Raw genomic sequence first — 140,788 nt, forward strand, 5'->3', positions numbered from 1 at the left:
AGGCAGTTGGGTTCAGGTAGAGGGAGACTAATGAAGGCAGTTGGGTTCAGGTAGAGGGAGACTAATGAAGGCAGTTGGGTTCAGGTAGAGGGAGACTAATGAAGGCAGTTGGGTTCAGGTAGAGGGAGACTGGTGAATGAAGTTGGGTTCAGGTAGAGGGAGACTGGTGTAGTTGGGTTCAGGTAGAGACTGGTGAATGAAGTTGGGTTCAGGTAGAGGGAGACTAATGAAGGCAGTTGGGTTCAGGTAGAGGGAGACTGGTGAATGAAGTTGGGTTCAGGTAGAGGGAGACTGGTGAATGAAGTTGGGTTCAGGTAGAGGGAGACTAATGAAGGCAGTTGGGTTCAGGTAGAGGGAGACTGGTGTAGTTGGGTTCAGGTAGAGGGAGACTGGTGAATGAGTTGGGTTCAGGTAGAGGGAGACTGGTGAATGAAGTTGGGTTCAGGTAGAGGGAGACTAATGAATGAAGTTGGGTTCAGGTAGAGGGAGACTGGTGAATGAAGTTGGGTTCAGGTAGAGGGAGACTGGTGTAGTTGGGTTCAGGTAGAGGGAGACTGGTGAACAACAGGACTGTTTAATCCACCCATATTTGCTCTCTCCCTCATGCTTCTCAAACATTATTATTTCATGAATAAACAACGACAGTGAATGAAAGTGTGTTCATTCACTGTAGTTTTCACCAGCAAAATTCTATTAAATGAATTTGCCACAGGGCATCGCTATAAAACATATGGCCACCAATGCAAGTTAGAGGGGAAAAAGCAGTTTTATAACAATATCATAGTGTCAGCACACTGCAGCACCCACTCAACACACTGCAGCACCCACTCTCCACACTTTAGATCACACAAACACACTTACACTTTATATTTATTGATAAAGGATTTGCACTACAACTCGTACACCTACTGTGAATTGTACCTAAATTGCACCTCGTCCCATTTCTCCATTTCTGCCTTGCACTATATAGTATTGTATATTAGTACACTGCACAGTATTGTATATTGTATGGTAACTACGTCTATTCTGCATCGAACATTGTACATATGTCTAAACTGAACACTGTGACCTCATTTTTTTACTTCTAATTTTACTATGTTATTTTATTTCATACTTATCTTGTCTTGCACAGTCTCTGGAGCGCAACAGTAAGAAGCATTTTGTACAAAAGTATTCTGTACTTCTGTATGACAACTATTAAAGAAACTTGAAACTCAGGTCATGGCCTTGTTCTTCATAGAATAAATAGGCTTTCAATAGGCCGTTAATAGGAAGTGAAAGCATTCCTGTGGGCTGAGAACACGACCACCAGAGTTTAGTTACTTGAGTTACGTTAGAAGAACAACCAAACCTTAAAGCTGCAGTAGGCAACTTTGAAGAGTGAGATTTACCTGCCCAGCAGAAATAGATCAGAGGCTGGGAAATTTTTTATTATTATTTTATCTTATTATTATTTTAATTCAGCTTAAAATAATACCTAGCCGTACTGTATTGTACCCATTCTGCAATCTGTTAATACAATTTTCAATCAATCAATCAACCCAGAGCGGTCCGGTACTGGACCGCAAATGACATCACGCCATAAATCCATCTCTACAGAATGTATGAATTAATGTTGCGTTTTTTTTCCCCCCAAATGTAGCCAAGAGTAGTCCTATGAGGAGAGGAGACCCAGGACTTTCGATGGGCTTTCGGATAATAAAAAAAAAAAACTACACTACCCAGCTCATGCCAGCCCCTGTCAATCATCTGACTTCTGGATTTACCTTTTTATTTCTCGTATTTTTCGGGATTATCTCCCACAAACCTGAACGTTATTGCCATAAAACAGAACGGAGTTAGTTACTCTACCTTTCTGTGAACGTCTAGCAAAATACCTGGAGCTCACATCAAAGGGGCGCGGGGTCTGTTGAAGTTGGCAGGGCTGTTTGGGGGCCGTTATCGACCATGTAATACATTCGTAGTGTGTAGTTCCATAGTATAAGCATTTATAGGCATGTTAGACTTTCTTTTAGCAATGAGAGTGTGTTTCTTCATTGAGCATGTATCCTCATCATTAGGGGACAAGAATCTTGTGTTTTACTTTTTATTATAAAAACAGCTGGGCAGGTAAACTCACTCTTGCTCATTTCTCCAAAGTTGCCTACTGCAGCTTTAAATAAAAAGAAAATTCCTAATTATTTTATGATTAATCATTAATATCTGTAACAGACGCATGTCTATGTACAGTACAGTGAGGGAGTCCGGTTGAAGGGCTCCCCTGCTTAAGCGCACATACTGTACACCAGATGCACACACACTCTTGGATAACAGCAAGTTTTGGTCAATGTAGGCGACATGCACAAAATATTATCTTGAAAATTAAACAAAATAAAACAACAGAAGTGTGACATGAGAGCGTGTGAAGACGGTCGTTTGTGTGAGTCTCATGCTCAATGCATGAGAGTTGGCAACTCTAAAAGCTAGGACACGGCTTGTAAGGGGCGACAGTGGCTTGGGAGGTAGAGCAGTTGTCTGGCAATCCGGAGGTTCCCGGTTCGATTCCCGCTCCTCCCAAACAGCGTGTCGATGTGTCCTTGAGCAAGACACTTAACCCCTAATTGCTCCCGATGAACAGGTTGGCACCTTGCATGGTTGCCTCCGCCGTCGGTGTGTGAATGTGTGAGTGAATGGGTCAAATGTGAGTAACAAATTGTAAAGCGCTTTGGATAAAAGCGCTATATAAAAAAGCAGCCATTTATATACTGTATGTGCTCACTTTAAAAAAAGAACTTGCTTCTACAGTCACACAAAACTTGAGGGTAGTAGTCTGTGTTTGTTCATGGTTTTGTATAGAGCATAGCAACAAATAATGCAACCCTGTCCTTGATTCAGATGTAGACACTAGTATATATGCACACAGTAGATTAACCCTTTCACTGCCACACTACAAAAGGTTAACCCTTTACTATCACATTACCGTCGGTAGTGTGATAGTAAAGGGATAACCTTCTGTAGTGTGGCAGTGAAAGGGTTAACCTGCTGTTGTGTGGCAGTGAAAGGGTTAAATTTTCTGTGTATTGTCGCAGGGAAAGGGTTAACCGTTTGGTAGTGCGGCAGTGAAAGAGTTAAAGTAATTCATTAAAGGTCTATTCATACCATTCTGTATGCGTTGGCCTCCACGGTGGCCGCATGCCTCCGCTTCCCCCAGGCTGCTCTCCTCCCCCTGCTGGTCTCTGTCTCCTCCTGCTCCTCCACCTCCACCTCTGTTCTGGAACTCTCAACCTCATTCCCCTCTTCACCTGAAACAGAAAAACATACTAAATAGAAGCAACAAACTGAAGGGACTAGAATTCCACTCCTATAATATAGATGGTTTCACTCAAATCCTGTTACGAGGGTTACAGGGTCTGTATTTCCTGTCAACTATTGCATTAGCTACCATTGCAACAGGAGATAAACTTGGGCCCTTATACTGTCATCGTTGTCACTTTGAAACCGTCTAGATTTGGTTTCCAAATGTAGAGTGCACTATAAATTGAATGTATTATTATTATTATTATTATTATTATTATTATTATTATTATTATTATTATTATTATTATTATTATTACTGGAGCCAGGAAAGTAGATTTGAATGACTAGAATGTTGCTCTCGACAGCATAAAGAGAAGACAACGTGAATACTCTGAACAGGTGATGGATCTTACCTGTAGGAACGACTGTGGCTGCTCCGGCCGTGTCCGACGGGGTCAGTCCCGGATCCGTCAGCAGGTGATTGGTCAGTCCCGGATCCGTCAACAGGTGATTGGACGCGGTCCTCGACTTTTTAGGCCTCACGGATAGTCCCGATGTAACCGAAGCACTCAGACAAACGGCCACAATCCAGAGCCAGGGCACCTGCGTCATTGTGGAGCTTCCCGAATCCAAGGTGTAAAGAAAAAAAGAAAAGAAAAACAGCAACTCTGGAACCTCAGAAGAGCTGAGAGAGAGGGGTAGTCCAGAAAGATGTCTGAGCAAGTCCAAGAAATGAGCAGAAGGTTAAGAATCGTTCACACCACGGAAAAGAAAATCCCTAAACGTGGTTTAAGTCGTCTGCTAACTTGACTAAATGTAAATGGTGGTTTGTATCTTTCAGTCCAGCGAGCCAGCTGTGAAGAGCAGAGTCACGGAGAGCGTTTAAACAACTGGGAACATCGTAGAATTAGAAGCCACTGCTAACCCTAAAGAGTGGACGACCAGAGGAAGGAGAGAAGCCACTGCTAACCCTAAAGACTGGACGACCAGAGGAAGGAGAGAAGAACAGAATCGCCAGGAGAAAGTACTGTGGTGCTGCTGCTCCTGTCTCTGCAGTGAGTCTCCCTCAGAGTGACACTGAACCTACTGCACCTGACCTAGTGGACAGGGAATGGAGAGAGAGATAGAGAGAGAGAGAGAGAGAGAGAGAGAGAGAGAGAGAGAGAGAGAGAGAGAGAGAGAGAGAGAGAGAGAGAGAGAGAGAGAGAGAGAGAGAGAGGGCGAGGAGGAGTAAGGAGGAGGTGTAAAAGTATATTCTCACATTGTTACATAAACTACACAGAACCCCCCCCCACCCTCATCATGGTCTTGTACTAACACTGGGTGGGTACAGAGAGAGAGAGAGAGAGAGAGAGAGAGAGAGAGAGAGAGAGAGAGAGAGAGAGAGAGAGAGAGAGAGAGAGAGAGAGAGAGAGAGAGAGAGAGAGAGCAAGAGGAGATACAGAGTAAATGAGGGAGAGAGAGAGAGGGGGCGAAAGACAGAAATAGTGTTGGGAGTTGGGACATGTATTTTCTTTATGGGACGGTTGTCAGCCATATCACCGATCAGCGGTGTATCTCACCTGAGTGTATGGGACTGGGCCGTGGGCAGGGTAAACTGATCCGAGGCCTGTGCCAAGCGCTCGACGGGGCCAGCAGACGCACAGACCGCCGAGCTCGGAGTCATGCTTGTTTGGCCAGGGCCCCATTGACATCTGTGTATGAAAAGAAATATGACTACTAGAAATGAACGTTGGCATCGTCTACATTTTAGCATGTACACACATACGGTCGTCTGAATGCCTACACACAGGATCTGTTAAGCGGATCACACACACACACACACACACACACATAGACACACACACACACACCGCTGAGCCAAGCAGGTGCCTCTGGCAGAGCGTTGTGCCCAACAGGGATTCTCACTGCAGGGTGAAACCTGCTGACAGTCCTCCTTTATTTGCCTGGTAAACACTGACAAACATATGCATGCATATACATACACACACTTCAGTTGTACAACAGTGCATGAGGACATGTCTAAGACAACAGCGACTGCTAAACAATATATAGTATGTTAAAAAGCCACGTCCACTTTCACACATTCATTTGGGGATGAGGCCTACATAGTGTACTACCACGAAGACAATCCCTGAACATTTGGAACGTGGCCTAGATGGTGTGTACTGGAAGATGTCATTAGAACGCAGCCAGGCAGACGGCAGACTCCAGCCAAGCTCCAAATGGTCCAGGTGACCTTTTTACACTAAACACTGAAAAATAATAGTGTCATGGTGGGCCCTACCAAAGTAAACAGTGTCGGTCCAGGAGACAAATCACTTCGTTGTCGATGGTCCGACAGGAACATGCAGTAATACACCAGACCGCCTTCACCCCAGTCTCCCAGATTAGCAGTTTCAACGAGGACCTACTGGATCCTTCAACCACAATTACATACATCACGCTTGTTCCTCCCCCTCAATCTCCCAGATGTTTGACCCGTCCTCCCCCCCGTGACCTGCTCCTGCCCCCCCCCCCCCCCCCAGGACAGTTCTGTACGTCTAGGCTTGTTTTGTCCTCATGGGGTTGAATGTGGCCTAGACAGTCTCACCATCACTGTCAATACAACATTATGTATGACACTTCACTGTAAAAACGGCTATCCAAACAAACATGTTTATTGCCCAGGCACCTTAAAACAGATGGGTATCATTTTGAAAGTGGCTCAGGAGGTAGAGCTGTCGTCTGGCAATCCGAAAGGTTCCCGGTTTAATCCCTGCTCCCCCCGGGCAGCTTGTTGAAGTGTCCTTGAGCAAGACACTTAACCCCTAACTGCTCCCGATGAGCAGGTTGGCCCCTTGCATGGTCGACTCCACCGTCGGTGTGTGAATGGGTAAAATGTGAGGAACAAAATTGTAAAGCGCTTTTGGATAAAAGCCGCTATATAAATGCAAAACAATGTTTCAACCCTAATTCGTTAATTTCTTTGAGTCAAACAATGAGTGTTATATTTCAGCCATTCATACTTAAAATTACTCAATTGATCAATCTTAAGCTCTGCCCTCTTTTCTTGATCCTCCAATCACAACCGTTCCTTCCCTGGGAACTTAAGCCACAATTAAAACTATATAATAATAAATCTATTGGCATAATGAGAATTAGCCACCTCGTTACCACTAGCCGTCTTCTTACTTACTATATTATAGCCTAATTTATCCTTCCTACTATAATTTAATATGGGCAAGCACTTTCCCAACTAGTCTCCACAAAATATTAGTCCTCCAGAAGCGCTTTGTTAGGATCGTGTCTGGATCCGAGTCTTGCCTCATCTGGCCCTCTATTTCAGAAACTTCAGATTCTAAATATCTATATCAATATTTTTCAAATGTTTTTATTTATAAGATTCAGTCTAATGAAGGGAACATTCCTGTACAATTAAGACTTAAAAACAATTTGCGTGAAACACAAAAAAATATTCTATCCCACATAAATGGCATAATCATACTCCCTTATTCAATAACAATGCACTCTTGATTGGAAAACAACCTATAAGATTCCCTAGATGGGAAAAGCAACATCTCATTAGATGTTTTCAACAAACGGGTTTTTTGTAGTTATGATGAAATACGCAAAAAATGTAATCTCACCAAGTCCACATACCGTAATTCCTCTAATAGTAACCCCGGCTTGCATTTGTTTCAACTGTAGCGGGTACCAGGCTTGTATTAGGAGGAGGCCTGTATAAGAGGGAGGCCTATATTTCAAATTTTCAAACGGATCATAATGAATAAATCAACATTTTGTGTCAGTTTGAACCCAGTAAAATGTACTGGGTTCATTTATTGAAACCAAGTACTGTATGAAATAGTAAACAGTGCAATTACAGGTGGTCACTGGTCATTTCAACGTTTTCAAAGTGAAATCAAGTAACTAGCTCAGTATGCAGCTCAGTATATTAGTAACCCGGCTTGTATTAGGAGGCCGGCTTATAATTGCTTAGCTCAAGAGCGCACCCGGCCATTAATAGAGACCCGGCTTGTATTTGAGACCCGGTTACTATTAGAGGAATTACGGTATTATTTTTACGCAGTTATTGGCATGTTTGAAGGCTCACGGTGTTCCATTAAGGATACCAATTGTTCACCACAGATACCACAAATTCTTCTATGAAAGAGAGACATCGAGAGGTTTTGTTTCAGATTTTTATCATCAATTACTAACATCCTCATATGAAACCCTCCATCTAGACTCAGTCTGGAGGAGGGATATACCAGACCTGGAGATAGATTTTGACTGGCAAGAAGCCTGGGCAAATGTTCGACAAAGGAACCCGGACCATCAACAAATCAATCTTAACTATATTCACAGGACATACTTAACTCTTATAAGACTGAACAAAATGAGTCTTAAACAAGACCCCAAATGCTCCTTATGTACAAATGGGGACATTTATGCACATGTACTGGGACTGCCCACCAGTTAAGATATTCTGGAAAGAAGTGACCCAGCAATTATCAAATCTCTTAACTCTGAATATACCTGTACACCCCTGTATTACTGCTGAATGATGTATTTGAGTGTGCAGTACCTCCACAGCTAAAGAGATTGGTTTTATCTGGTATCACAGTGGCTAAAAAGCTGATAGCATCACGATGGTTTCAACCGGAAAAAATGTGCCGGAAGGTCTGGATTCTTACATATCTCGATGTGATTTATCAAGAAATATCTACAGCAAGAATTTTGAGTCTCAATGAATCCAAAATGACAATGCGATTAGAAGTGGTGGAGAGAATAAAAGCTAGCATATAAAGGTAGTGTCTGGTTAGGAACAAGTTATAATGGATGGATTATCCAATGGGGGGTCCGGGAGGGGGTACGAGCTAGAGCATGTGTGTAGGGTACTAGATAGCAGGTATTAGGGGTATATCCTGTATAAGACATTTAACTAAATGGTGATTTCATTGGATATGCACTGTTAATTAATGCTTGTATATCTTATCGTGTCATGTTTGTTTATATGTTTGTTTAAAAAATTATAAAAAAATAATAAAAAAAAAACTATTTGTCCCACTAATCCTCTACTCGTTTTTATACTGTGCGAAAGAATGAACCAACTTAAAATAAACTAATTGATGAAGGAGGGCCGGGTTTGAGTTTAGGTCAATAGCTAAGAAAAACAAACAGGACAGACCAGAGCATTGGGTCAAGGTTTTATTTCAGCACCACAGCAATGCAAACAGACACAGGTGACCAGAAAGCCTCACACAACATCAGTAACAGCCATTATCCCAAGAAGAAAGCTCAAATCAGTCGATGAATTACTTAAATACAGAGTTCCCTGCCACGGTTTAATGACCATGATGGAATGATGCCAAGACAAAATCGTTTAAGATTAGGGTAGTAAAAACCTTGGAAATCAGGTTTTATTGCCTCTCCAATAGCTCAAAGATGTTTGTGGGGATGGCAAAACAAGGATACGTTCACATTCAAACTCTTGAAAATCATTTAAATTACTTTTAAACGCCCCCAGCTCCCTCTCCACCTCTCCATCTCCATTCTGTGTCGATCTGTAGAAGACCAGCTTCCTCCAAGCAGGGAGAGGTTCTCCAAGACGCCAAGGAAATACAAACAAATGTTTCATAATAGGAACACTTGAACTGATGAGAACCAGCGGCTGTAACAATGCTTTAAGGGAAAATCGAGAAGCATGATTTGATTTAAGAGACTGAATGAGAGAGCGAGAGGTAACTGGAAGGGAAGGAGCGTGGCTTAGTGAGGAAAGAGGAAGAGGCGAGACAAGGACACAGCGGTTGGAATGCACAGGAAGTGGCGGTTCGACGCGGCCTGGACGGATGGGGGGGAACAGACCTGCGACACGCTACATTTACAGTACTGGTGATGCTAGAGCCATGAGCTGTTGGCAACTAACCATCCAACAACAAGCATTGGTTACAAAACGGGTTCAGCAGGAAGGAGAACTTTCAAAAAGCGGAATCAGTCGATGGCAGAGGCGCTACGTTAAGGTGCGTACAGGGGCAGGGTCGACCGGAGGACAGCGTTAGTTCTATGGGACCAAGATACAAACACTACACTCGTCCCATTTCCCTCTCCCTCTCCGAGAGACAACTAGGCTCTACTGTGATGGAACACACTGCACTTCAGAGACAGAGCCACAAGGTGTCGCTAGAGCATAATACCAGTGGAGTTCTACACGTCAGCTTTAAGTGCCAGATAGCTGTAGGCGGAGAGTTTTGTGGAGACTGTAAAAGGAATGAGGAAGTATTTGAAAGAAGAATAGGAGGAGGGAGAGGAGCGCGTTCCTCAGTTGGCATAGGTCTGGCGCACGGCGTTGACGATGTGTTTGGCGCTGATGCCGTACAGGTCCAGGAGTTCCTGGGGCTTCCCGCTGCGGGGCACGCCGGTCACTGCCAGCCTGGTCACCACGATGCTCGGGTCTTCACCCACAGCCGACAGCACCGCCTCGCCGAGACCACCTGGGCACAGACGGGAGGGACTGGTTAGCGGGCCACTCACAGCGCTTATACAGCTAAACACACAGGGCTCTAGGCTGAGATTTAAGAGCTCGACACAATATCCATCAAGTCGCCCAAACGCTAAAATAAGTAACATGTTGATAGGGCTTTTTATGCCACTCTTTTTTAATACAATTTCATTTCAGTGAAGAGACAGCTGTGATTGGAGGATGGAGAAAAGAGGGTGGGCTTTGAGATAAAGACGCCCACCTCGCCACTGTGTACACTCCTCTCCCCTAAGCCTACATCATCATTATAGTACATTATGTACTTTTCAAAAGGATTTTTTAAATATTCCACCAGCTCATTAAGATATTCCGTTACAAATGTATGGTCTGAATAGTTGTCATTTCCTCTTTACTCAAGATGAACACAGAGAGAATGTCCCCTTCTTCTGCAATGCCCCACATCAACGCAGAGCCAGTGCTGGATGCCAGAACACCCTACCCTCTTTGTAGTGATCCTCCACGGTGATGATCCTTCCTCCCGTGGCCCTGGCGTTGGACAGGATGGTGGAGGCATCCAGGGGCTTGATGGTGAACGGGTCAATCACACGGATGTTCTTCCCTACAGGAAGGTACCAAGAGAGCCATTAGTCCCAGAGATGGTTATTGATTGAGCAAACCGATCCCCAACAGCCGACCAGTGCTGCAATAACACCCGTCTCCTAGAACGTCAAACATTGCAGACATGTTTAGTAACAGTTGTGAAATGAATGGCCCGCTGTTCCTACACCTAACCACTAGAGGGGAGTGAAGCTTACCTTCACTGGCCAGTATATCGGCTGCAGCCAGAGCTTCATGCAGAGTCACACCGGCTCCGATCACGGTCACCTGGTCATTGTCAGACTGGCGCACCACCTGGAGGAAAACACACAACCTGGTTACCTTCTATTCTGATTCGAGGTGCCGTTATTCCCCATCATTTTTAAACCGCATTTGAAAACATCTCTTTAACTTGGCTTTTAACTATTTAGTATACTCCAGAGGGTAGGGGACGCCACGCTGAAGGCTCTGTCCCCGAAAGTTGTAACCTGGTGGGAGGGATGGAGAGGAGACCTAGATCAGAGGATCGTAGGTTCCGGGATGGAGTGTGCTGGTGGAGATCAGACAGGTATCGGGGGCGAGGGCATGGAGGGACTTGTAGGTGAGGAGCAGGAGTTTGAAAGTGATGCGGAACTTGACTGGGAGCCAGTGGAGGTGGATGAGGGTGGGGGTGATGTGCTGCTTTATAAATAATGTTTATTATTATTATTATTATTATTATTATTATTATTATCAGTTCACTAGACATGGCCACAGTTTGAAATCCAGCTCACCTTGGCCAAGCCCACTTCCAGCTTCTCGTCTGGCGCGTAGAGGACCTTGGTGTCTGGTCTGCTGGTGCGGATGAAACAGATCCCCTGAGAACAAAGACGAGACATGTGAGAACAGGGCGACGGGACAGGGGAACCTCTAGAGAGCCAGATGAGAAGCCAGAGGTTCTGACCTTGGTGTTAGCCGCCAGCTCCACCGCCCTCTCCGTGGAGACCGCGTCGCTGGGGTAGAACACTGTGCATGTTGGGATAGCGCGGAACATGGCCAGGTCCTCCAAGGCCATCTGGGAGGGGCCGTCCTCACCTGAAGACGATAAGGGGGATTGGTAAGTGGAGAGAAAATAAAACCTCTAAATGCGCTTTATTCACATGTACTGGCTGACCGCAACACAAGGAGATGGAACCATTTTTTAAATAGGACAGTGCATTACACATCTAGTGACAAACAAACAGAGGTTAAATCCCAATATAAAAGCAACTATGATTTAATGTTCTATGCCTTATCTTGACTGTTATGCTCATTTTATACCAAATATTATGTCTGCACTTCATGCTCTTGATCTGCCAATTCTGTGCTCATTTTATGCCCATGTCTTTTTTTTTTTTTTTTTTTTTTTTACTGTTGTGAAGCACTTTGAGCTGCAAAAAGGTGCTATACAAATAAAAGTGCATTATTATTTTTAATAAATAAATTTTCTTCACAATTATGATGCCGATTTGCCATCTGGGAATGAACTCGCAACATAGGAGCCAATGCAGTTTCTATGGAGCACCGTTTTCAGAAACCCCAGCTTTCTGCCCAGGTGATTTTGAAATAGGATAAAAACGCTTACCGATGGAGACTCCGCAGTGAGAGCCCACCAGGTTGACGTTGGACTGGGAGATGGCCGCCATACGGATCTGGTCATAGGCTCTGGAGAAGAAGGCGGCAAAGGTGCTGGCGAATGCCACGGTGCGATCCCTGGTGGCACAACCAATGGCCACGCTCACCTGAGAGCAAAGGAGGAGGGGCTTCAGGGTCAGGCTGAGACGCATAACACTTACTTTACTTCCCCTCTGGTGCAATAAAACCGTTTGCAATGGTAAATGGACTGCATCTATACAACAGCTTTTACCCAAAGCGCTTTACAATTTTCTTCCTCTGGAGCAGTTAGGGGTTAAGTGTCTTGCTCAAGGACACTTCCAACACTGTGCCCGGGAGGAGTGGGAATCTAACCGGGAACCTTCCGATTACCAGATGACCGCTCTACCTCCTGAGCCACTGTCTGTAGCAAGACAATTGCTACTATAATTTCCCCAGAATTATCCCACGGTTATCTTTGGATTTGTGGTGTTCTCACAGTCTGCGCAAACATGAAGCCGGTGTAAAGTCAAACTCTGTCACTTTGATGCATGTGCTTTTCCCCCCCAGGGCGACGCCACAAGGAAATTTGTCTCGGTTCTGCCTCACTGCATCTCTCACCATGTTCTGCTCGGCGATGAAGCACTCGATGTAGCGGTCAGGGAAAGCCTTCTTGAAGGTCTCGGCGAAGGTGGAGTTCTTGGTGTCTCCGTCCATGGCCACCACCCTCTTGCTGGACTGGCCCAGCTTGGCCAGAGCCACGCCGTACGCACGCCTGGTCGACATCTGACAGGGGGTGGGGACGGAAGAGGAAGGTTGCATACAAGTTTATTTAAAAGTATAGTCAGTCAAATTTATTGTCCATTTTCTATTTGTGCAAGACATACAGAAAGTTGAAATTACATTCCCCGATTCCCTGTGTATATAAAAAGTAGTGCTGTCAAACTAATTAATCTCAATTTTCTGTAATAATCTAGATTAAAAATAGCATTTGTCTACTTAAGACTGAAGCTTGTAACAGATATTTACTTGAGTAAAATCATGGAATTAATGTAAAATCAACACAAAGAAAGTATTTTTCGATTCAAAGACTATTTTAATAGCTTTCTTTGAATAGTTTCTCTCCTGTGAAATACAAATGTTCAACAAAACCATCAACATTGACTGAGCTAGACCTCTTTCTTATATTAACGGCGCTAAAATTGAAGTTCTCACTCCATAGATTAATAATCTAGATTAATTTATTTGAATGCTTTAAATTATCTCCAAAGTTAAAGCATTCATTTTGACAGGCCTAATAAAAAGATAGACAGACAATATAAACATCAAAAGTAAAAATATAAGACACAATATGCAGGACTGCAAGATATATATATTTAATGAGTAGAGTTAGTAGAGCTAGCCATCAACACTGAGGAAGGAACATAAATTGTTCCGAAACATGTTTGTTTCAGGCTGCCATTAAATAACCAAAATCTGTGAGTGCTGGTCCAAGCGTATTGCTTTCTTTTTTTATTATACTCCACGGGATTTCAGCACCCAGTGTTATATTTTGTGAGCGCAATCTATCTTGACTTAATGAGTAGAGTTGTCCAAAAGTACAATGTATAGACTCATACAAACAAGCATCACTTCAGACCCACTACAAGTGTTCCAACTGCAAAGACCCCTTCCTCTGCCTAGGGTTGGGTACCGTTCACGTTTGAAAAACAAGTCCAAACGTCTCAATTTCAACATTGTTATTTATTGTTGTAACACACCACACAAGCTAAATCGCATGACCATGTATTACGTTTTTAAATATCAACATTATCTGGCCATCCTCAGTAAATGTTATCAAAACTCTTGATCTCTGTACCCTTAAATGTACAGAGTTCGGTTCCCAACGCTTCCTGCGCCTGCATTTTATTTTTCTTTCCATTTTGCAATGTTAATAAAGACTTTTCTGGGCTTCAGACCAGTGAGTGCACATTATCGTGTGATGTACTACTTGTCGGTACCCCACGTGGAAGGCACCCGATTGGCTAAACACGCCGCTTTTGACAGTTTGATCAGTCAACATCAAATAGTGCTTCAGCCTATATGAAACACATTGTTTTGGTGCTCTAGTGACACCTAGTGGCTGAAACTACTTGTGCCTTTAAAGATTGTATAAACCTTTAATTTTCTTTACATTCTAAAAGTCGACCTCGACAGTGTTTACATGTGCAGACACTGCAGGGAGAAGCTCATTTGCCAGATACAGGTTGAATAAGAGGAATCTAATCTCAGGTGCAGATGAGGGGGGAAAGCCCATTTAACTAAACAAAAACCTCATTTACTCCCAAAACGGACTGGGTTCAGGCACAGTGACCTTTAACCTACAGGTTGATCATGAATGCGGTGGTGGCACGGACCTTTTAAGGACAAACACCAAGACTTGGGTTCAGCGTGGCACAATCAGACAGAAACCTAAGCTGTTCCGATAAGAGGACATGCCCCGAGGGGACGCAGACAGAACTGCACCTTGTCTCCCTTGCTGTAGGCCGGTGGCGCAGGAAGCAGGATGCGCGCTCCGTCCACGGGGGCCGTGTCCTCGTTGGGCAGCTCGGGCGTGAGGACCTTGTTGGGGACCTGGATCTGAGCCTGCAGCTCCTTCAGCAGCTCGTCCACGCGGTCCTTCGGGATGGGCTTCCCGTGCCAGTTGTCCATGTCCTCGATGTCTTGAGGAGAGATGGCACACGTGGAAGAAATCAATCACAAAATCAGAGAAACTGTGTTTAATCAGTCAACTAAATATAAACACTTTTGTTATGGCCGGCTGGGCGATATGGCCAAAACCAAAATATCTCTTTAGTTATTACAATGTTTTACAGCCCCAGCACAAATTGCAGCGCAATGACTTATTGCCAGCCTGCAGTTAGGGGGTTAAGCGTCTTGCTCAAGGACACTTCGCAACTGCCCAGGAGGAGCGGGAATTGAACAGGGAACCTTCCGACTACGAGACAACCTCCTGAGCCACTGTTGCTGTTCAAAGTATTTTTATAAACACTACAATGTGCCATTTCTATACAAATTTGATGACGAAGGTATTGGGGGGGGGGGGGGGGGGGGGGGGGACACACATGCAGTTACATTAGATCCATGATGGTAATACCTTCCAGTAGTGGGCAGCTTGAATTGCCAGGTCCTAAAACCAACGCTTTAAGGAGATCTTTTATTTTTAGAGCATTAACTCTTTGGAATAACCTGCCTCAAAACCTCTGCTGCATTTACAGTAAATTCACTTTTAAAAAGAATCTTAAATTGTTTTTAACACTGTATTTTTGTTTTACACTGTAATGTAATTTTAGCTATCTTAATTGTTAGTTTCATTATGCATTGTGTGTACCGACTTAATAATTTCGTTTTTGCAATAATAATTGTTTTTGCATGTTTTTTTGTGTGGGTGGACCCCAGGAAGACTAGCTGGTTGCTATAGCACCAGCTAATGGGGATTCTTAATAAAAATCAAATCAAATCAGTACGGTCCATGTCCCAGCCCCACATCCACATTAGATTCACTCACCTTTCAGTCCTTTGCCCTTGAAGGTCTTGGCGACGATGCAGGTGGGCTTGTCCTTGACCTGCTTGGCCTGCCAGAAGGCCTTGCACAGCTCCTCCACGTCGTGCCCGTCCACTACATACGTGTTCCACCTGCAAACGCAAACACGGTTACACTTCACAGGCTGGGCAACCACCCCGCCATTACAAGAAATATTAACCGTGACAATAGACAGAAGATAAACTCCAGAGCAACACAAGTTAGGCGGTAATCTTATTAACTAGGTGGTTGGAGCACGGAAAAGAAGGCTTTAGAAGAGCCCGACTCGGGCCCAATTATTTATACTCAGCCGAATTCTGTCCAAACCATGCGCACAAAGTATAGCCATTTTTAAACCCAAATCAGACTAAACCCCAAAATTGTTGATCATTTACCAATAATAAATTAAGTGATTTCAGCTCAGTCATGTCTGGTCTGGAATTTTCTGTGGACATGCCTCAAAAATATCAAACTGCAGGCCGAGGTGGGCAGGACAGAGGACGAGGAGGAAGAGGAAGGATATTGTTGTGGGAAAGCTTTGATGTGCCAAGAAGGTATACCAAGGAGTTGAGACATTTACATTTAGCTGAGCACTTTTAAGCGACAAGAGTTCCGTCTTGTTCTGTACAACAAGTCAGCAGGAAGGGTACATCTCTGGCAGCTAAGGGTCAGTAACATTGTTAGTCAAGCAGTGTTGAATTAGCATAGTAGGCAATAATATAGGCAAGGTAGATTCCTTAGTAGCAGAGTACCAACTAGTAAGACAGTAAGTACAAAGATGAATAGCTTTTTTTTCTTCCCTTTCTTCATTTCAGATATTGATTGAAGTAGTGCGTTTTTAGTCAACAATGGGAAATTTTGTGTGTTTTGGCTGTGCCGACATTAGTTAAAGAGTGGAGAGAAGAGTCCCGTTAAGACGACGACTGACCCGAAGGCTTCACAGCGCTTGCGGTACGTCTCCACGTTGTGCTGCAGGGGCGCGGCCTCGCTCTGACCCAGCCGGTTGACGTCAATGACGGCCACCAGGTTGTCCAGCTTGTAGTAGGAGGCGAAGGCCATGGCCTCCCACACGGAGCCCTCTGAGCACTCCCCGTCGCCCATCATGCAGTACACGCGGTAGCTGCACAGGAAGAGAACAGACACGGGGGTTAGCGCTAGCCACAATTTACACTTAAAAACAGGCAATTACAACAGATTGGTCAATACTTGGTCAATGCTTGAGGAATGAAGAACCTATACACAAATGAAGAACCTATACACAAAATGGTCAAAAATAAACATTAAAATGGTGCATTTATATAGCGCTTTTATCCAAAGCACTTTACAATATTGTTCCTCACATTCACCCATTCACATACAGACGACAGAGGCAACCATGCAAGGTGCCAACCTGCTCATCGGGAGCAATTAGGGGTTAAGTGTCTAGCTCAAGGACACTTCGACACTGTCCGGCAATCAACCCAGGAACCAGACGACTGGTCTACCTCCTGAGCCACTGTCACCTCCAGCATTGAGAAATGTCCACTGAAGCGCCGGCTTCTTTTGGTCTTTTGTTTATATGGAAACACTGCGCTACCATGTTCCCATCCCGATAGACCGGACCACATTTCTAGCGCTCGGAGCACTAGAAGTTTAAAATATTTAAACTTTCAGCAAAAGCACTTCAACCAGCAAACAAGAGGTTTCCTGTGGACACGCCTCCAGGTGGGCATTACTTTGTTGGGAAGCACTGCTACCTGTCGGCCTTAATCCAAGCTCTCATCAAACCCCAGCCAGGGAGTCACTTAAGGCTGAGGTTACACCTAGGGTGTTTTTCGTTTCGCTTTCCCGGTCGCAACGTAGTGGCAGCCGAGTTAGACATTCGTTTTGCAACCCGAGCACTTTCGTTTTGCCTCCTGAGCACAGTGATGTAGTACAATGCCAAAACAGTAGGTGGCAGTAGGTGGCGAACATGAAGACAATTTTCAACCAATCAGAACTTGAATGTGCCTGCAAAAAAAATAAACAAGCCGCCATCTTTAAATGCCTCCTTGAGCTATTTAGCCACTGTAGCACTTATTTTTCAGCAAAGAACGTGCTATAAACAAAACGGATACATTAACTGTGTGATCTGCCTCTCATTAGTTGATGAAAACTAACATCAACACAATTGAAAACCAAAAGCGGAGTTTAGTCTCATCTGCGCCGATTTTGTTAGCTTACATGCTAACGTGAATGGAATATGCCAGTATAACAGTATAGCATTGTGGCTAGCAGCTAACGTTAGATCACGTTAGTTAGCCAGCCAGCACCAAACTGATGATATCAGGAGCCATCAGTAGCTAGATAACATTAGAGACAACGCCTCATGTATTAAACAAAAGTGAATAGATGACTGGGCCATTTTGTTTAATGCTTGTTATGTTGAAAGAGGGGCTCTGAGCTAACAGGGTCTGGTAGCTAGGTAGCTACGGTAGGTAGCTAACGTTAGCTCACGTTAGCCAGCCAGCACAAAACTGATGATATAAGGAGCTATCAGTAGCTAGATAACATTAGAGACAACGCCTCATGTATTAAACAAAAGTGAATAGATGACTGGGCCATTTTGTTTAATGCTTGTTATGTTGAAAGAGGAGCTCTGAGCTGCTCATGCAATCGACTCTTGCGTGGCTGCTGGTTTGTTGACATGCATGTTGGGAGGCGGAGGATTTGGCCTTGGTCTCTACTGCGCATGGGCTGTGGGCAAAACGGCTCCGCGCTGACCTACCACTGGTTTTATACAACTTTTAAAAACGCTGATCATTAGATTTCCTACATGAGTCTATTAAATTGGGGGCCAGAGAGAATTCTATGAATCAAAAGAATCGAGGGTCGTCAAAGACTTAAAACTTCCAGTTATATTATTTTATAATAATTAATTCATAAGGCCCGCTTTCCTGGTAAACAGGAAAGTCTCTGCGAGGTCTCGTCGTAGGGCACAACGCTCGCAAACGTATGTGTAATTGTTCTTTATCGTTTTGTTTGGTCGGAATCCATGCTGATCTGAATCTGTGGTCCTAGTAGTCACATGACCACACACACTTCACTGCCTGAACAGAGACTGATCGGTCATCCCTTTATGGGTGCAACATCGGCAGATAAATTACACAGGCTGACAGCAATTGTGAATAGATTAATCGTGCAACACTAGTTTTGAGTTTCTCGTACCCTAATGCACTAGATGGGATAGAAACAAGATGCAGGACATGCATCCAAATAATTATGCCTTTAGAGTTTCTGTTCCAATGTAACAAAGAAGACTGCCACAAGCCCCCTCCCTCTCCTCTCACCTGATCTAGGTCACGCATGTGGGTGGTGCGACCCATTCTCTCAGCAAATCCCCCCCCCCCTCTCTGGTTATGATTGTTAGATTGAATAGAGCCTTTATTTAGCTTCTACTGTACCCACCGCCCCCCCACAATCCAAACGCAATTCAAAACAGCACAGAATTTGTTCTCTCATCTCATATTCTAACTTAACCTCTTTATATAATAATAGAACTACCCACATGAGGTTTAGTGGAGAATCAAGTGAACAGCCCATGAGGAGTAGGAATAACTTGAGAAATCTAGATGTTGGCCATATTGTTCTGTCACTTTCATATTGATAGAAATTATAGGAGCACAAAGTAACACATTTCATCATGATCGGACAAGCTGTAAACTTGTGGGAACCGCGCCACCATGTGGTGATCAAAACCTCACAGGTGTCCTCATTGTCGTAGACAAATATATTTGCCATGTTTGTTGCAAATGGGAAGAAAGCGTCCATGAGTTACCTGGATCCCCGTTTACCCCGTGTTTTCCTAGTCAGAAAAGTCCATGGGATGCATTTCTCATTGCATTTATTCTTACCTGGATTTGTCAAAGTGTTTGCCAGTGTAGGCCATCCCACAGGCGGCACCCAGACCCTGCCCCAGAGAGCCTGTAGCCACGTCCACAAATGACAGTTTCTGCAAACAGGGAAAAGATCAAGGATGCATCAACATGCAGGCAAACAAGTGTATGCTATTTTAAGCTTTAAAAAAAAGAACACAAATGCTCCTTATGTACAAATGGGGACGAGGGGACATTTATGAACATGTATTGGGACTGCACACCAGTTAAGATATTCTGGGAAGAAGTGACCCAGCAATTATCAAATCTCTTAATACTGAATATACCTGTACACCCCTCTATATTACTGCTGAATGATGTTTTTGAATATGCAGTACCTATACAGCAAAAGAGATTGGTTTTATCTGGTATTACAGTGGCTAAAAAACTGATGGCATCACAATGGTTTCAACCGGAAAAAATTTGCCGAAAGATCTGGATTCTTACATATCTCGATGTGATTTATCTAGAAATATCTACAGCAAGAATTTTGGGTCTCAATGAATCCAAATTGACAATGTGGTTAGAAGTGGTGGAGAGAATAAAAGCTAGCATTTAATGGTAGTGTCTGGTTAGGAGCGAAGGATAATGGATGGATTATCCATTGAGGGGTCCAGGGCGGGGGGTGCGAGCAAGAGCATATGTGTGTAGGGGAATAGATAGCAGGTATTAGGGGTATATCTTGTATAAGACATTTATCCAAACGGTGAGTTAACTGATGTACACTGTTTTACAATGCTTGTATATCTAATCGTGTGTTGTCATGTTTGTTTATGTGTTTGTTTAAAAAATAATAAAAAAAAAAAAAAAAAAAACAGAATTGGAAGGTCAGAGACCAGGGCCCTCATTTATCAATGGTGCGTACGCACAGATATGTGCGTAACCCGTGCGTACGATCATTTCTAAGCAAAGTGTGGGATTTATCAATTTGAACGTGTGCTTGACTTTGTGCGTATATATTACGCACAGCTCTGACCATGCGTACCTGGCGCCCAGCGGTAGAATATGAAGACTGCAGACGGACGGCATTATGCTTTCATTAGTTTCATGCATTAGTTTCAACAATGACGTGTTTTGTATGACCCGTAATTCACTATAGTTCATTGTAAAATAGCGACATTAGTGTAATTATTGTCAAACCCTAAATAGCATGTGGAATAGGTATTTCCGAATGAATTCAGCCTGGTTCATAGTTCATTATTATAGGAATACTTCTCGCGGTGTGCGCTCAGATGTTTTCAGAGATATAGGGCATGTCTATTTGCAGAGAGAGAACATAATATTAAGTAGAGTTCGCTACCCGAGACACATTGTCCTTGATTTGTACCGCAATTTGAGACCCACATTGGAGCGTGGAGCAAAACGCAGTGTTGGATGTCTAATTTCCCCAACCCCCCCAACTACATACCATATCCATATATCAATAACAGGAGGCCAAGAGAGGATTTTACGCCAGGTTACCCAACATCATCGGAGCAATATATAGACTGTACCCATGTAGCTTTCAAAGCTCCATCAATAAACAAATCCAGTAATGTGAACGGGATTCCATTCGGTCAATGTACAGATAATCTGCAATGCGCATTTTGGCTGATAATGTGCCGGTGGCCGGAGTCTCATTCAGGCCCGATTGCATTTAATTCAATTGTAATGTTATTACTGGGGTATCTATAATTAAAACATCACTTAAATGCAGATCAGGGTTATCCACTGAAGCCATAATGACTCTGACCAGAACCACAGGCTCACGAGCGCACAATAGGCATTGTAGAGCGCAGAGTTGGCCTGCTGAAATTGATTTCATTTCAGTCATTACAGTGCTTAATGTCGGGTCAGCTTGTCATTTATTTCTGTCAATGTGCTGGTTCTGTAGCAGGACTGGGTCAGTCAACATCATTGGCACCGAAGATAGTCTACAAGCTCCCTCCTCCTCAGTGGAGTTGTCTGTGAACTTGGCAACTTCATTAGATTTATTTATTCTCAAAAAATATCTATAATCATACAATTAAATATTTGTTTTTTTTATCTACTTTTTCTCCCCATTTCTATTTTTCTCCCGTCCCCAATTTCGTATTGTCCAATTCTACCCTCCCCTGTCTCGAACGTTGTTAGGCCATGCCTCCCACAAGCCGGCTGCAATGTGGACGAAGCCTTGCATCACGTGTCCCTTCCGGTACTCGAGGAGGCAGCCGTCGCATCTTTTCACCTGCACAGCGCGATCTCTCAGCGGCGAGGGTCTGCGTGGGAAGGACACGCCGCCCTCGTCGCTTCCTGATTCTACTGCGCAGGCGCACCAACCGACCTGTAGGAGTCGCTGTCCACAACGTCCGATCCCCACCCACCAGCTTCCCACCCCCTAATACTGCCAATAGTATTAGTATGAACGACCAGCCAAGCTGGTAGCAACGCCGAGAGCTGGGCTCGAACCCAGCATCTCCTGCGTTGGTGGCGAGCGCCTTGCCCACTGCGCCACCTAGCCGCCCTACGATTAAATATTGTTTAAAATAAAACGCTAAATACTATTATTCTGTGTCATGTTTCCAAATAAGATTGTTCACAACGGGAAATGCTGTATACGTTCAATTTGTTGGTTGGACCACGGTGATCAATCTCGCTCGTGAAGTTTCAGAGTTTGCTCGGGTTAGACCATTATTTCACATCCCATGGGGGTGTTTCATGACCATATATGGATAATCGTGCACGAGCATAGCCGTTAACCCTTTAATCGCCAAGGACGAGTTAACACGTCATTCTCCGCTAACTCAATAAACAACGTTATTTGGACGTATATAGTATTATACAACCTGGAAATGGTTCATCTAGATCAGGGGTGGCCAACCTTTTTTGAACCAAGATCTACTTTTTTATTTACCACCTAGCCCGAGAGCTACCAGCCAAAATTGTATATTGTAAGCAGTCATTTGAGGCTTTATAAAAGCAGCATAATGAACACAAATCTGTCAGTGCAGAGTCCGACCTCATCTTAAATAACAAACAGCATTGCTTGTTGTAGTTAACAAGGAGAGGAAGAGTTTTTTTTTTTTTTTTTTTTTTTTTTTTTTTTATAATCAAATTTTATGAATCAAGATCTACTTGAAATCAGCCTGCGATCTACCTGTCGATCGCGATCGACTGGTTGGGCACCACTGATCTAGATCAACATCCCATAATAGCAAACCTTCTACTCCAAGAGACTGGGGTAAGTTTCAGCGTTTATTATTACCGTGTTCGATACAAACTGCTCTGATGATCATATCACCCACACTACATTAATCATCTAACGTTGGCCACGGAATTATAAACGACCCCCCCCCCCCATCCGGTCAACATCAAATGATGAGTAGTAACTTCTAGAAAGAAGCACGTACATTTTTTATCTGGCGCCGATCGCTTATCAAACTGTATTTGATCATCAATATGATGCATTTATGGCTATAAATCACGTTCTGCAGAATGCTGCAGAAAACTATAAAAACATATTTATACTTTAGACCATATTTTAGTATGAATATGTGAATGAAAAAGTAGAACGTTGCTACATCCCAAACGATAGATACTTGACGTTGAATGGGCCATAGTAATGTCAATTTAGCAATACAATTTAAAAAGTTATAGCCCTGCAAAGAAGGGGAACATCTCCATAGACTTTCAACAGTGGCAGATAGGGGTATATGATCAGAATAATCCCTGGCAGATAAAGGGTTAAGAACAAATTGTATTTATCAACACGGAGTGTGCGTAGGACCTGTGCACGCACATTTGATAAATCCCGATTATTCTGTGCTTAAGAACGAAAATAGAACACTTTCTAAGCATTGTTGATAAATGAGGGCCCAGGGCTTTCCCTAAACAGTGGTATAGAGCAGGGATTAAAGCAAAAAATTCTCCTGACTCTTTTTTTCAGGCCAAGTCATATTCTTATTTTAACAACTGCATTTTTTTTTATAGCGTTAGCGTTTTAAGGGAGCCTACTTGTAGAGCCTACTGTCCTGACTGACTATAGACCCTACTGTTGTGGTTGTTGTGCCAGGCAGGGAGGCTGTGTGCTGGAGAGCGTGAATGCAAGTCTTGTGGCTAGCTTCTGATTGATGGCGAGCTAGCACCCTTTTTCCATTACTTTGAACCATGAACTAAACGGCTTGTTATCATACAAACAAGGGACTAAACACGTTTCGCAATTATGCCACAACAACAATGGACAGTCTCCTCCCCACCGTGTATATTTTTTTTGACCACCCTCCCCCTCCTAATGTACAGTCTCCTCCTCATCATATGTATACTTTACTGTTAGGATCTCTGGGCAACAGTACTGTATATTTGCATATCATATATGTGACAAATGTAACATTACTATATACCTGTAAGTCATGTATGTCCCTATGTCATAAATGGCATGATGTCATGTATGTTGTGTATGTCATAAATGTCACTATGAATTGAAAATGGGGGACCCTGATGATGTAAACAAGACAAACGTCTTTCTCTGGTCTGCATCCCCTTAACAATTGTGTGTATTGCTACTGGATTTACCAGATCCAGAGTGAATGAATTAATGAAAACTTTATTTAATACACAAGACCCTCTTCTTGGGACCAAGTAAGGTTTCGTCGATAATCCAATGTACAGTCCCCCCACCCCACCTACTCCAATGTACAGTTTCTTCGTCAAATGTATATACTCTCTTTTTTAGACTATTTTTGTATCACAAACAATACTGTATTTGTAAATCTGGTATGTCATAAATGTATAGATGTAGCAGTACTGTCTATCTGTATGTCATATGTTATGATGAATTGAAAATGGGGGTCCCTGATGTAAACAAGATGAAAGTCTCTCTGGTCTGCATTCCCTTAACACAATGCCATCCACGAGCGGGGTGAATGCCCACTCACGAGAATATTCATTTTATTCGTTTTTTTTTTATATTAGCGATCTGAAATCATATTGCATCAAGCGAGTCTATCGTTGGAGATCCAGGCACCCCTGGCACTCAGATGTGATAAAAGCGCCCCCTCTCGTCTCCCAGATGGTAATTCACCCTTTTGGATTGAACTCAATGAAAATGAAGGGAAAAAGAAACCCGCACTCCACATTTGACTTCTCACTCATGCAACAGGCGTCTACCAGCTTCATGCTGAACTCACGGAGCAGTGGGGAATATGTGTTATACAGTATCACGGTGGATCACTAAAAGGAGAGATTTTTTCTAATGGCGATCAGGAATTGGAATAATCCATTTGGATACCATCTGATCTCAGGTAAGGAATCTATGTTACCAGTCTAAGGATAATCAGATCAGTTTTCACGGATATATAAGCATTTATGTGATTATGTGATATCGCTGTTAGACTGTCAGGAAATAGGAGCAGCGATCATCAGCGCACGGCACGAGCGTGCATGCATACACATATACTATCGATCATCTAGCGTTTATTTGAAAACGATTAATAAATAGGCAGACAAATGACAACGTTCTAGAATATTCCAGGAAAAGGCGATTATCAGGGAATCTCTTCTTTTTTCAGTGAAACCGAGTGCTTTTCAGAATGGTAGAACACGGAAATGAAGCGATAAAAAAACAATCTGCTTTGACAATGTTGACTGGAAAACGAGTCTTTGATAAGCGACGGGCAGATTAGACACATAATTTAAAACATAGATTAGGCGATATTAACGTTAACATTGAAGTGGCCCTGGGCATTCAAGGGACTAATAATGAATTAACCTTGGGCAGTCAAAGTGTTAACAATTGTGTGTATTGAGCTGTACTGTATTGTACCCATTCTGCAATCTGTTAATAAAATGTTCAATCAATCAATCAATATTTAACAGATTGCAGAATGGGTACAATACAGTGCGGCTCAATACACACAATTGTTAAGGGGATGCAGACCAGAGAAAGACGTTTGTCTTGTTTACATCAGGGTCCCCCATTTTCAATTCATAGTGACATTTATGACATACACAACATACATGACATTTATGGCATAGGGACATACATGACATACTACAGGTATATAGTAATGTTACATTTGTGACAATACGATATGTAAATATTAGGAGGGGGTGGGTGGGTGGGTGGGTGGGAGAGAATATATACATACGGTGGGGAGGAGAAAAAAGATACATACGGTGGGGAGAGAATATACGGTGGGGAGGAGACTGTCTACACAGATACACCTGTGTGATGTTGCTACGGAGTTAAGCTAATAAAGGATACTCACAACCACAACAGGGGACTCACGTAACACGACAAATGTGTTGTTTCCGTTTTTCTTTTTGACATAGTTGCGGAACACGGAACAAGTTAACTCACCACTACAGCCCCCAGTAGCCTAGCCAGTCTCTTGAAACACCGCTATCTTCAAACTTCCTCTCGAAACTTTCTTTTGTTGGGTGGTGCCGCTCATCCTTTTCGTCAGAGAAAACCGCAGTGGTTTTTCTTTTTAGTGGCCGGCTTACTCCTTTCATTTAACCGATGCTATTAAGCTAACGTTAGCTAATTGGTATAGCAGCGTTACAGTGCAAGCAGGTGGTGGGTGTGACGTCGGTAAACGAGGAGAGTTGACGCGAGGCTGCAAAAAAGGTGACTGTCGTAAAACCAAAACACACCGCAGTTTTAATTATTTTACATGACTATTTTGTTACCCGCCATGTGGCGGACAGACCTCTCAGACCTCGCAAATGTCACTCGCCCAATAGCCTCCAGCTGCAACGCAGAGCGAGCAGCGTAATCCTGTCTCTCAAGTCGCTGAGTCCTGCCATTATTGCTCCGCAGCTCGCCAATGACTGCTTGGCGCGGCCGCGATAGAAAAAAATGCCTTTTCATGATATTTGACGCCTCCGATTGGCTCAATTTAGTTTCAATCTGTATGCATCTACAAATCATATTATACCAGGTAGCCAATTCCGTCAGACTCCGAATCAAATTGACGGAAATCCGTCTGGAGACTGAACGCTTTAATGCCTGGTTATAGAGGCACCAGCACCACTGTGACAACAAACCAGCACCACCATGTGTGCACTGTGCAGTGAAAGCTTAAAGCCAGAGAAAGACTCATTGTCTAATACGCAATTGCTCTGTCCTTTGTTCCTCTGTGTGTGTGTGTGTGTGTGTGTGTGTGTGTGTGTGTGTGTGTGTGTGTGTGTACGTTCGTGTTCAACGTTGAACTATTGTGCAACACTGTACTTAAATAAATAACTTACTTTGAAGTTACCCTTGTGTTTTCATTGAAATTGTGTTTAAGTTGAAGGAAATTACAGCAAATGGCTCTCTTTATTGCATCTCGGCCCACCCCCTAGTTGCGACTCGGCACAGTCTGGGGGGGAAAGCCCTGGGACCTCATTTATCAACGTTGCGTACAGACAGATATGTGCGTAACCCGTGCGTACGATCGTTTCTAAGCAAGGTGTGGGACTTATCAATTTGAACGTGTGCTTGACTTTGTGCGTATATCTACGCACAGCTCCGGCTGTGCGTACCTGGCGCCCGGTGGTATAATATGAATATTGTAGTCTGCAACGCGTAAATAAGCTTCTGTGCATTAGTTTCAACACTGGCGTGTTCAACTTCTGTATGACCCGTAATTCATTATAGTTCATTGTAAAATAGCGACAGTAGTGCAGGGCTCTACGCTAACCTTTTTCCCAAGGAGCACATGTGCTCCTAAATGAAAAAATTTAGGAGCACACAAAGAAATTTAGGAGCACACAAAAATATTTAGGAGCACAGTGAAAATATTTCAAGTAAGTTTTTTTTTTTTTTTTTTTTTTTATTAATGTACATGTGTGTAAATTAGCTCTTGCTACAACCCTGCAAGTTTACATTTTGTATTTGATGTTCATTAACATGTGCTGTCCCTATCAAATAAAAAACTACTGCTACAAAAGTAAGTCACTTAACTTTAGCTTTTGCCCCTTTTATGCATACAATGCCCATGTTTTGGCTGTGTTGCTCTTCTAGAAAGATAATCCTTTCAGGGTTGCCTATTGAAATACTGTACACTTCCAGTACAGAAACATTGTTTATGAGTTTGCGTGTCAGGTAGACCATTGATTAGTCGAGTCTGCCAATTACGTCACACCGCTTGCACTCCGGCCGTCCGGCGCTGCAGCTGGACCCTATTGCCCATCTCTGCTGTTGATAACGCTAGCCAAGTTATTATACACAGTGGGCCAGTGACTTGTGTAGGGGTGTAACAATGCATCGATCCTAAGGGGAAAATTCAACTGCATCGATTTGAAAATGTTAGAATCGATTATCGCAATTTTAATGTGTACGCGTTATGTTATTGTCATGTCCGTTAAAGCCAACACAAGGACATACGCTACTGCATCAACATTATGATTAACAAAGCAAGGCATTCGTTTAGTTGCATTAACGTTATATTACTATTGCTATCGATAAATCTAGGTGTCTATTGCTATTGGTAAGACTATAATAAGTTAGTGTCTCAGAAAACGCTCGCATATCGCAATCAGAGCACTGATCGCAATGGCGGAGTTTCAGGAAGTAAACAAGCAACATGAGAGCTTCCGATTGGTCAGTTGCTTTATTTCCCATGAAACCAGTCACGTCACTCTACTGTGATTGGACCGTTGGCTTGAGTGCAATGTGGGACTTTTTTAACGATTCTCAGCGGAGAAATAAAAAGAACGAATGATGAGGCACTGTGCGCGTAATTGATTTTTCTGGTTCGCACACATATTTTTAGGGGCATATGCGAGCAATATGGTCGCACTGTAGAGCCCTGTAGTGTAATTATAACGGAAAATCCGTCGCGATTTGGAATAAAATTGAGGAGAACTTTAATCCCTGGGTATTAATCGAACGAAACGGAAAAAGGCAGTCATATTCCAGCACGGTCTTTAAGTTAATAGATATCATATCCGACATCACCGTACGTGTACATGTCTGTCAGCCTGTCTCGTATTTCTCCCATAACACACTTTGCTCGGCTTAGTCCACTTTTCCACATTTCATGGGGGTGTTCCATTACCGTATGGTTAATTACGGGCGGTGCTATATGGAAATACTTAAAATCGTGCACGAGCGTAGAACTTATACGACCCGTGTACGCACGTGTGATGAATCCCGATTTTTCTGTGCGTACACACATTCTAAATTCTGTGCTTAAGAACAAAAATAGAACACTTTCTAAGAATTGTTGATAAATGAGGGCCCTGGAGAGTCAGACACAGTAGTAACAGTGGAGAGGCATGAAGTAAACAGAGTCCACTCACCGGTGTGGGGTGCCCCTCCAGCTCACAGTCGATCTTGCGCAGGTTGAGCAGCTCAGACTCCTTCACGTAGCCGGCCTCCACCCAGGCGGCATACAGGATGGGTGCAGCGTGACCCTGGAGAGAGATGAACCGTTAAAAGAAAAACAACACTGGTGGCATACACATTTTGAGGCACACTGGTGGCCTACGTAAAAGAAATATGTGCGTGTCCCGACCTTTGACATCACGAAGCGGTCATTACATTGGTTGCGCGGGTCGCTGGCTTTGTAGCGCATGGTGTTGAAGAACAGCACAGACATGAGCTCTGCCGCGCTGCAACATGACGTGGGGTGACTGGGAGGAAGAGACAAGTCTGTTAGTGACGGGTCACAGCAGCTCACTCACTACTGTGAAGAGGAAACTACTGACTAGGACCGTCCTCCACTAAAGAGACAAGTCTGTTAGTGACGGGTAGAAGCAATGCAACCACTACTGTAAAAGTCTGTTCGTGACGGATGGGTCACAGCAATGCACTCACTACCGTTAAGAGGAAACTACCGACTAGGACTGTCCTCGACTAAGACATTCTTGGTCGACTAATAGTCAAGGACTTTGTCAAATAGGCTATTCCATTAGTTGTTTTCACTGACTGACAAGTGTTCAATTTTATTTTTCCACATGTGCAGCCAGTGATGCAAAAGCGCCTCTTTTTCCCCCTTTACTACATCTGTACATATGCTACTCTCACTAGTTACACTGCTGGACAGTATGACTACTACCATACCGTCTTTACACTTGTATCACTGTACATATTATACTACAACTCTGTACATACATACATACATCAGATTAGCACTACACTCTGTAGTACTAATTTGTATAGTTTTATCACCTGTACATTGTATATTGCAATTTGTTTTCATTGTACTTCTTTTCATTGTACTGTATAATGACTAATATACATTTTAATCTCATTTAAATCTCATAATTACTAAAGATGGGATGGGACTATAATTTCTAAGGAAATTATACTCGTTAAGTATTCGGTATGAAAAAGAACAAGACAAAAAAAAAGCAACTACCCTAATTGACAAACTAATTCTTGTCAAACTGAGACCTAACTGATGGATTATGAGGAGGCGGCCCTAGTACCCACACACATGCATGTTACTGCAATCCAGCATAACAGAAACTCATTACCCTGGCCTGAGGCTGGGAAAAGACAATACAAGACACTATCCTAACTATGGTACCATCAAGAGGCCCCAATGTCCACTTCACACAAACTTCACATTAAAGAATGGATGCATTAGATCAAAACGAGCACTGAAAATTACATCAAGACAGTTAAATAAAATCCAGGCGGAGGGAAAATCACAACCATTGATATGCAGTTATGACATCATAGTTTTGAGTTCTTAGTCTAAAGAGCTCTTATCTAATAGATAACATTTAACTTCAGAGAAAAGTTAGGTTGTGAAACAGTTAGTAGCTCAGCAGTGGTCAGAGGTATCGTAATGTTGACGGGTTTGGAAATCCCACATGCGTTGGCCAATCAGTTTCGGCTTCCTTATGGGTTAATCTGAAAAGTGTCAACATTTCGACTGCTGTGAGGACACACGGGTTATCTTGTTCAAACGTACATCTTGGGTCAAATTATGTTAAAATTCACATTCCACACAAAAAAAATGCAATCATCCAAAGCTCCATTTACCCCTCGTTCTTCCACTGAAAATAACCCTGTGGGGGAAATAAAGTGCAGTCAAATCAAGACAGCAGTAAAAGGTAAATGGGGGCATAGGTGCATTGTTCCTTGTTCTTCAACGGTTAGGAAACACCAGCTGCCAGAGCATAGGGCATCGGCCTAGACAGACAGTATCGTTTATCAGGAGAATGTGACCAAGCAGACTGGGTCCATTCCAACACGTGAAGCCTATGTTCAAATAATTCATCCATTTCCTTATACAGAGCTAGAAGGAAGTGTCAAAAACGGGTTTACCAACAACGGCGCTTCTTTTCATGGAAGTTGCGGTTGCGTCAACAGATGGAGGTAATAGCAAACATCGACTACCTTGGAGGAAGTCCCGAGTAAAATAAAATATCATTTACGCGAAGAAACGCTGTGACCATGGGCTTGAACCTGACGTGTTGTACTAAGTATAGACGGGAGTGCGATTGTGACGGGCTATGAAAGAGCAACAAGGGACCATCTCGGTCTCGGATCACAACCACTGGAATGATCCCCGCTTGCTGCTTGGCCTTGGCTCTAGTAGCACATAGGCGTTGCTGAGGACTTGATTGTCTCCCCGTTTAAAAAGCACTCTTGTATAAAGGGGAAACGTAGCATAATAATTAATTCAATAATGTGGGTTTTTAGATGAACAATGATCATCACACTGCAGATAGTCTTCTAGTAGTTGTCTTTATATTTGGGGTTGACACAGACTATGACCAGTTGATGCATTAACCCTTTCACTGCCACACTACCAAACGGTTAACCCTTTCACTGTGACAATTCACAGAAGGTTAACCCTTTCACTGCCACACAACAGCCGGTTAACCATTTCACTGCCACCGTCGGTTGTGTGATAGTAAAGGGTTAACCTTCTGTCGTGACTCGTGTGGCAGTGAAAGGCTTCAGATCTACACTGCATCTGCAACTTTAAAAATCAGAGCGTCAAAGGACCACGAGACTTATTGCCTCCAATGCCCACGTGACATTTGTTAGGGGGGGGGGCAGGCAATCCCACATTAGCAAAAAAGAGAAAAGCTAAAAACAAACATGTCTTTGTCAAAAATGTACTTTCCGTTGACAGGCTCCAATGATTCTAGTCATTTCCATTGGTTGTAATGTTAAGTTACTACTATTGAAGCCTCGCGTTTGCGATTTTTTGCGCCATCAATAAAAGTCTGAACAGTGTTCAAACACACCCACAAAATCACCAGCTAACGTAAAATAAACTAGCTCTCATGTAACCGCTCAGCGCATCAACTTGAAATGCACCATTTAACCGTCAGGTTAAAAACATGAATTGTGACGTAGGTTGGCGTGCTGGTTTATTAACGATCTGTTTAGCAGCAGAACAAGTTACAACACAGTTGTCGTGGGGACAGACAGCGCGCGCTGCAGATAATCCGCACGTGCAGCATGGCCACGCAGAGTGCGCGCGCACTGGGCCGGTGTCCTGCTGCAGGATTTACCGTTCAAGTGTGTATATTATTATGCAACATTCTAGTCGGTCATTACGGCGTTTCCATCTTATCCTCGCTAACGTTAAATAATCACTTTTTTGACAACTCACCCGGAGTTTGAGGCGCATGTCGCTTTGATAGAGTGAATCCTCAGTTTGTTGGCGGTGTCTTTCAGCCCCTGCAGGGTCTTCTCGTCGGGTTTGTGGTAGCTGGCCATGTTGTCTTGAGATGTTGCGAGTTCAAACTGGATGGTTTTTCGAACGGCAGCACAGCTTCTTCCCGGTGTCGTCGGTTCAGTGGGTTCACTTCAGGGGCGAGGTGTTGGGCTACACACACCGTAGATAGACAGCGGCTCACGGCACGTTTAAACGGGGAGGGGAAGAAGGAGGATCAGAGGGGGCTTTATATTTCACAGCGAACCACTCCTACCGCCATGCCCTCTTCGCTGTCATTGGATGAAGAGTCATCGCGCAAGTTGAGCAGGAAATTATGCGTCAAGCGCGCAGCAGAATCGTTTGGACTTCCTGCGTCAAGATTTCTTCTTCTTCTTTCTTCTTTTGAATTTCCGGCAGAGTAGACGCATCGTGGCGTATTACTGCCCTCCACACTTCTTTTGATGATTTCTTCTTCTTCTTCTTCTTCTTCTTCTTCTTCTTCTTCTTCTTCTTCTTCTTCTTCTTCTTCTTCTTCTTCTTCTTCTTCTTCTTCTTCTTCTTCTTCTTCTTCTTCTTCTTCTTCTTCTTCTTCTTTCTTGGCGTATTTCTTCCCTCCTCATTTCTTATACTACACTAGTGGTGTTCCATCTTTAAAATAAAGTAAACATTTTATAACGTTAACGTTCTGTGTGTCGCCGCAGTGAATGGGTTGTGATTAGCGCGGCAGTGAAAGGGTTAATAATAATATGAAATTATGTAGATTAAAATATTATTTAATTGAGCTGTAATCACACAACATAAGGATGCAGTGTCCTCTGTGATGACAGTGACACCACAGGAGGATATATTCAATCGCATTAACTCCCAATAACTCTCAAACTAAGTGAATGTGTGCAAAACAGTTTAGAGCCTTGTGATATGTGTGAGATTATGTGCAAAATGAATGTGTTTTTTGGTTAAATGCCCCTCTTTAAGGAAATAACTACATTTCACATGCAATTCTCCACTTGCACAATCTGAAAGTAGGCACTTCCGGCTGACTTCCGGTTGCCAATGGTACTTCCTGTCCCATCCAAATACATTGGTTTTAGCTACTTTTCTCCCCTTATTTAAACAACTTTGTCGTCACAGAGAGGCAATGAAACGTTTGTATTATTATAGTATAGAATGTATTTAATAAGCAAACGTTTGTCAGCAGGGTTTTTGGGCTGTATTTCATGTAAAAACGTTTACTGTTAGTTTCCTTGCTCAGCCAGCATTAGCTAACAGAAGCTAGTGGTTAAACAGGCCGGATTAGCTTTGAGCTAACTATCTTTCCCGACCCATGTATTCATTCCATTCTAAACATAACGTTAGTTTACAAAACATGACCTGTCTATATAACGTTGAGGAACAAATTATAAGTGTGTGGGTGTGTGTTTTGGTGAACATTGGACTGCAAACAGAAAATGCATCACAGTTAGACAGTAGCTACTGTTAGCTGCCCTTCCGGATTAGCTTTGAGCTAACTATCTTTCCCGACCCATGTATTCATTCCATTCTAAACATAACGTTAGTTTACAAAACATGACCTGTCTATATAACGTTGAGGAACAAATTATAAGTGTGTGGGTGTGTGTTTTGGTGAACATTGGACTGCAAACAGAAAATGCATCACAGTTAGACAGTAGCTACTGTTAGCTGCCCTTCCGGATTAGCTTTGAGCTAACTATCTTTCCCGACCCATGTATTCATTCCATTCTAAACATAACGTTAGTTTACAAAACATGACCCGTCTATATAACGTTGAGGAACAAATTATATAGACGGGTAATGTTTTGAACAACTAACGTTACGTTTAGAATGGAATGCATCGGCAAAGATCGTTAGCTCAAAGCTATTCCGGCCAGTTTATCAACTTCCTGTCATTTAGAAATATGATTTTATAGTGAAAATCATTACCAAAACGTCCGGAAAAACCTCACGGGAGCATTATAGACTGTCATACAAATGTACAAATGCTATAAGGTGGCAAGAAATGCACTATAAACAATACTTTGGGTCGGGAAAGATAGTTAGCTCAAAGCTAATCCGGAAGGGCAGCTAACAGTAGCTACTGTCTAACTGTGATGCATTCGACAGACAGACCGGCCCAGGCAGTTCAGCGTCGTGGAGCATTTAGCCTGCTGGCTACCTAGCTCCACTCGGGAGCTCCAGCAGCTTGTCGATGTGCTAATAGCCTCAGCAACCTAACGTTAGCTGGCTCCAGCAGATCGACAAGTTGCTGGAGCCAGCTAACGTTAGCTTGCTGAGGCTATTAGCACATCGACAAGCTGCTGGAGCTCCCGATGCTGGTTGAAGTGGAGCTAGGTAGCCAGCAGCTAACGGTAGCTGGCTCCAGCAGCTTGTCGATCTGCTGGAGCCAGCTAACGTTAGGTTGCTGAGGCTATTAGCACATCGACAAGCTGCTGGAGCTCCCGAGTGGAGCTAGGTAGCCAGCAGGCTAAATGCTCCGCGACGCTGAACTGCCTGGGCCGGTCTGTCTGTCGAATGCATCACAGTTAGACAGTAGCTACTGTTAGCTGCCCTTCCGGATTAGCTTTGAGCTAACTATCTTTCCTGACCCAAAGTATTGTTTATAGTGCATTTCTTGCCACCTTATAGCATTTGTACATTTGTATGACAGTCTATAATGCTCCCGTGAGGTTTTTCCGGACGTTTTGGTAATGATTTTCACTATAAAATCATATTTCTAAATGACAGGAAGTTGATAAACTGGCCGGAATAGCTTTGAGCTAACGATCTTTGCCGATGCATTCCATTCTAAACGTAACGTTAGTTGTTCAAAACATTACCTGTCTATATAATTTGTTCCTCAACGTTATATAGACGGGTCATGTTTTGTAAACTAACGTTATGTTTAGAATGGAATGAATACATGGGTCGGGAAAGATAGTTAGCTCAAAGCTAATCCGGAAGGGCAGCTAACAGTAGCTACTGTCTAACTGTGATGCATTTTCTGTTTGCAGTCCAATGTTCACCAAAACACACACCCACACACTTATAATTTGTTCCTCAACGTTATATAGACAGGTCATGTTTTGTAAACTAACGTTATGTTTAGAATGGAATGAATACATGGGTCGGGAAAGATAGTTAGCTCAAAGCTAATCCGGAAGGGCAGCTAACAGTAGCTACTGTCTAACTGTGATGCATTTTCTGTTTGCAGTCCAATGTTCACCAAAACACACACCCACACACTTATAATTTGTTCCTCAACGTTATATAGACAGGTCATGTTTTGTAAACTAACGTTATGTTTAGAATGGAATGAATACATGGGTCGGAAAAGATAGTTAGCTCAAAGCTAATCCGGCCTGTTTAACCACTAGCTTCTGTTAGCTAATGCTGGCTGAGCAAGGAAACTAACAGTAAACGTTTTTACATGAAATACAGCCCAAAAACCCTGCTGACAAACGTTTGCTTATTAAATACATTCTATACTATAATAATACAAACGTTTCATTGCCTCTCTGTGACGACAAAGTTGTTTAAATAAGGGGAGAAAAGTAGCTAAAACCAATGTATTTGGATGGGACAGGAAGTACCATTGGCAACCGGAAGTCAGCCGGAAGTGCCTACTTTCAGATTGTGCAAGTGGAGAATTACATTTCAATGCATATCCGTGTAAAATTAAGTGCTGCTAGCTTTAAAAGGAATGGTATCCTAAGCTTCAATTTAGATGACAGTGTGGGGTGTGAATGTGGAGGTACTCCTGAGTCTGTGGACATAATGTTTAATGCTGCCACTAAGCAAGTAGACTTGTGGTGTCTATTAATCAATCTGTATAGCCTACGTACACGTACTCCAATAAACAGCATTTATCCATTTAGGTACTGAGAAGACCTTTATCAACATAATTATAAGTTATCATACAGAAACATACATTTTATTGTATAGGTTCGTTTAAATGATCGGTTTGTTGTTTTAATGTGCAAACTTCTGTGCTTTAGTAGAATCGTTATTTTATTTTGAAAACCTCCGGAAGTATTATTGTTGCACTGCCGTGACGCCGGAGATGGAAAAATTTGGTGTTGCTTTGCATTCATAGAAATACTTAAACCAATCTTTCCATTCGGATACTACGGTATATAATTTAAGTAATAAAGACTGACCTGGGCTGCCAGGACGGTGTGGGACATACCGTCTGCACGGCCTCAGCCAACTAATCACCCAACCCACAAGGATATGTGAATCAACTCAGACTACCATTGACCTCATACTGACCTCTGACAAGTCCAAGATCTCCAATAAAGGGGTTATAGCATGTGGGTTAAGTGATCATTATATGATATTCTGTACCCACAAAAAGCTAAAACTAAAGGCTGGCTGTCACAAAACAGTCACATCTAGAGACCTCAAAACCTACTCTAGCGAGGCCTTTAACCTTGAACTGGAGAGTCTGGACTGGTCAGATGAACTCAATGGTACACTGGTTGAAGAAACTTGGCTTGGCTTCAAAACCAAATTTTCATCAATACTAAACAACATGGCCCCCCTAAGAACCACCAGGGTAAAAAATCGCGCTGAGCCATGGATGCACACTGAAATACTGACCGCTATGAAAGCCAGAGACAAAAAATGCTCTGAGTTTCGTAAAAGCCAGTCAAAGCTTACCAAAAGCATGAGCAGTGAACTCCAAGACCACGTGACTGAACTCAAACTAGAAAGAAACAGACTAAGAAATGACGTAAACTCCATGATCAAAACTGCTAAAAAAAATGTCATCAATGACAAAACCGAGGAAAACAAAAATAAACCACGTGAACTTTGGAAATTACTCAACAATCAACTAGGCTGCAGTAAAAAACTTAAAACCAGGTTCTCAAACATAAACATAAAGACGGACAACACGCTCATCACAGACAAGCTGGATGTAGCCAATTACTTAAACACTTTCTTCACAAACATAGCCACAACACTGGTAAACAAACTACCCTCCCACTCAGGGCAGTATGGGGTAGAACACATAGTAGCATACTACAAGAACCTAGGCGTCCACAAAGACGACTTCAAACTGGAAATGGTAACTACAGATGAGGTACTCAAAAAACTGAGCGCCGTCCAACCAAACAAGGCCACTGGCCATGACAACATCCCCTCCAAATTCCTCAGAGACTCAGCAGCAGCCATCACCCCAGTCATCACACACATAATAAACCTCTCCATAAAACAGGGACACGTCCCCAAGGACTTCAAAATTGCGAGAGTAACACCCCTGCACAAAAAGGGCAGCAAATTAGACCCGGGTAACTACCGCCCTGTTTCTATCCTTACATCCATCTCGAAAGTCATGGAAAAAATAGTATACGAACAGATCGAAAAGTACCTCGCGGAAAAAAATCTAATCTACGAATTACAATCTGGCTTCAGAACATCCCACTCCACTGACACATGCCTTCTCTACTTGAACGACCACATCAAACAAGAGGTGGACGCGGGCAAATACTGCGGCATGGTCATGCTGGACCTACAAAAGGCCTTCGACACTGTCAATCACACCATTCTGATTGACAAGCTAAAAGCAATTGGTTTTGATAGTTTATCAGTGAGCTGGATACAATCCTACCTGGAGGGGAGGGAACAGATGGTGGAAGTAAACGGTACCCTACCCCCCCCCCCCTCACAGTCAGCTGTGGTGTTCCACAAGGAAGCATACTAGGACCGCTACTATTCCTAATTTATGCAAATGACATGTCGTCAGCTTGTGACTGCAACTTGTTCCTGTTTGCGGACGACTCAGCCCTGCTGGTCTCTGACAAGAACAAGTTGCAGGTTGAAAAAGCCCTCAGCTCGGAACTAGGCAAAATCTGCATATGGCTCGCCGACAACAAACTATCATTACACATGGGCAAAACAGAGTCCATTCTCTTCGGTTCAAATAACAAACTCAGCAAGACCGACGGCTTCTCGGTTACAGTGGGTGACAATATTATCACAAGGAAAGATGAAATTACCTACCTGGGTTCCATCCTAGAGGCTAATCTTTCCTGTGACAAAATGGCATCCAATGTAATAAAAAAAGTCAACCAACGAACGCGATTCTTGTACCGGATCTCCTCTCTGGTAAACAAGAATACCCTGAAGACTCTAGCAGGAGCACTCATTCAAGGGTACTACGACTATGCTTGCACCTCATGGTACCAAAGCACCTCAAAGGCACTAAAAAACAAATTACAAACATTTCAAAACAAACTAGTCAGACTACTACTTGACCTGACTCCTAGAACCCACCTCACCCCTGCCCACTTTGACAACCTAGGATGGCTTAGAGTAGACGACAGAGTACAGCAACTTGCAATGGGCCTGGTCTACAAGATACACTACGCGACCAAGGTACCCATGTACATGTCAAAATACTTCCCAAAGGTCAGTGAATACCACGATCACAACACCAGAGGGAGCTCCACAAATCATGTAAAACCCAGATTCGGCTCAAACAAGGGACTAAACACGTTTCGCAATTATGCCACATCAATGTGGAACGCCCTACCTAAAGCTGTAAAGGAATGTGAATCACTACCCACTTTCAAAAACACTCTCAAAAAACACCTACGTGAGACTGCAATTCGAAACTGGCCCCTACAAATGTCCTAACCTAGTTGTACAGTAAATTACCAAGTAAGGCTTTGTCAGTATTCCAATGTACAGTGTAAAATGTGTGTGTGTCCCCTACCCAACCCCCCCCCCCCCCCCCCCCACCTCCAATGTACAGCCCTCACCCAACCCACCCAACCCCACCCCACCCATCCAACCTCCTCCAATGTACAGTTTCTACGCCAAATGTATATACACTCCTTTTCTGGACACTTTTGTATCACAAACAGTACTGTATTTGCAAATCTGATATGTCATAAATGTATAGATGTAGCAGTACTGTCTATCTGTATGTCATGTATGTCATATATGTTATGATGAATTGAAAATGGGGGACCCTGATGTAAACAAGACGAAAGTCTTTCTCTGGTCTGCATCCCCTTAACAATTGTATGTATTGAGCTGTACTGTACTGTACCCATTCTGCAATCTGTTAATAAACTTTTCAATCAATCAATCAATCAATCAATACATAAAGGATAAGTAGGTACATATGGAAATATGGAAATAAAACAACACTGTATCATTTAGATCGAGATATAAAACAACACAGTAACATTGAAGTAAACCCTCCTGACAACTGCTAAGTCTGCTATTATAATAATTATAACACTGTGTAAGAAGGTGGTTTCTGGTTTGACAACTGGCCTCGCGTCTCGCTCTGCCTTCTGAGATAACCCTTTATCTCTAGCACCTAGTGTGCTCCGGGAAACAAAACAAATGCACCCACTTGCACGTGACCATGCCACTCCCATGCGTCCCCTATATTACGCCGGAAGTGGTCACGCCTCACCCTTCCTCATTCAAGTTTCTCAAGTTTCTTTATTAGTTGTCATACAGAAGTACAGAATACTTTTATACAAAATGCTTCTTTCTGTTACGCTCCAGAGACTGTGCTAGACAAAAATAGATAAGTATAAAATAAGTATATCCTCACGCTAGTGGGTTGGAGTCGAGCCTTCACCTGTCATGTCCTGTCCGTGCACTGGGGGTTTACCTTAGTCGCACGCAGGGTCTCAGGGCTTCCAATCAACTGTTTGTTTGTTACGGTGGCCCTCGCGCAGGTGAGGCACTGTCCAAGCAGGGCCTGTCACATTGGTTGTGCGAGGGTATTGCCCTTTGCTACACGTTGGCTGGACAGGTTCCCCCCATCAGGGCGCACACTCCATTCGTGGTGTGGCGGCCTCTGCTGCCCTGTTAGGGGGGGCCTCGGTGGAGGACATTTGTGCTGCGGCCTCCTGGTCCTCCCCGAGTCCTTTTGTTAGGTTTTACCTCATGGACATGACTGGGGGTTCTGTCTCCCAGGCAGTCCTGAGGTCCGGGACCTCTCCTGCATCCCGCCATCAGGTGGGCTAGCGGGAGTGTGTGGGTGTGGACCGCGGGGGGCTGTGTCACACGTGGTCCCGCTTGCGCTGTGCGTTCAGGGGTGCCTGGTTCCCCCCTTTTTCGCACTTTGGTGGAGTTGACTGCCTCCCCCCCTTCGTTAGGACGGGCGGGTGGACGGGACTCCCCTCCTCCCTGGCTGGGGCTTACGGGCCCTCAGGGGGCGCATTTGTCTGGGCCACGCGTCCGCTCTGCCCTTTATCTCAGAAGGCAGAGCGAGACGCGAGGCCAGTTAATATATAACGTAAGGTTATCCTATAACCCTAGTTATATGATACTGGCTGAGCGTCTCGCTCTTAGCGCCCTGAGGTCCCTTGGATGTTTTCCGCTTATGGAAATCAAACTGGGAAGGGTGAGCGTGACCACTTCCGGCGTAATATAGGGGACTCATGGGAGTGGCGTGGTCACGTGCAAGTGGGTGCATTTGTTTTGTTTCCCGGAGCACACTAGGTGCTAGAGATAATGGGTTATCTCAGAAGGCAGAGTGAGACGCTCAGCCAGTATCATATAACTAGGGTTATAGGATAACCTTACGTTTCTCATGAATGAATTATGACTTTGGGTTAATTTCCCACACCTCTTAATCACACCCAGTTTTCATTGAACCTGTTCCTTTAAACCAGCCCGTGAGAGCCGCTTCTGGATGGCTGCCAACAGGGAAGTGTGTGGCTGATTTTGCTCTCTCATCCTTACTCGGGGAAAAAAGTCTGTGTGTTTACTTACTATCAGTGACCGCATTATTTCCACTTCAAATTGACACATAACCAATGAGGTTAATAAGAATCACACTCAAGAAGAGATGATCAAATCTGCAAATTTTTGTTAATGATAAAACTGAGGAAAACAAAAACAAACCCTGTGAGCTTTGGAAATTACTCAACAACCAACTAGGCTGCAGTAAGAAACTGAAAACCAGATTTACAAACATCAACATTAAGACAGACGACACTCTCATGCATCACAGACAAGCTGGTATGTCATAAATGTCTAGATGTAGCAGTACTGTCTATCTGTATGTCATATGTTATGATGAATTGAAAATGGGGGACCCTGATGTAAACAAGACGAAAGTCTTTCCCTGGTCTGCATTCCCTTAACAATTGTGTGTATTGAGCTGTACTGTATTGTACCCATTCTGCAATCTGTTAATAAAGTTTTCAATCAATCAATCAATCAATCAAAACACATACTACACAGACAGGATCAGCCCCAGACAAAGGGGAAGACAGAATACTTATACATGAGGGAATGACGAGACAAGACACACCTGGGTTAATTGTAAGTGGGTACAGCTGGGGAAAGAACGATAGGGACTACAACACCAGGACAGAGAACTACAACTAGACATGACGAATCACATTAGGAGCGCCTGATCAGGGCACAAACATAGACCCACACATAACACAAGGAAAGATGAAATTACCTACCTGGGTTCCATCCTAGAGGGAAATCTTTCCTGTGACAAAATGGCAACCAATGTAATAAAAAAAAAGTCAACCAAAGAAGATTTTTATACAGGATCTTCTCCTCTCTGGTAAATAAGAATACCTTGAAGACTCTAACAGGAGCACTCATTCAAGGGTTCTACGACTATGCTTGCACCTCATGGTACCAAAGCACAACAAGGCTACAAACATCACAAAACAAACTGGTCAGACTACTGGTTGGCCTTACTCCTAAAACCCACCTTACCCCTGCCAATTTTGACTATCTAGGATGGCTTAGAGTAGACGACAGAGTACAGCAACTTGCAATGGGCCTGGTCTACAAGATACACTACACCACCAAGATACCCATGTACCTGTCGAAATACTTCCTAAAGGTTGTAGCAGAGTGGCCTATTGGCACTGCCCCTTTAACACTTTGAGTGCCAGCCACGGCATAATTCGTTATTTCATGCCAACCGTTGAGTGCCAGAAACGAGATATGCCGTTTTTTTTATCGTTGTTTTTTTTATTAGCGATTTCCATTCATATTTCATCAATCTAGCCTCACGTTACCACTGGCACTCTCTGAGCTCGAATTGGGAAAATACCGCCCCCTATAGGGTGACCAGGTCAAAATTGTTCAGTCGCAGGACAGCAGCACTGCTTTTGCGGGACAATGCGGGACACGTAGATGAGGAAAAAAAATAAAAGATTTTTTTTTTGTATTACATTTTTTTAATTGCTAATAAAAATAAGGAAATGTATTTATTATTTAAATGCCTTTATTTCATATTCGACGCCGACGGTAGGCTATATATAGCACATTTTGTTATTAATCTTAAACTGTAGATGCTTCACCTAGCACCTGGATTTGTAACTGCACAAAAGCACTGCTGCGGGAGGATCTTCTCACTGAGAACACACAGCCTGGGGCGAGCTCCCGTAGCTCACCGCGTATCTCGGCGCTATTTCGGCGTCGGGGACAACCGTGCTCGTCACGGATCTGGGGTACACGAGTTCGACTCCCGGACTCGCCGTATTTTCTCAGAGTGTCTTCCCCTGATCTATATCCCATTCAACCTGTTTCTGTCGGTCATGCTTGACCAGAAAAAGCGATAAACGCTAAAAAATGAAGTTTAAAAACAAAAAGAGAACACACAGCCTGCGCTTAACTTTTTTTTCTTCTGTCCCCTCACGATTTATTTAACGTGCCCTGGCTGGCTGGCTCGGCGAGGCTCTCTCTCTGTAGCCTATACCGGCTCTACCGGACCCGGTGTCTGTGAGTGATGGGGGCTAGTGGCGGGCGAGGTGGCAAGCTTCTCTCACGGTTTTCTGGACAGCTTCGGTCCCTCGCTGGCGGCGCCTTGGCGGCTCATCATCATCCCCCGGTGCAAGGTCAGTTTAAAGACAGCGCAACTGTCTTTCCGGTATGTCAAGTATTTGAGCCGTGCCGTTTATTAAAGTCGATGCAGCGTAAATACGGCAATTGGGGGGTAGAGGTGCACCGGCAGAGGGGTCGGCGACAGGCAGCAGGCTTTTGAGAGCAGTTCAGCACCTTGGACAGCGTGACAAATTCACCCATTTCATTGGCTGTCACTGTTACACCTATACACGGCTGGCCCCGCAGGGGTAGACTCGAGGTGCGTGTTTCTTCTGACTCGAGTGACACTGACACACTTAATTGGAGTGAGGCATTAAATGTTAGATAGTAGTTATAGTAGATAGTAGTTAGATAGTAAATTATATTGACCTATTTGTTTACACTGCTTGTGTTGTTTTTACTACCTGTACCCCCCCCCCCCTTCCCCCATGCTGCTATGATGCCTGAATTTCCCCAAGGGGATCAATAAAGGAATATCTTATCTTATCTTATGAACAACATTTAAAACATTTTTTAAATAATAATAATATTATTATTGTTTTTACCATGATATGCGGGACATTGTTCTGTTGTAGCGGGACGCGGGACAAACGTCCCATTATCGGGACTGTCCCACGAAACGCGGGACAGGTGGGCACCCTAGCCCCCTATCATCTCTCCGGATGGTACTGCACCCCATTGGATTGGACTGAATGAAACGCATGGGAAAAAAAGAGTCCGGATTCCACATTTTACTTGTCAGGCAAGTAACCGGAGACAATCCCAGTCATAGCCCACCATCAGAACAGCGTGGAATATGTCTTTCGACCACCCAGCGTTGGATCAATAAACGCGGTCGATATTTGGAATGGCGATCAGGAATTGGAGTAATCTTTTTGGAGAACATCTGATCTGAAGTAAGGAATCTATTTGTCATCAACTTGTCCCATATGTGTGTGTGTGGCTGTGAGTGTGTGTAGCTGATCAGGAAATAAGATAATCGATTTTTCAGCCCGCTTCTATAGTGTGCATAAGTACACATATACTATCGATAATCTAGCGTTTATTTGAAAACGATTCATAAATAGGCAGAGAAATGACAACGTGTTTTGTGTATTACAGTAAAGCGCAATTCCTGCAGAATCAATTTTTTTCTGAAAGTTTCAAAAAACGAGCGTTTTTCAAAATGGTATAATACGGAAATGAACCGATTAAAAAACAATCCCTTTCGACAATGTTGACTGCAAACAAATCATTGATAAGCGACGGTCGTATTAGACACATCCATAATTTAAGATATAGTTTATGCGTTCACAAATGTGAGTGCTCTGTCATTGAATAGAGCGTCGGCACTCAACGGGGTATATAGGACTGGCACGGCTGGCACGGAAAGTGTTAAGACAGGCAGTCTAATTGCCATATGGCACTCAGCTGAGTTGATTGCAGTGTGGAGCAGAGCAAGTAAGCAGAGTGGAGTGAGAGCAAGAAAAGACAGAGACCAAACTTGAATGAAGGAAACAAAGAAAGCAACATAACCAAGTAGATTTGGAGGAATCAGTCATGGAGTTCTCATGTATCCAGTGGCACATGATATGGCCGATCAGATTCCAAGATCACCCTTGAATAGAAGACACCAGTGAAGCCAAACTGAAGTTATCACCGTCCTTTTTCACTTCCAACTACTTCACTGAACCGTCTCCTGTCTTCAAAACCAATATCCCGGACTTGACCACATTGCACTTTGAATCACTCAAGGTCTCCATTGTCCCTGTTCTCCCAGCTTCCTCCTGCAAACTCCAAGCTCTCCTCAGCCACCACTTCAGCCTACCCCAGCCTGCTACCCCCACACACACACTCACTGAGCAGTGACTGAGCACACACCCAATCTGGACTGTTTGTTTTATTTTACTTATTACCATTTTGCACTTATATTCTATGTATCTGTTTTGCACTTAATTATTTGAATACAGCATATATAATTTCACTAAATACTGTTTGCCTGCCTCTTATTTAAACCTTATCACATGCTCATTTTTTGTAGTGGAGGTTACCAAGAGCTAACCGCTATCGACAGTAAGCTTTCATTTTGCTTATTTAATTTATTGACAGGTTTAGCCTGTCTGGCGCCCAAAGCACCACTATAACATTTACATTTTGATTATATTGGGCTGACCACCGCTACAAGGTCAGTGAAGTCCACGACCACAACACCAGAGGAGTTCCACAAATCACGTTCAACCCAGATTCGGCTCAAACAAGGGACTAAACACGGTTAGCAATTATGCCACAATAATGTGGAACGCCCTACCCACAGCCGTAAAGGAATGTGAATCCCTACCCTCCTTCAAAACCGCTCTCAAAGAGCACCTACGGGTGGCTACAATTAGAAACTGGCCCCGGTAAATGTCCCCCACCCACCCAACCCCCTCCAATTTAGTTTCTTTCCCTTCAGATGTATATTTTTTTATGATCTCTTTTTCTTACACAGTACTGTATATTTGTATGTCATAAATGTCTTGATGAATTGAAAATGGAGGACCCTTATGTAAACAAGACGAAAGTATTTATCTGGTCTTCATTCTCTTAGCAGTTGTTAGTATTGAGCTGTACTGTATTGTACCCATTCTGCAATCTGTTAATAAAGTTTTCAATCAATCAATCAGATCAGCCTTTTCACAGTTCTGTATCGTTAGTGGCTTAGCTTGGCATCACTACTGCACTATCTCGCGTACGTGCAAGCGTACTGAATAAACCACAAATGTACCTCTAATACCAGTATTAGTCTGACCACACCCCTCATCAGCTTACCTTCATAAGCAGGTGTGTGGTCACCTGCTCTCCTCCTTCTCGCTTTCACCACAAGGAAGAAGTGCCTCGGTAGATCCCCACACTTGACACCATGATGGAAGAAATTGGATTAGGAACAGCTTTGGGAAACAAGGATACGTTGACATCATATCTTTATTTTCTCTCTCACTATTTTCGAGAAAATACGGCGATATTGTCTTCGTACTGGAGTGTCTGGAAGATGATGATCATTCTAAAAACCCTCCACCGGTTTTCGTATTGGGAGCACGCCGCTGCATGCTTCTCAACTGCAGTTCCTTGCTGTGTTTGTTGGGGTGAAACCTGTCAGGCCACAGCTGAACTGTCGGACATGCCGCTGTTGTGAGAAGCGGTGCGTTCCAGGTTGGGTGAGTAGTGTTTGCTGGCGGGCTCCACTTGTCTGTTAGTGCTATGGGGGCTACTTGACAAAGTTTATGGAAACCGGCCCCAGGCTAGGGTCCTTTGTTTAGCCACCTAGGCGACAGAAGACCTTGGTCTGAAGACCATTATAGTTTTAACTATAGTGGGCCGCGACCATTGACACTGGTGATCCCTGTGTGTTCTGGACGAGTGGATTCTCTCTGTCACCGTGTTAAGGCCCCATCTTTCATATCCAAATGAGAGTATTCCTTCACGAGGGGATATGTGCATGTAATGTGCGATAGCGGCAGATTCATGTTTAAAGTCAGCTACACAGGCCAGTTGGTACTGTGCTGATCCGTCGGATGTGGTAATGTCACCGTTGTGAAGCGGTGTGGACATCTTGTTTTCTCTTTTCTCTTAAAAAGTGAGGAGAGGTTCAGAACGGCGGCCTGTCTGGGTGAGTGTTATGTCATTGTTTACATGTTCATAGCTTACGGTTAGTGGCCTGGCGCGGGGTAGCTTAGCTTCTCGCGCGCCGCCGGGAGCTCGCTTCTGATCGCGTGCGTCGTTAGATTGGCGTCTCGCGAGCAGAAGCAATAGCACCCGAACGGTTGGAGCAGCCGTTAGCTTGATGCTATTCTGTTGAACGTGCTTTGATTTTAACATGTTTTACACTCTTGACCACGACGTCATCCTTGACAGGGGATGTTCGTCGACCCTGCCCTGAGCCTGGACGGGGATTGCGTCAACAAAGAGGACTGTAGCGACTGGTTGGAGCGGCGACGCTGCCCGGATCGAACAACACAGGACGGCTGTGTTCTACGGTGTCTTGTGACTGCACTTCGCTGATCTGCGTTCCGGGTAGGTACGGGGTTGGCCAGACCTCATAACACGTCTTCTGGTTTTACTTTGCTAAATGTATTGTGAATAACGGTGTTTTTCCCAAAACGTGTGTTGCACAATGCATTTAGGATACGTTGCGGGTTATGTGTGAGCTGTTTTTGTCACTGGCAGTTAGCTTCTCCGTGCAAACGGGATGTAATGATCTGGTTGTTGTGTGAGTAACACGGCGTGTACTCACAACTAAGGTAACTAACCTATGAAGCTATGCTTGGTGACAAGTGAGTAAAAGAATATTCTTTCTCAGACTGTAATGACAATGAACAGTGTGTTCACACATTAACAGGTTTTCCTGTTTTAACTGGCCGTATTGAGGGTAAAATATGAGGATTGTGTTTTCCCCCCCGGTTCCCTGGGGACTTTATCACCTCCTATCAGACATGTTGTGCATTAATTGTGTCTTTTGTGTGGTAGGGATACGATGTAACTCTTAGCTTGATTGCTGAGGTTGTGCTAAATCTGCTGGAGAAACGTATTTCCTAAAGGGAAATTGGTTTGGTTGCTGTCATGTGTGCTTAGCAAGGCCTGTGGTCGATACTAATCAAGAATGATGTATTCTCTCATTGTGAAAAAAACGGCGTTCCTCTGTTGAGTGTTTTTGCCATTTTTTGTAGGTGATGATGGGTTGTGTGTGTCATGTGACCTACAACTGGGTTGTACTGGCCACAGAAGCACATGTGTATGTTGGACCGGGGTTCTTAGAGCCCTCTCTATTCTGTGTTTTTCCTTAGTAAAAATCAGATGGCAGGTTAGCTCATGCGCTGTGTGGAGCTGTGAAACGCTTCATAGAGCTGACTATGACTGTGTCATATTCTCTTTTTGTCGTTACGTCGTATCATGGGTGTGGGGTCGTAAAGGGGTGAACTGGTAACCTTTCCTCTCCCCATGGTTTCTGTCGGTCAGGGGTACACCCCCTGTCCTTCAAGGTTCCCGTCACGTGGCGGTTCGGCACGTTACGGGGGGGGGGGGGGGGGGGAGGGAGTTCCTGGTCCCACGGCCTGGTATATTGGGCGTGTGCACCGCAGGAATTCCCCCGCCATAGAGTACGTCACCGTGCGCGTCTCTGTTGGTAGGACTTCCGTGTGCTGTTCAGGTCCATGTGATGGATCTGTTTTCAGGGGGGGTGGTCAGGGCTCCTCCTCACCAAGCGCCTATTCAGGCCTTCTGTGAGTTCGGACTCCTTCTTCCATGTGAGGAAGCCTCCATCAGAGTACAGAGCCTTCCTCCTCAGATTGTCAAAGTGAGTGGACCCTCTAGAAGGGTCCTTTTCTATTGTATGTATATTCGATTCAATTCGTTTATTGAGTGTGTATGGGTTCAGTGCCTCTTCCCCGGAGGCCCTAAGACCAGTTTTTTACATGGCTCAAGGTGCAATATATTCTTTTCAATCTGTACAGCTCGCGTGGGAAGTCTCTCTGGGGATCCCCGTCTCTTTCCTATGGGAGGGTGGTGGGATGTAAAAATGTCAACATTTTTTACCCCGGCTGTGTAGACTGGGATACATACTGTTGATGCTTCCTTCTTTCTATTCCAGAAGTGTTGGAGTTAGGGAGTGTCACACCCCTCTTGTCGTTCCCCTGGGCGCCTTGGGGATTCAATGACAGGTCTAAATAGCCTGTTCATTGATGGGGGTGTGTCCCGACGCACGTATAGTGCTAGCTCGCTGTAAACAGGCGATTGACTGGCACGCCTTGGTTGCTTGTGGTTGAAACAGCGTTTTTATAAAGCAACTGGGATGGGGGTTTTTCCTCTTCCGACGACCACATCCCATGACCTGGGTGGGTTGTCGACGGATTCTCGTTCATGTCTGGGGGATGATGACGGGATGGATCTGAACATATGTAGTGGGGTCTCACGCCCTTGGGGTGGGCCACCAGGCGCGGTTCGTCCGGACGTCTGGGTGGCGCCTTCTTTTCATGTTAAGATCAACACGCATATCTGCCCTTCTCCTGGAGTAGGCATGTCGGCGTGGTTAGGGCACGGGACTGGTTCTGGTCACGCTGGTCCAGATCAGTTGAACCCGTTGTCCGCCGGGGATGCAGATCTGCTGTTCTGGTACCCTGAGGGACTTGGGCTTTTTTCAGGGGGAAAAATGCCGGGTCGGTCTGGGTGTCACAGGGTTAAGCGCTATGGAGACCCTGGTTGGGTATGTTTTTGCTCAGCACTGTCGTCATGGCTTACAGCCATGCCATTCTGTACGCGCTCGATCTCGGCGGATCTCGGCCGCTACACAGGTTGGTCCTGGTTAGTACTTGGTTGGGAGACCGCCGGGGGAAACCAGGTACGGTGTGCTTAGGGGCTGGTTCTCCATTATTTTTCGCTCCTCTCTCACGCATGGCGAAGAGGGGCCTGTGGGGGTGGTTTTTTGACCTCCTCTGGTGACCCTGTGCTTCCCGTACCGCCAGGCCCGGTCCGAAGTGATGTTTGCGACCCGTAGGCCTGGGTTAACCCTTTTTGGAAACTGAAACACTTGTACTGCGGTATAGCCGGTGTATGCCCGCAGGTGTGTTTTGGAGTTTTTTCTTGAGGGGTTATAGGAACAACCACCGCATTGGGTAACACCGAGGTGGTTGATTCCCTGGTGTGTTGGAGCAGTGTCAACTCCCGGGTTCACCGTTTGAGGGTGCCCCTGCACGTTCATGACGTCTGCCAATCGTGTCAGCCTTCTCTGCCTCGACCCCTCTGGGTGGGGGTTTTTAAATGGAGGCTTGGTCATGCAACACCGCCAGCTTACGCTCCTTCCGCCGGGGCGGCTGTGTTCAGCTGTCCCCTCTGGCGCCTGTCTCGTCCGCAGTCTCCGGGCTAGGGTTAGCAGCCTGTTGCCTGGTTTTTCCCCGGTGCGCTGCCTGCTTCCGTTGGTTAACCTTTTTGTGTGCTTACGGCCATGCTGACTGCCTGTTCTGCAGGGTCAGTGTGCCAGGCGGTGTACTATTGGGGGGACGGGGCCCGCTCGGCTTACGGCCATACCAACCTGAACACGCCCGATCTCGTCCGATCTCGGAAGCTAAGCAGGTTCTGGCCTGGTTAGTACTTGGATGGGATTCCGCCTGGGAATACCAGGTGCAGTAACTGAGGGGCCTTTGTCCGAATACGCTGGCGATGTGGGGGGCGGGGCACTACGTTCCCACCTGGTGGGGTCTTGATGCTGGCATCATGGACTTCTCCGGGCCCCCATTCCAGGGAGTCCAGTCCTTTTGGTGGGTCTGGGTCTTCCTTCGCGCTCCGCTGCTACGGCCTTGCCACGGGGTTGGGTTTGCCCTTGGCCCCGTGATTCTGGGGGCAGTAACGAGGTTGTTCCTCCGTTCGTTCCCGGGTGGCATGCGGGTTGTGCGTGTGTGTAGTCGTGGGGTCAGGCCACGGTCTGCTCACCCTGTGCGTTAAGTTGCTTGAGTGCCTCTTCGCACGGTCGGGTCCGTCGCCTTCCCGTGAAGCCTCTAATAGGGGGGATACCCTCCATTAGGGGGGGTCGGGGGGGCTCGGCCCTCCCTGTTCTGATGGTTTTGGGGGGCTGTCAGCGGGGTGTATTTGTCAGCCAAGTGGCTCCGCTTGGCCTCCCTTGTGCAGTAGTGATGCCAAGCTAAGCCACTAACGATACAGAACGATAGGTTATGACTATAACCAAGCTCTGTTAGTTAGGGGCGATGCTTGGCATCAGACGGCCGCTGCAGCCCTTGTCCTCACCTTGTGGTGAAAGCTTGGGAAGGAGGAGAGCAGGTGACCACACACCTGCTTATGAAGGTAAGCTGATGAGGGGTGTGGTCAGACTAATACTGGTATTAGAGGTACATTTGTGGTTTATTCAGTACGCGTGCACGTACGCGAGATAGTGCAGTAGTGATGCCAAGCATCGCCCCTAACTAACAGAACTTGGTTATAGTCATAACCTATCGTTTTATTATATTGGGGGGGGGGGGGCAGATGCAGTTTAACAGTTATAAACAAGACAGACTGGTAATTACCAGGATACATTTAACTTAATGTACAAAACTGTTCATGGATCATAGAAAATGTGTTAGAAGAAACAAACAAAGAAGTTGTTTAGACTTAAGTACACATTCCTTCAGACAAAATTACATGACACCGTTGCCCGGGAGATCTAAAGTTAATTTCAGTCTGTGGAGGAATATAACCGGATCAATGAATGTACTTAGTCAAATAGACAGGTTTATTAAACCCAAACAGGTACAAGTAAATCAAGAGAGACGGCGGATGACTCAGTGGAGACATTGGCCTGATGTGTCCCCAGAGAGCTTCTTCATCACTACATCACAAAACAAACTGGTCAGACTTCTACTTGACCTTACCCCTAGAACCCACCTCACCCCTGCCCACTTTGACTACCTAGGATGGCATAGAGTAGACGACAGAGTACAGCAACTTGCAATGGGCCTGGTCTACAAGATACACTATACGACTAAGATACCCATGTACATGTCAAAATACTTCACAAAGGTCAGTGAATACCACGACCACAACACCAGAGGGAGCTTCACAAATCATGTTAAACCCAGATTCGGCTCAAACAAGGGACTAAACATGTTTCGCAATTATGCCACATCAATGTGGAACGCCCTACCCAAAGCTGTAAAGGAATGTGAATCCCTACCAACATTCAAAACCGCTCTTAAAGAGCACCTACGGGAGGCTGCAATTCGAAACTGGCCACCGTAAATGTCCAAACCCCCCACCCCCTCCTAATAGTCAGTCTCCTCCCCACCGCATGTATATAATCTCTCCCCACCCTATGTATATTTCTCTCCCACCCACCCACCCCCTCCTAATGTACAGTCTCCTCCCCACCGTATGTATATATTCTCTCCCCACCGTATGTATATTTCTCTCCCACCCACCCACCCCCTCCTAATGCACAGTCCCCTCCCCATCCATCATATGTATATACTCTGTCAGGATCTATGGGTAACAGTACTGCATATTTGCATATCGTATATGTGACAAATGTAACAGTACTAAATACCTGTATGTCATGTATGTCCCTATGCCATAAATGTCATGTATGTTGTGTATGTCATAAATGTCACTATGAATTGAAAATGGGGGACCCTGATGTAAACAAGACGAAAGTCTTTCTCTGGTCTGCATCCCCTTAACAATTGTGTGTATTGAGCCGTACTGTATTGTACCCATTCTGCAATCTGTTAAATAAAGTATTCATTCATTCATTCATTCATTCATTCATTCATTCATTCAAATGCAGTAAGACCTAGGTCTTTACAGTGGAGAGAAAGGGGTTGTGGGTAGGATGGCCCAGGTATTGGATTGGAGGGAGGCCAGGAGGGGGGCGGGGTGAGTTAGAAAGGGGGGTGTGGTGTCAGGTGAGAGACAAAAGGTGAATGGGAGGGGGGTTTGGGAGATTGTTTGAAGGTGGAGGGGATCATTATTCTACAAGTCTATATTCATTTGACCAGCTGTGATATGAAGCTTGAAACTTGAACTTGAAAGCTAGCAAAGCGTAGCGGTACAGCCGGGAACCAGCAACACTATCTTGGGGGCGGAGTCAATGATGTCCATTCTTCAGACTTCTTCTTCTTCTTCTTCTTCTTCCTCTTCCTGAAGTTCCTATGGTGACAAACAAAGAGTAAAGCTCCCAACCAGGAAATATAATTATACCTGGCCATGTCTAGAAACACTTCTGAAGAGGCTATGCACTGATACCAATGCTGGTATAGGAGGATATCTGGTCAATACCTGGCTGAAACTGATTTTCCCCAAAACTACAATCCGGCATTTCTAAAGTTGCAAAACGTTCTGTATTTTTGACACACAAGAAGGATGTCAAATCTCTGTAATTGAGAAAATAATTATTGATCATTAAACCGAATTCCACAACATCATTCCCAATCAGAACGCATCAGGATGCCTCCAAAGCCACGCCCGCTAGGTAGCTAGCAGGCAGCTATGTGTTAGCAGCAGGCCTTTGTGTGAGCGTGCAACTGTGCAAATACCAAGTGTGCATGTCACTAGAGGGTTTGATAGACAATAGTCCAATAATGATAGTTCCAATCATTTGTGGTCGTATCGTATTATGTCAAAGCGAGTATGTCGGTATCCATTTTAGATTCAGTCTCCATACCAAATAAATGTATTGCTTTAAAGATCCAGTTGTGGCCCTCCTCAATGGGTGAGCATAGACCCCAGCTGCTGGCACAGAAACCGTAGACATTCTAGCAAACATCATTTCTTGTTTTTCTGATTATGAACTATTGGTGGTGAGCGATTTTAACTTGTAACTGGCTAAATAGGAACTCAGATCACCTAAAGGAAGTCAGTGGTAACCTAAACCTAACCCAGATGATAACAGAACCAACTAGACCCAACTTGAAAGACTTCTCAAAATCCACACTAATTGATATTTTTTCCAATAGAATTGACAAGATTGTGGCCACTGATGTTTTTGATTTAGGTAATAGTCCTACTGCATGTGTGAGGAGTGTGAAAATGGAAAAGAATAGGTCACATACGGTCAGGAAAAGGAATTGAAAATGTTTATGAACAAGCTTTCATGAATGATATTATGTAGGCGGCACAGTGGTGTAGTGGTTAACACTGTCGCCTCATAGCTAGAAGGTCCAGGGTTCGATTCCCGCTTGGGGACCAGGTTTCCACATTGCCAGGTACCCAGGTGGGGTATCTCCCGGGCCTTTCTGTGTGGAGTTTGCATGTTCTCCCCATGCTCCCAAGGGGTTCCCCTCCCGATAAGATAAACCCAATGGAAAAACATGCACAACAGATCGCTAACATTGTCACGTCCCTGACGAAGACGGACAGGAGAACTTGCATTGGTCCCCTGGCGTGGCCCGGGGGGAAAGGATTACGGGATGGGTCAAACGCAGAGAGGAAAATGTCATCGGCGACCCAAAAAGAAAATTGCGTGTGTGTCACTGCATGACAACATTGTCAATGTGTGCAATGAATAAAAATACTTCTTCAAAGTCCAGTTTAATCTAATATTAAGCATAGAAACATCCACTACACGGCAGAGTTCAGGTGACCCTTGACCTCTTCACAAATACTCGTATTCCTCTCAAGAGACTCAGAATTAAGAATTGCATCCTGGTTCTCGCATAAGCTGTCAACTCTGCTTAATGACAAGAATAAGGCCTGGTCGCGTGCTAGATGCTCAGGTGATCCACAACACTGGCTTGCCTTTAAACAGCTACTGTATGAGAAAGTCAAATCAGATTACTACTTAGATTTAATTACAAGTGCCTACACAAACCCGACTCAGTTTTGGAAGGCAGTTAACTTAAAGAACATTTTAAATTCCATTTAAATTCCATGTGGACAACCTTGCCTCCAAGTTGCGACAGAAAATTGGCTTCCTATACAGATACAGAATCAGCTTTCCTTTGATTAGTAGGAAGAGAGTTGTCTTGTTGATGTAAATTATAGGCATGCTGCAACCTCAACCATTAAATCTCTGGACTCTGCCCTCAGATTCATCATGAATGATAGATACGACACTCATCACTATGTCCTTTATAAGAAGCCCTTATTGGTAAGCTACCTCCTTATACTACATCATTATTGGAATGTAATTTTGGAACCTATGCAACCTGTTTTAGTGACTGGCTGGTCCTAAGGTCCCTCGAGTTTGCTCGGAACAGGGTAAATTTGCATTTTGCTATGATGCCCCTAGTTCATGAACTCCAACAGTCCTTAAAGCTTGAGATTCTCCCCTCTGTTGCAGAGTTTAAAACCTTGATATCCAACCATTGTCAATCAAGTTGTACGATTGATTTGTTATCCTTACTTTTGTCTTGCCTTGTTGTCTTATTATTATGATTTTATATGCTGTGTGATTTTATATGCCTTTTTTTGCTTATTTCTGTATGTACACTCGACATGACTGTAAATGAGGCGAAATCTCATAAAGGTTTTTAAATAAAGGTTTGAAATTAACTTTATTGTCTAATCATTGTTGTGTTGTTTATGTTCTTGGATGTCTTTTATGTACTATTGTTATTATTGTGTTGTGAGTTGTGTTGTTTCGTGTTTGAAAATTGAAAATAAAAAAAGATTTGGTAAAAAAAAAAAAGGTTTTTAATAAAATAAAGTTTTACTTGGTCATTAATTTGATTGGATGTCGTTGTTTTAGCTCTTACCCAATAACGTCTTATTTCTTTGCGTACTATCGATTGCTCTCGAAATATAACAAGACATTTAAAATGTTGCCAAAAATCAGAGGCTATACAGCAGCTATTGATCCTTTAAGTTGAATTTTTTATACTCAAACGTGAAAATACTGTAGGAGCTCCGCCGGCAGTGTTGTTGGTCCCGGCGTAGGCCAAGGAGTCTACCAGCAGAGCCTACGTGAAGGAGTCTACCAGCAGAGACATGAAGGAGTCTACCAGCAGAGACATGAAGGAGTCTACCAGCAGAGACATGAAGGAGTCTACCAGCAGAGACATGAAGGAGTCTACCAGCAGAGACATGAAGGAGTCTACCAGCAGAGACATGATGGAGTCTACCAGCAGAGACATGATGGAGTCTACCAGCAGAGACATGAAGGAGTCTACCAGCAGAGACATGAAGGAGTCTACCAGCAGAGACATGAAGGAGTCTACCAGCAGAGACATGATGGAGTCTACCAGCAGAGCCTACATGAAGGAGTCTACCAGCAGAGACATGAAGGAGTCTACCAGCAGAGCCTACATGAAGGAGTCTACCAGCAGAGACATGAAGGAGTCTACCAGCAGAGACATGAAGGAGTCTACCAGCAGAGACATGATGGAGTCTACCAGCAGAGACATGAAGGAGTCTACCAGCAGAGACATGATGGAGTCTACCAGCAGAGACATGAAGGAGTCTACCAGCAGAGACATGAAGGAGTCTACCAGCAGAGACATGAAGGAGTCTACCAGCAGAGACATGAAGGAGTCTACCAGCAGAGACATGAAGGAGTCTACCAGCAGAGACATGATGGAGTCTACCAGCAGAGACATGAAGGAGTCTACCAGCAGAGACATGAAGGAGTCTACCAGCAGAGACATGATGGAGTCTACCAGCAGAGACATGAAGGAGTCTACCAGCAGAGACATGATGGAGTCTACCAGCAGAGACATGAAGGAGTCTACCAGCAGAGACATGAAGGAGTCTACCAGCAGAGACATGAAGGAGTCTACCAGCAGAGACATGAAGGAGTCTACCAGCAGAGACGACCCTCCAGAACATTTACAACAAGCGGTGCAGGGGGAAGGCTAAGAGAATTATTAAGGACTCAGGCGGCTAGGTGGTGTAGTGGGCAAGGCACTCGCCACCAGTGTGGAGACGCTAGGATTCGCGTGTTCGAATCCAGCTCTCCACATTGTTTTCAGTTTAGCTGGTCGTCCGCAGTAATACACATTGGCCGTATTACGGGGAGGGAAACTGAAGGGTGGGGATCGGGCGTTGTGAACAAGCGACTCCTACAAGTCGGTTGGTGCGCCTGCGCAGTAGAATCAGGAAGTGTCGGGGGCAGCGTGAGCCTCCCACGCGTTACTCCTCGACACTGAGAGATCGAGCTGCGCAGGTGAAAAGATGCGACTGCTGTTACCTCAAGTACCGGAGGGGACTTGTGCTATGTATGACTTAGTCCACATTGCAGCCGGCTTGTGGGAGGCAAGAAACAGCGTTCGTGACAGGAGAGGGTTGAATTGGATGATACGAAATTGGGATGGGAGAAAAATATAGAAAATGGGAGAAAAAGTGGATCAAAAAAAAAAGAGAATTATTAAGGACTCGAGCCACCCGAACAACTGCCTCTTTGAACTGCTGCGGTCAGGCAAGCAATACCGGAGTCTCATGGCAAGCACAGAAAGACTCAGAAGAAGCTTCTATCCCCAGGTCATCAGGCTGCTAAACGAACAATAAACACTATGCAACAACCATCAAATGCACACAGCACACACACCCACACGCACACACTCACTTAAACAAACAACACACTGCAGCACCCACTCTCCACACTTTAGATCACACAAACACACTTTATATTTATTGATAAAGGATTTGCACTACAACTCGTACACCTACTGTAAATTGTACCTAAACTGTACCTAAATTGCACCTCATCCCATTTCTGCCTTGCACTATATAGTATTGTATATTAGTACACTGCATAGTATTGTATATTATATGGTAACTCAGTTACGTCTATTCTGCATCGAACATTGTACATATGTCTATACTGAACACTGTGACCTCATTTTTTTTTACTTCTAATTTACATGCTATACTATGTTATTTTATTTCATACTTATCTTATCTTATCTTGTCTTGCACAGTCTCTGGAGCGTAACAGTAAGAAGCATTTTGTATAAAAGTATTCTGTACTTCTGTATGACAACTATTAAAGAAACTTGAACTTGAAACTTGAACTTGAGAGACATGATGGAGTCTACCAGCAGAGACATGAAGGAGTCTACCAGCAGAGACATGAAGGAGTCTACCAGCAGAGCCTACATGAAGGAGTCTACCAGCAGAGACATGAAGGAGTCTACCAGCAGAGAAATGAAGGAGTCTACCAGCAGAGCCTACATGAAGGAGTCTACCAGCAGAGCCTACATGAAGGAGTCTACCAGCAGAGCCTACGTGAAGGAGTCTACCAGCAGAGACATGAAGGAGTCTACCAGCAGAGACATGAAGGAGTCTACCAGCAGAGACATGAAGGAGTCTACCAGCAGAGACATGAAGGAGTCTACCAGCAGAGACATGAAGGAGTCTACCAGCAGAGACATGAAGGAGTCTACCAGCAGAGACATGAAGGAGTCTACCAGCAGAGACATGAAGGAGTCTACCAGCAGAGCCTACATGAAGGAGTCTACCAGCAGAGCCTACATGAAGGAGTCTACCATGTGGAGAAGAGATTAGCAAAAAGGTTGTTGTGTGGAACTATGTTGAAATGTTCAACCCCTCGCAGATAAAGAACCTACATGTGGTCTATATCAGCCCTAACTGTATCGAGCCGATACATATGGTTCAGGACTCAGAAGGAGGTGGTACTGGTTCATCCCTATTTCTGTCTTTTCAATAGAGTTCCAATATAAATTAGGGCTGGGGCGATTAATACAATTTTGATTTCAATTAGGATTTTGGCTTCCCACAATCATGAAAACAAGATAGAGATAACGCGATTAATGTGCCACACGGCACGTTACTCTCGTTTTGTCTCGTGTTGTAAACGTAGCGCACGCTTCCTTCACCCCCACCCCCCACCCCAAAGTCCCCCCCACCCACCACCCCAAAGTCCAAACAGTAGTTTCAGCTCGAGAGGGAGGAGGGAGCCACAGCGTTTTTCTCCAGTTATTTTTAAACGTTTTTGGTAACTTGTAGAAGGTGACAGAAAGGTCAAACAAATTCAGTCGTCATCATATGAGCAAATCAATGGGTAATCGTTTTTTAAATAAATCGTGATTTCAATATCAATCAAAATAATTGTGATCATGATTTAGCCATCATCGAGCAGCCCTAACCCTTTCACAGAAGGTTAACCCGTCGGTTGTGTGATAGTAAAGGGTTAACCTTCTGTCAAGTGGCATTGAAAGGGCTAATAGAAATGGCTCTCACCTTGATTCTCTCCCGTGTCTCAGCCTTCTCGTACGAGGAGACGGGGTCTTTGTCCAGACGCTCCAGCTGCGGCACGTGAGAGAGAACACACAGACGGTATTCGGCGGTCTCCGTCACCGGGTTCTCAGACAGGACCAGAGCTCGCAGAGAATTCGCCAGAGGCCCCAGAGCACGCAGGGCATTTTGACTGGAGATCAGGTTACCTCTGATAGATAGTGGGATAGATAGACACACACACGCATGCACGCACACACACACACACACAATGTTCAGTGCTAGACTAACACTCCCAAAATGTAGCACTGAACGGCACAGGAAGTCCTTCATTCCGACAGCCATCAGACTTTACAATGCATCACTGTGCCTCACTGCATCACTGAGCACAGAGTGACAGTTACCATCTTCCTGGACTTTTACTTTTAAAACAACATTGTCAATATTACACTTACAGTACACTTAATGTAGATCTCTGTATTTTTTACTGTATATTTATATTAGAATGTACATACATTACATAGGAAATGTGAATCCCGGACCGTATTTAATTTTATTATTATTATTTTATTCTTAGGCTTATTTTATTCTTAGGCCATTTTTGTTATTCTTATTCGTGATTTGTTTTGTCTACCCAAATGTTTACTGTGAGCGATTTGTAGTGCCAAATTTCCCTCGGGATGATTAAAGTATTTCTATCTATCTATCTATCTATCTATCTATCTATCTATCTATCTATCTATCTATCTATCTATCTATCTATCTATCTATCTATCTATCTATCTATCTATCTATCTATCATACACACACACGCACACAGTTTTGTCTGAAAACGTTTAACTTGTTTGATGCTTGGTGTTGTAACATTTTCAATTGTGTGACATCATCACGGTTCTGTTCTGTCATGTTAAAGGATAAAAAAAAAATCTTGTCAAAAGAGGATCGGTGGGCGGCTGGGTGGCGCAGCGGACTAAGCGCTCGTCACCAACGCGAGAGATACTGGTATCGAATCCGGCTGTCAGCGTTGCCTCCGGCTTGGCCGGCCGTCATACTGGCTCAATTGGCAGAGTCAGCGTGAGGGAAGCCGGTGGGTGGTAATCTGGTCGTTCGGTCAGGGCGCCTGCACAGTGAGGAAGGGAGATGGTGAGGGTAGTGTGAGCCTCCCACACGTTACACCTCACCAATGAGAGTCCGCGCTGGCAGGTGAAAAGAAGAGGCTGGCTGACTTCGCATGTATCGGAGGGGACATGCGATAGTATCTATCAACCCTCCCTAGACCGACCAGTGGGGGGCACATGCGAGCAACGACCAGGAAGGGGAGGGGGGAATTGGCATGACTAAATTGGGATGGGAGAAAAACACAGAAAAACAGGAGGAGAAAAAGTGGATAAAAAAAAGAGGATCGGTAATGCAGCCTTTATCAACTATGCCCCAAAACTATGGAACAAACTACCCCAAAACATCAGGGAAGCCAACTCGCTAGACATCTTCAAAAGACGGCTTTGCTCTCTTTGCTCAGGCATTTAAATGAAACATCAGGGATATCCTGACACAATTTGTACTTTACCTGCACTATTCTTACCCTACCTACTTTTATACACTTCCTATCAAATTCATGTCGGTTCTATGCAAATTTGATCTCACTACCTCCTATGCACTGTATTTTTTTTTTAATCTTTTTCCCCCTCCTTTTTCCTCCGTTTTTCTCCGATCCCAATGTTAGTCGTTATGCCAATTCCCAATCCTCTTCCTGGTCGCTGCGCACCTACCCCCTACGGTCGGTCTGGGAGAGTGGAGGTTATCACATGCTTCCTCCGACACATGTGTAGCCAATCAACCGCTTCTTTTCACCTGGCAGCGCGGACTCTCACTGAGAGGGTGTAACGTGTGGAAGGATCACACTACCCCCCTTAGATCCTTTCCTCGCTGAGCAGGCGCCCCGACCGAACTGTAGGAGTCGCTGTTTACAACGACCAGGACCCACCCACCAGCTTTCCCACCCCTAACACTGCCAATTGTGTTGGTATGAACGACCAGCCAAGCTGGTAGCAATGCCGAGAGCTGGGCTCGAACCCAGCATCTCCTGCACTAGTGGCGAGCGCCTTGCCCACTGCGCCATTTAGCCGCCCTATGCACTGTAATTTTAAGAGCACTGCTCTGTTGTAATTCAAAACTGAACTTTGTAAAGAAACTCAAAGTTAAGAGCGATGCACTGCTCTGTTGTTAAGTTGTGAGCTATTTGTCGTTCGCTGGCACTAAACAGTCGGCATGAACTAACGACATATAGCGTCGTTGGCACTCAAAGTGTTAAGAGCGATGCACTGCTCTGTTATGTTAGAGCGATGCTCTGTTGTGAGCGACGCACTGCTCTGTTGTTCTATAAGGTCATTTAGAACTGTACTTTGTAAATAAACTCAAAGTGTTAAGAGCGATGCACTGCTCTGTTATATGTTAGAGCGATGCTCTGTTGTGAGCGACGCACTGCTCTGTTGTTCTATAAGGTCATTTAGAACTGTACTTTGTAAATAAACTCAAAGTGTTAAGAGTGATGCACTGCTCTGTTGTATGTTAGAGCGATGCTCTGTTGTTGTGAGCGACACACTGCTCTGTTGTTCTATAAGGTCATTTAGAACTGTACTTTGTAAAGAAACTCAGTGAGCGATGGACTGCTCTGTTGTATATTAGAGCGATGCTCTGTTGTATGTTAGAACTTTGTAAAGAAACTCAAAGTATTAACTCATTGGACGCTGACAACGCTTATATACGTGTTTGTCCGACAACCGTTGAACGCCAACCACGTGTATATATACGTTATTTGATTGTTATTTATTTTATTCGATATTTCCATTCATTTTCCATCCAGGGAGCCTGGTGTTATCATGGGGCTGACTCTGAGATAGCTAAAGTGCAATACTGGCCGCATCCTACCAGGCGGCGGTATCGAGCACCATTTGAAACCTTGTGTATTGGGCTGTGCGTCGATGAAATGCCTCCGGGCGCTCTTTTCTACTAACCTGAACCCAGGGGTGCGTTGCTCATGGGACGGGGTTGCACGCCGAACAACCGGCTCTGTGAGCAGAAGCACGTGCATGCGCGTGCACACAGGAATGCGCTGCACCTGACTGATGCGCCAAGTACCCACCTGGGTACTTTGCATAACAATAGCGCAGGTCGTCAGGTGTGTTCAAATACGTTCTCAGATACATTCACACACAACTTGTGAATGAAATGTGTTACATTCCATTCCTAGAGGAAATTAGGCATTGTCTTTAGTCCGCGCACGCAAGGGAACATTTATGTGCGCTCCCGGGCACGTGCACGTGGCATCATTAAAACACAGTGCAACCAGCTTTGAAATCACCAATGCACCCCTGCCTGAACCTTAGGCTTCACCCGATCGCATTGAATCGTTTTCGGGACCCCCGGTTCATTATGCTGTGGTGGGTTATGTCGTGGGCCAAATGGACATACAATCTACCAGATGGCAATCAAATAATTGGAATATTCTTTTTGGAATCCCACCGGCCACAGGTAAGAGCAATTTAACGTCAATTTCAGCTTGATTGTGCCTTGTTTTCATAGCCATCGCCCTGATCAGCATATGTTGTTGTACTAACAAATGCCGTTATTGACAATCAATTAATCAGAAACGACCGTTTTCCAAACATTGTTTTCCAAAAACCATTCAATTAACTTTTTTGTTTTGGTCAGTATAATTCATCACTGCAATGAATGTGAGCGTCATGGTTTCTCCCCGGAATTACTTTATGAAGTGACAGTGATTGCCTCGTGTCTGCCTGAATCTGAACTACTCAAGGACACTTCGAAATGCTGCCTGGGAAAAGCAGGTATCGACCTGGGAACCTTCCATTTACCAGACGACCGCTCTACCTAATCTAATCTAATCTAAATAGAAGAAATGGTTGGTTTTGGTACTTTTGTAGGCTATGTTGACAAAACATGACAAAACATAGCCTATGTTCTCATTTTAAGTCTGTTGGAAATGTTTTATTTTTTTTTGTTATATGTCCTGTCATTATTATTATTATTATCATCATCATCATCATCATCATCATCATCATCATCATCATCATCATCATCATCATCATCATCATCATCATCATCATCATCATCATCATCATCATCATCATCATCATCATCATCATTATTATTATTATTATTATTATTATTATTATTATTATTATTATTATTATTATTATTATTATTATTATTGTTGATGTCATGTGATTTGTGTTATGTCATAAAAAAGAAATTGAATAAAAATTTGATAAAAAAAAAAGAAACATAGCCTATGTTCAAAAGGTATTGGATGGAGGTATTGGATGAAGATGGCACACTGGACCATCTGATCACCTACACATGTTTAGGCATTTTGCCGTCGTCAGGATGTGGAAGCAAAACACAAGATCATCATATGGTCCAATAAAACTTGTATGAGTGTGCGGTCCTCTTCATCTCTTACTTATTTTGAACTCTTGTGGCTGATGTTCTGCACCTTTTCAGGGTGTACGTTCTGTACGTCATCAATAAGGTAATGTAGTGTATTTTTATATGAACCAAACTGCTTATTCACATTCTGTGTGTTTTAAGGTATTTTAGTTTAACCATCTGGTGAGGAAGCGGTGACCTTAGACGAACTATTCTTTAACCTGTAGGTTCAACTTACGGCCAAGCGTGTCAATACTGATTTGTTTGTACCATAATATTCCCATTGAAGAGCCAGACCAAAGAGACTGAGTGAGAAAGGCCCCTGAGAGTGTCAAACCATCTGTGGGTAGTGGTTTGCTTCCAACTTGGAAATTGTTTTTAGGATAAAAGGAGACTAGTGGTCTCATGGACAGTAGACAACCCCCGAGAGAGTGCTCTCATCATTTGTTAAAAAAGAAGATTTTCGGTGTACATTCAATAAACTTTGTTGAAACTGCATCTAACAGTTTTCCGGGACGGTCTTTTTCATTCTCTTCAAAACAATACTCTACACATTAACACTCCTGTGTAAAGTACTTGAGTAATTGTACTTCGTCACAATACTTAAGTACTGTTTTGGGGGATTTGTACTTTACTCAAGTATTATTAGGTTTGTATACTTGTACTTTTACTCAATTACATTTCAGAGAAAAAAAACATACTTTTTACTCCTTACATTTAAAATGCAGACGTACAAAGTACAAATATCGCAGGTCAAACCATTTTAATTCGTATATATGTTTCTCTGGCCTAGCTAACGTTAACGTTATTAACCCTGTGGCCGCACTTTATTTAAAAACAGCCAATCAAATCCCCATCAATGGAAAATTAACCCACCCATACCCATGCTGGCATGCTGATTGGTCCTTGTGCAAGACTAGAAAGCGGGGATCTTAATTAAACACCTGCTATCAGAAGAATAATTTCATATAAAATGATAACTTGGCCCACAATGGAATGAGTTTGAGACCCCTGGTCTATCTCTCGCAATAAAAAAAGTTTTTACTTTTACTTTTTAGTACCTAAGTACATTTAAAAGTAGAAACTTTTTTACTTTTACTCAAGTGTGTTTTTAGACAGATACTCTGACTTTTACTTGAGTACGATTTTGAGACGGTACCCATACTTTCACTTAAGTATAATTTCTGGGTACTTTTTACACCCCTGCGTGTACCTGACATTGAGGTACCGCAGAGACTTCATGTTGGGACTGAGACCATCCAGAGTCTCCAGCTGGTTGTCACGGAGGTGAAGGGTGGTGAGGTGCTCCAGCTTCTCCAAGCCCTCCAGACGTGTGATAACATTCTGGGCCTGCGGGGCCAGACAGACAGCAGGAAGAAAACATTGATTGATTGAACATTTTATTAACAGATTGCAGAATGGGTACAATACAGTACAGCTCAATACACACAATTGTTAACCCTTTCACCTCCGCGCTACCAAACGGTTAACCCTTTTACTGTGACAATACACAGAAGGTTAACCCTTTCACTGCCACACGACAGCAGGTTAACCCTTTGAATGAATGAATGAATGAACTTTATTTAACAGATTGCAGAATGGGTACAATACAGTACGGCTCAATACACACAATTGTTAAGGGGATTAAGGGGACGTTAGTCTTGTTTCCATCAGGGTCCCCCATTTTCAATTCATATAGACATTTATGACATACACAACATACATGACATTTATGGCATAGGGACATATAGGTATTTAGTACTGATACATTTGTGACATAAACGGTATTCAAATATACAGTACTGTTACCCCTAGATCCTGACAGAGTATATACATATGATGGGGAGGGGACTGTACATTAGGAGGGGGTGGGTGGGTGGGTGGGAGAGAGATATACATACGGCGGGGAGGGAATATATACATGCGGTGGGGAGGAGACTGTCTATTAGCTCTGGTGGGGGTTTTGGGCATTTACGGTGGCCAGTTTCGAATTGCAGCCTCCCGTAGGTGCTCTTTAAGAGCGGTTTTGAATGTGGGTAGGGATTCACATTCCTTTACAGCTTTAGGTAGGGCGTTCCACATTGATGTGGCATAATTGCGAAACGTATTTAGTCCCTTGTTTGAGCCGAATCTGGGTTTAACATGATTTGTTGAGCTTCCTCTGGTGTAGTGGTTGTGGTATTCACTGACCTTTGGGAAGTATTTGACATGTACATGGGTACCTTAGTCGTATAGTGTATCTTGTAGACCAGGCCCATTGCAAGTTGCTGTACTCTGTCGTCTACTCTAAGCCATCCTAGGTTGTCAAAGTGGGCAGGGGTGAGGTGGGTTCTGGGGGTAAGGTCAAGTAGTAGTCTGACCAGTTTTTTTTTGTGATGTTTGTAATTTTGTTTTAAGCGCCTTTGAGGTGCTTTGGTACCATGAGGTGCACGCATAGTCGTAGTACCCTTGAATGAGTGCTCCTGCCAGAGTCTTCAGGGTATTCTTGTTTACCAGAGAGGAGATCCGGTACAAGAATCTAGTTCGTTGCCACACTACAGAAGGTTAACCCTTTACTATCACACTACCGACGGTAACCGCTCTGGTTAAAGGTTGTGTTAAAAGTGGTATGTGGTCCAGTTCTGCCGCTCTGGTTAAAGGTTGTGTTAAAAGTGGTATGTGGTCCAGTTCTGCCGCTCTGGTTAAAGGTTGTGTTAAAAGTGGTATGTGGTCCAGTTCTGCCGCTCTGGTTAAAGGTTGTGTTAAAAGTGGTATGTGGTCCAGTTCTGCCGCTCTGGTTAAATGTTGTGTTAAAAGTGTTATGTGGTCCAGTTCTGCCGCTCTGGTTAAAGGTTGTGTTAAAAGTGGTGTACTTGTATTAATCCCCTTGGGATTTATTATTTATTATTTGACACTATTAAGATGGCTGAAGCGGGGGCGGCTACATGGCGTAGTGGGCAAGGCGCTCGCCACGAAATGCTGGAGACGCTGGGCTCGTCAGTTCGAGCCCAGCGCTCCACATTTGCTTTCAGTTTAGCTGGTCGTCCGTACTAATACACATTGGCCGTATTAGGGGGTGGGAAACTGATGGGTGGGGATCGGGCGTTGTGGACAGCGACTCCTACAGGTCGGTTGGTGCGCCTGCGCAGTAGAATCAGGAAGTGTCGGGGGCAGCGTGAGCCTCCCACGCGTTACTCCTCGCCACTGAGAGATCGAGCTGCGCAGGTGAAAAGATGCGACTGCTGTTACCTCAAGTACCGGAGGGGACTTGTGCTATGTATGACTTAGTCCACATTGCAGCCGGCTTGTGGGAGGCAAGAAACAGCGTCCGTGACAGGGGAGGGTTGAATTGGATGATACGAAATTGGGATGGGAGAAAATATAGAAAAATGGGAGAAAAAGTGGATAAAAAAAAAAGATGGGTGAAGCGGTAGATGCTACGGTTTACATAAGATCAACATTCAGTCACGTTGTATTACCAGATATAGGTGTCGCAGGTTAGGAAGGTAGATACCGTCTGTGGTCTCCAAACGGTTTCTCCTCAGCTCTAGCGTCACCAGGTTGCTCAGACGGCTGTGCTGCAGACCACTCACTCTCTGGATATGGTTACCTGGTAGATCGTACGAGCACATCACCAAGTTTCACGTTCAAGTTTCTTTATTAGTTGTCATACAAAAATACAGAATACTTTTATATAATAAAATGCTTCTTTCTGTTTTGCTCCAGAGATTGTGCTAGATAAAAATAGATAAGTATAAAATAAGAATAATAAGTATAAAATAGAAGTCGAGTAGGTAGTGTTCAATGTACATATATATATATATATATATATATACAATATACAATGCAGAGTAGAAAAGTAACTGAGTTACAATACAATATACAGTACAATGCAGAAATGGGATGAGGTACAATTTAGGTACAATTTACAGTAAGGTGTAATGAGGTATGAGTTGTAGTGCAAATTCTTTACCAATAAATATAAAGTGTGTTAAGTGTCTAAAGTGGGTAAAGTGGGTGCTGCAGTGAGTTGTTTGTTTAAAGTGTGTGTGTGCGTGTGGATGTGTGTGCTGTGAGTGTATTTGATGGTTTGTTACATAGTGTTATTGTCATTTAGCATCCTGATGGCCTGAGGATAGAAGCTTCTTCTGAGTCTCTCTGTGCTTGCCATGACCCATTCACGTGGCGTTACGGTAAAACACACCCATATACAGAGTCCGACATGACATAATTCACAGACTGACCGATGAGGTTGAGGGTCTCCAGCGCAGGCCCGCTCAGGCCCTCCAAGTCCGTCACCTGGTTCATTGCCACGTTCAGCTGCTGCAGGTTGGGGAGCTGATCCAGAGGTTGCCCCTTGAAGCATGTCACAGAGATGCCATCCATCTGCGGGAAGAAAGAGAAAATCGCACCCTGTTCACCAGGGTATAATGATAACAAGGCCAGAGTTTTCCTAATGAACAGAAGTATGCTTGCCTTCAGCGAGAGCAGCTGGGTCAACGACACTAAGGGTTGGAGGTCAGTCAAGGGGTTGTTGGAAATGTCCAGGAATCGCAGATGAACATAGTTGCTTATCGTGGCTATGTCCGTCAGACTCCTGTAAGAGGAGTAAAGACAGTAGGGGAAGGTATAGCACACGGGGGGATAAGTGGAGCTGGTCATCACACACTGGCGTGAAAAGGTGGCCTCTGGCAAGGCACTTTGTTACCTACTGTACTCTGCTCTCTCTTACTTATCCTTGAGGTCCAGTCTGCCAAAGGCATGTCCTAATCCGTCTCCTGTGCGGCACAGCAGGGATAGACCCTGAACGATGGTCTCTTTGGTCAAAGGGCATAGCTGTACCTGTGAAGCAAAGGGAGGAAGATGAACCAAATACCAGTGGTGGAAGTACAGTTACTTTACTTAAAAGAACACGCCACAATTTGGGGAAATTAGCTCATCGTCTTCTCCAGAGAGAGAGACAAGAAGATAGATACCAGTTTCCTCTCTGTGCGTTCCGTTCAGTAGAACGCTATCTGGCTGCATGTTAGCCTAGCTTAGCACAATGAATGGAAGCGGACATGACCGGTTATCCTTCGGGAGAGGTGTTAGTTGGACAATGCCTAGGCTAACCGTTCATGTCCGTTTCCATTCATTGTGCTAAGCTAGACTAATGATGGGTTGAATGATGTAACCAGGGGTGCAGTGCTGGGCAAACGCGGTCAAACGGCGTTTGGCCTTAGTCACTGAGGCCGAAGTGAGCGCATCCTATTATTATGCAAAGTCTAGGTGATAAAATGACTCGTAGCGCCACTTATCACCTAGACTTTGCATAATAATAGGATACCGACAACCAAATACAAGCCCTGTAGGTGTGGTGGGGGGTTGCTTGATCTTCCGACTTCACTGGAAGGATGAGACAAGGTGTATCATCTGTTTTGTGCGCAACAGAGGGAACATGTATGCGCGTGCACGCGCGTGCCCGGGAGCGCGCTTGCGTTTGGCCTTCGCCCATATTACGACTGCACCCCTGGATGTAACTGATGGGTTCAGATAAATGTAGTGGAGTAAAAAGTACAATATTTCCTTTGAAATGTAGTGGAGTGTAAGTATAAAGTTCTCTAAAATGAAAATACTCGTAAAGTACAAGTAGCTTGAACAGTAATTGAGTAACAAATACTTTGTTACTTTCCACAACTGCCAAATACCAGCCGTTTTATTATTATGAGGGAAATCAATGCCAGGTATAAAGAGCAGGATTACTGACTGACTGCAGCTTTGCTTCTTTTGATACATGCAGACGACATTGCATTCCCAATCAGTGACACTGTGCGTTACCTCGTCCAAGTTGTTCCCTTCTTCATCCTCTCCCTCTGACGGGACCACGTCCTCCTCCATCTCAGACATCTAGTTAACGCTAATAACGTTATGTCTTTATTTATAACACAGCTGGCTAGGAGCTGACGAAATAGTTTGTTAGCAAATCGGCTAGTGTTTGTTCACGCAAGCCAAGGCGACCTCGAACGCGCGTTAACCTAACTCAACTAACGTTGTTAGCTAATTTAGAAAATGAGTGAATTGATCAAGTTTGTTGAGTTAACATTATATACAAATGTAAAAAATATCATGACCGATAGTTAACGTTGGCTAATATTATATTGAGATTTTAGCTAACGTTACACGAGGAGCCAAATAGTTGCCTCAAACCTGGCTGGACAGTGCAGCGTCTGTAGTGGTTACTATGGAAACGATCGTTTAGGCTTGGATCATTATACGGCTCTCCAAGAACTTTACAACCACGCCCCCACGAGGCAGTGTAATGTCTAGATCCCATCGCCGGGATGGACATTTAAAAAAAAATTGTGGAAAAGGTTTAGTTACTAAGGGGTATGCTTATAAGCACCATTTCAGTCAAAATAAAGAGTTAGCGCTTTGCAGCAGGGCCGTAAAGTGACAATTCCCATGGAAACGTCCCTCTGGGCTATGGGATCTAGACACTTGGCCCAAACGTTTACAGCTTATTTCACAGCGTAAAATTGTTTAACAAGTCATCCAACTCATATAATCCAACAGGGGGCTGGCTGGATAGCCCATCATATAATTATTGTAATTCGATGAAGAAAGTTCAATGGATAGTGTAGTCAGAGTGCAGTAGGCCTCCCCGCACTAGTCTTTGGCTCAGCCAAGGAAAATATAAAAGAAGGAAGAGTCATCATGTCAGAATACCAGCGTTCTATGCTCTGCTTGGTGTCTTTGGTGCGTTATATTTGAAGCCTGCATTCAAATTAAAAATATACCAGCTATCTGAGGAAATATACTGTACATCAACCAATATATCAAACGTTAGCTAGAATGCAACAAATTGATGATAATTCTGACATCAGAGGTAATAACATGTTTAAATGACAGGTCATACACTAGGAGATGGCTGATCCCATTCAACTCAATGTCGGCCGAACTGAAAGTTTCCACACTTGGCACCAGTGTGCGTACAAGCGCTACATAGTGAGTGACCCTTCCTTCTTTTATAGTTTCCTTGGGCTCAGCCAGGAAATCATTTACAAATGTGTGCATCTTGTATGTTTGCAGTAAACGGCCCAAAAACAACAGACCGATGAGAAGCGCTGTTCCTATTCCTCTTTTTTCCTGACCACTTCTTCTGAAGAAAACTGGTTTGGAAACTCTATGCAAAGATGTAGAAACAATAACTATTCTTTATTGGCTTTGCTCATACAGAACACCAATAAACAAAATGTTATTCTGAATATGTATTTTGTACACAAGCTTGATAAAGCATCACATTTCAACAAATTAAAAAAAAAAAAGAAAAAAGAAAAAAGAAATTCATGAGACAAATATAATACATTATGCATTCACATCTGAAACATTATATTACACACGCACGCAGTACACACACACACACAGAGAGGTACTATTAATCCAAACACTAGTGACTGTGACCTTGTCCATAGGAGGCCAGTCTCTCAGCTCCCACTGACGGGGCGCTTATGGTAAAAAAAAGTGCTCTCTAAAATTTTTACACAGTCCGTCATGTCCAGATCAGTCATTCACTGAATGACAAGGCATACCATCATTAAATCAAAACAATCTATTGTGCATAGACACTAACATTATTAACATGCGTCTGCCGCTCAAGAGATCTTCATCCATCTCTCAGCAGACGCGTCTCCGGTCCAAAGTAAAGCTCATCGCACGCTGGCTCACGGAGAAGATGAACCAGTGCGCTCTGTGCGACGTCGCCACGCGCTCACCGCTACGGTGTCCGTTCATCCGTTCATCTGAACATTGTTATGCAGTTGAGGTAAATATCCCCCTCAAGCCAAAGTTAAGCTTAGATACTTTATAAAAAAAAGAAAAAAAGTCTCTCTTTATTTCAATAGATATGATGTTATAAAGGAGTGTTCTGGTCTCGTCGGGGGGGAGGAGGTGGTTCTCACTCCACTTGCATGTTGCGCAGCAGGAGCCCCTTCTTCACGCCTCCCTGCAGCATCCGGGCTCCGAGACTGGAGAGGCTGGAGGCTCCCATCACCCCGTCACTATAGGAGGAGCAACAGCATCATCACAATGTACACTACAGGAGCAGCATCATCACAATGTACACTACAGGAGCAGCATCATCACAATGTACACTACAGGAGCAGCATCATCACAATGTACACTACAGGAGCAGCATCATCACAATGTACACTACAGGAGCAGCATCATCACAATGTACACGGCTACCAGACCTCTGAAGAGACGAGCAGACATCCATCTGTTTCTGGCCATTGGTTACATCGTAGTTACATCAAACGCTCAGTGCAAAACACACCACTATGGCCTACTTGGCTAAGATATATGGTAACAAGTAGTAGACAAAGTAGAGCGAGACAGAGAGAGAGAGTGAGAGTGAAAGAGAGTGAGAGAGTAAGAGAGTGAGAGAGTAAGAAAGGAGAGAGAGAGAAAGAGTGAGTGGATGAGTGAGTGTGAGAGAGTTACAACAGAACTCACAGGGGGCTAAACTTCCTCCTCTTGGAGTCAGGGGGTTCAGTTCTGTCTGTAGTTCGGTGTTGCTAAAAAACAAACAAAACAAAAAACAGATGACCAGAATAGTCATACATATGATTATTATAGATTGAAAAAACATTGTATAATCATGTATGTACTACTGATTAATTACAATAAGCTAGGGGTGGACGGTATAAACGGTATTAATTTGCTCTACGGTATGGATTTTGACTATACCGTTTAACCGGTAGAGCAGCACTAAAATAGCAATGACGTCATGTAACCACAGCGCGACTATTTCAATCGCATTTGCCCCTAAAAATAGATAGAATTAGTCATAGATAATAGATATGTGCAAACTGGAAAAAGTTATTTAGGAGGCTTCGCGCAGTGGGCGTGTCAACACGCAATTGTCATTTCATAATAAACACATATCACCGCAGCGCACAGCAAGTTTCAATTTCAGTTCCTGGCATTTTTAACCAGTGGAGAAAGGTAAGATATTTCCCTATCGTTTTTCTTATATGAATTATTCTACGTTAATAAAACATACCTGGTGATCAACTACAGTTTGCTGTAAACATTACGATATGTGTGTAGTGTTATGATAACGACGGCAGCAGCGGGAGCCGGGAGGAAGGCGTGCAGCAGTGGATTTGCGAATAGCATGCAGCTGCAGAGCCGCAGAGCCAGTGGCTCTTTCAGGTCTGGTCACAGGCCCGTCAAACAGCGCCCCCCCACCCTTGCGCCGTTCTGACCCCCATCGTCTCTAAGCATTTTGTGTGTCAATTTGTTGACACATGTGTCAATTTGTTGACACAATTGTCAATTCTTAAAGCTGAGGATGAGTGGCACCTTTGTCTCAATTCTTATTCAATTCAATTCGCTCTGCGGCTCTGCAGCTACATATGCTTCTAGCAAAATCCAGCCCCGCTGTTTGCAATGGGAGCAGGAGTCTCGACTCGGGACTTATTTTATTTGGAATATAATGACTTTATACGCAAAAGTAGCCTAGTTTTAAATTAAAATATTATAAATCTACATGCCTTGAGGATGTCATTCTTTATATAGCCTGCCTATCAGGCAAAAAAAATTATTCTAACAGAAACACTGATACCGTGATATATACCGTTACCGTCTATGCTTCAAATTATACCGTGATATAAATTTTAGACCATACCGTCCACCCCTACAATAAGCCATTCTCGGGTGATCTTGCCTGACTAACCTCGGTCTCGGACACATCTTGCTGGGTTCTTCTCTGCTCCAGGTTTTGCTGAATGGGGGGGGGGGGGGAGTGAAGAGGTCAAAGGTTAGAAATCATATGAAATGGAACGCCTCGTCTACCCATATACCGGTACTCTGTATGATAGCATATACCGCATATTTATATCTTTAAATGACCGCATATATATACACCAATATTTGTCTGAATATACCTGCATATAACCCCTCTATATACTTGCTTGTACACCTGCACATAACCCATAGCTCTGTATGATAGCATGTACTATAATGCTGTATATATATTTATTCCCACTGCATTATATACCTATCCTCACCCGTCTGTACTTACCTGCACATAGTCCTTTACTATATCTATATCTGTACATATCCTACTCTTACTAGTTATGCTGCTGGCCAGTAGTAGTCATACCGTCTCTATTTATATAATACAACTCTGTACATACATCTGATTAGCACTACACTCAGTAGTACCAATTTGTATAATTTATACCCAGTTTAACCACCTGTACATTGTTTATTGCTGTTGCACTTTACTGGTACATTTGCACTCTGGTTGGACGCCAAACTTATTTTCGTTGTACTGTACTTGTGCTGTATGATGACAATACATTTGAATCTAATCTAATTCATACTGAAATTGTCCCCCTGAAATTAAGTGGCCAACCACTAAATGGAGACAAACAACCCTAACCAGTATTTTCACCTTCTCTAGCCTGAAGCGAACAGTGGGCCCTGCCCTCTGAGGTGAGATCAGACTGAGGTGTAATGTGGGTGTGAGGCGTTAGCAGCACCTTGTGTAGCTCAGAGAGCTGCTGATGCCTGATGAGGGCCTCCTTGCTGGGGAACTGTCTCCTACACAGCAGGCAGGCCAGCTTGGCCCAGTCCGTCATCTTCCCCTCCTTCTCCTCTCTCTCTCCTCCCTCCTCCTCGCTGTCCGTCTCTCCACTGTAGGCTGGAACAAGGCCCTGCGGCTGAGGAGGAGAACGCTGTAGGATAGAGATGAGAGGTTAGGGTCAGAGAGAGACAATAGAGACAAGAGGTTAGGGTCAGAGAGAGACAATAGAGACGAGAGGTTAATGTCAGAGAGAGAGACAATAGAGACGAGAGGTTAGGGTTAGAGAGAGACAATAGATATGAGAGGTTAGGGTCAGAGAGACAATAGATATGAGAGGTTAGAGTCAGAGAGAGACAATAGAGACGAGGTTAGGGTCAGAGCGACAAACGGAATAGAGTCGAGAGGTTAGGGTCAGAGAGAAACAATAGAGACGAGAGGTTAGGGTCAGAGAGAAACAATAGAGATGAGAGGTTAGGGTCAGAGAGAAACAATAGAGACAAGAGGTTAGTCAGAGACAAGAGACAAGGTTAGTCAGAGAGAGACAGAATAGAGATGAGAGGTTAGTGTCAGAGAGAGACAAGAGGTTAGTCAGAGAGAGAGAGAGAGAGAGAGAGAAACAAACAAAATAGAGATGAGGTTAGGGTCAGAGAGAGAGACAAACAGAATAGAGATGAGGTTAGGTTCAGAGAGAGAGAGAGAGAGAGCGAGAGAAACAAACAGAATAGAGATGAGGTTAGGGTCAGAGAGAGAGAGACAAACAGAATAGAGATGAGAGGTTAGGGTCAGAGAGAGAGACAAACAGAATAGAGATGAGAGGTTAGGGTCAGAGAGAGAGAGAGAGAGAGACAGACAGACAGACAAACATAATAGAGATGAAAGGTTAGGGTCAGAGAGACAAACAGACAGTATACCATGATAAAGTGCAAGGAGAGACCTTCAGTACAAAATGAAAACAGTTTGGGTGTTTGGGCAACAGAGAAGGGAAGAGAGACAGAATAACGCTTACCTCTACTACAGTGAGTCTGAGCTGGTCCAGGAGGATTGGAGGCCTTTCAGACAGTGCCCCCTGCAGGACACAAACAACAGTCACTTCTCATGCAGGTGTAGTAGTTATTGCTGTTCATGTGCCAGTATCTTCCCTGCGAATTAACCTCGAGACAGTACCCCCGAAATCACCTTTTTGCTTTTTTTCTGACGATATTGAGATCGTTATATTTTTGTTATACATTCTTAACATGTCTTATTTCAAACTAGTGGCAATACAATATCAAAAACAGACAATTAGTTGTTTATTTTACTTCATTTTGTCTGATTGTGTCCATAGATCACAATTACAATACAGAACTTTGAGGGTGTTTTCTCAAAAACTATTTTTTTTGCATTTTACTTACACACAAAGACATGGAACTCCATTTCCTTAGTACCTACACACACACCAAACTTTCCACATTTCTTCCTATCCATATCCTGCTTCTAATTACACAAGCGTTTGTTGATATATTATTCATAGCCGGGTTTATAGTACATTTTAAACCAAAACTAGGCGAAAATCGATTATTTTATGACAGTAGACAGTATTTCCTGATGTATGGGCTGATAAGAGGACATAGCCACAATCCCTTCTGGAAAAAGTTTCGTTTTGAATGTATCAACAAAATTATGTAATGTAATCAAAAAAAGTTTTTGAATCTGGCATTATCCATGTTGGTGATTCGTGTCTTGGTGATATATGCAAATATGTGTACATATTTAACTCATTCACTGCCAGCCATTACCCTTATCCCGTTCTAACTGGGCCACGCTTTAAAGATAGGGGTGTGTCACCTTTAATTAGCACTAAAAGTGAATTTCCTTTTTTGCATTAGTAACTTCAGAATGTTACCTTTCAAAAGAGACCAGGCTTATGCATGTGCTATAAGTATAAAACTAAGCTTTTCAAAAAAAGTATGCAGTCCTCAAATTCAAGTAAAAAAATTGCCACTTTTCTGGGTGCCTGTTAAGAGGTTAATGAGTTCAACAAGTTTAATTTTAACTTATGAATAGGCCTCAGTAACCTTATTCACAAACAACAATGTTAATTTCTGGCACCCGCTGGATGCAAGGCTCTGTGTTTTCGATACATTTCCCATGAGCCTCTTTGTTCCGTTGCCTGTGTGCTTATTTTTTATTAAAATGTTTTAAACAGGCAGACCTTTTGCAGAGTGAATCTTGGTTTGTTGGTGGTCAAGGTGTCTGCATATTTGTTTTCCATTGTTGCAAAAGAATACCCCATGTTCAGTTTGCGAAGAAACTATTGCATCTCGTTCGTTCTAGGCATTCAGATTCAGATTATTTTATCGTCACAGCTTTTTTAAATGTACATACATTCAGAAGAAACGTGAGATGCTTGATTTTGCAGGCTCCTCAACCGTAGATTTGTAAACATAATACACAATGTATATTCTTTTTTTTATCCACTTTTTCTCCCATTTCTATATTTTTCTCCCATCCCAATTTCGTATCATCCAATTCAACCCTCCCCTGTCACGGACGCTGTTTCTTGCCTCCCACAAGCCGGCTGCAATGTGGACTAAGTCATACATAGCACAAGTCCCCTCCGGTACTTGAGGTAACAGCAGTCGCATCTTTTCACCTGCGCAGCTCGATCTCTCAGTGGCGAGGAGTAACGCGTGGGAGGCTCACGCTGCCCCCGACACTTCCTGATTCTACTGCGCAGGCGCACCAACCAACCTGTAGGAGTCGCTGTCCACAACGCCCGATCCCCACCCATCAGTTTCCCACCCCCTAATACGGCCAATGTGTATTAGTACGGACGACCAGCTAAACTGAAAGCAAATGTGGAGCGCTGGGCTCGAACCGACGAGCCCAGCGTCTCCAGCATTTCGTGGCGAGTGCCTTGCCCACTACGCCACGTAGCCGCCCTACACAATGTATATTCTATCTATACAAACTATAACTATAAATATAAACTATAACTATAAACCATAAACTAAAACTAAATGTTGCAGTGGAATTTATACACTGCAGAACTCTGTAGGACATTTTCAGTTACTCAGTTATTATTCAGTAGGAAAAAGTATATACATGTTGTTGCTTTAATTTTCTTTTTGTTCCCTTAGAAACCCCCCCCCCCCCCCCCATCTCAGAGTATAACCCAACCCATTGGCAAACCTCTGTGTGTGTGCGTGTGTGCTCATGTGTGTGTGCTTGTGTGTGTGTGCGTGTGCTCGTGTGTGTGTGGGTGTGCTCGTGTGTGTGCTTGTGTTACATGCCTTTTTCTCCAGAACAGCGTAGCCGGCGTCGGCGCTGGCCGACTCTCTGCGGTCGTCGAGGCGGCCGTGGGCTGCAGCCCTGCTGTAACCCGGGGGCAGAGCGGCAGAGCTGACGGACGCCGCGGAGGAGGAGGAGATGGAGCGCACGTTCTCCTTCTGCCTGTTCAGACTCTTGGCCCAGCGCTCCATGTCCTTGGCGATCTGTTCGTGCAAAACACAAGAGAGATGTACCCTGAACTACTTGACCTGGATCCACACAGTGATGCAGGACGGCCACAGAGACGATCGCGCCTTCCCCACAGTTCAAACCCAAAACTGACTAGGGGTGGGACGATACATCGATCCAGATCGATATATCGATCTATTATCAATAATCAAATAGGATCGATGCAACGTAAAAAGATCGATTCATATTGCGATACTCTTATTGTGAAAATCCCCTCGTGAGCATATCCGCCTGGCCGGAACAACAACATTAGCTCAGCGCAGCTCCGTGTGTAGACGTTAGATAGTATTGCTTCAGAGTCCGCCTATTTTGCCCGAAATAAGTGCCTGTTGTTTTTTTCCCCACAAGGGGTTAAATGCATCTAACATGCTTTCCATCCTCGCCATTCCTTTATGCCCACGTCGCGTTAAATACCGAAATTAACGTTGCGTTAGCGTGAGCTAACTAAGCTAAGCAGCTAACCGTGAGAGGAGAGGAGAGGGGACTTGGGAAGGAGCAGGGGTGGGGGCAGTCTACCTTTCTGTGGGGGACTGGGGGAGAGGCATTGTGTGTGTGTGTGTGTGTGTGTGTGTGTGTGTGTGTGTGTGACTGAGGATGGACAGATAATGTTGATATTTAAACATGAATACATAATAATATATGTATTCATGATCATCATGCAACATAAAACAATTGTAGGAAGTTTGGGAAAGGAAGGGGTTTTAGCTTGCGTGTTGTGAGTTCCAAAACATTTTACTTAAAGTTTAAAGCTCAATATATAAAAAGTGAACAGGAGGTCTATTTGTATTAAAAACAATAGTTAGTGTTTCATTTAAATGTCTGGAAGAGCTCAAAAATAAAAACATCAATTGATATGTGACTGATTGTGTTAAATGGGCACATAATATCACCTCATATCGATCGCAGGCACCTGAATCGAATCGTATCGTGGCAGACTTTGTGATATCGGCAAATATCGTATCGTTGTCCAAAGAATCGATATCGTATCGTATCGTGATGAAACTGGTGATTCCCACCCCTAAAACTGACCAGTCACCGTTTCCAGAAAAACACTTGACGACGACGGTACATCTGTCCTAAGGATGCATCAGGGCTTTCCCTAAACAATGCTACAGGGACACAGAGTCACTATGACAACGCACCAGCGCCACCATATGTTTTTTGCAGTGAAAGCTTGAGGCCAGCTTAGAAACAGACACATTATTGTCTAATACGCGGGACGAAAGTGGCTCAGGAGGTAGAGCGGTCGTCCGGTAATCTGAAGGTTCCCGGTTCAAGTCCCGCTCCTCCCGGCAGTGTGTCAAAGTGTCCTTGAGCAAGACACTTAATCCCTAACTACTCCCGATGAGCAGGTTGGCACCTTGCATGGTTGCCTCTGCCGTCCATGTGTGAGTGAATGGGTGAATGAGAGGCCTAAAATTGTAAAGCACTTTGGATAAAAGCACTAGTTTCAAGTTTCTTTAATAGTTGTCATACAGAATACTTTTATACAAAATGCTTCTTACTGTTACGCTCCAGACTGTGCTAGACAAGATAAGTATGAAATAAAATAGTATAGCATGTAATAGAGGTAAAAATAGAAGTCAGTGTTCAGTATAGACATATGTACAATGTTCGATGCAGAATAGAAGTAACTGAGTTACCATACAATATACAATATACTAATACTATATAGTGCAAAGCAGAAATGGGATGAGGTACAATTTAGGTACAATTTACAGTAAGGTGTACGAGTTGTAGTGCAAATCCTTTACCAATAAATATAAAGTGTGTTTAGGTGATCTAAAGTGTGGAGAGTGGGTGCTGCAGTGTGTTGTTTGTTTAAAGTGAGTGTGCGCGTGTGGATGTGTGTGCTGTGTGCATTTGATGGTTGTTGCATAGTGTTTATTGTTCGTATATAAATGCAGTCCATTTACCATTTAATATGCGATCGCTCGGTCCTCCGTTTTCATGTTCAACGTCAAACTATTGTGCAACCTTATACACTGTACTTAAATAAATAACTTATTTGGAACTTACCCTTGTGTTTTCCATCCTATTGAAATTACGTTTTTAAATTGCAGGAAATGACAGCAAATGGCTTTCTGTATTGCACATCCTGAGGAAGCCCTGTGTGTCATCAGTAGAGCCTCACACTGTAATTCATCTTTTTATTTAGGCCCTGTCCACACAAACGCTGGGTTTTATGTAACCGTGATTGTATGTGCGCAGTTGCACTGTTTGACCACACGCAACCGGGTTTTTGGAACTCTGCAACCGTGATCCTTCACAACCGGAGTCCAGGGTGGAGTTTTGCGCGCATCCCGGTTGCAGTGGACATAGTAACCGAGATTATTTCCAATGTTTACGGCAGAGCTGTCCCAAGTAGCGTTATATGAAAATGATTGTAACAAACCTTTGTTCGAAACGTATCATCTGTGTTGAAGAGTGTTGTGATCGACTGATGATGTCTGTTGTCGCATTCCTGACCTGACGCTCAGAGTAAACCTGTAGCTGCGGCTACCAACTAAGCTCATGTGTTGTCAAGTTATTGTTATAAGGAACCCAGTCCAAACTATAACAGTCTGCATCCCCTTAACAATTGTTTGTATTGAGCCGTATTGTACCCATTCTGCAATCTGTTAAATAACGTTTTCATCCATTCATTCTACTAGCAGTACGCTAGCCACAATGCTATACTATTATAATGGCACATCCCAATCACGTTAGCACGTAAGCTAACAAAATCTGCGATCTTTTTGTGAGACTAAACTCTGCTCTTGGTGGTAAATTGTGTTGATGTTGGTTTTGTTTCATCAACAAATGAGGCAGAACACAGTGAATGTATCCTTTTTTGTTTATTGCACGTTGTTCTAGCTGCAAACTGTAGAATGTTCGGCTGTGAGCAAGGAGGGATGTTTGTGTTCCACACTTCAGTCCAGTTTCCGGTATTAACGCTAAACCCTCTTCTGATTGGTTGAAATGGCCTTCATGTTTGAACTACATCGCCACCTACTGCTTTGGCATTGTACTACATGTATATGACATCACTTGGTGCAGAGTTTAAACCACGTTGTGTGGACAGAGTTACTTTTTTTTTTTATAATAAAAAAACAGTGTCAAAAATACCTGTGATCGTGTGGACTGGGCCTTATTTGTTTCAAACGCGTGCACTCCCTTGATCGTGGGTTGAAGCAGAGTCCTGTGTGTGTGTCGTGTACCTGTTGGGCCGTTTTGTTCTTAGGCTTGTCTTTCTTCTCCTTGCTACTGGGGGCAGCAGAGAGAGAGTCTGAGGAGGCAGGGTTATCGCCGGAGGCGGCGGCCGTTTCAGCAGTCGACTGGGAAGCAGCAGGAACATAGGTTTGTTTCTCTCCGTCCCAGTACATGTACATCTGTGTGTGGGAGTTGTAGTAGTACTAGAGAGAGAGAGAGAGAGAGAGAGAGAGAGCTACATTATTCAAGGATACTGACTTTGACAAGAAAAAGCATGTTTATTGGATTTTCTAAATGTATTTAACCAGGCAGGTCAATTAAGAACAAATTCTTATTTAAAATGACGGCCTGGCGAGAGGACAAAAAATAAATCAAAGAAAAATAGAGAAGACACACATACTAATCACTAATTAAATAATTAAAACACATCAAACAAACAACCAAATACAATGACAAGGTATGTAATACATGAAGCAGAACTGACAAATTACAGTTAAAAGGCTGGGTGACAATTGCAGGTGTGTGTAAACAACTCTGTGATAAGAGTCTTAAATGTACTGAGGGGGATCAATTTGTCTTTTGCATCTCGTTCCAACTGCTGGGAGCAGCAAATTGGAAGGAGGATTGACCAAAGGAAGTGTTAACACAGGGAACATCTAGCGAGATATGGTGAGCAGCTCTGGTGTTATAGGGAGTAGATGACAATTTGGAATCCGTTCACTTTCAATTAATTTACATTTTTGTTCACTTGCCGATTATAGAACAACCTCTCATTTGCTTTGTCAATAGGTTGGTCAGTATATTAGTTACACTGATTACTTTTACTGTACTATAATTGTATTGCCTATATTTATGTCTTCTACTATTACCCTGCCCATACCTGTACCTCCCCTCCCCTCCTCCCCCCCCCCCATGCCTATGATGCCTGAATTTCCCCAATGGGATCAATAAAGGAATATCTTATCTTATATACCGTTTTCAATCCACTTCGAGAATGAGGGAATTAAAAAGAGAAAGGGCTGAAGCGCACCAACCGTAGCCTGTGTTTTTACCTGCGAGTTTGGGTCGTAGTAGAGTCCAGTCAGGGGGTCGTAGTAGTAGCCGGAGCCTTCGTCATACTGGTACGTAGACACGTCTGGCACAGCTAGAGGCAGAGAGACAGAGGCACATTCACGTCTGGGTCAAAGACACAGAATATGTACAGAAGGAAGAAGAAGAAGTAAATTTCACACATCCACACACTTACGGTATTGCTGGTACTCGTACGCGGTGCCAGGGGTGGCGGGGTGGCTGGGAGCAGGCTGCGGTTTCCCCACTATCTCCACCTGCTGAGGGACGAGAGACCTTCAGTATCACAAACAGAAAGGCCACAGGAGACGAGGACAGAGCTTCACACTCTGCCCCCACTGGTGCTGCTGTAGCATTTGATGAAAGTTACAATAAAGTTTCAAGTTTTGTTTTATTTATAATATAAGGTACATGTACATGTATAGTGAAATGCTTGGTTCTGTATGACCCTCCTGAGATTGTGCTTCATACAGTAAAAAAGTTAAGTAGAGTAAAGGACCAAACACTAAACAAAATATACAATATACAAAACTAAAACAGACAATAGTATTACTAAACGACATAGAAAGAAAATGCATTCTCAAAGATCAGAAAGCAGTTGCTTATTTCTTTTTTTTAATCAAATTAACAGACTGACCATTGTTAGGGTTTCAATCTACAAAAGGAATCTGCATCTGCTTTATCTGGGTGCAAATAAAATCAGTGTGGCTGATGCCAGAGGCTTAGAGAAAGTCTTCCAGAACCACAGGGGGACTGGGACACTGCAGAACTCTGCTTAGGAGGCAAGGAGATCACGGGGAGGGACAAAAGGATAAACACATTCTATAACAGTGTATAATAACTGATCTGAGTTGGTTGGTCAGGATGTGTAATAACTGGGCGGCTAAGTGGCGCAGTGGGCAAGGCGCTCGCCACTAACGCAGGAGATGCTGGGTTCGAGCCCAGCTCTCGGCGTTGCTTCCGGCTTGGCTGGTCGTTCATACTAATACAATTGGCAGTATTAGGGGGTGGGAAAGCCGGTGGGTGGGGATCGGACGTTGTGGACAGCGACTCCTACAGGTCGGTTGGTGCGCCTGTACAGCAGAATCAGAAAGCAACGGGGGCAGCGTGAGCTGTACCTGTACCTGGCTGGATGATGTGGCTGTTGCCATGGTGATGAGAGGGGTCTGTGCGTGAGCGAGAGGCTGCATCCCGCCCACTCCAGACGCCACAGCCTCAGACGAGATTCCTGCAGTAGACATACAGTATATATGTATATTTACTGTGTTGTGTATCTTGTATTGTATCATGTAATTGTTTCTTTCATGTTTGTATATTTGTATTCGCTCTGGTGGCAAACCATGTTTTCCCTCTGGGATTAAGAAATAAACCATACCATACCAGATATATTGTCAAATACTAAACTAAACTCACACACTTCAAATTTCATTAAGTATATTACCATGTTAATGTGTGGCCCTGTTCCACCCCTCTTACCTGTGGCTGCGTCTCCTGCGTACGCGCCCATAAGGCCTACTCCCGTACTGTGCACGGCTGCACCCGCTGCCTGGGCCTTGAGGGTTGAACCATCAACACACTCCTGTCCCTCCTGGTTGTATGTTACTGCTGCCCCCTGCTGGTACACTCCCACATCTACACCCTGCTCTCCACCTGAGCCAGTCTGAGCCGTCTGACAAGAGATGAAGAAAGAGGAGGAGAAAGAGAAAAGATCAACAAAGGAGCATATGAAAACAACCATGAATATACATGAAGACACCAGGATACCCCGCATCCCCCTATCTATGTTGTGTGTTGTTACCTGTCTGACAACCCATGGGCAGCAGCTGTGGCTGTGTTGAGCCAGGATATCTGAGTGACAGCTATGTCTGTGTTGACCCAGGTTACCTGAGTGACAGCTATGTCTGTGTTGACCCAGGTTACCTGAGTGACAGCTATGTCTGTGTTGACCCAGGTTACCTGAGTGACAGCTATGTCTGTGTTGACCCAGGTTACCTGAGTGACAGCTATGTCTGTGTTGACCCAGGTTACCTGAGTGACAGCTATGTCCGTGTTGCCAGGTTACCTGAGTGACAGCTATGTCTGTGTTGCCAGGTTACCTGAGTGACAGCCCACTGGGCAGCAGCTATAGCTGTGTTGTTGCCAGGTTACCTGAGTGACAGCCCACTGGGCAGCAGCTATAGCTGTGTTGTTGCCAGGTTACCTGAGTGACAGCCCACCGGGCAGCAGCTATAGCTGTGTTGTTGCCAGGTTACCTGAGTGACAGCCCACTGGGCAGCAGCTATAGCTGTGTTGTTGCCAGGTTACCTGAGTGACAGCCCACTGGGCAGCAGCTATGGCTGTGCTGGCCACGGTCGCAGCGCTCACCCTGCTGCCGTCAGTCAGGAACACGTCACTAGAGACAGAGAGAGTTCATTAAGAGGCAGTGTTTACAAATCTCCGGGACCCACATTTCTTACAGCATTTTTCTTATGACCCCAAAACTGATTTAGCAAGCTACCATGAAGAGGCTCATCTGCAAAAACAAATCTATTTTTAGGCCACGTCAACAGCCTGCAGTGTGTGGCTGAGCCTGAAGCCCGCAGGTCACACTGGGACGGTGAAAACACTGCTTCCATTGTATGTAGAGCAGTCAGTCCAAGAAGAGGAAGAAAACACTTGCTTTCCGTTGTGCAAAGAAATGGGAGTTCCCGTCACACAGATTTCAGTTTGGTTGAACCTGTGCAGTAGGTATGACTCATCAGTGCTCGACCAATGTGAAAGCAGCAAAGGGGGTAAAGCTATTAATTTCAGTTGTTGAGCAGTGCATGTAACTGACTGAACTAAAAGCAGCATCATATTCAGTATGGCATTAGGGTTGGGTACCAAACTTGGTACTGTTGAATTACATTGGTACTACAGAGTACTGATCCACGCTAGATCAATTGGTATCAGATCTCGGTACCTTTACATGTTTAGTGTAATATTATTAGACAAGAGGGCGGCTTTTCCACAAATATATATAGATAATGTTGATATTTAAACATTTAAAAACATAATACATGATCATGCAATTTATTTTGTGTGGTGTGTTGCAACAATAAATAACAAAATGTTCTAAATAAATAACAATGTTGAAATTGAGAAGTTTGGACTTATCTTTACAACTGAAATAAAGATTTATTAGTACCGAAAAAGGGTAGCGTTGGGTATTGATACCGAATTCCAGGAACTGGTACCAGTATCGCTTCAAATGTGAATGGTACCCAACCCTACTTGGCATAGTGAAATTCTATTTGACTGTGGCATAACCAACATAGCAGGGATTCGGGACGACTTTTCACATCCAGTGGCTTTAAGATTAGGGAACCGCTTTTATTTATACCATGTCCAAACGTTTCATCCTGCCCTACTTCTTGACAAAAGCAATTTTTGAGTCAAATGATTCTTCTATTCACTACGTGTCCACTGGCTTGTGTCTTCCTGGTAGCCAGGTTTGGGTGTCGGTGTTTACCGTTTGGAGCCCTTGGCGAACTCCACGGCGATGCACTTCCCATCAATAGACAGAGACGGCTGCAGGGCCTGGAGGATCTGGAGGAGCTGAGAGGCCTCCTGCAAACACACAGACCAGTCGGTCAATCTGACTACATCAGCCTGGTTATGTTTCAATGAGAAAGGGAAGCTTCACCCGCTGTGTCTGACTACATCAGTGTGGTTATGTTTCAATGAGAAAGGGAAGCTTCCTCCACTGTGTCTGACTACATCAGTGTGGGTTATGTTTCAATGAGTGTGTGTGTGTGTGTGTGTAATAATCACATTGCTCACCACTATGGTGGACAGCTGGAGGAAGGCGAAACCCCTGTTGAGCTGCGTCTGCTTGTCTTTGATGAGGCGCACGTTTGAGGGAGAGAGAGTGGCGAAGGGAGCCAGAGCGGACAAGATGGCCTCCACTGAGGTGTGAGGGCCGAGGTTCCTCAGGATAAGAGCTGGAGATAAAAGGTGTGAGAGAGAGAACGTGTCATATTCCTAACGTTCAACACATCTAATCAACAGATGTTCAAAATGTATTCATTCAGGAGCCACGAGCTGAGGAGTAGGAGTGGGCGAGAGGGCATTAAGGAGAGCGTAAATGAGAGAGACAGACTTACTGTCATTTGCCACTTCCGCCTGCTGTGCGTTTTGCCCAGCGACGGCAGCAGGTCCAGAGGAGTAGTAGGGAGCGGGCAGGGGCAGCAGGCCCTGGGCACCCTCCTTCTGGAGCCCCAGGGATGACCCCCCCTGCAGCTGCTGGGGCAACTTCAGCTCAGCCTCTGGGGAAGCACAGCGTCAGGAAGAACCACACAGTTGTGGTTGGAGGATCAAGAAAGGGGGATGGGGGGGGGGGGGGGTTAAGTAAATAAATTTATAAACTGTTGATTAATATGCACTGTCCATCAAATAAACTGAGTAAACTAGACTTAAGATAGTCAGTGGATTGTTGTCACCCGAGTATCATTGAGGTATTAGGGCTGTATTTAGGGCTGGGAGGTAGGGGTGGACGGTATAAACGGTATACGGTATAAACGGTATTAATTTGCTCTACGGTATGGATTTTGACTATACCTTGTAACCGGTAGGGCAGCTCTAAAATAGCAATGACGTCATGTAACCACAGCGCGACTATTTCAATCGCATTTGCCCCTAAAAATAGATAGAATTAGTCATAGATAATAGATATGTGCAAACTGGAAAAAGTTATTTAGGAGGCTTCGCGCAGTGGGCGTGTCAACACGCAATTGTCATTTCATAATAAACACATATCACCGCGGCGCACAGCAAGTTTCAATTTCAGTTCCTGGCATTTTTAACCAGTGGAGAAAGGTAAGATATTTCCCTATCGTTTTTCGTATATGAATTATTCTACGTTAATAAAACATACCTGGTGATCAACTACAGTTTGCTGTAAACATTACGATATGTGTGTAGTGTTATGATAACGACGGCAGCAGCGGGAGCCGGGAGGACGGCTGCAGCAGTGGATTTGCGAATAGCATGCAGCTGCAGAGCCGCAGAGCCAGGGGCTCTTTCAGGTCTGGTCACAGGCCCGTCAAACAGCGCCCCACCACCCTTGCGCCGTTCTGACCCCCATCGTCTCTAAGCATTTTGTGTGTCAATTTGTTGACACATGTGTCAATTTGTTGACACATGTGTCAATTTGTTGACACAATTGTCAATTCTTAAAGCTGAGGATGAGTGGCACCTTTGTCTCAATTCTTATTCAATTCAATTCGCTCTGCGGCTCTGCAGCTACATATGCTTATAGCAAAATCCAGCCCCGCTGTTTGCAATGGGAGCAGGAGTCTCGACTCGGGACTTATTTTATTTGGAATATAATGACTTTATACGCAAAAGTAGCCTAGTTTTAAGTTAAACTATTATAAATCTACATGCCTTGAGGATGTCATTCTTTATATAGCCTGCCTATCAGGCAAAAAAAATTATTCTAACAGAAACACTGATACCGTGATATATACCGTTACCGTCTATGCTTCAAATTATACCGTGATATACATTTTAGACCATAACGTCCACCCCTACTGGGAGGTACTGTATATACGTAATATGAAGGTATACCGTCATGGATCCAAACAAAGGTATGGATTTTTACTATACCGCCGTCCATGATTTATATATATACTGTACATAGTTTAAAAAAAAATATATATACAGTATGCATACTCTATATATTTGTAAGTTAACCAAAACGTTGTTCCTAGCAGGACTATACATAAAAACAAATACAAATAAAAATAAACTAGACCACTTTGATTGAAATAGCACCACGGCACTTGTATTACAAGATAAAGACATAAGAAAGATGCCACATCACATTGTAGATTTGTACTGGAAAACTAAATACAGTAAAATACCGTTTATACCATCAAAACTAAAAAGATATGGTGAAAGATATCACCGAGCTGCATTCATATTTACCTGACTTGGGCACACTGCACTTGAAGCATTTCTCTCTCCTTTTGAAGTTCTGCACACCACACTGTCGGAACATATGCGAATGTCACTTCAAAGACTGTGGTGACTGGCATTATACCTCACGCATACACATGTATATTCCTGTGTACTGGGCAACTCACTGGGGACTCGAATACTAATCGACCCGACTACTAATCGACTCATTTGCCCTCGTCTGTCGGCTCTGGGCTGCATTTTCGCCGATCAACCAATACATTGTTGAAAAGTTTAATTTGCTGCCTTTCGATCGTCACCTCACTCAACCTATAATGCGTGCGTCCTGTTTGCCCCTGTCCTGAGTGGACCAATGACCCCCGACAGTGAAAATGATTGACCGCCTTTGTAGCCAAGGAGCGTCTGCTCCGAATGCAATCCCAGATGAGCACGAGAGTGGGGGAAGGTGACACAAGAAGACGAAGAAGTCCATTGTTTTGACGATAGCCTCTGAATTAATTGGAGTGGCCGGCCTTTTTGGATAATCATTTTTACCAGTACACACATTACAAAAGCGTTGTAAAACATTCATTTTCCATGGGATTGTTATTGGCTTTTAAAAAAAAATTATAAACAGTGACACAGTACCTTGTTGCACAGCCAGTCCTCGTTGGCGCGTGGTTTGGGGTCACTGTAGTGCATGGAAACCCTCTGTCCCATAACCGACAGCACCCTCTGAAAGAGAAAGAGAAAGAGGGGGGGAGACCAAAACAAAGAATCATTCTCAACGCTAACTAGGACACACATGATAGAGACCCTCATCTCACAAGAGATGAGGGAGAGAGAGTGAAAGAGAGAGAGAGAGAGAGAATAGAATTGAGGTTGAAAGAAAGAGGACACGAGAGAATTACAACCTTCAGCTTTAGGGAAATTGGGACGGACTGTGATGGTGTGTCTGTGTGTCTGTGTGTGCCTGTGTTTGTGTATGCGTGTGTGGTGCTTGTGTGCGAGCCCGCTTTTGTGTGAGTGTGCATAGAATGTGTTTTGTTAAAACTTGTGAACCCCCCCCCTTAAGGGGAAACCTTTTCAAAGCTGTACAATCTCATTCTTCCAGGCCCCCCCCCCCCCCCCCCAAATAGACAACAGCTCCCGCCGATGTGATGGACAGGTGATCCAGATGTGAAAAGTCTCAAAAAAGAGAACATTTATATTAGAATGGGCCCCAATTCCTCTGAAGGCTGAATCCACATAAGGTACCAATGTCAAGATGCCGTGGCCTCGCTGTCACACTACCCCCACAGCTGGTGCTGGAGACCCCCGAACAGGGGAGCTACGTCAGGGACGGTACAAGGGGAGGGCCGGGGGAGGAGAGAGGGAGAGAAAGGGAAAGGGAGAGTCCTCTATACAAAAGAGGCAGGGGGGAATGTGGCTGAGGGTCCAATAGTGAGAGTATTGTCCAATAGTGGAAGAATTTGCATTTAAACCCCAAAACAACGTAAAGAAAATAAAATAAAACGTGAGTGCGCCTGTTTGTGCATTTCTGTCTCTTTGTAGCGAGAAGATGAGGAATTTGCCTCAAAGTATGAAATCCCACCTACCTCAGGCACTTAATATGCATTATCCAGTGTCAGTGTATGCATTGGGAGTGGCAGATATGCAGATGACTGTACAAAGTTGTGATTGTGTGTGTTTGTTACAGACGGTTAAGTACGTACGGTTATATATGTATACGTTGTATGTATGTATGCATGTATGTATATTGTGTACATGTGTCTGTGCAGGGGAAAGTGACCTGGTTGGTCTCCATCCAGCGGCTGGCCTCCTGTATGAGATTAAACTCGACGAAGGCGAATCCTCTGCTCTGACCTGGACACCGCCCAGCGCCATGGTAACCGAACAACAACAACAACATAACAACAACGCAGTGAGGGGTTAGTGCTTCATGTACAGGGAAAGAGACAGAGACAGAGACAGACAGAGAGAGAGAGAGAGAGACAGACAGAGAGACCCTGTATCAACACCGTATCAAATATATACACCATTGCTTCCACCCTCCCTACGACAGATCACACTTCTTAAGAATGAATTGGGAGAGGCGTATTCCCATCCTCCCCGCTGTGCGTGTGATCATGGCATGGATGGGAGGACACGGTGCCCCTGGTCTTTCAACAGGGTCGAGGTCGAGGAAAGAGGGAGAGAGAGAGAGAGAGAGAGAGAGAGAGAGAGAGAGAGAGAGAGAGAGAAAGAGAACTCTAACCACTCATCAGTTTGAGTCTGAACTCTTAGCTTAAGGAAATATGAAGCACCCAAGCACTGACAGGAAAAAAACACGCTCACACAAAACACACGTACAAAAGCTCTTCTATACGGAGTCGAGGTGCGGGTCTGAAATATTTAGCACTCTGGTGGAAGCTCTCTGTGTGAGAGTGTGTGTGTGTGTGTGTGTCCCTTGAAAAAAAAATTAAAAAAAAAGCCTTTTCCATGAAGCGCTACCATACATTCTGCAAAACATGGAGGATGATTGGTAAAACACTGGACTACAATATCACATGGGAGGGAGGGAGGGAGGGAGGGAGGGAGGGAGGGAGGGAGGGAGGGAGGGGTAATGAAATGACACCAAAGTATTCATTTGTAATGAAGACAAAACGGCTGATTCGATTGAATCAGAAACAAGAGGGCGAGAAGAACAGGAGGACAGAGAGCGGTTTGGGGGGACTGTAAGTGTGGCTGCATTTGAGACAGGAGGACTGTAAGTGTGGCTGCATGTGAGACAGGAGGACTGTAAGTGTGGCTGCATGTGAGACAGGAGGACTGTAAGTGTGGCTGTATGTGAGACAGGAGGACTGTAAGTGTGGCTGCATGTGAGACAGGAGGACTGTAAGTGTGGCTGCATGTGAGACAGGAGGACTGTAAGTGTGGCTGCATGTGAGACAGGAGGACTGTAAGTGTGGCTGCATGTGAGACAGGAGGACTGTAAGTGTGGCTGCATGTGAGACAGGAGGACTGTAAGTGTGGCTGCATGTGAGACAGGAGGACTGTAAGTGTGGCTGCATGTGAGACAGGAGGACTGTAAGTGTGGCTGCATGTGAGACAGGAGGACTGTAATGGCGCTTTTCCACTGCATGGTACCTACTCTACTCTACTCTACTCTACTCTACTCTACTCTACTCTACTCTACTCTACTCGGTATTTTCGGTTTTCCATTACCAAAGTTGGTACCAGGTACTTTTTCGGGTACTTTTTTAGTCCCTGCTCGACTCTGGTTCCAAGCGCGAGCCAAGCGGGTAGAACTGGTACTACAAAAGTCACGTGAAACACTGCAGACCACTGATTGGTCAGAAGAGAGACGCGTCACTCGTTGGAGAGTCTGAACGAAAACAGAAAGCCGCCATCTTTAATGTCTCGCATAGGATTTCATTATGGTTGCAGCAGGCACAAGTTCAATAAACAAACGATACAGTCACTGTGTATTCTGCCTCATTTATTGATTAAACAAAACCGACATCAACACAATTTGCCACTGAGCGGAGAGTTTAGTCTCGCAAAAAGATCGCTGACTTGTTAAGGCTTAAGCTTGTTGTTAGGTTAGGTGCTAATGTTGTGCTAGCGTTTTAGCATGGCTATCGTACATAACGTGATCAATATAACTCGCTATTGATTGTTTGTATGAGTAACGTTAATGCTAGTAGAATAGACACAACGTGAGGTAATCACCATCCATCTTAAACCGGTTATTACCTAATGCTAACGTTAGCAAATAGACGCGAGACTGGTAACGTTACAGCTTTGTTGTTAGCCTAATGCTAACGCTAACGTTAGCATAGACAGCCTAGCTAACGTTAACGCTTGTAGAATATACACAATGAGAGGTAACGTTAGCGTTAGCAGAATGGACACAACGAGAGTCTCGTTAATGTTGTTATTGATTGATTGATTGAAAACTGTGTTTTACTCTGGCTTGCGCCTAGCTCACGGACATAGCTATGCTGCCAGCCTGCCAGGAGCTCTCACAGAGCTATGGAGCTCTCAGCTGTACACCAGCAGCCCCGCCTCCCCACACGGAGACAAACTGAGTACTTTATTTTAGTACCTGCAGTGGAAAAGGAACGAAGTACCAGGGACCTAAAGCGAGTAGAGTAGAGTAGAGTAGGTACCATGCAGTGGAAAAGCGCCATAAGTGTGGCTGCATGTGAGACAGGGGGACAGAGAGCGGTTTGGGGGGACTGTAAGTGTGGCTGCATGTGAGACAGGAGGACTGTAAGTGTGGCTGCATGTGAGACAGGAGGACTGTAAGTATGGGTGCATGCGAGACAGGCACACCTTACAGTCGAGAGTGGCCGAGGTGAGAGATTGATCTTGTGGAAAGACGTTTAAAAGAAAGCTGAGTAACTTCAGAGTCTCTGGGGCGTGGGACAACTGGGACACATGCTCATAACCTGACCAGTGAGCACAGACGGTGGACACGCACGCAACCACAAGGACATACACACACGCATACGATTTGGGTTTCCACCGGTCATACGCGAGTGGCGGTTAGTATGCGAGTGGCGATCTGATCGGATATGTCTCGCGGTCGAGGCAGAAGCATGAAAAAAAAGGAGAGAGAGGGAGAGAATGAAAGCTGTGGAGGAAAGGCCTGTAGCAGGGTGTGTTTGCATGGGTGTGTCCACGTGTTCCTGTTTGCGTTAAGGAGTGTTATAAGACTTCTCTTGTGCCGTGTGTGCATGGATGTCATGTTCTTCCGAGCCTAGCAAGGTGACGGCGACAAGCAGACCAAGGAGTCGAAAAACAGTACACAAGAGGCCCAAGTATACATGTACCGACATACAACATCTAGTACCCTAAAGGCCTTCCACTGTTTTGAGCATGAAAGAAGACAGGATGACAGAGAGAGGGGGGGAGGGAATGTTCTCTTTATGAATGATATATGAAGGAGGAACCCCGGCATAGAAGAGAGAGTTCTGGTAACGATGGAGGTCAGAGAGAGCTGGAGTGATGGACGACAGTGGAGGAGAGCGAAGAGAGGAAGAGGAGGGGGTCAACGAATCAGGGCAATGGACAGTTTCTCACCTGAAGACTTGTTCCTCATGAGACGGACCTCTCTGGGCTGGATCCCCTGCTCCTGAAAATTGGCGCGGATCTAAAGAGGGGCAGAGGTTTACCATTAAGACGTCAGGCTGGCAATAATAATAATAATAATCTTTATTTGTATAGCACCTTTCATACAAGAATTACAGCTCAAAGTGCTTTACAGCTGTAAAAAAGACATGGGCATAAAATGTGCACAAAAGTGGCAGATCAAGAGGAATGCAAAGTGCAGATATAAAATTTGGTATAAAATGAGCATAAAATAGACAGCAGAAAAATAGACAAGACAAATTAAGGCATAGAATATTAAATCACATAGACAGGGTGGGACAGACACCAGTCCCCAATGCTGGACCATTTTGATCTATGGCAGGGTTTTCACCCTGAAAAGCCCAATAAAAAGGAGTTGGAGGGGGGAAAAGTGCCTGATGAATTTATGAACCAACACAAAATTGGTGAAAGATAACATGGTTCCCAAAATGTAAAGAATCAAGCAGGAAGCTATTCTGTAACACAAACAACAATAATTTAATCAAAGCCTTCAAATATGCACCCTTTGCCTTTACAGTGTTTTATAGGCTTTCAAAACGCAAATAGTCTGGATATGCATGCAGGCCACTTTGCAACGCGTTTAGGGTATTAACTATGCCTCATTGCAAAGTGGTCTGCATGCATATCCCACATATTTGTGCTTGAGATCATATAAAACCCTGTAAAGAGTGCATATTTGAAGGCTTTAAAGGGGAACTCCAACATTTTGGGAAATTAGCTTATTTAACATCTTCCCTGGAGTTAGACAAGAAGATACATACTTTTTTTGTCTCTGTGCGTGCATTTAGCTTTTGGAATAGACGCTCCGTTAGCATAGCTTAGCTTCATCACTGGAAGTGAGGCAGATCCGTAGCCTTACAGTGCCTTACAGTGTATAGTTTGATTGAAAAGTGTATTAACAGATTGCAGAATACACTCCAAATACAACTCCGTTCATGTAAACATGTTGTGACCTGTGTATTCACCACGTGGAGAAATAAAAAATAATTGAATTAGACAATTACGTTTTATAAGCAAATATACTCTGAACAATTTTTTTGACCAACCACTACTCTATGAGAGCAGCCAGTGATTTCAACGTGACGCCGTGTGTGTTTACATTCTCATTCATTCAAAAGATCCAAACCGATTGAAGTTTATGGATACCATGACTTGAAATCCTCTTACCTTGACGATTAAAAGCCTCCCCAATTTAGAAAACAGTAATCCAATGGCTGGTATTGTTATATACCGGACGCTCTGAGCTAACCGGAGCTAACACAGACCAGGATCGCAAAGCATAATATAATGACTTCCTTTCTGGGGTTGTCAAAATAAAAGTGCGACGTTTATAGCAGCGGAAAACGTTTATTTTGTACATTATCTAACGTTAACACGAACCTAAACTAACGCTACAACTAACCTAAAGTTAGTTTAGGTTTGTGTTAACGTTAGATAATGTACAAAATAAATGTTTTCCGCTGCTATAAACGTCGCACTTTTATTTTGACAACCCCAGAAAGGAAGTCATTATATTATGCTTTGCGATCCTGGTCTGTGTTAGCTCCGGTTAGCTCAGAGCGTCCGGTATATAACAATACCAGCCATTGGATTACTGTTTTCTAAATTGGGGAGGCTTTTAATCGTCAAGGTAAGAGGATTTCAAGTCATGGTATCCATAAACTTCAATCGGTTTGGATCTTTTGAATGAATGAGAATGTAAACACACACGGCGTCACGTTGAAATCACTGGCTGCGCTCATAGAGTAGTGGTTGGTCAAAAAAATAGTTCAGAGTATATTTGCTTATAAAATGTAATTGTCTAATTCAATTATTTTTTATTTCTCCACATGGTGAATACACAGGTCACAACATGTTTACATGAACGTTTGAGTTGTATTTGGAGTGTATTCTGCAATCCGTTAATAAACTTTTCAATCAATCAAACTATACACTGTAAGGCACTGTAAGGCTACGGATCTGCCTCACTTCCAGTGATGAAGCTAAGCTATGCTAACGGAGCGTCTATTCCCAAAGCTAAATGCACGCACAGAGACAAAAAAGGTATGTATCTTCTTGTCTAACTCCAGGGAAGATGTTAAATAAGCTAATTTCCCAAAATGTTGGAGTTCCCCTTTAAAGAGGAATTCCCTCTTGGTTCTTTATAGGGATGGCACCGATCCGATACTCAGTATCGGTCCGATACTGGTCAAATTCACGAGATCGGGGCGGCTGGGTGGCGCAGCGGACTAAGCGCTCGTCACCAACGCAAGAGACACTGGTATCGAATCCGACTGTCAGCATTGCCTCCGGCTTGGCCGGCCGTCATACTGGCTCGATTGGCAGAGTCAGCGGGAGGGAAGCCGGTGGGTGGGTCCGGGTCGTTGTAAACAGCGACTCCTACAGTTCGGTCGGGGCGCCTGCACAGCGAGCGTTACACTCTCCCAGTGAGAGTCCGCGCTGCCAGGTGAAAAGAAGTGGTGGGCTGGGTACACATGTGTCGGAGGAAGCATGTGATAGTCGCCGCCCCCCCAGACCAACGGTAGGGGGTAGAGTGCGCAAGGACCAGGAAGGGGATTGGGAATTGGCATAACGACTAACATTGGGAGGGGAGAAAAACGGAAAAAGAAGGGGGGAATAGATAATTATGCGTGCTAATACGACATAGAGAGTAGAGGCCACCGTACTGGGGTCACAGGCAGGTACGCAGAGTAGAGTAGACTAGGAACAGATAATGGTGGAGCTATGGGGCTAACATCTAACAATAAAGACACTCACAAATACAGAGGACTCACGTGTATGTGGAATAACACGACACAGCCGAGTGTAATATCTGCAACGGAAGTATTTCTAGGGATGGCAGCAACACTGGGAACTTTAACACCACGGACTTAATTAAACACTTGGACTAACGTTACATCATTGAAATGAAGTATGCCGAGTTTATACGTGCAACGAATGCCAAGAGGCAACTAACTTCGCTGGAAACCATTCATAAGTGCGAGAAACTCCCTGCAGATGGTAACAAAGCAAAGCTGTTAACTCAGAGAAAATAACCAAATGTATTGTGCAGGACAACCAGCCCCTTTGTAGGAAATGTAACGTTAGGTTTCCGACACTTAGCCTCACTTCATGTTGGCAAACCGGCATTTTATCTCCGACACGGCTATCCCAAATAAGTACAACGTTGCGTTTCTTTTTCAAATGTAGCCAGGAGTAAAGATCATAACCCTATCAAAACAGCAATCAAAGTGTATATTTTCAGCACTACGTTTGTTTCCCAATGATTTTAAAATCTCCGAGCATTGCATCGGAAAACGGGGGCGAGGACAGGAAGCCATCATGAAATCGCTGTAGTCTTATTAACTTATTAACTAAAAGATTTGAACAAAATAAAAAGCAGCAGCACTATTGCATAATTGAGTAATGTATGCTATGTATTTATTATTTTAGGAGAGTAGGATTTGTTTCACAGTTTTAGCATGATGTTTTATAGATGGCTAGGTTAAAAGTGATGGCTAGGCCCTTCTAAGGTTTCTCCCCTCCAAATTGTCTGTGTGGGTTTTTCCTATTGATTGGTTTTTAGTGAGTTTTTCCTTACCTTCTCGTGGGGTATGTCTGGGAGTGTTGCATTTATTTATTTAACAGTTTACTTTGGATTTCATGGTGTTTTTTGTTTTGTTCTTGATTTATTGTGATGTTTCTTCTTGACTTGTTTAAAGAAGACGTGTCCGGCCGTGTCGGGCCTTACAAATAAATTTGATTTGATCCATCTATCTATCCTTCTATAATTCCATATTGTAAATGACTTAAACAAGTGTACAATCAACTGTTATTTACTGTGTTGGCCGACCCTGTATTCTGATGTGCGCACACAGGGAATGTAAAATCCATACATTCTTGTCAGGAGACGAGAGTCTGTGTTCTAATAATATTGAGCTCAGTTGTAATCCAATCCTACCTAGCTGACCAATATCTGTTCTCTATTTGGTCTCGTGTCAGTCTCGTTTCTGATCCTATTTCTGAAGAAGCATTTTCATTGGCCTAGTGATAACATAAAAGAAGCTCAGTCTTTATGTTCTGGGCAGACAAGTGTATAATGTTTATGTTCTCTGCCGGTTGAAATGACTACATTGCAATGTATCATTTTCCCGTCTGTAAATTGCTGATTCACTTCTTTGAATAAACCGTTTGAAAGATCTTCTACCTTTCATTATTGATAACCATGACAATTTGGATATTGAATATAGTCAGATATACGAGTCAATTTGGGTGAAGTAATCCGACTGAATTATTTGACAATTTATATGCGAGTAAATATCTCACAACACACACACATACATACATACATACTAGGGCTGCACGATTAATCGTAAAATAAATTGCGATCTCGATTCATAGACATTATGCGATCTCATTTCTAAATGACGACAATTATTATGTATTCGCATTTGCGTCAAAATGGAGATCAGTTGCATTCAAACACTTGCTCCTATTCCCTATGCATTCACGTCGCGCTGCATTCACGTGTTGACGTATTTGCTTCAGAACAATCCCAGTTGGGATATCAATTACACTTACACGATGTAAAGCAAAACACGCCATTAATTCAACATTCAATATATTTTCTTACTTTTGTGTCGACATGTCGCCAGATTCCTGTTTTTGGGTTCCAGATGAGAGGTAGGAGCTGGACAACACAACGGTTGCATAGCCTGAAGTCTTATAGTCATACAGTCCAAAGTTGATCAAAATCCCACGAAAAATTAGTGAATGAATTTTGTAATGTGTGTACCGGTAAAAACAGCGTGATTATGCAAAATGGCCGTCCACTTCATAACATTCTGACGCTAGTCGGGACAAAGGTCAGAACCGAAAGTGGTCATTTGACGGAGCGCTTGTCGAATGACGCCCTGAGCTGACTGACGAGAGCAAAGTGCCACGACGAGCGGGCGTAAGAGACTAAAAGAGACTCGAGTTATTTTGTATGTTACAAGATACTTTTAAGTTTAAGTCAAGCACTTTCATATATGTTATGTTTAAGTTTAAGTCAAGCACTTTGATATATGTTATGTTATCTGTTTAAGAAAGAGTGCAATAAATGTTTTTATTGAAAAAATAAGAATTGTGTGAGAGAATCGTGATCTCAATTCTTAGGAGTCTTGTGATTAACATTTTAGCAAGAATTGTGCAGCCCTAATACATACATACATACACATGACACACGCACCTCATTGGCGGAGGCATTGGGTGGGAGCATGCGTAGCATGATGATGTTGCTGGGTCTCTGGTTGAGGTCCAGATCCGCTCGGAAGTCCTGGTCCCTCTGATCCAGCTCCTCCAGGGACAACTCTGGACCTGACTCACTACCACCACCACCCCGCTCCTCGGCACCCCCTGGAAACCCCTACACAACACGGCACAGAACATGCCTGTCACACGTACAGCGTGGCAACAACGACATCATAGCTAAGAGAGAGAGGGCACCTTAAGGCTCAGTCATAGTCAAGACGTACTGGAAACAGACTACGCCGGGGTCCGCATGGACTAAAATGACGCAATACCATATGTCCGCATAGGCCGCATGTCCGTGGACCACTAAACTTTTCTGTCTGCACATACCCATCATTCGTGGACAATATGGCTCAGCATGTGCACGGATCAAAAGGGGATTGTAGGACCAAAGAGCCGGTACGTGTGGTGGAACCGGAGAGGTTAATCAAATATTCATGGTCGATTGTTTTTAAAACACGGCTAATCAAATACAATTTAGGTTAGGAGTTCAGTGGAGATAAAGCACCCCCCCCCCCTCGATCTGTGGGATCGTCTTTTAAGCTGTCTGGGAAGAAAGGGGGCGGGAGGGATTACCAGGTCAGGAGCGAGGAAAGGAGGGTACAGGGGGAGGGACGTCCAGGTGAGGGGAGAAGAAAGGAGGGTACAGGGGGGGAAGGATGACCAGGTGAGGGGAGAGGAAAGGAGGGTACAGGGGGAGGGACGTCCAGGTGAGGGGTGAGTAAAGAAGGGTACAGGGGGGAAGGATGACCAGGTGAGGGGAGAGGAAAGGAGGGTACAGGAGGAGGGATGACCAGGTGAGGGGCGAGGAAAGGAGGGTACAGGGGGAGGAATGACCAGGTGAGGGGTGAGGAAAGGAGGGTACAGGAGGGAGAGGCTGTGTTAAGAAAAGGCCTTGAAAAAGAATTCCACATACGCCTGGACTATGAAAGAGAAAAAGGACTGCATGGTGTATGTGTACTTCTAGACTATGTAGAGCCCTTGGCCTCAGCTCACCTTCCTCTTGCCTGGCCCACGGGGGAACCTCTCCCGCTCATCCTCTTCTCCGTGTCTCACCGCACTGTATTCGGCGTGTTCAGAGTGGGCGCTGCCCTCGTGGCCCCAGTCATCGTCTCTGCCCCCCAGGTGAGGGGAGCCGTCCTCGGGGTAGCCTCTCCCGTCCTGGCCCCCTCCCCTTCGTTGGGGGCCGGTCCTAAACTGCTGGAAGTCCCTCCTGGATCCCTCCTCCTCCCTCCGGAGCCTGGGGAAGGGCCGATCGGGCTGCGGCTGGGGGCGAGGGGGGCACGGGAGCCCTTTGCCCCCTCGTCCCATCTCTCCTCGCCCCTCTCCTCTCTGGCGAAACCCCGGACGGTCCTGGGGGTGACCCGGGGAGAAGTTGTGCCCCCCCGCCGACTGCTCGTCCCGGTCGTATTGCCTGTCGCGCTCCCCTCTGGGACCGAATCCCGTGTCCGGCTCCTCGTCGTCCTGGCCGTAGCCTCTGTAGTCCATATCCCGGAAGTTGTGATCATTGGGAGTGTTGCCATAGCGACCCATCCGGTCACCACGGCCACCCCTACTGAGAACCAAAGACATTGAGGGGGATTTTTGTCACTAAAATGTTTTTATTACCTACATGGAACATAATGTACGATATTAGTAGATGCAGACTCACCGTCTCTCATAGTCCATACTGGTCCTCTGATTCTGCTCTGGTCTAATATGTTTCTGTCTTTCTCTTCGTTACAGCACTAGACATCCTTGATCCTAGAAAAACAACAGTCCTCTTACATGTATGTGAATGGAAAGGCAAATGATGGATGGGGTGATGAAGTACGGGCAATGTAAGGTAGAGGGAGAGAACACAGGCCATCCTTTGTGCAATGAAACAAAATAAGAACTTCTAAAGAAACTACTAAATAATGCATGCCTCTCTAAACATATAACTGTTAGCCGTTACGCGGCTGGTGAGAGCTTCTTGCGTGTGTGGTGCAGTTTGCACCGGAGATCTGTGATCACCTTACCGTAGAGGCAAAAAGAAAAAACGCAAATAGGCGTGTTAAGCTATTTGCGTCATTGTTGTACAAACTAAACCGCTACGTTTAGAGTTACACTCAGGCAGAGGTCATCGTGTAACGTTACTAATGGTTTCTCTATGCACACGTATACGTTAAATAAATGTGGACACACACACACACGACCATACCGTATGCAGCAATGACGAGTGGCGGTCATTCTCCGCTAGCTGTTAGCTACATGGGCAGAGCTCACTAGCTAACGTTAGCTAGCCTGCTTCCAGTCAGCCCGCACGACCTCATATGTTGCAAATACCATTACATTGGAAATGAAGGAAAACTTACCAATGCCACATTAATCTACATTCGTTCCCGAATTGACATGCAGGAGCACGGCTAAAGATGATAGTTATTATTCAGAGCAGCAACAACTAAAATGGCTACAGCCAGTCTTGTTTAGAGAGCAGGGGCGGGACCGATACTCTCGATTCGACCATTTGATTGGCCTGTATGGCTAGAGCACCCTTTTACAGCTACAATAATTGGACAATGTGAGATCGAAAAGGGCCCCCATAGATGTTGCTGATATGGAGCCTACGTGCATATCAGTTACTATAATTAACTAAATTTTAATATATTCTGCAAATGTCAATGATTTTGGTGGAAATATGTATCGAACGTGTGGTTGCGGTGCAATGAATGGGGCCACTATGAATTGAAAATGGGGGACCCTGATGTAAACAAGAGTCTTTCTCTGGTCTGCATCCCCTTAACAATTGTGTGTATTGAGCTGTACTGTATTGTACCCATTCTGCAATCTGTTAAATAAAGTTTTCATTCATTCAATGAAGACACGTATACTCAATAAAACCCTAATACCAGCTTTATTTGGAAAACAAAAACTGCAGAAATCCCAAGATGTCACAGTACAAAAAGTAACAGCCCCTGCAACCCCCCACCCCCCCCAACAACCTCCCGACTTTTCACCCTATGCTTGACCTTCAATTAACAATGAATACTATGGTTACAATTTTATCATCCAACTGACATAAGCTGATGAAAAACAGTAGGATTAAGAAAATGGTTAAAATATACTACGGAAATTAGAGACATTAACAATAAAGGTAATAATACAATAATGACAAATATGGATAAAAAGAGATGCAGGGGAGTCGAGTGAGAGGCAAAATGGAAATCAACATGTCATAAACATGTCCTTACAAGGCCTTGTAAGACATACAGTACATACTAGAATAATAATAATAAAAAAGAAAGAAAAAAAGAAACAGCCTACCTTCTTCTATCCTTAATGACTATACCACGTGACGTATCACTGAACCCACTGAGTGATTAACACAATCAAATTCATCTCTTGTATACACAGGAAAAACAAAAGGGTCCTAAAAACATAACGGTTTTGATTGTGCCTCTATATGTCTATGAAGTCTTCCGGTAAAGTACAAATATATTTTTTTAAGTTTCTTTGTCACTCGTAGTAAGCTGTTGATTCCAATACCCGTTTGAAACTATATACTGTGGCTTTCAGGGGTAACTTTGGCATGGGGGGAGGGGGGGGGGCATGGGTTAGGTGTCACACAACAGGCCTTTACATGCATACAGTACATAGACATGGAAAGAAATTAATCAACAAACGCAAACATACACATTCACTGCATGCAGACCCGGGTTGGAGTATGCACATACACACAAGCATACATACACGCACGCACAATAAGTAGATCATCAGGTGAGTAATTCAATATGGGGGTGGGGTGGGGGGCATCTTATACAATCTGGTTTAGGCAAACCCCCTGCATAGGGCCCGAGTCAGAACATGAGCCTGAAGAAACCAAGCCAATGATAAGGAGAAAGTGTTAACAAGGGTGGAGCATTAGGGCTGGGCGATATGGACCAAAAATCATATCTCAGTATTTTAGGCTGAATGGAAACACATAATATATATATATATATCTGTATTTTCCTACGAGGTGGGCTGAATGTTCTCTTGAGGCCTACTTGTTCTGACAAAGTCGTTTTATATACATGTATTTGATTTATTATTATAATTTTTTTACATTATCTAGACTCCGATATAGACATAATCTATGATCACATTCGGATACGCAAAAAAGTTAAATTTTACAGAAATTGGAATTGAGAACAAGCTGACTAAAGACCAATGAATTAGGCCTAATGAAGAACAAAGGAGAGTGTATAACTGAAGCCTTCCAAAATAGCAAAGTTGGAATATCCTAATAGTTTGGGCCAGTCCTACGTTAGACTGTGTGCTCGTTGACCAAGTTTCCAATCAAATGTTTATCGACGGACTCGGTTACAACCTAAATAGTCACTAAGTGATTACAACTAAAATAATAACGTTGCTTGTACAAGGCCATCTCCATCACTGGACATGCTCTCTTTCTCTCAAATCGGAGCGCAAATGAGCGCTACCGGGCCTGCACCGATTCACTCTCCAAAACTCCACTAAGGACTTTATGAGTAAAAGTTCATAATAGGCTACCAGTACTTAGTTTTCAAGTGTTGTGTGTCAAGGGACAACGTAAGTCAACTTTACGCTTACTGACCCGATTCAGACCTGCAAATCCACTGCGTCTATAAGGTTATCTCTATTTTAGCTTGGTGGATAAAGCACAGACAAACACACACATGCAGAGACACAGCAACGTTATGTTACTAACGTTAAGATTATTAGAAGCCTCAGCTCAGGCAGCCTGTCTGGCCATTAAAGTTGATCTGCTGCTGGAAAACTTTGAACTGGCAGTCAGTGATGAAGAAAAGTTAGCAAAATCACCCAATTTAAATATCTTCGACCAGCTCTCAATGTCAGCTTGCCAAGAGCAGACCACAGGCCCACCAACAACACAAGGCTTTACTCTTATCCTCCCTAAATGCTCCCAAATGACACATCTGAGTGTTCGTGGTTCTGCTGCTCACTCAATCTCTTAAATGCAAACCATCTCCAGATAATTGCTGTTTTGGACCGTGGCTGTCTCCTCCATGTTAAAGGGAACACTTGAGCGTGTGGGGGCGGGGGGCTGCGCGGAGAGTGCGAGAGGACAGATGCAAACACTGGCATAGCCTTTACGGAAGAAACGGGTTAAGCATTTTAACGCAAATCAAACTATATCGATATAAACGGTATTGACTCATCCTGTATATCTTGTTTGAAAATATATCGATAAAACCGTAAAAAGTCACTATACCGCCCAGCCCTATAGAGCATGGACCCTAAATATGATAAAGTAATACCCCATCCAGGTTATGAACCCCCCCCCCCCCACACACCCCCAATATCAACTATTCCTGACCATTGCTCTCAAGGCACTACATGTAGGCGATACTGTAAAAGATCCACTTAGACACTTAGGCCTATAATCTGTTCTATCATTTAGCTTTTGTCTCTCTCGCTGCATGTCCCCCATTGTCTTTGGCCTGGTAAGGACCTTTACTCACTCCCAATTCCATCATGGCACAGTTTCACCTCTCCTTTTCATCATTTGCCCAATTCCAAAACCACCCCTCCCCCCTCACACACACGCCCTTGCACACCTCTCTAGATCTGAAAGGGATCGATGAGGCTCAAATCGATATGGCACTTCATTTTAACGCTATAAAGCAAAGGCCACTGTGTAGACGCGTATCAAATTCCTTTCAGATCTGCTTGCGCGTGCAGAGGCGAGCAAAAGATTTTAAATTGGGCCCCCCCCCCCCCAATCTTTCCTGGCCCTCCCCAATACCCCTCCCCTACCTCAAGTCTCAATAAAAAGGGACAAGGGACAAAGCTGCCCCTATATCTGTGCTCAAGGGCAGCTCCTTAATTCACAGCCGGCCTATAAGAGACTGCAAACGGACCGCCTGTTACGCTTCTTGGCCTGGAGCGCTGCCCTGGTGGCCATCTCGAACACCTCCCTCACTCCATCTTTGGTTTTGGCAGAGCACTCGTGGTAGCCGGAGGCGCCGATGCGGCCCGCCATGTCTTTGGCCTCTTCCGGTTTCACCGGCTCCTACAGAGACAAACCAAAGGGAACAGTTACATCAGAGCTCCATGTGATAAATAATTGATTGATGCATCAAAAAGACGTGGAACTCAAATCCAATCGATCTGTAAAACTGGCATCAATGATCTTGCCAATCAAATTAAGAACAAACAAACTTTTAAACAGCCATTTTCTCAAAATGACATGCTCCCTTCACACAAAACACCTGCTTTTTTCCACCATAACTTGTATGTACTGCCACCAAAATCTATATGGTGCTGGCTAACATAAATAGCCAGTAATTTAGAGGCTTTTTTCTTCTTCTGACAATTCTATATATGGTTTAGATTAGATTCCAATTTATTGTCATTATACAGCACAAGTACAGTACAACGAAAATAAGTTTGGCATCCAACCAGAGTGCAAATGTAGCATTAAAGTGCAACAACAATATGCAGGTGATATATTGCTGTTGCACTTTACTGCTACATTTGCACTCTGGTTGGATGCTAAACTTATTTCCGTTGTACTGTACTTGTGCTGTATAATGACAATACATTGAATCTTATCTAAACCATATATAGAATTGTCAGAAAAAAAGAAAAAAAACTAAATAAAAAAATGTATATGAAAAAAACAAAATGCTATTGTAAAACATCGTTATTTTCTGCAGATTCACCACTGCCATAGGCTTCCATTGTATCTGAAAATGTGTTTTGATTGATTGAACATTTTATTAAGATTGCAGAATGGGTACAATACAGTACAGCTCAATACACACAATTGTTAAGGGGATGCAGACCAGAGAAAGACTTTTGTCTTGTTTACATCAGGGTCCCCCATTTTCAATTAATCATAACATATATGACATACAGGTAGACAGTACAGTCATCTAGACATTTATGACATACCAGATCTACAAATATACAGTACTGTTTATGAGTACAAAAATAGTCTAAAAAGAGAGTATATACATTTGAGGGGGAAGAAACTGTACATTGGAGGAGGTTGGGTAACTGTACATTGGAGTCAAGTCAAGAGTTTTAATTGTCACGGCATACAGGTATACAATGAAATGCGGCTGGTCTTGCCCGCGACGATGTGCAATACAGTGGTACAACATATAATAGAATCCAATAAAAATACAGTGGTACAACATATAATAGAATCCAATAAAAACAACAGTGCGATAAACAGGTAACATGGTGTGCCATCTCGGTATCTGTACATAGTATTTACAGAGCATATAGGACATGCTAGGTAGCTTTAGTAGTGCAATACACTGTTCCTGTTGTTTTACTAATTTAAAGTGGCCTTTCCTCTGGCCATAAGTGTGGCATGAGTGTTAAAGTGGCTGCTAGTGTGTGAGCGTGCTCAGCGTGCGTGTCTTGTGTGTGCTTGTGTGTGCTTGTGTGTGGATAGTTCAGTTTCTGTGTCTCTCAATGTTCATTGTTCAAGGCTCTGATGGCCTGGGGGAGGTGGTTTGGGGTTGGGTAGGTGGGGGGGAAAACTGTACATTGGAGGGGGTTGGGTTTGGATATTTACAGGGGCCAGTTTCGAATTGCAGTCTCCCGTAGGTGCTCTTTGAGAGTGGTTTTGAAGGTGGGTACTGGCTACTGGGTAGTGATTCACATTCCTTTACAGCTGTGGGTAGGGTGTCCCACATTGATGTGGCATAATTGCAAAACGTGTTTAGTCCCTTGTTTGAGCCGAATCTGGGGTTAACATGATTTGTGGAGCTCCCTCTGGTGTTGTGGTTGTGGTATTCACTGACCTTTGGGAAGTATGTCTTAAACACCACGTAAACCGGTGAAAGTCACTACGTCTGACTAAAATGCCACGCTAATCATCCGAGGTGCATTTACTTCCCCGAAATGCTGCTATATTGGGCAGAACATTTCAGAAAACAAGTGACAGACAGCATTTCAGTCAAACGTGACAACATCAGATGTTGGCATGGCATTTTAGTCAAACACGATGACACATTTTCAGATACACTGGAAGCAAAATGGCAGCGGTGAATCGGCAGAAAACAACTACCAAGTAAAAGATTATGAAAAAAAGAAAAGTGCGCCTTGCCTTTTTTTTGGATCATGGCAAGAATGACTTGGAATAATCACTTCAAAAGACTGGTATGGTCCTTTTCAGCCCCACCCAAACCCACGACAACAACAAACTAAATCAAACACACCCACCTGTTTCATCTTGGCGAGCTCTCGTCTAGTGTGCTCGTCGTTGCGCAGGTCCTTCTTGTTGCCCACGAGGATGATGGGAACATTTGGACAGAAGTGCTTCACTTCAGGTGTCCACTTCTCCGGGATGTTCTCTACAGGGGGAGGAGCCACACACAGAACACAGTGAGTCAATTAATCAGAAATTATAGGGGTTCAAGGGAACGTGTGCAGTGTCACAACGGACCGTCTCGAGCCGCGCCCTCTTTTCTTGATCCTCCTATCGCAAGTGACGCTTCCCTCCGACGAACAAAGTTTATCCGAAGGAAGCGACGGTTGAGATTGGAGGATAGAGAAAATAGGGCAGGGTTTGAGATGGTGCCCAACGGTTACCCAAACCGTCGGGACTAGGTTGTGATCGGAGAATCGGAAAAATAGGGCGGGTTTGAGATAGGTCCATTACCTAAACTGTCAGGACTGTCTACAGAGAAGCACATGAGGATGACGTCCGTGTCGGGGTAGGAAAGAGGCCTCAGTCTGTCATAGTCCTCCTGACCTGCTGTGTCCCACAACGCAAGCTCCACCTAGAGAGAGAGAGAGATGGATGAACACTCAGAAATATTACCCTACCAAAAGCATATTTGTGTTTTTAGAAACAATTTAACTTATAGCATAGAACTACATAGCAGTTCACGGCAGGCGAGGGGTTGACAGCAGAATGAAATTGATTAAATAAATAATTATTTTATAACTTTTAATAGATTAGTAAGAGGCCAGACAGGACAGTTTGACTAATATGCCTCCTCACTTGGCCTAAACATTGGAGGAAAATACATTTGGAAAAAGTGTCCAATATTACAAACATAGCTTGGGTGAGTTGACTACTTCTGTGTAGTCTTCTACTCGCATGGGAACCTTCATTATCTATTGACATTTTCAGAGCCCTAATTATGGATCCTCAGACCCCATCTTAGAACCACTGCCTTAAGATGGTGGTAACTGGTGAACCCAACATCTAATATGCTCAACCGCATAGTATGAGGTTGGGAGAAAGAAAATACCATAGACCAAAAAACAAACGCTCGCCAATCAAGCACGACTGAATGTAAAGACGTGAAAATATATTGTTGGCTTTGTTATTACAACACCTTGGCGCGAAGTTGGAATATTCAAGTGCAATGTTTATAATGCCAGCATTGTCAGCATAGGTCTTTTCCTCAAACAGAGCTACGTAATCTGTGATGTGACTGCATTTGCAGGTGACTTGCCATGCCAAAATAAGTGACCCGACAGGTAACTTCAATTAGGGGAAACCCATAGGAAACCCTTATTTGAAGTCATGTCAGAGATTATGAGTTTCTTCGTCAAATGTATATACTCTCTTTTTTAGACTATTCTTGTATCAAAAACAGTACTGTATTTGTAAATCTGGTATGTCATAAATGTATAGATGTAGCAGTACTGTATGTCATGTATGTATACGTTATGATGAATTGAAAATGGGGGACCCTGATGTAAACAAGACGAAAGTCTCTCTGGTCTGCATCCCCTTAACAATTGTGTGTATTGAGCTGTACTGTATTGTACCCATTCTGCAATCTGTTAATACAATTGTCAATCAATCAATCAATTACATAGCTCGGTTTGAGAAAAAGCCACACGCAAACTGAGCTTTGATTATAAACATTGCAAGTTTACAAACGATTGAATATGGCAAATTCGCACGACCAAGGTATTGTAATAACAAATCCAACAAAGTAATAATTCTTTAAATGAAATTGAGTTGGCCGATTGGCAAGCATTTATTGTTACCTAGCCCATGGTATTTACTCCCAACCTCGTACTTTGATGGTTGAGCATATTAGAGGTTGAGTTTACCAGCTAAGAATACTGATGCTTACCTGCTTGCTATCCACCTCAATGTCTGCCACATAGTTCTCAAACACAGTGGGGACATAGACTTCGGGGAACTGGTCCTTGCTGAAGACGATGAGCAGACAGGTCTTACCACACGCACCATCCCCAACTATCACCAGCTTCTTCCTGATGGCTGCCATCTACAAAAGGACAGGGCAAAACAAAAGGATATTATTATACGGTTGTTCGGCCATCGAGCGGTACACAGCGTTACCGTTTTAAATCAAGACGGTGAGCCTAGCATTAAGGTTACCAAAAAATATGGTAAACCACTGAAACAACCCCGGAATGGAGCAGAGTGGCCAGCGGCGCGGTCTATGTGCTGGAATGATAATGCTGAGCAGTTCCTCCAGTGAGGCGCAGCAGATTCACATCATAAATATTTGTCAACTCCACTTTTATCCTAGCGGATCAACTGCATTTGAGTTAATATATGAAATGTACACAACCATAGCCGGCCAAGCGGATACATGGCCGGGCAAATAAGAGTATAATAGCTATAGCACAACGATTGTAAACACGGAACATTCCGTGGTGTGTTCTTCCCATTCCTATCTCTGTAGTCTGGGCCTGTCAAACCAGCTAGCTGGCGTTAGCAAGTCAGCTAGCGATGCTTTTTTACGCTGCGGATTACGGACATCTTTCAATATTCTTTCTCACAAAAGTACACGACGTCCCCGATATACTGATATAATACCTCTGTATCTGTCAAATGGATCGATTTAAAGTTGTAAAGCTGTCGCTAAGTACATTTACCGTTTGATGTTTCTGTGTCCGCCTTTCTCCTCTTCCTGACCGACAAATAAACTCCGCCTACTTCTCTGACGTCATGTGCGCAGTGAGGACGTCCACAGATGGGTAGTGGCATCTTTGGCTCAGAGACTGGTGGCGTGGTTTTGATTGATTGATTGAAAAGTTTATTAACAGATTGCAGAATGGGTACAGTACAGTACAGCTCAATACATACAATTGTTAAGGGGATGCAGACCAGAGAAAGACTTTCGTCTTGTTTACATCAGGGTCCCCCATTTTCAATTCATCATAACATATATGACATACATGACATACAGATAGACAGTACTGCTACATCTATACATTTATGACATATCAGATTTGAAAATACAGTACTGTTTGTGATACAAAAGTGTCCAGAAAAAGAGTGTATATACATTTGGCGTAGAAACTGTACATTGGAGGAGGTTGGGTGGGGTGGTGGGTGAGGGCTGTACATTGGAGGTGGGGGGGGGGGGTTGGGGGTTGGGTAGGGGACACACACTTTACACTGTACATTGGAATACTGACAAAGCCTTACTTGGTCATTTACTGTACAACTAGGTTAGGACATTTCTAGGGGCCAGTTTCGAATTGCAGTCTCACGTAGGTGTTTTTTGAGAGTGTTTTTGAAAGTGGGTAGTGATTCACATTCCTTTACAGCTTTAGGTAGGGCGTTCCACATTGATGTGGCATAATTGCGAAACGTGTTTAGTCCCTTGTTTGAGCCGAATCTGGGTTTTACATGATTTGTGGAGCTCCCTCTGGTGTTGTGATCGTGGTATTCACTGACCTTTGGGAAGTATTTTGACATGTACATGGGTACCTTGGTCGCGTAGTGTATCTTGTAGACCAGGCCCATTGCAAGTTGCTGTACTCTGTCGTCTACTCTAAGCCATCCTAGGTTGTCAAAGTGGGCAGGGGTGAGGTGGGTTCTAGGAGTCAGGTCAAGCAGTAGTCTGACTAGCTTGTTTTGAGATGTTTGTAATTTGTTTTTTAGTGCCTGTTACAAAGGGTCAGATTAAACCGAATATATATATCTATTGCCTGAGATCCCATGGATAATATTTGTATATCGTTTGATATCCCCTGTATATTCTTTGTACAATATGCACGGAATATCCCTTTAGTCTACAGGACAGACCATAATATTTCGTTCCCCTATTGGAAGCGATCCCCTGGCGCCAGGTACCGAGTAAAGCCCTACCCCCTCGAGCTGACTTGAAAGCTACCGCCGGGACTTGCCCAGGCATGCCCGCTTTCGCCCACGGCTACGAGACCGAGAGGCGACAGAAATGAGATAGGTACTATTTGTTCACGGTACATATATATATGGCGCAAGAAATGTAGAACCCCCCCTTGCAGTTCCTTTTCAGTTCGCCTTCAGTTCAGTCTGGTTCAGTTACCGAGTAAAGCCTTACCCACTACGCAACGTGCGGTATAGCAGGGCTCGCATTGCCCAAGATATAGTCTCGTGTTATCCTAAATACGTCTGTTTGTCGTATCGTTCTCTATTCATTAGTAAACCTTCATTACGAGTCAAAGACCACGTGAAGTGGGTAATTGTGTGTCTATAATAGAGCACTTATTGCCGCGTGCTAATAGTATAGTAACATCAAGGCCAACCGTGCATTACCGCACCGGAGGATTTACACCGGAGCAGCAGCAGCACCACAGGGGATTTACACCCCACCGGCAGTGCCACTCTCCGGGCAAGGATTATTAGTCTTCATTGCTTTGACCAAGCTGCTGGAACAGAGAACCGCCTACCCCACTGCTACTGTGGGATCTATACCTGCCCGTGAGACCATCACTCAAGCCTGTCTCTGTCGTAACAGAGGCTCGACGGCTCTCATCTGCGCGGAGCGCACCCTGGGATCACCACTGCTTTCCCCGCTGCTCCAGGGGACATCGCCCCCGTGAACCATTGACTTGCCTAGAGCTTTGCCTCCCTCTGCTGGCTTACAACCGGTAGTACCCCCTATCCCAGAATAACCATAGAGATAATCCTTAATATGCACTATTGATTTACCTGCACATTCTATTTGCCTTATAAGCGCAACTAAGTAATGTAACAATATTCCCTTTTATGTAATAAATATTCTAACCGAGTATTTTGTGTGGAAAACCTGTTATTGTTGGAGTGTTCTAATCTAATAATACCTATGTACAGTATTGGCCAGAAGTACATAGACGGTAGTGATTAATGATATCAGTACTTGATTAATACAGTCAGGGAATTGTACCCCTCAGTTACAATTGGTCCTTCGATAGCCGAGATAATAATTAGCGTAATATTAATATAATATTAATATGGAATTGGCCGATGACGAACACTCCACAAACGGTTCTCCTAAGCTAGATCGCCCGCAGCGCAGACGACAGCCACCTCCCTACCTAGAGGCATACTCTGTCAGTCCAATACCTAGCTTTAAAGGGAAGTTAAACGCGGAGAAAGTAGAAAGTAAAATTATGTCCGACCCTAACAACCAGGTTACCCCGACCACAGAGGCCCTAGTGGGTGCTAATGTAACTGACCAAGCTCACGGTGGGGACCAGGAGGGAACTGACACGACTTTACCCCCAGACACTACCCAAGAAGTAGTCCCCGACCAGCCCCGGGAGGAAGACAACCCTAAAGAGACGCGCACCCAGGAGACGGATCTCCGCGGTACGCAACCGGAGAACGGATCTCCAACCAGTACTGCCGGGAGCCGATCGCCCCGAACGGCGTCTTCCCCCAGCGAGGCGGACAAGATGCTGGCGCAAGCACTCATCGCCACCCTGGCAGCCTCCACCGAACGCGATCGACTTCAAGCGCAACAGACGTGCGAGCGCGAACATTACGCAGGTGAGCGAGAGCGCTTCCAGGCGCAACAAAGGAGCGAGGACGACCGAATAAGACTGGAGACCAGACGCCTCCAGACAGAAGAGAACATCGAGAGAAGCCGCGCCGACGTCGCAAATGCACAGCTCCACGCCGCCCATGCCAGCGCCAATGCCCAGCGTGACGTCGCCAACGCACAGCGCGACGCTGCCCAGACCAGCGCCAACGCCCAGCGCGACGTCGCCAATGCGCAGCGCGCCGCCGCCAATGCCCAGCGCGAAGCAGCGCGCGACGCAGCCCATGCCCGGCGCGAGGCAGAGCGCGACCGGATGCAGGCGGAGCTGATGGACAAACTGGTTGCCATGGCGACACCCCCTCACTCCGCACGGAGCTCTCAGAGGTCGTCAAGACATGGGTCTAGGACACATTCCCCTACCCGACGACCCCGCCTACAGGAGGATCCTGTCCACGTCTCCGAACCCCGCCTACAGGAGGAGCCTGTCCACGTCTCCGAACCCCCTCCCCAGCCGGTCCATACGAGACCTAGCAATCGGGGTACAGAACCGGACCACGCCGAGAGACTGAACAGACGACTCCAGGTCCTAGCAGAGGGAGATGAGGAGGAAGAGGAGGAGTGTCAAGCCGACCAGCAGCAACGTGCTCTGGCCCAGGAGGCCCAGTACAGCCCCGACCCGCAGCGACGTACTCAGGACCAGGAGGTCCAGTACAGCCCAGAAGTCAGCCCCGAGGCCCTGCGCTACAAACCCCCGACTCAACTCACGGGTGAGTTTGACGCACCGCCAGCCCCGAGGAACAGCACCTGGGTACCCGACCTTCGGTACCCACCAAGTACCAGCCCAAGACGACACGCCAGAGGAGACTCGCCTAGGAGGCCTCTCCCCCAACGCTCACCGATGTGCCAGTCATCCATGACATCATACATTGGCACACCGACGATTCCAAACTTCATCCATGAGAATCGAGCACAGTACACGGAGCTCCGGATGTGCTTAGAGACAATGCTGGTGGATGTCGCTGATGAACGCCACAAGTATGCAATATTACTCCAGCACCTGAAAGTGCCCCGAGCGCACAACATAGCGCTAGCCTATGCCACCTCTTCGACACCATACACAGCGGCCCTTGCAGCGCTGGACCAGAGATATGGACGTATATGGGATTACGTAATAGAAGAGATAAGGCATATTGACCGCCTACCCCCAGCCACAGACAATCGCTCACTAGACGACCTGTCAATCAAAGTGCAGTCCCTAGTGGGGATGCTGGGAGCGCAACGGGAGAAGGGCAGGCATGAGCTATACGCCAACTCTAACGTTGAGAGGATTTTGGAGAAGCTGCCACCCGCAAGACAGGAGCGCTTTCGGCGGCAGAGGGACTACCGCGACCCCGACGGCCCCGAGCCATCCCTCCTTGATCTGGCCGACTTCCTGGCGAGAGAGGTCAGCAGCTTACGACTGGACACCTTCGGGCGGAGCACGCCAAGCTCCAGAGAGGGACCCAGGAGAATAAATGATGGAAGAAGATCGGTGACTGTCATGCACCAATCAGAGTCAGTACCGCAGCACTCCAACCACAACACCCCCTCGACGAAAGAGGACCAGTGGAAGATTGAGTGCCAGTACTGTGCGGGAGAACATCGGCTCCACCAGTGCGAGGATTTCAAGAAGCTGACCACGGATGACGTGAGCCAGTGGGTCAAGGACCACCGCCGCTGCTTCCGCTGCGCGCGCAGCCACCTAGCAGCTGAGTGCCACCTGAAGAAAAAGTGCAGCAGGTGCGGTGGCACCCACCTGGAGGTCCTGCACGACATCAACAAGCGTCACCCAGGACAACAGAGTGGGCCCGTCGCGGTCATGTACCACGCCGAGGCGGTGGCACCAGAACCAAAGTTCCACCAGACCGCTCCCTTCTGTCCCGACTGCTACGGCAGACACTGGCGGACAAGGTGCGACTCGTACCACATAGAGTCTACGTCACCACCCACAGGAGTGCTCCACATTGACCAGCACAGCGAGACCCCCCGAGTGCTCCTCAAAGTGGTCAGAGTGCTCCTGAGCCACGGGGACAAAGTCATGGACACTTACGCCGTCCTTGATGACGGGTCAGAGAAGACCCTTCTGCTCGCGTCCGCTGCGGCCCAGCTGGGACTGCGGGGGAGCGAGAACCAAATGACGATTCGGACAATAAGAAGAGACTTAAAGACGATAAAGGGCGAGAATGTCTCCTTCACTATCGCAGCAAGCGGGCAGCCAGAGCGACGCTACAAGATCACAAATGCTTTCACCAGCCAAGAAATAGGACTATCACAGTACACCTACCCCATCCCACAGCTGATGGATAAATATGTGCACCTGAGTCAACTACCTATCCCGCTCATAGACGGCGCCACTCCGACCCTGCTGATAGGCTCCGACCATGCAGACCTCATCGTCCCGATAGACCGGGTCCATACCGGAACCCGAGGCTGTCCTGCAGCAGTCGAGACCCGCCTAGGATGGACATTGCAAGGCCCCCTCGCTAAATCTCTCAACCGAACAGCAGCCACTAGCTGCCTACACACAGAGGCGAGCGACACCGGCCTCTCCCCCATACAGCAGAGGCTATTGACATTAAGCGAGAGGCCCGTGAGAGAACCGTGGGTACCAGAGGGAGTTCGGAACTCCACCCCCCTCAGCTGCGCTTCAGACGTAGCTGACCTCGAACCCAGCACCCCAAGCGACTCCTTGACGGGGCGGCCGGGACCGGCCCCTCCTCACACGGGGTACAGAGCGAACAAGAGAACCAGACGGAGGAGGAGAAAGCACAGCCAAGCCAAGATCAAAGCAGTCTCAGGCCCGCTTCCTCCTAAGCCCCCCTTCATCCCGTCCAGTCGTCATGACCATAGACCAGTCACTGCCCCGAGCTGCGTGGCCGGCCGGCCGCGTAAGCAAAGTGACCACTGGTGCCGACGGAAAGGTCAGAGTGGCAGAAGTGCTCGGCCAAGGGCGGATCTACAACCGACCCGTGGCGAGGCTGATAGAGTCGCCAAGGCTCCCCGACTCGCCTAATGACGACCATGACCCCTGACTTGTGAACTGCCCGACCCCTCACAGACATTGAGTAGTGGACAGTGCGGTTAATCTGTCCCTGCTTAGCTAATTAGGTGGGACTAATTAGGGGGCGGCTGTTACAAAGGGTCAGATTAAACCGAATATATATATATCTATTGCCTGAGATCCCATGGATAATATTTGTATATCGTTTGATATCCCCTGTATATTCTTTGTACAATATGCACGGAATATCCCTTTAGTCTACAGGACAGACCATAATATTTCGTTCCCCTATTGGAAGCGATCCCCTGGCGCCAGGTACCGAGTAAAGCCCTACCCCCTCGAGCTGACTTGAAAGCTACCGCCGGGACTTGCCCAGGCATGCCCGCTTTCGCCCACGGCTACGAGACCGAGAGGCGACAGAAATGAGATAGGTACTATTTGTTCACGGTACATATATATATGGCGCAAGAAATGTAGAACCCCCCCTTGCAGTTCCTTTTCAGTTCGCCTTCAGTTCAGTCTGGTTCAGTTACCGAGTAAAGCCTTACCCACTACGCAACGTGCGGTATAGCAGGGCTCGCATTGCCCAAGATATAGTCTCGTGTTATCCTAAATACGTCTGTTTGTCGTATCGTTCTCTATTCATTAGTAAACCTTCATTACGAGTCAAAGACCACGTGAAGTGGGTAATTGTGTGTCTATAATAGAGCACTTATTGCCGCGTGCTAATAGTATAGTAACATCAAGGCCAACCGTGCATTACCGCACCGGAGGATTTACACCGGAGCAGCAGCAGCACCACGGGGGATTTACACCCCACCGGCAGTGCCACTCTCCGGGCAAGGATTATTAGTCTTCATTGCTTTGACCAAGCTGCTGGAACAGAGAACCGCCTACCCCACTGCTACTGTGGGATCTATACCTGCCCGTGAGACCATCACTCAAGCCTGTCTCTGTCGTAACATAGGCTCGACGGCTCTCATCTGCGCGGAGCGCACCCTGGGATCACCACTGCTTTCCCCGCTGCTCCAGGGGACATCGCCCCCGTGAACCATTGACTTGCCTAGAGCTTTGCCTCCCTCTGCTGGCTTACAACCGGTAGTACCCCCTATCCCAGAATAACCATAGAGATAATCCTTAATATGCACTATTGATTTACCTGCACATTCTATTTGCCTTATAAGCGCAACTAAGTAATGTAACAATATTCCCTTTTATGTAATAAATATTCTAACCGAGTATTTTGTGTGGAAAACCTGTTATTGTTGGAGTGTTCTAATCTAATAATACCTATGTACAGTATTGGCCAGAAGTACATAGACGGTAGTGATTAATGATATCAGTACTTGATTAATACAGTCAGGGAATTGTACCCCTCAGTTACAGTGCCTTTGAGGTGCTTTGGTACCATGAGGTGCAAGCATAGTCGTAGTACCCTTGAATGAGTGCTCCTGCTAGAGTCTTCAGGTTTCTTGTTTACCAGAGAGGAGATCCGGTACAAGAATCGCGTTCGTTGGTTGACTTTTTTTATTACATTGGATGCCATTTTGTCACAGGAAAGATTAGCCTCTAGGATGGAACCCAGGTAGGTAATTTCATCTTTCCTTGTGATAATATTGTCACCCACTGTAACCGAGTCTTGCTCAGTTTGTTATTTGAACCGAAGAGAATGGACTCTGTTTTGCCCATGTGTAATGATAGTTTGTTGTCGGCGAGCCATATGCAGATTTTGCCTAGTTCCGAGCTGAGGGCTTTTTCAACCTCTAACTTGTTCTTGTCAGAGACCAGCAGGGCTGAGTCGTCCGCAAACAGGAACAAGTTGCAGTCACAAGCTGACGACATGTCATTTGCATAAATTAGGAATAGTAGCGGTCCTAGTATGCTTCCTTGTGGAACACCACAGCTCTGGTGGTGTCACAGTGGTGGTATATCAAATACCACTGATTCTTGAGAGTCGGGACAAAACACTTTTTAAATATTATATTTTGAGAATACACACTATATTGATTAGAGTTATATATTCATGTAGACAAAGGTCTGAGCTATTTAACCATGTAAAGGTGCGGGCTCTACATAGAAAAACATTTTCAACAAATTCACATGTTTCCCTTTGAAACTTGATTTGTTTTAACTCCGTCAGACACACAAAGTGACAAAAAAGTATATAATTCTAATTATTCCAGTCCAACAAGAATATAAAGTTCTGAAGTATGTTGTAATAGTGTTTAGTTACTCTGGTATGCAATACAATATAATATATACACCTGTAATTTCACACTATTCTGAAAACCCAGTTAGAAATATTTGCATTTTCAAACTTTGTTTTTAATTTTGATATGATAAAAAAAATATCATTAAGTAAATAAGACACAATAGGATGAAGATCTAACGCTCCTTTATTACTTAAACAACATAAACTGAAGAAGGAATTTGTATTTTCCCCAAAATTAACAAAAATAAACATCTGACAGTGTTGACAAAGATCTGACGGTGTTGACGAGAAACTGACGGAGTTGACAAAATTGGATTTGCATCTCTGATAAATTTTTTAAACAGATGGAAGTGACAATAATAAGAAATACTAACTCCTTGTCTTATACTGAACATTTTGTTAACTCAATTGTAATAAACAACAAACTTTACATACACCGTTTCTAACTATTACAAAAATGCACCGTTTCCAACAACAAAAACAGTAATGGAGACCAGGACGCCTGAATACTTTCGACAACAAATGTTTGTTTCCGCGTCTCTGATTGGCCACGCACGTTTCTGGTCATGTGACATGTGCGCCAATCGTGGGACCGCAAGTTTCTACACTGGTTAAGCTTAGGCGCTCTTTCGAAGTTGGTTAAAGTTAGAGTTTGTCTTAGAGCATGGCGATAGAACGCCTGCCCTGATTCTCAAGTTCTTTCGACGGTTAAGCTTAGGCACTCTTTCGAAGTTGGTTAAGGTTAGAGTTTGTCTTAGAGCATGGCGATAGAACGCCAGGTAGTTTGCAGGCTGTTAGACCCGGAAATAGGCGCAGAACTTGCTGTCCCACGATTGGCACACATGTCACATGACCTGGCCAATCAGAGCGCAAAACTCGAACGCAGAAACAAACATTTGTTGTCGAAAGTATACACGCAACCAGAACCCCTTATTCTCGTCCCTGTTTTCATCTACCTCTTCTACACCACTTCCTGATCTCCACTTTCTCACCCACTTCTCCTCTTCCTTTCCTTCTGCATTTCTGATTAGTTTCACTATGATGTCTTGAACTGGGCAGAAACAGACATCCTTCTTGCCACGTTTGGGCTGAACCTTTTCTGTTGGACCATGGGGATGCAGAAATTCCACTTTCACATCTTGTTGCTCATTATCCACATCGATGGTCTTGGCTATAGCCACCAGTGGTCATCATATACTACTGCTAACTAGTCTCCATTACTAAGGCTGCTAACAGTCATTACTGTCACCATACCCTCAGGACCTTTCAAAGGTTCTTCGTCCAACTCCTCCATTACATCTTCCATCTCCATACCCTCTTCCATCTCATTTTCCATCTCCTCCCACAACATGGCCAGAGGTCTCTTCTTCCTTGCCCTCCGTGTATCACTCTGCTGTTCTCCTGGGTTGCCATGGTAATAGGAGGTAGCTGGGCAGAAGCACTGGCAATCCAACATCTCGCTGCAAAAGCAGGATAGTTGTCTGTGGTGGATCCTGTCCTTATGTGCGATGATCTGGTGTATTTGTCTTGTTGAGGGAACCGGTTTGAGAGGATTCATGAGAAGTGTGTCGTATCTTTGCATGTCTTCTTCCACAATGTGATACAGCTGAACACCATTCAGACTGTTTGAGACCTTTTTGAAGAATATGTGTCCATCCGTCACATCATTTCCTCTCAGGACCAGGTTGTCAACTGTTCTTTTTACTGTTCCGCCAATGCCGTCTGGTGCGCCCTTACCATGAGAAGTGGGGAAGAAGTTCCACGTTGTCCTTTCAAACCACAGTGTAGGTGGGATACCAGACAGAAGAAAAAACTTCTTCTTGTTCTTGTTTGTTCTTGTTTACTTGGACCATCAGACCAAAAGTGCACAGTGGTAACCTGTGGATATTTTGTCTTGATATCTTTTAGGACTGGATCCATTTGTGTCCAGATTGCCGCAGCATCCTGTCTCTTTGACTCTGACAGTGTGCAAAACCCTGCCTTTCCACCCTTAGTGTAATACATTCCGGTATGGAGTGTTATCTGTGGCAGATTTTGTCCGAAATGGCAGGCCTGAACTTCAGCTTTATATTTGAATTTCCAGGATTCTGAAAAGTCAACATGGACGATTGCTGTACTTTCATCACAGGACTCAATTGTGTTGCTGTATTCTTTTGACTGGTTTCGCACTGAACACACGTGTTGTGGTTTCCTTTCTGAGTTTTTGCTCATAGAGTTTGATGAGCTCTGAAAGGCTGCCTCGGTGTTCGACGAGCTTAGTGTTGATGTCGATTCCATTGTGTGTCTTCTGTGTCATATGATGAATTGAAAATGGATGACCCTGATGAAAACAAGACGAAAGTCTTTCTCAGGTCTGCATCCTCTTAACAATTGTATGTATTGAGCTGTACTGTACTGTACCCATTCTACAATCTGTTAATAAACTTTTCAATCAATCAATTCAATCAATCAATCAATTCTTGAACTCTCTCCCACTGCGTCCATTGAACATCGATTTTGTCTTGCTCTTGGGTTGTAACTGTACCTTTGTTTAGAAATTGTGAGCAGGCGCAAAGAAGGCAGGCATCACTTGCTGGAGAGCAACAAACTAATTGAAAACTGTCATCCAGTTTGTTTGACTTCACAACACCAGACATTTTAAGGACCTTGAGCATTAAGCATGCATTTTCATGTATTTGACAGACATGTCTTCCGATCAGATGCTTTTGGTGCTGTGACATAGAAGGGCCTCAGAGCACAGAATGAAGAATAGCTCAGCTTTACAGTGGGATTCTTAATCTGGAATTCAGTGTGGAGGTTGAGCATAGAGTCTGGCAGGATCATTCTCTGCCGCTTGATCTTGTTCCTGGTGATTGTGTCAGTCTTATCCGTCGTCACACGTGCAGAGTTCAGGAAGAAATCCTGAACAGTCTGTGTTATACCCTGTATGAATGTTGGCTTTTTCTGAGGCTGCTCCTTTTCTCTCATTAACTTGTAGGTTAACCCAAACTCTTTCATTTCTTGAAGAAGACGATACTTTTTAAGAATCGTGCCTGATGACACACTCAGTGCTGGTTTTTGGAGCCGTGGGCCAGGAGTTTGTTTGTTTGTCCTCAGCTCTCTTCTGGGGATGTTGTAGAATAGAAGGGCCTTTTGGATTTTCGGATTCCTTACTTTGCTTCCTGATAGCATCTTCTTTGTTTCCGTGCCTGGAGAGTCCAGTGGTGATGTATTTGTAGCCTTTTTTCTGCACATTATTGTTTTTATCAGGTTGTTTCGTTGCTTTGTTACATTTGTAATCTTCTCTTTCATAGTTTTTATTTCTCTTGAATGCCTTTTTCGCGTTTTACTTTCTTGCTTTTCCTGTCTGAGACTCCCTGCACTGTCTGGCATTGTTATCTAGAATATTCTGATCTGATTTTTATCTGATCCTGATTTTTCTTGAACTCTACACTTGTGACAACTGATAAGATTGAGACAACTGACTAGCAAAATATTATCCTGTTGATCACTCCATACCATAATGTATTACACTATGGATGGAAAGAGTCAGATAAAGGATGATGCAGCAATCTACAGTAGACACACATGGACCAGTCCTATATTAAGAATTATTATAAATATATTAAGATGAAATATCCACAGTTTAGTAAACAGTATAAGAACAAGAATAACTGTTTTCTTCTGTCTTGTATCCCTACTGGGATATGAAAGGGCAACATGGAACTCCTTCCCTGCTATAAGAGGCAAGAGTGTAGATGTTTGGTAGTGAAAACTACACACTGCACCATTATGATTTTACATCAATAAATCAACCACGTAGACAAGTGATATATTTATATTTATGTATTAACACGTGTATGTATAGAGCATGTGCTGGGAAAGTAAGACAATTATTCAATAAGCAGACCACAGCCTGCCCATGCTCTAAAAGTCAGAGGTGTATTGTAATGCATGCTATTATGCACAATTCTGTGCAGATAAAATTCTGAAATAACATTTAAATCCTTTACCATGTTCGAAAATAGTATAATAATAGCATATATATGAGGTTCAAGTTCAAGTTTCTTTAATAGTTGTCATACAGAAGTACAGAATACTTTTATACAAAATGCTTCTTACTGTTACGCTCCAGAGACTGTGCAAGACAAGATAAGTATGAAATAAAATAACATAGTATAGCATGTAAATTAGAAGTAAAAAATGAGGTCACAGTGTTCAGTATAGACATATGTACAATGTTCTATGCAGAATAGACGTAACTGAGTTACCATATAACAATATACTATGCAGTGTACTAATATACAATACTATATAGTGCAAAGCAGAAATGGGATGAGGTACAATTTAGGTACAATTTACAGTAGGTGTACGAGTTGTAGTGCAAATCCTTTATCAATAAATTTAAAGTGTGTTTGTGTGATCTAAAGTGTGGAGTGTGGGTGCTGCAGTGTGTTGTTTGTTTAAGTGAGTGTGTGCGTGTGGGTGTGTGTGCTGTGTGCATTTGATGGTTGTTGCATAGTGTTTATTGTTCGTTGAGCAGCCTGATGGCCTGGGGATAGAAGCTTCTTCTGAGTCTTTCTGTGCTCGCCTTAAGACTCCGGTATCGCTTGCCTGACCGCAGCAGTTCAAAGAGGCAGTTGTTCGGGTGGCTGGAGTCCTTGATGATTCTCTTCGCCTTCCCCCTGCACCGCTTGTTGTAAATGTTCTGGAGGGTGGGAAGCCCCCCTCCAATTGTGCGTTCGGCTGAACGTGTCACTCTTTGTAGTCTGCTACGGTCTTGTGCAGTGCTATTCCCAAACCAGGAGGTGATGTTGCCAGTCAGGATGCTCTCTATTGTACATGAGTAGAAGTTCCTAAGGATCTTCTGACTGACTTGGAACTTCCTTAGGCGCCTGAGGAAGTAGAGGCGTTGTCGTGCCTTCTTCACAACACTGTCAATGTGTGTGGTCCATGTCAAGTCCTCGGATATGTGGGCTCCGAGGTACTTGAAACTGTTCACTCTCTCAACCGGTGCCCCGTCGATGTTGAGGGGGCTGTAGTCCTTGACCCCCGACCTCCTGAAGTCCACAATCATCTCTTTTGTTTTGCTGACGTTCAGGGAGAGGCAGTTTTCCTGACACCACTGTGACAGATTCTCTACCTCTTCCAGGTAGGCCCTCTCGTCGTTGTTATTGATGGATTTGTCAACTCCGTCAGACACAAAATCTGATGGAGTTGATGTCTGACGGAGTTGACAAAAGGGCACACATTGTCCCTCCAAGCCTGTATTGTGCACTGCAGCTAGCTAGTTTTTTGGCAGTTGCTAGCTGTCTTAATCTCACTGAAACACTTAAATTCAATCCTTATCCACTATTGTTTTTAAAAAATATAATAACGAAGAGATGGTGTTGACATGTTCCAGCTGTGACCATAGGAATATTGACATTGTTTGTCTAAAATATCAAAAAGTATCAAATTTACCAGACCATGTGTGGTAGTGTTGCATTCACCACAGGCAGGGAAAGCGTGAACACTTAAGGTAACTAACTTGCGTTCAGCGTTTCTCTGATTGGCCACGACGCCCACGTGACCGTGCGCTAGCACGCCCCCTTATCCACGCCTGCCGCTCTGACTCTGTGTTGCAGCGCGCGGCAGAGCAGCAGTGTTCTCGCCTTCCTCAATTAATATTTACCCGGTGGCTACAACAACACACAGTGACTGCATGTAGTCACTGTGTGTTGTTGTAGCAAACCAATTACATAATCCAACATATGTGTAAAGGCACAACATATTCCAGTTAACGGTATCTTTTTTTAATGAGTCGTACGGTGTAGTCAATACTTCCATGCGTATAAATTGAGGAAGGCGAGAACACTCTGCCGCTCTGCAACACACAGTCAGAGCGGCAGAGGTTTTTCAAGCTTTTTTGCACTGGTCAATAATGTGACCCTTGCTGAGGACAAGAAAATTAACATGGGAGCTTCTAACCACAGATTATACATTTAAACAAATATCCCCCCGAAAACAAATATATGTGCTAAAACATATCAGTATACACAATACCTTTAGATTGAACTTTGTGAGTATGTCAATCATTATTAATTAATTTATTTTTGATATAAATTAGACTTTTCTATGTAGGACATGTTTTGTCCCGACTCAAGAATCAGTGATACATGAACATTTATCAATCATAATAATCATCATGTTAGGGTTTGTAACCGACCTCAAACGCAACGGCACAGAGAGAGTTGTTCAGAGTTAGCCAAAGCAAGGGCGTATTTATTTCCAGAGTTACAAGATGGAATGAAGTTGAGCAACCGAACAAACGGGGAATCTGGCATGTGAAGATTGTTGCGGCTCTGCAGATACTCCCAGTAGGTGGTGGTGAGGAATTGGCTTGTGACGTCTGAAGCGGCTCTGCAGATCCTCCCAGCTTTCACTCCCGGTGGAAACGGAGAGAGAGAGAAATCAGAGTTAGCCCAGCGCACAACAGAAGCAGAGAGGTGACTGATCCAGTATACATCCAAGTGACTTGATCTTCGGTGTACCACACACAAGTTAGCAGAGTCCAGAGAAAAAACAATACGGTAATCCAAAGTGTAAATCCAACACAAAAATAGGTGAGAACAGTACAAAACAAAAACGGGATCTCTTCGGTGTTTCACAAACACACAAAAAACTGATGATCCAAAAAGACTGTTTCCAAAAACTCACCAGAGCGCAACGCGTAAAGCGGGCAGATAACGAGGCGTAGCTCCGAACGGGGAACCAGGTTCTCCACAGCAGTTCTCCACAAAAGATCCTGGAGAGCAAAACAACAGCAACAGCGACGGGGAAAGCAGGTATATGCAGGTGTAATTCAGAACAGTAGTACACAAAACGACCCGGCATCGAATGACAGAAGGTCAGAGTATATGAAGCCTCTGGGGCGCTGATTAGAACACACATCAGGTGTTGGATGGCAATTGATACTTGACTTAGAAGTGTGCGTTCGGCAACGGACCAATCACAGAATCCTCACAGTACCTTAAAGGAACGGAGCGTGTGGCCGGGAACGGACCAATCATCACAGTACTTTAGGAAGCCTGTGGTGGGGAAAGAACCAATCCTCACAGTACCCCCCGCTCCACGGGAGCCACCCGGCGACCCACTCGGCCCCGGCCTGCCCGGACGGGACCGAAGGAAGCCGGCGATCAGGGGCACTGGAGAGGGGGACAAAGACAGAGGCCCGGAGAGGGGGACCGGAGACGGGGACAGAGGACCGGCGAGGGAGGCCGGAGACGGGGACTGGGGCCCGACAGCGGAGGCCGGGCACGGGGACAGAGGACCGGCGAGGGAGGCCGGAGACGGGGACTGGGGCCCGACAGCGGAGGCCGGGCACGGGGACAGAGGACCGGCGAGGGAGGCCGGAGACAGGGACCCGGTGAGGGGGCTGGACGGCACCTGAAGACACTGGGCACGACAGGAGGGGCCCCACCCCCTGATGGTGCCGGAGGACCAGGCGACGTGGGGCTCATGCAGCGCGAGCCAAGGCCTGCCCAGGACCACAGGGACAAGAGGAGAGCTGGTGATGAAAAACTGGAGTCTCTCAACGTGGTTACCAGCAATGGTGAGAAGGACTGGACAGGTGCGTTGAGTGACGTCAGCCAGGCGGCGATGATCCAGCGCGAAGACCTCCAAGGGCCTCTCGAGGTCCTCCAGTGGAATGTTGGCCCGGGTGGCAAACCCAACGTCCATGAAACTCCCATCATCACCAGAGTCAATGAGTGCACCCACCGTCGCCCGCTGGTCCGCCCAGGCTAGGGTGACGTCCGCCAGACGGTTAGGTGGTGCACGGGTGGGGGAACAGGAAAAACGGCTCACCAGGATCTCCCGGGGTCCCGGCGAGCCTGATCTTCTTGGCCGGGTAGGGCAATTGGAGACACGGTGTCCATCCCGGCTGCAGTAGAGGCAAAGGCCGGACCTGAGCCTGGACTCCCGTTCGGCCGGGCTAAGGCGGTTGCGTCCCAGCTGCATGGGTTCCTCCTCGGTCACGGCTCGGCAGGGAAAAAACCCACCAGTCACGGAGGGGGCAGGACGGTCAGCACTATAGAGACGGCCGCCGGGAAAGGGAGCCCCTGAGCGGAGGTCGATGGCACAGTCGTAAGGCCGGTGAGGCGGAAAGACCTGAGCCCTGGACTTACTGAATACCTCCTCGAGGTTGTGGTGCTCGGGGGGTACGTCTGGGGGTCCCAGTCGTGCTTGCTCACGCCTTCTCTCCCGGAGGTGTCCGTCGATGCGGATAGCGAGGCTGATCAGGCCCTCGAGAGAATCGGGCTCCTCTTGGGTCGCGAGCTGGTCCCTTACTGCGTCGTTGAGCCCCCTCAGGAAGGTGAGACGAAGCGCTTGATCGTTCCAACCGCTCTCCGTTGCGGCCAGTCTGAACTCCAGCGCGTAGTCTCTGACACTGTCCTGCCGGAAGGTGCCCAACCGAGCTCCTGGGTCCTGGCCACGGGCTGGGTGGTGAAAAACCCTGCGGAGCTCAGCCACGAAGTCTGGGTAGGAAAAACAGAAATCAGCCCCCATTGCCCAGGAGGCAGTAACCCACTGTGCTGCTTGGCCCGTGAGCAGGTTAGTCATGTAGGCTACTCGGGATCCCTCTGACGAAAAACGGCTGGGTTGATGAAGGAAGACCAACTCACATTGCATGATGAATGTGGCACAATCCTCGAAGTTACCATTGAACAGACGTGGTTCGGAGAGACGGGGCTCCCGAGGTGCGAGGTCTGCCGCGGGTGGTGAGCTGGCCGAGACTCCTGGGACAGGTGGGGTCAAAAGCAGAGTGCTTAATGATGTACGGAGAGCCTGAAGCTGGTGCAGAGCAACAGCCTGCTGATACTCCTGAGTGCCAATGGCATCCAGAATAAGCTGGACCTCGGCCCGGAGGTCCTGTAAAGCGGCCGCAACCGCACCCAACTGTTGGGTGTGGTCGTTGACCAACTCGATCTGGACCGCCAACGCTGCCCTAACCCTCTCTGTGTCGGCTGAGGTCGTCATGGCCGGGTCGTAATGTTAGGGTTTGTAACCGACCTCAAACGCAACGGCACAGAGAGAGTTGTTCAGAGTTAGCCAAAGCAAGGGCGTATTTATTTCCAGAGTTACAAGATGGAATGAAGTTGAGCAACCGAACAAACAGGGAATCTGGCATGTGAAGATTGTTGCGGCTCTGCAGATACTCCCAGTAGGTGGTGGTGAGGAATTGGCTTGTGACGTCTGAAGCGGCTCTGCAGATCCTCCCAGCTTTCACTCCCGGTGGAAACGGAGAGAGAGAGAAATCAGAGTTAGCCCAGCGCACAACAGAAGCAGAGAGGTGACTGATCCAGTATATATCCAAGTGACTTGATCTTCGGTGTACCACACACAAGTTAGCAGAGTCCAGAGAAAAAACAATACGGTAATCCAAAGTGTAAATCCAACACAAAAATAGGTGAGAACAGTACAAAACAAAAACGGGATCTCTTCGGTGTTTCACAAACACACAAAAAACTGATGATCCAAAAAGACTGTTTCCAAAAACTCACCAGAGCGCAACGCGTAAAGCGGGCAGATAACGAGGCGTAGCTCCGAACGGGGAACCAGGTTCTCCACAGCAGTTCTCCACAAAAGATCCTGGAGAGCAAAACAACAGCAACAGCGACGGGGAAAGCAGGTATATGCAGGTGTAATTCAGAACAGTAGTACACAAAACGACCCGGCATCGAATGACAGAAGGTCAGAGTATATGAAGCCTCTGGGGCGCTGATTAGAACACACATCAGGTGCGTGATGGCAATTGATACTTGACTTAGAAGTGTGCGTTCGGCAACGGACCAATCATCACAGAATCCTCACAGTACCTTAAAGGAACGGAGCGTGTGGCCGGGAACGGACCAATCATCACAGTACTTTAGGAAGCCTGTGGTGGGGAAAAAACCAATCCTCACACATCAGAGCTGTTCATTGGTCTTTTATTGACCCCCTCCTACAGATTGATGATGTTGTATTTTACATTCAGTTTTATTTTTTACATCCATATGTACAAAATATCTTTACCGATTTCAGCCCCAAGAAATGTATTCCCAAAACACAGATATAAAAATCAGTTTAATTCAGCCTATGAGGAAATTCCCTATTTTGAACATCAACATAGAATGGATAGCAGAAAAAAATGCTTCAGTATGTTAATATAATAATGCCAAAATAAAAATATGACATGAGCATACATGGCTATTCAGATATATACATATTCACAAAACGCCAGTCCAGCAGATAATTGAAACTTCACAATCAGATAGAAATAACATGTTTTGTCATTTGAGGCAGAACATTTTACTCAGGCTGTGATGGAGGGAAGGACATGGGAAGTGGGTGAGAATATTGTTGCTTGAAAACCTTTTTTTTTGCAGTTAAAAGTGAGTTTTCTAGATATCAGATGTAATGATTCATGTTACTGCAAATTTAGCAAGGTCTGAAAAGATATAGCACACAATGAACTATCAAAGTACAAGAACATGGTAACTAATTAACAAAAAGTTAGCTTTGAATTACGAATTAGGGTAATTTGTTTTTCGTTTTTTTTAAATGGTGGCTGTGGGGTAAAATTATAGCCAAAAGCCTCTGGGTAAGTTGAACCAGTGGTAGGATACAGAGAAGAATCTTCTAGAGAATCTACAAATATATTTTAAACAGAAGGATTAGTGGCCGCATTAAACAGCTGACTGACCGATTCCATGATCTTACGCCTAAGAATGTGATTGATTGATTGATTGAACATTTTAATTAAAAGATTGAATGGGTACAGTATACAGTACAACTCAATACACACAATTGTTAAGGGGATGCAGACCAGAGAAAGACATTCATCTTGTTTAAATCAGGGTCGTCCAAATTGTGTCGTCCAATTGTATTTGTGGAACAGATTCTTTTTCCTATTATGTCCAAAGTTTGACTTGTCGAAAATGTCAAGCGGTCAGTTTACCCCGTGTGGCTTGTCCCTTCGGCTTGGAGCAAATAGATGTACTTGTCTCACTTCTGTCTCATTTTCTCCTTTGCAGAGAGATCATTTGATGATGTAAATATTGGCTCATCTCACCCCACGCTCCTATGTAAGTATTTGAACCATATTCTCTACGTAGGCCAGTCCAAGTGTACATTTCTTTTTTTATCAGGGTTAATTATAGGGGCCTATGTAGCATTGTTATTAAGCCTACATGAGTGGTTAGCGCTCAGCGTCAGTACTCAGTAAGCATGTGTAATTATGCTATGCTGATGTGTTCACTCGCAGGCCAAAACCAGTACAGTAAACAGTCTCCCAGTGTCCGTCTGGATGCTCCCAACTTTCTCTGTAAAAACATCTCCTCGTTTGGAGAAGGAATGTCGGTCTCCGCGGTCCCTTTGAGTCCCTGGAAATGTCCACAGTTTCTCCCAAATCCTCTTAAGAGTTCCTCTCCTCCTCAGAGCAGCAGAACACTGAAGTCAGTCAAGTGTACCTGCTCACCGAACCCGAGTTCAGGGATGCCAGAGTTACAGCTGCATCTATAGGTTTTCTATGTCCACCAGAAGTACTCGGTTCTGATTGGCTGTTTGTGATGTCACTGTGGAGTTTACTTCCTGGTTGTGGTGCTGCTGCTGCTGTTGTTGCTGCGCTGGTAGAACAACACATAGGCCTGACTTGTCTGGAGCTGGTTCTCTGAGACTGGATTCACACTGTGGGGGGGGGGGGGGGGAGGGAGAGAGAGAGAGATAGATAGGGAGGGGAGAGAGGGAAGATAGAGAGAGCAGAGGAGAGAGAGAGAGACAGAGGAGGGGAGAGAGGGAAGATAGAGAGAGAGAGAGAGAGAGAGAGAGAGAGAGAGAGAGAGAGAGAGAGAGAGGTGGAGAGGAGAGAGGGAAGGGGAGAGAGGGAGAGAGAGAGAAGAGGGGAGAGAGAAGAGGGAGAGAAGGAGGAGAGAGAGAATGGGAGAGAGGGAGAGAAGAGAGGGGAGGGGAGAGAGAGGGAGAGAGAGAGAAGAGGGGAGAGAGAAGGTAAAACCACTGTAAACGTCTGATGGAAGTTCTAGATGAGGACGTTCACGTTCTGGATAAAGCCGTTGCCACAGACCAGCTTAGACATAACATTTAGAAAACCACCGACATACGGAACAGCTTATTATGCAAAAGAAAACATCCCGACATGGACGACAATTGAGTTCACCCTCATTTTCAATGTCGTCGAGACTTTACAGACATTTCAACAATGCACACATTTCTACAATATAACAATAATAAATATTAATAATGATATATATAGTACTCTTCACGCAGTCCAGAGTGCTCCACAGCAATAAGTATAAAATGAACATACGCATAAAATCAACACACAATTGACAGAATAAAAAACAATGCATAAATTGCAGACATAAGAATAGGTATAAAAGACAATCAAAGTAGTGCAATGTAAACATGCAGACTTAAGAATAGGCATACAATAAGTACAATGCCGCTCGAAGGCATGTGAACCCCCCCCGGAACAGCCAGTCCCCCAAACACCCTACACATCAATCCCTACCACATCCCCATCGAATAAAAACTTAACCACACCCTCTACGGAGTATCGCACACAGGGGAGCAAGAGAGACCGGGGGAGCATCTCACCTCGTGTCGTTGTAGTGACACCAGCCACTGCTCTCCAGGCAGCATGCGGTGTAGTGGCCCATGTTCACGGTGCCAGAGTGGTTGCAAATGGCGTACAGATCGTACAGGACGGGGCCTGTGAGGAGACAGACACATTTACTTAACACCTGGACACAAACTGACACGCGTGGTCACACACACACATACTGACAAGCACACACACAAACTGACACACACACACAGACTGACAAGCACACACACAAACTGACACGCGTGGTCACACACACACATACTGACAAGCACACACACAAACTGACACACACACACATACTGACAAGCACACACACATACTGACAAGCACACACGCACATACTGACAAGCACACATACATACTGACAAGCACACACACACACACACACACACACACACACACACACACACACACACTGACAAGCACACACACACATACTGACAAGCACACACACATACTGACAAGCACACACACATTCTGACAAGCACACATACATACTACTGACAAGCACACACACACACACACACACACACACACACACACACACACACACACACACACACACACACACACACACACACACAACCATGAGACAATGAGACAGCAATGACACTTGTAATGGACACAAACCCACACATATACTGACACGCACACATACAAACTGACAAGCACACACACATACTGACAAGCACACACACGTACTGACAAGCACACACACATACTGACAAGCACAGATTCATACTGACAAGCACACACACATACTGACAAGCACAGATTCATACTGACAAGCACACACACATACTGACAAGCACACATACAGTACATACTGACAAGCCCACATACATAAGCACACATACATACAGTGATGGAAAGTACTGTACTTAAGTACAATTCCGAGCTACTTGTACTCATTTTGGGGAACTTTATACTTTTACTCCACTACAAGGCAAAACTGCAGTCAGTCAGTAATCCTGCTCATTATACCTGGCATTGGTTTCCCACATAATAATAAAACAAGACTGGTATTTGGCAGTGGTGGAAAGTAACCAAGTACTTAAGTTTAACAATTTATTTTACCTTACATAAGTATTTTCATTTTAGGGAACTTTATACTTTCACTCCACTACATTTTAAAGGAAATATTGTACTTTTTGACTCCACTATATGTATCTGAACCCATCAGTTACTAGTTCAGTTGAAGATAATGATTTTGCATAGAAAACATGGCAAAAATATATGAAGATTACTGTAAATCCTCTAATAGTAACCCCGGCTTGTATTTGTTTCAACTGTAGCGGATACCAGGCTTGTATTGAAACCAAGTACTGTATGAAATACGGTAGTAAACAGTGCAATTACAGGTGGTCAAAAAAAGTTAAATAAAGTAAAATAGTGCAATCACAATACTGGTATAATAATAATAACTTCGTTTTATACAATTCTGAGGTAGGCTTACTCTCTTGGTAAACATTAACACCATACCATTATATGGTATTTACTGCACAGCCAGGCCAGCATATAACAACAATAACAAAATATATTGCCTATGGTAAATCCGTTGAGGGAAATACCGTAATTCCTCTAATATACATGAAACCCGGCTTGTATTAGGAGGCCGGCTTATAATTGCTTAGCTCAACAGCGCACCTGGTCATTAATAGAGACCCGGTTTTTAATTGAATACCGGTTACTATTAGAGGAATTACGGTATATACTTTCACATTTGAAGCCTGTCAACTTCAAGAGGACGTAATCAGAGCAGCATAACTGGACCACATACCACTTTAACATAACTTTTAGAGGTCAATGAATCGAGGATTGAACACTCCCAAGCAACGGAATACACAAACACCATTTAGAATGCGTACTTTAACTTTAGATACTCAAGTACATTCAATAGCAAACACTTCTCTACTTTTACTTGAGTATAATTTGAATGGAGGACTTTTACTTTTACCAGAGTACAGAGTAAAGGAACTGTGTACTTCTTCCACCACTGACACACGCACACACACAGAGTGTGAGGGATGAGAGACGTACAGAATAAAGAAGTGCGGGTAGAAAACGGAGAGTTAATAGTGTTACCGCAGTCCACAGGTCCGTAGCGTCCCAAGTCCAGGTTGTTGAGAGGGAAGGACACACACGCCGTGCTTTTACTGATGGACCACCTCGACATGGAGAACCGGTTCAGATCTGATTCAGACCCGTTAAGGATTCATCGCCAATCGTCGTCTTTGTCAGTGAGATAATCGCAGTCAATGTGGATACAAGGCGAATGCTGCTGCTGATGCTGATGAAATAGGAAAACAATCGTTGCCAAGGATACGGATGACGATGACACGAGGGAACCTCTGGATGGAGAGCCTCTTGGTGCTCTCTGTTCGCCGCCTACATCTCTCACACATCTGAAAACACACACACACACACACACACACACACACACACACACACACACACACACACACACACACACACACACACACACACACAACCATGAGACAATGAGACAATGAGAATGAGCAATGACACTTGTAATGCAGAGAGAAATAGAGAAAGAGAGACACTGACAGAAAGAGTGAGAATATTGCAACACACAAACTCACACGAAAACACACACACACACCCCATGTTTATATCTATGAACCAAACCTCTGTATCCGATAAAGAAATAAAACAATTGAAAAGAAAACTCACACCCATGACTTCTGCCACACACATAACAAAATAAACTACACTTGAAAGGGTGAAACAGAATGACACCTAGATGGATCCTAAGTTAAAGGTGCTGTAAGTGGTATTTTTTTGTAAAAAGATGTGTTAAATAGCTCTACATTCCAATAGCCATCACTGATACAGTGGTCAGAGTGTGTGGGGCCATGGGTCTCCCAGTACAGTCCCTCCGCTCTGCAGTAAACACACTTTACCAATACCACACTTTATCCAATCAGGAGAGAGAACTCTACACTGCAAAAAATATCTGACAAAAATAAGAAATAAAAACTAGTTTTAAGTAAATGTGTCATTGAAACAAGTCAATAATTTAGCTTGGCAATTTCTTGAAATAAGTAAACATTTGAGAATGTTTGGATATTTACCGGGGCCAGTTTCGAATTGCAGCCTCCCGTAGGTGCTCTTTGAGAGCGGTTTTGAAGGAGGGTAGGGATTCACATTATTTTACGGCTGTGGGTAGGGCGTTCCACATTGTTGCGGCATAATTGCGAAACGTGTTCAGTCCCTTGTTTGAGCCGAATCTGGGTTGAACATGATTTGTGGAACTCCCTCTGGTGTTGTGGTCGTGGAATTCACTGACCTTTGGGAAGTATTTCGACATGTACATGGGTATCTTAGTGGTGTAGTGTATCTTGTAGACCAGGCCCATTGCAAGTTGCTGTACTCTGTCGTCTACTCTAAGCCATCCTAAGTTGTCAAAATTGCAGGGGTGTAAAGTACTTGAGTAATTGTACTTCGTTACAATACTTAAGTACTGTTTTGGGGGATTTGTACTTTACTCAAGTATTATTAGGTTTGTATACTTTGTACTTTTACTCCATTACATTTCAGAGAAAAAAAACATACTTTGTACTCCTTACATTTAAAATGCAGACCTCCAAAGTACAAAGTACAAATATCAGAGGTCCAACCATTTTAATTAGTATATTTTAATTGTTTATCTGGCCGAACTAACGTTAACGTTATTAATCCTGCGACCGCAGGTAAACAGCCAATCAAATCCCCATCAATGGAAAATGAACCCGCCCATACCCATGCTGATTGGTCCTTGTGCAACACTAGAAAGCAGGGATCTTTGATTAAACACCTGCTATCAAAAGAATAGACAGTCAGATCCACATTATGCTGTGGTTAATATTGTGATATTATTCAGGGTACTCCAGTATTATGTCTTTAATATTGTGATATTATTCAGGGTACTCCAGTATTCTGTCTTTAATATTGTGATATTATTCAGGGTACTCCAGTATTCAGCCTTTAATATTGTGATATTATTCAGGATAATCCAGTATGCTGTGGTTAATATTGTGATATTATTCAGGATACACCATTCTGTTTTTAATATTGTGATATTATTCATGCTGTGATGTGAATGCCGTCCATGTTAGTTTAACTTCAATGGAGAAGTGCATTAAATAATTTTAATGCAAAAAAAGTGTCCTCTGTTCTTTCATTTCAGCATTGTCTATCGCAGAACACATTCCATTGTGGGCAGAGTGTATGCTTGGTTTCATTCCAGCCTTGCCTAAACACCAGCTGATGATTTCACTAATTGGCTCACCTCTTCAACTAACTCACCTGGTGCAATGTGTAGTTAAAATGAAAACTTGGCCCACGATGGAATGAGTTTGAGACCCGTGGTGTATCCCTTTAAAAAAAAATTACTTTTACTTTTTAGTACTTAAGTACATTTAAAAGTAGGACTTTTTGACTTTTACTCAAGTGTGTTTTTAGCCAGATACTTTGACTTTTACTTGAGTCAGATTTTGAGACGGTACCCATACTTTCACTTAAGTATAATTTCTGGGTACTTTTTACACCCCTGCAAAATTGGCAGGGGTGAGGTGGGTTTTTCGTTGGTTGACTTTTTTGATTACATTGGTTGCCATTTTGTCACAGGAAAGATTTGCCTCTAGGATGGAACCCATGTAAGTAATTTCATCTTTCCTTGTGACAATATTGTCACCCACTGTAACAGAGAAGCTGTTGGCCTTGCTGAGTTTGTTATTTGATCCAAAGAGAATGGACTCTGTTTTACCCAGGTGTAATGATAGTTTGTCAGCGAGCCAGGTGCAGATTCTGCCGAGCTGAGGGCCTTTTCAACCTGCAACTTGTCCCTGTCAGAGACCAGCAGGGCTGAGTCGTCCGCGAACAGGAACAAGTTGCAGTCACAAGCTGATGACATGTCATTTTCATAAATTAGGAACAGTAACGGTCCTAGTATGCTTCCTTGTGGAACACCACAGCTCACTGGGAGGGCAACGCCACCTCTCTGCGTTTCCACTCACCGGCGCGTTCTCCAAGTCCAGTCTTTCCTCCTGGGAGAAGAGGTCCAGGCATTCCCTCAGCGTCACCTCCCCGCCGGAGCTCCTCTTGGGGATGGGCAGAGACAGGTCGCAGAACACGTCGAACGTGGTCGAGGAGTGGGAGCACACGGAGCAGTGCAGCGAGCTACGCAGCTGACCTGAGAACAGGTCTGACGGATACAAACGGGGGCAGGGGATGAATTGAGAATCGCTCGTCATATTATATCTATTTATTACTAAAGATGTGCACTACATCCCAACCTCATTTAGCATTCTTGCATTTTGGCTTCATTTTGTACTTCATTTTGTACCTTAGTTTGTATATTGTATATTTCGTATAGTGTTTGGTCTTTATTCTTTTTACTGTATGAAGCACAATCTCAGTGTGACAAATAAAACAAAACTTGAAACGTGTATTCTGGATAAGATAATAAGATAAGATAAGATGATCCTTTATTGATCCCCTTGGGGAAATTGGGGATCAGGATAGAGAAGCGATACGAGTGTGTCCTTACCTACTATCTTGCTGTCGTCCCTCTCCAAGTGCCTCTTCCACATAGCGGAGGCCTCTTCGGAGATCCTGAGAGACAGAATATACAACGGTTGTGTGAAAAAGAGTTAACATTATCTGGCATCCTGTCTAGTAAATACAGACGGAAACACAAACTACTGTGTGTACAGTGTTTCGGACCTAAAAGGGAACCACACCCATTTTTATCCCATGTGATTCCAATAGTCTAAAGAGAGTCTAAAAACGTTAATGAACATGAACAACTCTCTCCAAAATCCAAAAACTCAAACTTGTGATATCATCCGTATAAAGTATCAAGTTTGGGCGGCTAGGTGGTGTAGTGGTCTAAGGCACTCGCCACCAGTGTGGAGACGCTAGGATTCGCGTGTTCGAATCCAGCTCTCCACATTGTTTTTCAGTTTGGCTGGTCGTCCGCAGTAATACACATTGGCCGTATTACGGGGAGGGAAAAACTGAAGGGTGGGGATCGAACGTTGTGAACAAGCGACTCCTACAAGTCGGTTGGTGCGCCTGCGCAGTAGAATCAGGAAGTGTCGGGGGCAGCGTGAGCCTCCCACGCGTTACTCCTCGAACACTGAGAGATCGAGCTGCGCAGGTGAAAAGATGCGACTGCTGTTACCTCAAGTACCGGAGGGGACTTGTGCTATGTATGACTTAGTCCTCACTGCAGCCGGCTTGTGGGAGGCAAGAAACAGCGTTCGTGACAGGGGAGGGTTGAATTGGATGATACGAAATTGGGATGGGAGAAAATATAGAAAATGGGAGAAAAAGTGGATCAAAAAAAAATAAAGTATCAAGTTTGGAGCTGCTCCATAGATAATGAATTAGGAAAGACATTATTCGATGGCCGAAAAGCAAAACCTCATTATCTGCTTTAAAAAGGTTGGGGGAAACCTCCTATCTGCAAGGCACTAATACCTGGTCGGTATTGTTAACACATCATATAGTAATATGGTCAGATAGGAGGTTTTTTCAGATAGGAGGTTTTGCTCTTCGGCCATGAGAGCAACCCAGGGAATAGGGGGACATTTCCTTTTTCAGGAATAAGAATCAAATAAAGCTCATTTGGGTATAATAAATAAAACAAACATTTTGTGGGTCCACAAAACCAGTGTCCCATTCATTGACAGTAGAGGAGCTCCTGACATTAAACTTACACAGGTTTGAGTCTTATTCCTCTGGTTTCTGGCTTCATGAGAGAGTAGCTCATGTTCACAAACATTTAGAATTTTATTGACTTTAATTCAAGTTTCAAGTTTTGTTTTATTTGTCACATAGCTATAAGGTACATGTTATTGTGAAACGCTTGGTTCTGTATGAGCCTCCTGAGATTTTGCTTCATACAGTAAATAAATTGTAAATGGCTGCAACATATTTTAATCCAAATCGCTTTACAATTTGTTCCTCACATTTTACCCATTCACTCATTCACACACTGACGGCGGAGGCAACCGTGCAAGGTGCCAACCTGCTCATTGCGAGCAATTAGGGGTTACGTGTCTTGCTCAAAGACACTTTGACACACTGCCCGGGAGGAGCGGGAAAAGAAACCGGGAACCTCCGGATAACCAGATGACTGCTCTACCTACAGAGCCCCTGTTGGCCGAACGTTTGATGCAATGTGAGGTACTAATGTGAAAAATCTTCACTCTCCAAAGATGCCACTTCAAGAAGCAGAGTAGTCAAAACAACAGGTAGAAATACACTCTCAGGATTCTAAATTCACGATTACCTTTTTCACCACCATCGTTTTCATGTTTTGAGATGATTAGTCGTTCACTTAGAGAGAGAGAGCGGCTTCTTTTTTTCTTCTATTTATTTTTTGGGCTTTCTGTATTTTTAAACCATCCCAATTTAGTTGTTATGCCAATTCCCTTCCTGGTCGTTGCGGTTGCGCGCATTGCCCCACTGTCGGCCTGGGGAGGGTGTAGAACTACCACATGCCTCCTCCGATACATGTGGAGTCGCCAGCCGCTTCTTTTCACCTAACAGCGAGGAGTTTCACTGGGGGAACATAACGCGTGCAGAGGTTCACGTTATTTCCTCCAGATCCCCTCCCTGCTGAACAGGCGCCCCGACCGACCAGTAGGAGTCGCAGTTTACGACCAGGACCCATACCTCACTGGCTTGCCACCTGCTAACCCGCCAATTGCGTTAGTAGGGACGACTGACCAAGCCGGAGGTACCGCTGACAGCTGGATTCGATCCCAGAGTCTCTGTGGTGGTAGGCGAGTGCTTAGTCCACTGCGCTACCCAGCTGCCCTTCGTGTTCATGTTTTGAGATAATTAGTCGTTCACTTAGAGAGAGAGGCTTCTTTAATGACTGTCACCTACCTAAATTTGGCATGCTTTTGTTCGGGCTCCAGCGCTGTCCGTCGCACGTACGGTCTGCGGTTGATCTCGGTGTGCAGCCTGTCCAACAGGAACCTCAGAAACTCCTGGGCGTCTTGCTGACTGGGAAGCAACAAAGTGAAAGACGACAAGGGACTGAATTATTATTATTATTTTTTATTATTATCTTTTTCCCCCTCCTTTTTTTTCGATTTTTCTCCCATCCCACTGTTAGTTGTTATGCCGATTCCCAACCCCCTTCCTGGTTGTTGCGCACCCCCCCTACTGTTGGTCCGGGAGGCCGGAGACTGTCACATGCTTTCCTCCGACACATGTGCAGCCAGCCGGCAGCCAGCCTGGCAGTGCAGATTCTCACCAGGAGAGTGTAACGTGTGGAAGGTCACACTACCTTTCTCCAGATCCTACCCTCGCTGTGCAGGCGCCCCGACCGAACTGTAGGGGTCGCTGTCCACAACGCCCAGGACCCACCCACGGCTTCCCTCCCCCTAACTCAGCCAAACGAGTTAGTATAGCGATCAGCCCAAGCCAAGGCAATGCTGACTCTCCGGGAGTCGAAGGGACTGAATTGTTGATGTCGCTGCAACACAGGATACTATAAACTAGAGATTACATTTTTCCAACCCAGGACCCAGCAGCGCTGTCAGGAGGGCTCACCTGTAGCCACTGAAGTAAGGCACTGCTTCTTTAAAGCTAGTGTAGAACTGGCGTGGATTTACCACTGTGTCTCCTCCATTCACATCCCAAAGACCTGCCAGCACCTGAGAGAATGCTGACACAGAGAAAACAAGAGAGAGAGAGGGGGGGGGGGGGGCAAAGGTTAGACTATTAGCCATTAGGGTTGAAGGAGAAAAGAAAACTGGAAAGAAGGGAGAAGAGAAGAGGAGAGGAGAGAATAGAAGAGGAGAGGATATAAGAGGAGAGGAGAGAAGAGGAGAGGAGGGGGAGAAAAGGAGAGGAGGGGGAGAAGAAGAGAGGAGAGGATAGGAGAGAAGAAGAGATGATATAAGAGAAGACAAGAGCGGAGCAGAGAAGAAGAGAGGAGAGATGGGAAGAGAAGAAGAGAGGAGAGCAGAGGAGAGAAGAAGAGAGGATAGAAGAGGAGAGAAGACAGGAGAGGAGAGCAGAGAAGAAGAGAGGAGAGATGAGAAGAGAAGAAGAGAGGAGAGAAGAAGAGAGGAGAGGAGAGAAGAAGAGAGCAGATAAGAAGAGAGGATAGAAGAGGAGAGCAGAGAAGAAGAGAGGAGAGGAGAAGAGAGGATAGAAGAAGAGAGCAGAGGAGAGAAGAAGAGAGGAGAGGAGAGAAGAGGATGGTGAATACCTTCCATTAGCTTAGGCTCCTCTTTGGAGCACTTCTCCTGCCTGTAGCACTTGAGGAGGCAGTAGTCCCGCAGGCCTTGTGTGTGAGATAAACACTGAACCACCGCATTGAGGAAACACTGGTGAAGACACAAGGGAAGGGGATTGAGTAAGAATGACATCTGTGGTGTGACTCAACTCCCAAGTCCAACAGTTCCTGGCTACTAGCTTAGAGAACCCCCTGCATCACACAACTGGAGCACACTTACTGTGTTTCCTACGTTCCTAAGGCCCACTCTTCCACTTCCGAGTTTGAGTTGTTCTTTCTGTAAGGAATATAATACAGGGAAGCTACTGAGCAGAATTCCAAAACCACACATTATAAAATTCCGATCAATTGCTATAGTCTCTGCTGTTTGTGCGTTCACGTTGTGTGCCCTACACTGTTTGGACACTTTGCATGTGTCAGAGTATTTGATTCCTGCCTGTACAATGTATTTCAGTCTGACTGTCCTGATCCCAACATGTTAGTCCCTCTTCCTCTTCCTCTCGCTCTGCGCGTGTGTGTGTGTGTGTGTGTGTGTGTGTGTGTGTGTGTGTGTGTGTGTGTGTGTGTGTGTGTGTGTGTATGTGTATGTGTATGTGTGTGTGTGTGTGTGTGTGTGTGTGTGTGTGTGTGTGTGTGTGTGTGTGTGTGTGTGCGTGCGTGTGTGTGTGTGATCAGTGTCTATAGGACAGATTTAGCCTACTTATCTCATTAGCTCAAACACTTATCCTGTTACGAGCAGGCAGGGACATCTAACGGGTGCTTAAACACGTGTGTCGATGTACACTATGTATCTACACCTTGTCACTTTCTTCCCACACAGACACAGAAGCTCTTAAGGAAGCATAAAAAATGACAAAGATTATAAGAGGATGGATCACAGCCCCACATCTTCTCAAGACAACACTACTTCTTACACACACACACACACACACACACACACACACACACACACACACACACACACACACACACACGCATGCATGCATACACAAACACACATACACACACACATGGATGCATACGTCTATACACAAACACACACATACACACACACACATACACGCACACACACACACACACGCACCTCATCAGCAACCAGCAGCAGGCCCATGAGGGAGGTGTAGAGGACCGACTGGGAGATGTCGGCGGTCTCTCTCTGGAGGCCGTTCTGGGAGACCAGGGTGCGGCACAAGGCCTGACAGGAGCCTTCCATGTTCCCCCCCGTGGCTCCAGGCATGACGCTGCTTCAGCCAGAGGACCCGGACCCTGTATGGGGGGCCTGCCCAGAGATACTGCAGCCCGGGCAGCTGGGGAGCCCCGGCACTGTGGGTCGGTATCGCTCTACCTCAGCACTGTGGGTCGTATCGCTCTACCTCAGCGCTGTGGGTCGGTATCGCTCTACCTCAGCGCTGTGGGTCGTATCGCTCTACCTCAGCGCTGTGGGTCGTATCGCTCTACCTCAGCGCTGTGGGTCGTATCGCTCTACCTCAGCGCTGTGGGTCGTATCGCTCTACCTCAGCGCTGTGGGTCGTATCGCTCTACCTCAGCGCTGTGGGTCGTATCGCTCTACCTCAGCGCTGTGGGTCGGTATCGCTCTACCTCAGCGCTGTGGGTCGTATCGCTCTACCTCAGCGCTGTGGGTCGTATCGCTCTACCTCAGCGCTGTGGGTCGTATCGCTCTACCTCAGCTCTGTGACATACAGGTGAAGGATGAGACGTACACGGCAGCGGTGGCTCATGTGATTATGGCCTGAAATAGAGAGTCCCTTTTCAATTAACCTCGCAGCTATAGCTATTATACCAATAGCGATTGTTATTTTAGTTGTGTTGTTGATGTTATTGTTGTTGTTGTTGTATGTGTTTGTTTACATGTTTCGTAAACAATTATATTTTTATAGAAAACGACATGTGATGGTTTCATCCACCAGTACTATATATGGTTACAGTACTACATGTCCAGAACTAAAAGTGCTTACGTTCATCTCTTGGCACCAGTGGGAATTAAACCCCTAACCTTAGCAGTAATGCCAGCCTGAGCTGATCAGCAGTGTACTGTACCGAGACGGGCAGGGAGAAGGCAAGGCACTACTGAAACACAGCTTAATCTCCTCTGTGAATGAACGTCTTTATACAGTAAATCCCCTACTGTCCATAGATCAGGTTGATCCGCCCTGGCTGTCTCCGTTCTCTGGCGCTTACAAAGTGGAAACGAATTATCCAGACACCGACCTGACCAATATTAACACTTTCACTTTTCAGGCACACTCAGGAAACAAAAGGCTATTCCAGAAACCTCACACAAAGCTCTTAGAATAACCTGCCGGCTACCCTTGACATGACCCGTGTCCTGGAAAGGTGGCGATTACATAACCTCACAACAGGACACCAATTACAGCCTCCTGATACATGCAAGTAATATACTTATGATAGCCGTTATCTATGCAC

General features: G+C 44.6%; 7 protein-coding genes across 11 annotated transcripts in view; all 7 read right to left on the reverse strand.

Annotated features, from left to right (window-relative positions):
• The window catches only part of LOC311244098 (extracellular matrix protein 2), a 51,165-nt gene extending 47,048 nt beyond the window's left edge, over positions 1–4,117 (reverse strand). The window contains exons 1-2 of the mRNA XM_084333509.1: positions 3,690–4,117; positions 3,139–3,281 (exon numbers count right to left, since the gene is read on the reverse strand). Coding sequence (XP_084189635.1) covers positions 3,139–3,281; positions 3,690–3,888 — 342 coding nt within the window. The 5' untranslated portion in view covers positions 3,889–4,117. The remainder of the gene's footprint in view (positions 1–3,138; positions 3,282–3,689) is intronic.
• Positions 4,118–8,456: 4,339 nt separating this feature from the next.
• tktb (transketolase b) lies at positions 8,457–32,272 on the reverse strand. The gene is made up of 14 exons (XM_084332614.1): positions 31,927–32,272; positions 28,861–28,978; positions 28,646–28,759; positions 19,382–19,479; positions 16,438–16,629; positions 15,495–15,622; positions 14,453–14,649; positions 12,569–12,733; positions 11,940–12,096; positions 11,280–11,410; positions 11,110–11,193; positions 10,555–10,651; positions 10,239–10,358; positions 8,457–9,752 (listed from the first exon to the last, which is right to left on the reverse strand). Exons 1-14 carry the CDS (start codon positions 32,031–32,033, stop codon positions 9,580–9,582), a joined length of 1,881 nt encoding a protein of 626 aa, XP_084188740.1. The 5' UTR covers positions 32,034–32,272; the 3' UTR covers positions 8,457–9,579.
• Positions 32,273–58,392: 26,120 nt separating this feature from the next.
• On the reverse strand, positions 58,393–68,739 carry lrrc23 (leucine rich repeat containing 23; the record flags this gene model as incomplete). Its single annotated transcript, XM_084333511.1, has 7 exons — positions 58,393–58,636; positions 64,088–64,224; positions 66,333–66,463; positions 67,098–67,239; positions 67,330–67,450; positions 67,586–67,695; positions 68,671–68,739. 7 exons carry the CDS (start codon positions 68,737–68,739, stop codon positions 58,393–58,395), a joined length of 954 nt encoding a protein of 317 aa, XP_084189637.1.
• A 1,287-nt stretch (positions 68,740–70,026) lies between these two features.
• rbm10 (RNA binding motif protein 10) lies at positions 70,027–99,963 on the reverse strand. Of its 4 annotated transcripts, none has more exons than XM_084332852.1 (23): positions 99,847–99,963; positions 99,162–99,253; positions 98,507–99,062; positions 97,449–97,625; positions 92,171–92,240; positions 88,893–88,966; positions 87,749–87,835; positions 87,131–87,191; positions 85,306–85,467; positions 84,983–85,143; positions 84,672–84,769; positions 83,486–83,573; positions 82,658–82,850; positions 82,306–82,409; positions 81,360–81,441; positions 81,166–81,257; positions 80,122–80,316; positions 76,696–76,896; positions 74,430–74,489; positions 73,380–73,574; positions 72,569–72,616; positions 71,344–71,405; positions 70,027–70,889 (listed from the first exon to the last, which is right to left on the reverse strand). In XM_084332852.1, exons 2-23 carry the CDS (start codon positions 99,176–99,178, stop codon positions 70,787–70,789), a joined length of 2,886 nt encoding a protein of 961 aa, XP_084188978.1. In that variant the 5' UTR covers positions 99,179–99,253; positions 99,847–99,963; the 3' UTR covers positions 70,027–70,786. The 4 variants fall into 4 exon arrangements, with proteins under 4 accessions (XP_084188978.1, XP_084188979.1, XP_084188977.1 ...); XM_084332853.1 differs by having other exon boundaries at positions 81,360–81,438; positions 98,507–99,065; XM_084332851.1 differs by having other exon boundaries at positions 98,507–99,065.
• A 3,301-nt stretch (positions 99,964–103,264) lies between these two features.
• Positions 103,265–108,419, reverse strand: LOC311244597 (rho-related GTP-binding protein RhoA-C-like). Of its 2 annotated transcripts, none has more exons than XM_084334192.1 (5): positions 108,344–108,419; positions 107,572–107,727; positions 106,134–106,254; positions 105,695–105,825; positions 103,265–103,526 (listed from the first exon to the last, which is right to left on the reverse strand). In XM_084334192.1, the coding sequence occupies exons 2-5, from the start codon at positions 107,725–107,727 to the stop codon at positions 103,353–103,355; spliced, it is 582 nt and encodes a 193-aa protein (XP_084190318.1). In that variant the 5' UTR covers positions 108,344–108,419; the 3' UTR covers positions 103,265–103,352. The 2 variants fall into 2 exon arrangements, with proteins under 2 accessions (XP_084190318.1, XP_084190319.1); XM_084334193.1 differs by having other exon boundaries at positions 108,338–108,389.
• Positions 108,420–128,038: 19,619 nt separating this feature from the next.
• Positions 128,039–139,580, reverse strand: usp21 (ubiquitin specific peptidase 21; the record flags this gene model as incomplete). Its single annotated transcript, XM_084333512.1, has 11 exons — positions 128,039–128,141; positions 129,069–129,183; positions 131,164–131,271; positions 131,405–131,483; positions 134,097–134,284; positions 134,630–134,694; positions 136,981–137,100; positions 137,653–137,767; positions 138,317–138,434; positions 138,564–138,620; positions 139,428–139,580. The coding sequence occupies 11 exons, from the start codon at positions 139,578–139,580 to the stop codon at positions 128,039–128,041; spliced, it is 1,221 nt and encodes a 406-aa protein (XP_084189638.1).
• Positions 139,581–140,591: 1,011 nt separating this feature from the next.
• The window catches only part of arhgef3l (Rho guanine nucleotide exchange factor (GEF) 3, like), a gene marked incomplete at its 3' end in the record, with an annotated part of 25,040 nt that continues 24,843 nt past the window's right edge, over positions 140,592–140,788 (reverse strand). The window contains 1 exon segment of the mRNA XM_084333513.1: positions 140,592–140,690. Within this exon segment, the coding sequence (XP_084189639.1) occupies positions 140,592–140,690 (99 nt within the window).

Source organism: Notolepis coatsorum (genome assembly GCF_963971535.1).
Source record: "Notolepis coatsorum genome assembly, chromosome: 17".
Lineage (NCBI taxonomy): Eukaryota > Metazoa > Chordata > Actinopteri > Aulopiformes > Paralepididae > Notolepis > Notolepis coatsorum.

Coding starts and splice junctions, on each gene's coding strand:
- LOC311244597 (XM_084334192.1), bottom strand. CDS start 107,727: ATGGCAGCCATCAGGAAGAAGCTGGTGATAGTTGGGGATGGTGCGTGT. Junction 106,255..107,571: donor TTGAGGTGGATAGCAAGCAG/GTAAGCATCAGT, acceptor CTCTCTCTCTAG/GTGGAGCTTGCGTTGTGGGA. Junction 105,826..106,133: donor AGACAGTCCTGACAGTTTAG/GTAATGGACCTA, acceptor CTCCCCCTGTAG/AGAACATCCCGGAGAAGTGG.
- tktb (XM_084332614.1), bottom strand. CDS start 32,033: ATGGCCAGCTACCACAAACCCGACGAGAAGACCCTGCAGGGGCTGAAA. Junction 15,623..16,437: donor AAGCGCTGTGAAGCCTTCGG/GTCAGTCGTCGT, acceptor TTGCGTTTGCAG/GTGGAACACGTATGTAGTGG. Junction 9,753..10,238: donor GGAGGATCACTACAAAGAGG/GTAGGGTGTTCT, acceptor GTCTGTGCCCAG/GTGGTCTCGGCGAGGCGGTG.
- rbm10 (XM_084332851.1), bottom strand. Junction 80,317..81,165: donor ACTACGACCCAAACTCGCAG/GTAAAAACACAG, acceptor CTCTCTCTCTAG/TACTACTACAACTCCCACAC. Junction 74,490..76,695: donor ACGCTGTTCTGGAGAAAAAG/GCATGTAACACA, acceptor TGTGTCCTGCAG/GGGGCACTGTCTGAAAGGCC.